This window comes from Excalfactoria chinensis, chromosome 7 (genome assembly GCF_039878825.1).
Source record: "Excalfactoria chinensis isolate bCotChi1 chromosome 7, bCotChi1.hap2, whole genome shotgun sequence".
Taxonomy (NCBI): Eukaryota; Metazoa; Chordata; class Aves; order Galliformes; family Phasianidae; genus Excalfactoria; species Excalfactoria chinensis.
Genome location: NC_092831.1, coordinates 12,716,327 through 12,859,409, shown reverse-complemented (window position 1 = coordinate 12,859,409; position 143,083 = coordinate 12,716,327). Strand labels below are relative to the sequence as shown.

The 143,083-nt window shown below is 47.4% G+C and overlaps 2 protein-coding genes and 2 long non-coding RNA genes across 5 annotated transcripts; 1 reads left to right on the top strand and 3 right to left on the bottom strand.

The window, feature by feature from the left end:
• Positions 1–15,273: 15,273 nt before the first annotated feature.
• Positions 15,274–18,913, bottom strand: LOC140254546 (uncharacterized). Its single transcript, XR_011904256.1, has 4 exons — positions 18,813–18,913; positions 18,443–18,586; positions 16,488–16,598; positions 15,274–15,383 (listed from the first exon to the last, which is right to left on the bottom strand). It is a non-coding gene; the product is annotated as an uncharacterized lncRNA (long non-coding RNA).
• A 21,966-nt stretch (positions 18,914–40,879) lies between these two features.
• On the bottom strand, positions 40,880–42,891 carry LOC140255171 (uncharacterized). The gene is made up of 4 exons (XR_011904416.1): positions 42,865–42,891; positions 42,607–42,742; positions 42,309–42,460; positions 40,880–41,103 (listed from the first exon to the last, which is right to left on the bottom strand). It is a non-coding gene; the product is annotated as an uncharacterized lncRNA (long non-coding RNA).
• A 6,751-nt stretch (positions 42,892–49,642) lies between these two features.
• On the top strand, positions 49,643–66,389 carry IGFBP5 (insulin like growth factor binding protein 5). Its single transcript, XM_072341093.1, has 4 exons — positions 49,643–50,104; positions 65,032–65,258; positions 65,400–65,519; positions 65,884–66,389. Exons 1-4 carry the CDS (start codon positions 49,774–49,776, stop codon positions 66,013–66,015), a joined length of 810 nt encoding a protein of 269 aa, XP_072197194.1. The 5' UTR covers positions 49,643–49,773; the 3' UTR covers positions 66,016–66,389.
• A 5,363-nt stretch (positions 66,390–71,752) lies between these two features.
• Positions 71,753–122,967, bottom strand: IGFBP2 (insulin like growth factor binding protein 2). 2 transcript variants are annotated; one of them, XM_072341091.1, is made up of 4 exons: positions 122,565–122,967; positions 77,128–77,351; positions 75,904–76,044; positions 71,753–73,863 (listed from the first exon to the last, which is right to left on the bottom strand). In XM_072341091.1, exons 1-4 carry the CDS (start codon positions 122,965–122,967, stop codon positions 73,696–73,698), a joined length of 936 nt encoding a protein of 311 aa, XP_072197192.1. In that variant the 3' UTR covers positions 71,753–73,695. The 2 variants fall into 2 exon arrangements, with proteins under 2 accessions (XP_072197192.1, XP_072197193.1); XM_072341092.1 differs by lacking the exon at positions 122,565–122,967 and adding an exon at positions 107,321–107,411.
• Positions 122,968–143,083: the final 20,116 nt, after the last annotated feature.

Sequence of the window (143,083 nt, the reverse complement as noted above, 5' to 3'; positions counted from 1 at the left end):
TTTGTTCATGTAGTACTACTGATGCCTGGGTTCCCACTGATTTGTGTCTGGTGATTAATGAAGACCTCTGTTAGAAACTTTTCCTGTTCTCAGGACTCTAATTTAAACATGTGAACTTAGGCTACCACTTATCTCTCCATCTCTCTCAGTGCTTATTTTTGCTTGTATCTCAGAAAATCTCAGAGATTTCTATCATTTGGCCAGCAGGTTCGACAGTTACTTGAACAGCAACGGGTTGGCACATATAAATGCAGACAATACTATTGCTCAAGCCTAGTTTCCTTAGGAAGTCGGGTGAAAAGATCCTTCCCAAAAATTAAGGATGAGTCCTACCAAAGAAATGTTATTACCTTGCAGCCAAAAATGCTGCAAGATTTTGGGTCTCTTGTGGTCTGAGCAAGAAATGAGTTGATGTAGATGGACAGGCAGGGGAGCTCAGTTCAACAATCAAGCAATATCAAGCTTAGTCAGCTCAAGCAATGCCAACAGGCAACTGAACTACTTTTTTTTCCAATGGCTACACTGCATACCAGCTTGGAAGACATCTACCACACATCTCTGCTAGGGTCAAACAGTTTTAAGTCAGCTTGTTCAGGCATGAACTGGAATGGAGAGGACATTTCACTGTTGGATGGGTGCTGTGGTTCAGTTTCCCTATATTGAGTTGCGTTTTGGAGAGGACATCCCTGCTGCAATCTGGTGGTGGTTGCAGAAGTCACACTTCAATTACCTTTATTCCTAAGAATATCAGTGCAGTGTAAGGAGATTCAGCTGGGAGACTGATAAAGTAGGACCCCAAAGAGCTTAATTCTCTCTGAAGTCTGCTCAGCTGGAGCTGCAATCCTGCTTTTAGCTGCAGGGCAATTGCATCCTTGGAGAGGGAGGATTTCAGAGTAATCCAGCAACAACTGTGCTGCATAAGGCACCACCTGTCAGTTTGATGGTTGAAAGAGAGGATTGAACTGCTCTGGGGTTATAGACACCAGTTATAGACACAGTGAAGAAGTCAAAGACCAAGGAAACATGCCTTATGGTGACAAGTGCTCTGCAGAGGGGTCTCCCCAAAGAAACGAACACTGTTTTTTGTTTGTTTGTTTGTTTGTTTTTAATGTCTTAATGGCACGATAGAGAAGAGACCTGGAGTGTAGACTATCTGGTGTAACATTGTCTTCCAGAGCAGACTGGATAGTCACTTTGTTTCTAAAGCACCTGTGATAGTCATACATTGCTAGCTGTTCCAAACTGCACAGTGTTCTTAGTGGATTGTAGGGAGCTCTGAACAGACGAGCCATGTCAAACTAGGTTCCTCTATTCCACAACACCATTGCTGACAGCAACTAGTGGCAGATGTGAAGGGGAAAGATTATGAACAGGGTGAATAGGGAGTGTTTCATTTGATGAGCAGACTACAGCTTCCAGACTTCCAGAGCTGGAGAAGGGGGGGGGGGTGTTGGCTTTCTGCTTCAATAGCTGTCAGTGTTTTTTGTTCTGGCTGCCCTTTATCTTTTAGGTCCTTACTCAGTACAGCCAGGGACCTCCACAGTGATTAACTGACCTATGAGTACTATTGGGGGGAAAAAAACCCACAAGATTTCTGGTCGTATCTCCTATGGAATAAATTTATCTCTATGTTGCCTACTTGAATCCCTCCCTTTCAGATATCTAGCATGTCCATCTCTAATGAATTTCCTCATCACGAACCAGAAAATAACAAAACGCCAAAAAAAACCTGCAGGACATTGGTAGCATAAATATTTACTTATTCTTCCATGTGTTTTGGCTCTATTTCTACCTTTTTCTTATGCTTTCAAGGGGGCACTTTTCTGCTTTCTGGCAGTTCAGGTGGAAAGCCTTCAGTCACACATAGCACTGCCTCTCCACTCCCTATTTCGTCAGCATTGAGATTAAGTCTCTGGAGAGTAATCTTCCAGGAGACACTTAACTCTCCCCCCCACCAAACAAATATGTTTAAGGGAACTTTGTATCATTCTTGGCCTAAATCCTCATTCTTAGAATCAGGCCTGAACGCTGTGTAACTTTTGGCAAAGCTTTGTTTCAGGTGGTTTTTGGTGGGGATGCGACTTGACATTGGCACTCAAAAAATGATCTGCTTTGATTTTTTTTTATTTTTTTTTTCTTTCCTCCTCTTAGAATAAAAAGGGAGGGAGGAGAGGGAAAAAAAGTCATTACTTACCTGTGCTGAAGGTAAATACGCTGCAATATATGCCCAGCCTGAGGAGAGTGAAATGGCACAGTGAAGGTGTAATTGTAAACAGCTGTAGAAAACATCTTTTGTGAAGAATTCCCAGGGCATGGCCTCCATTTGTTAGTTACCAAGCTTACCTGCAATGCAGATAAGTAAACCATGGAAAAGATCACTTACTAGTAAAGCCTTCCTCCACCTTTCCCCTCCCTCCCTTAGCCAGCATGTTCCCACTGAACACATTCACAGACTTAGCCAACTTGTCTGTATTGTCTGTCTGCTAATTCACCTATGGAAAAGGAGGTATCAGATGCTGTTCAACAGAAACTTGAAACTGAGCCTAAGTGTAAGGTGGGTATTGTATCTCCTTGCTGCTCACAGACACAAAACCCCCTCCCTACCATTTTCTCTTGGTCACTCTTTGGTTGCTGGGAGTTTGTAGCATTAACTGTTCACACTCAGTACTTGCTTATTCCTTTAAATAGGTAAGATTTTGTCTGCCCCTGCTTTATGTGGTCTGGCACTGCTTGGAAGTTACCAGTCCTAACCAGAACCCCACATGGATGGGCTTCCCCTGTGCTCTTAGTCTAATGGTCTGATTAGTCCCAGGCAATATTTGGTTCCCACCCTCAATTTCTGTAGGTCTTAATAGCACCCCAGTCCTTGCAGGGGAGTGGAGGGTAGTTTCTTAAACCTTGACTGGATGAATCTGGGCTGGATTTTTTTTTTATTTTTTTTTTTTCCTTTGCATTGTGTTTTTGTTTTTTTGTTTTTGTTTTTTTGTTTTGTTTTGTTTTTGGTTTTTTTTTCCTGTGGAAAATGTTGAGACTTTACCAAACAATGAAAATGTTTGGCCAAGAGCCCTCCATTTCAGTTCAGAAATGCTCCCCCGTGGGAGTTGTAGCTGGTATGCTTTGTGTCCCTGTTCTTCCCTGTGAGCTGACATTCCTGCCTTGCCCACTTCTCTCATGATGCAGTGTCATTCCCCCCCTCTTGCTGAGACAATGCCATGTGCCATGGAAGTTGTATCACCATGGTGCTTTGTGAGAAACACAGTTCACATGGCAAGCCCACCCTAAGAACTGGATGGGGTCACAGTGATCTTCAGTGACAGCCTCTGGAAGATACTGTCCGAAGAGTTCCCACTTGAATCCCCTGACTGGTCATAACTTAACACAAAGCAATTCTCCTTTTATTGAAAGACACATTTTTCCACTGAAAAAGATTCTAATGGAAAATTTCAAGCAGTCCCTGAGGAAGTTCTTTCCAACCCACTTTGCGCTGTAGTTCACCAATTTCATCTCACTTCTGTTGGACTTCTCTGTTGTCTCTGTTTAATCTCTGATAACAGAAGGAGAGCTCCCTTCCAAACAAACATGAGACCAGGAGAAGCTTCCATACATTATCAACAACATATGGAAAAGTTCATACCTTTCTGAGCAGGCAGATTTACGAGGTGAGCTCTCATAAGCTCCTAAAGAGAGGAAGATGCTTCCCTGTCTTTTGTATGTTTTAGCAATGAAATAAAAATCCTTTCAGATCTAAATCCAGTAAATAAAGATCTTTCTTTATGTTTCTTTGTGGAGGGTTTTGAACCTCAGTACTGCTCTCAGCTTGTGTTGTTTTTTCTTTTTAACTTGTTTCAGGGTAGTGGAATATGCCAAAGTACCTGAGCTGGATCACTCTCCCTCCCTTTCCTTTCTCTGCCTTTCCATCTCTTTCTCCAGCTGCAACACAAGAGCCCTGTGCTGTAGCCATGGACCACCTGCTGACCGGACATCTCGCATGCTCTCCAACAGTTTACTTTTATAGCCTGTGCAGTAAAAGCTGACATCAGCATTGCTTAGTAAGGTAGGAAGTCTGTTCACCCAGGCCTGCTAGACCTTCGATCTTACCAACAGCTTCTACTCACTCTCTAATGTTTCTATTCAGGGTCACCTGAAAGGGGTGACCCACAGCCCTGTCCTTCAACAGAGCGCTGAGCTACTCAGCATCCAGAGAACTTTTTCTTCCTTTCTCTTCTTTTTCTTCAAGTTAGATGAAAGAACATGCACAGATCCCTGAAGTGATGCTGCAGTAACTGCAGAATGCTCAGTGGCGTTTTTGCTGTGGATGTGCTCTGGATCAGCTGCCTTTTGGCCTGGAAAGGGGGACGGGGGTATGTTTTTATTCTTGCAGGTGGAAAAATACAGTAGACAGCATATTCTCTTCCAGGCTAGCTGTACAGTTCATCTCCAGATCCCAGGTTCCTCCATTAAAACCTACCCCCAGCCCCAGGGAACAGCCTGGCAAGCTCTTCTGACCCAACAGCACTGGCAGCTGTTTGGCAGCTTCTGAAGTGGATCCAATCTGGTATGAGTTTGCTACACTTTCATTTTGTCTACATCTTCCAAACAAATAACCGAGTCCAGAATCCCAAGCTGTGTTTTGCAATGAAAATGCTTCAACGTCTGGGAATTGCTTCTGCTGCAGGGAAGATATAGAGCGCTGTTAACTGTTTAAAGGGTCAGTGGAGAAGGGAAGGCCAAACACTTGCCTTGAGGGCTTCTTAATGAAAGCCATGTGGTTAAAGAACTTGGTGGAACTGAGAGAGCCTTGAGATGTCTGTCTCTCTCTGGGCCAGTGCCCTCAATGTTTTGGGGCCAGCATTTTTCTGCTAATAGCTGAGATTGTCCATGAATCTTCTTTTACTATCAGACCTCTAATTGGAAACACTATACCTATGCAGTACTCTCCATATGAGCTGTACTGAACAATAAGTTTCACTGAATCACTGTGCCTCCCATTCCAAGCCTTACAGGTGATGAACACTAATTGGGGATTATTTTAGTTTGCAGTGAAATGTAACTTCTCATCTTCAACACAACTAGTCTTGACATGAGGAGCAGCAAAAAAAGAGAGTTCAGCAGTGTTCAAGACCACATTGCTTAGTGACATTCCCATACAATCCAAGGTAAGAGAATTAATCAAATAACATCTGACCCAAACCTTCACGTAGAGCTGGAAAATAGTGGGGGAAATATGTCTGTAGGAAGGCCAGCTTTCCATTCTGTTTTGTATAGAGCCTGACAGAAGAAAAATTAGGAGAGAAGAAATTCTTATCTTCTATCCAGAGGTCTCTAGAGATTTTGATTCCCCTTGCAGTGGCCTCAGAGCATCCACATGACTGGACTTCATGGATTATCTGGATTATATTACAATATGGATGTGAGTAGACTGCATCAAAACTTTTCCAAGCGAGCAAATATGGTTGCCTTGTTTTACAGTTAGAGTATGGAAATGGCATCCTGCCCCACTCTATGTAAGAAAAAGCAATAACACAGATGAAATTTCTGACCTTGGTTTATTCCCTCTACTGCACTTCCAACCCCATCCCTTCTTAATAGACCATTCCTTTCTAAAACCTAATTAAAAGAAAGGCTGCAAAAACTAATTTAACCTCTCATTAGTGTTTCTTCCATCTCCCCATGAGAAATCCTAACTGGAGAGTTAAAAACAAATCCATCAAGATTTCCACTTCATTAAATTGCATATGTCTTGATCACAGAACTAATGTGAGTTCATTTATCCTCTCATTCTTTATGTTACTTTGGAGCAGCAACGGGGGACTGATCTTAAGTCACACTATTTCCTGAGGAACTCATATCAGTTCAGGGCATGTGTACCTTTAAACCAAATTTTGCCCAAATACAGAGAAACAATGGATCAGCTCAGTGCAGCATCTCTTCTTTTCCTGCCAGACTGAGTTTTTATTCGACTTTCCAGCTGCTCTGACTCAGGTCAATGACTTGCCAAAGGTCAAAAGCTGAGTCAGGAGCTTGGAAACCCCACAGTCCTGCTGACTCCCAGCTCAGCTTGGACCACACAAGCCCTCAGTGTCAACCCCCTCTCCACTTTCATCAATCTCCTGTCCCAGAGCAAACAGCTTTCTTCTTGGAAGAGTCAGTAACCCTTCCAAGCCCCTAAATGAGCAGGATGGGCACAGCTGCACTAGAACACACCTGTGTTTTTCCTAGCCAAGTACCTTTTAAATATCTTGAGAGTGGCTGATGTCAGGTAAGTTCAGAAGAAAAAATTATCTTAACCAGCTCATTTGCAAGATACCTAATCCCTAAGGCATAAGCAGATGGTTCGCCTTCCATTCACAGCTCTCCTTAGAGCACTGCCCTACCCCAAGCAACATCCAGCTCCCAGAAATACCTCCTGGTTCAGAAGTGCAACTCCTGTTCTCTGTTGACAGCATTGTCAGGTAAAGGCTTGAGTCACGTTTACCTCCTTTTTTGGGCATACCCCTCTCTCCCTATCCTTGCTGCAACCCTGCCCTGACCACAGTGCAGGGCATCCTCAAGCTTCATCACAGTCCTGGCCTAAGCTGCAATTCCAGCTGGTAGTTGGATGGTGCTGGATTGCTGCCCAAGGACTGACAGACTTTGGATGGGGCTCATCTGATGGGGTGCTGACAGACCCATCTCAATTAATCGTGTAAAGTGTTCTCTACAGCCCACTGGGATGTAATCAGTGGAGACTTGAGCAGAGATCACCACATCTGAAAGTAACTGCCTACATTCATACAGATTATGGGAGCTGAAGGGACTAGTTTAGATGGCATCCTCCATGTCACACCCATCTAAAATAAAGCTGGGTAAGTCCTTCCTTGTGGCCAATTTTTTTCTCTGTACAAAATCCTCTATTTCCTGTGTATTCAGTGAGGACTTGATCTCATGCTGTCTAGGAGAGGTCAGTCAACACCTATTCTCACCCTCATCTCTCAGTGGTGTATTTGCTCACAGAACAACTTCCACTTGATCCTAATTTTCTTCACTTTTGAAGTTTATCATTCCAGAAACCATGTAAATGATCTGAAGTGCTCAGATGAGACCATCCCTTACAGCAGCGATCCTGCCATTAGATTGGGATGTCTCAGACATGAACTCCATGTGAGTAACCTGGAGTACACTTGTGCTTTATTTTTCAGTTCTTCTTCCTTCTACCAGTGGTTTAAGGAAGACCCAACCAAGCTTAATACACTGTGCTGATGATTCATTATCACCAAGACAGCAAGAGACCTTGCTCCTAAACAGCTATCAGTCAATTTAACACCATGCTTTTATAGAGAAGCATAACAAATACAAGCAGAGCAAAAGCAAAGGAATTTGCTAGGTCTGCCTTGGGCTGAGTCACTGGAGAGGGGCTTGCTTTGAATTTGGTTTGGGGAGATCTTGCATTTATTTCAACAAATGTGTGTAATCAGCTATCAGCTCTCCTCAGCAGGCATCTTGGTACCCATGAATGCATGGTGGCTTTGTGAAGTCTTTGGGATGATCAGAACTGAGGATGGTGCCTCTTTAAGATTTTTTTTTTCCTCAAGGAAAAAATATATAAAGTGGTAATTGTCCTACTTTAAGTTTGCTTTCCTTGCAGAGATCTCAGAGCATCTAGGAAAGTTCATAATGAACAGTATTGTATGAAGGGAAACTTGATGGGGAAATTGAGGCACAGGCTCACTGGGCTATGCTCTACCCTCGAGGCTGGTGTCAGAGCTAGGAAGAGACTCCAACTCCTTTCACCCTAGTGGGTAGCGATAGCCAGAATTTCTTCAGTGTTTCTTCCATGGCATGTCTCCAAGTGGAGTCCTCATAACAAAGCTGGACTAATATCCCAAAATAAGTGCAGATACCCTCAATGGAATCTGTAATTATTCTCTCTGCTGCCTGGCTGCCCTCTCCCCTGCCTTCCCTCCGGGCCTGGACACCTGTGTTGTACTGTGATTGCCTCTTCGTTTATGGCAAACAAGTCTGGATTCTCCCATTGTATATTTTTAAGGCATTCTGAACTAATCTGGTTTCTTCTTTCTTTCTTTTTGTCTCCGCGTGTGTTTTTAATTGGATCCACTGCTGCACTTTCCCTGCTTGCTAATGCTTTTCTTTAGGGAAGCACGAGTTTTTAACAACCCTGCAAGTACTCACTTGTCCTTGCCAAGCCAAGTCCATTTCTTTCTTGGGGATAACCTGACTCTGACCTACTTGTCAGCTATACAACAAATTCTGTGCTTTCAGATTAGTCTACTACTGTTCACAACCATAGCGCTTAGCTGTAATTTGTACACCCTCAGGAGAGTGACAGAAAGTCACACTTGGCAGCTGGCTTCTGGAGGAAGGCTGTGTTCTTGCCCCCAGGGGTACTGCCTGCTGCTCCCAACAGTACCAACGTTCAGAAATGCTTTTCCTAGGTGCTTGCTGTCCTTTCATACTGTCTATGCAATGCTTTTTGGGCAGAGCCTCAAGCTTTAAGTCAGGCATTGGTGTCAAGGATTTCATCCTTTTCCGTTTCTCTATGGTGCCGCTTGCTTCGAGGAACATTCCTGTGGTTGCTGCCAGGCTCCTTTCCAGAGGAAAAGATTCAGGTGGCTTTGTTCCCTTTGTCTTTGCCAAACGTTTGCATTCCTGCTGACACCGCATCATGGAAGTGTCACACACTGATGAGCACTGGCAGGAGAGCCTGGCCTCTGCTCCCTGGCCCTAGCTCTGTGGCACAGGGCATGGAGCAACTGAGAAATGAGTGATTTGTGTGGCTTGGGTTAGGAGACCCAACAAATACATTTTATTTTATACCAACAATTGGGTGTTAATTAGCACCACTTCCCAGGCTGGAGTGGCAGCTGGAATGTAGAGAATACATTAACAATTCTAGTGTTGAACTAATTTGTCTATCTACCCTCTGGTCATAGAATCACAGAAGCATTTGAGGTGGAAGGGCCATTTAAAGGCCATCTGATCCAACTCCCCTGTAACAAACAGGGATGCCTACAGCTCCATCAGGTGCTCAGGGCTCCTCCAGCCTAACCTTGAGTCTCTCCAGGGATGGGGTATCAACCAGCTCTCTGGGCAACCTGTGCCAGTGCCTCACCACCCTTATTGTAAGAAGCTTTTTCCTTATATCCAATCTAAATCTCTCTTTCAGCTTGAAACCATTTCCCCTTGTCCCATCACAGCTGAAAAAGAGACTGTCCTCATTTCTTATAACTTTGCTTTAAATATTGGAAGATCATTAAATAAATATTCTTGCTGCAGGGACAGTGAATTTCTGACCCCAAGTGAGTTTTGTCTTGGGAGATGTCTGTCTTTGCATTTAGTAGCTCAGTGATAGTGGGCCCAGCTTGACATCTCTAAAATTTCAAGAGCAAGTTTGATGGTCTTATCTACCCCTCTGAACTAGCTCATGGTCACAAGTACTGTGACTTTAAGGTATGGTAGGGTGGGAGGTAGCAAGCCAGTAGAAAAAAAAACACAGGTTGTATGTAGGAATAAGTTGCTCAGAGATGTAGTGAATACCCCATCCCTGCAGACACTCATGGTCAGGCTGAACCAGTTTCTGAGCACCCTGAATAAGCTGTAGGTGTCCCTGTGGGGAGCTGGACCAGATGACCTCTAAGGGTCTCTTCCAACTGCAATGATTCTGAGGTTTTGTGTATGATAGCAGCCTCAGAAACTTTCTACCTACTGCAGCCAGATACGCAAGCAGCACATCCAGGCCTCTTTAACAGTTCCTTGCCTGTCAGATCAAGAAAAAGCGGTTGCCATGACACCACAAACCATATTTCTCAGGCAGAGATGTGCCAGAATTTCAAACAGATGTGGCAGTGCAAACAAGAAGCCCCCCTGGGAGTGTGCCAGGAGGTTAGGAGCCATTCAGTGCCTGTGCATGTCCTTTCTGGCCTGCCCTGCAGCCCAGCCCAGGGCGGCTCAGCAAACAGTGGTACTGGAAAGGCTCAAAAGAAAATTGCTGAGTTGGGAACTCTGCTGAAATAGCACCTGCCCTTTTTTTTTTTAATCTTTTTTTTTTTTTTTTTTTTTTTTCCTCACTCTCTCTTTTTCTTTCGAGGCCACATTTATGATTTTTGCTGCTTGGAAAAGCTTACCCCAGCCCTGTTTGGCATGCGTTCTTGGCCTGAGCGTTCCCATGAAGATCTTCTGTAAATAGGCTAGTTGGTTTCATTTCCCCTCTGAAAGCAAGAAGGGATCCTTCTGTTTCAGTAAAGCTGAAACAGAGAGGGTTGGAAAGGGGCAAGAGGGGCTTTTTGGCTGCAAAGAACCCCGGACAGATTGGAGAGGTCCTGCGGGAACAGGTTGGCTTTGTCAAAGCAAGGTTTCCCAGGGAAGTGTGCCAGCTCATCTTTCACATCGAAAGGTCAGAAACCCACTTACAGGGAATTTGGACATTTTGAGGTTTTACTCAGTGGTGGAATGAATTATTTTTATTAGAAGTGGGGTTTTCAAAGAGAGAGAATATCTCTCCTTAGACTTACCAAGAGAGTTAGAAAAACAGATGCACTGTCAGGCTCATTGGCGCTTCATCGGAACTGAAACCAAAGTGCACCGTGTTCAGCTGCACACAGGTGGGAAACACTTGTTCCTGATTTAACTTTTCCATGTCAGCTGTCCAGTTAGTTTGAGTGAAGAGCACTGGGCCTTTGGACAAGGCAGAGAAAGGATGTTAGCAAGGAGAAAGGGAACAGGGTTAACAGTGTGAAACAACACACAAACAACAGATGTAGCTGTTGAATCCATACATTTTATCTATAGCTTTTGTATTAAAAGTATTTATTTATTTAAATGATTCCTTTGCTCTTGCAGCAATTTCTGGGTGCAGGTATCCTGGGGGCTAGCTCCTATCCTTTTCAGGGATAAAAGAGCAGCACGCCTGCTGCTCTGGGAGAAGGAAGGAAAATGCTGGCATAAGAACAGACAATAAATAACATTTTTACCTCCTTTCTCTGAAGGTTAGGGAAGCCTAACCTCATGTAGCCCCCATGGCAGGTATTAAACCAAGTAAAGTAAACCTCATCATCTTTATTCCAGCTGTAATTTGCTATTGATTGTTGCCTTAGACTGAACTACCTGGTACATAAAAATGTCCTGAACTTGACTCTGTCCCCAGCCCATCTTTACTCCTATGGTTGTCTGGAAGCAGGAGAAGCAGAACCTTAGCTTCATCGAAACATCAGTTGAGCAGCTTTTATAACTAAGTAAAACAAGAGTTCCCTTCAGTGACCCAGTTCTGGTACTAGTGGTGTGCAGAAAAGGTCATTTGTATTTAAATAGAGTGGGAGTTAAATGCCCCCATGAAACCCAAGTGTTTGGGTCATATGGCAGTTTCAGGCACTAAGCTCACTCTTGCTCCCAGTAGCGCTATCAAACACCAGATCTCTGTTTTATTGAGAGATAATTCATGAGAGCACATCATGGCCTACAAACCTATTCCCTGCATTTCTGCAGCTGTGTGGGCAGCTGAGGGCATGATGAAGTATGAAAGAATGGTGCACAGTTGTAGATGCCCTACTCCCAAACAGGGATGGTCAGTCTGGTTCAAAGGAGCAAGCTTCAAAGGGCAAAAGTATTTCTTCACATTACCCACGCTTCCCATGAGAAGTTCCTTCATCAGCGAGGCCAGAAGTAGGAAACTGTGGGAGTTGCAGAGGATGGCACCTATTAAACATAGTGGTCTACAGGGCAGACATCTGAGGAAGGAGCAGGTTAATGAGGATACCTTCAAACCCTCTTATGTCAGATTGCTTGGGGAAAGAGCATACACTGGCCCCAACAGGGGAGCACATGCTTCAGGCCAAAGAGGTATCCTTCTGTAGTCTAGGCTTTTAGGACCTAGCTCATCTACATAAGAACTAAAACAATAGGAACACATTTGCTGAAGCCACCAATTGAGCTTGGGGATCTCAAGCAGCAGGGTTCAGTAGCAAGAACAGAAGACAGTGAGTGACAAGCCTTACAAAGAGCAGTCCAAAATTCCCTCCCAGGGAATAAATATCACATTTACCAGTGCTGTCAGCACCCAGTGCCCAGCTTCAGGCAGCAGCAGCATACCTGCAGAGGACTACCCACTGAATTTGATCTTGGTCCCTCCCTTTCCTTAGCTGGGCAAGGTAGGAAGGGCTTTATTTATCTATTTATTTAGTTGACTTACTGCATGTAAATCAATTCCTCCTTTGCGGTCCTGGCAGGGTGTCAGCAAGCGGGAGAATGCGTGGGAGCGGAGACTCCTGAATGGTTGCACAGAACAATTCCCTGCCTCCTCTCTGGCTCGGAAAAATGGTTTCCCAGCAGTGGGTTTCCATATTGTTCCACTGGAAGAAACAGAGCCAGGCATGTTCTCTCTGGATCTGATCTTATCTAAAAACGCTCCCATCATATTGCGTAGGTATGGGATGGCTGTGGAGAACCTGATTTTGGCAGTCTTCAGCAAGCTGTATGGGAGCTCTGATTTTCGCATACCCTGCAGCTCATTTTGTCTCCTTTACATCTCAACTTTTCTCTTTACTTTGATCTGAGAGAGACAGTGCTTCCTCCTTTATTCCCTTGTTAGGTTTCAGGCCCTGGAGGATTTATGATCACTGAGCCATGATCATACAGAATCTGATTCAAAGTCAGGAGATACCTCTTTTTCCATCTGCTCCCTCTGAGCAATAGGTTTCCAACCTGAACCTGACCTGAGAGAAAGAGAGAAGAAAAGTGACACAAGGAATATCCGAATGGAAATTGAAATTGCCCAGCAGGAAAGAAGATAATTTGTGTGAGAATAACCTTTTGTACCTGAACCAAAAGGGCAGCTAGTCACCAGACACTCACAGTGGGTCAGAGCCACAGTCTGGACTCAGAGCAGGACCAAAACTCTCTTCTCTCCCCATCAAGGTTAAGTTGCTGATATTTCTAAATCTGGGATCCTACTGGCAATGGGCCCAAATCAGTTTTGCAGTGGCATTCAAATGGAGAGACCTTTCTCTAAAGTCAAGCACTCCTGTTGAAATCAAGCAATTTGGACTGGCTAATATGGATTTTCCCTGCTCTACCTTGCTTCCTCATGAGAAGAGCCAGGTGCCAGTAATATCATTCAGAAAAACCAATGGTCTGGGAGAGATGAGAGTGGAAAGAACCTGTCTGACATATGTCCTGATGTACTCCTCTTTTCCTTTATTTCATCCACATTTCTTCCCTTCCTTTCTGCTTCCTCACCCTCAGGCTACATCACTGAGCCCCACCATAAGGATATCTATACATCTTACATTGACTGGGCTTTCTGATCATTTGCAAAGGATACGTCAAAATTTTCACCCAGACCCCTATACGTATTGCTTTGGTGCAGATGAGCTAATGACCAGTGCTGTAGGTATCCAGCAAAGCAATGCTGGTACAGGCATACAGTCACTGATCTTTTCTGAGAAAGGGCCTTGTGGCTTAGCTGAGGCTGTGACAGGTTTCAGATATGGTCCTGCCCCTTCCTAGCAAACCTACCTTCAGAACAGCAAATTGGCAGACACACCAGGTTGGCTGGACCCCAGGCCTTCCTGGATCCCTTCCCTGACTTCTCATCATGCGTGTTTTAAATTACTGTTTAAATCAAAGATGTCAGTGATTCAGGCCAAAGGGTTTTGCTGAGAGGTAATCTCATACTTTTTCTCTGGCGCCCTTCCTTATGCTGATCCCAGCACCAAAGCCTCAGGGATCAAGAAGGGGCTGCCATCCCATGCTGCATGGGCCACTTCTTTGGATGACCAGAACATTTCACCCAACATTTCCTGCAGTGAGGACACAAAAAAATTAGACACACCAGATCCCCTGTGTTGTTTGACACATATGTTTGTTATTCTGCAAGGGACTGCATTACTTTTAGGGGCTTGGGAAGAGCTTGGGGTAGTGGTATACAGCATTCACATATTGCAGGGACTGTTCTCAGTGAAAACTCAGTTTTATAGGGTTTTGGCTCCAGTAACCCAGCTAAACTGGTGTTTGCTTCCCTAGAGCAAGGTCCCCTCCTGCTGATGTGTCACTGCATGGGGATACACGCACCCACACCCTACCAGTGGTCCCACATATGAGCTGAAAGAGACTTTCAGAGCTGCTGCAGACCAGGAGTGTTAGAGAACGGCCCAACTCCTCTGAATAGAGACTGTGGGACCTAGGACTGAGGGAGAAAGAATCTAATAGCTGCTGCCAGACTCTGCAGGAGAGGGGAAATTCCTCACTAAGCACAGTGGATATTAATGCATACCCCAGCAAAGACAGCATATCCCACCAGGGGCACTACCTTTACCATCAGTAATATTGGAACACAGAGCAACCTCTTCTGGTTTGGAAGGTGTTTCACCATCTGCAGCACTGAATTCCCCAGCTTAGTGAATTCCTGTCACCCTCATTTCTGGGTCTCAGCAATGCTGACATCAAAATGCCTTAGGTGGGATGGCTGGCATGGTAGACTGCCATTGCATACTGTACCAGGTCCAAGCATTATCTGGCCAAGTGATATCTAGGAGGTTAATCATGCTGTAGACTTGCCCCTAGGCTGATGGATAAAGTTAAGTGTGTAAGTCAGAAACCTGCTTTTACAGAGCTCTGCTTGCACTTCTATATTTACCCATCTCTCCCAAGGTCTTCTTATTTTCTCTCCCTCCTTACATGTCTCTCTAGTAAAATCTCTACTGTTAAGCTGGAATTTTGCTAGACTTCAGAGACCTTTCTATAGAATCACAATTAAAAATAAACAAATAAAAAATGATCGTGGCTTTATAAAATGCATGAACATTAAAAAGTCAAAAGCCATAAACTCGTCTCCAGCTGAAAAGCCTCTAATGCTCTCAGGCAGGAGTAAGGTTATTGAAGTTATTGGAGTTAGTCTAAGGAGAACAAATCAATTCCATTTCCAACCCTGGCAAAATCTTCAATCTTGGCACTTGTGACAGTCCAGATGGAGGAGGAGCTCTCTGTCCCACCTGAATCACCAGAGGCGTATTCTGCATAGCACCCCAGACTTCCAGATAAGAGAGTAAAGCACCCTGAGGTTAACTGATCTGTCTATGAAAGGCTTTTGCCTTCCTAAATTCCACCCTGCATACCTTAGCAACTTCCTTGTTATCTCCCCAAGTACCCTGTCCCTTTTTCCAGACAACACAGGCTCTCTTTTTCTTACATAGAGTCAACAGTAGTTCCCAGTTCATCCACACTAATCTTCTTCCCCCACAGCTCACCTCAGGGCATCCAGGAACAGCCTGCTCTTGTGCCTTTAAGATTTCCATCTTGAGGAGCATCCTGGCTTCCTGGACCCATTTACCCTTCAGAAGTGACTCCCAAGGGACCCCTGCAACAAGCATCCTGAACAGGTTTAAGTCCACCCTCTGGAAGTTCAAGATAACAGATTTGCTAGTCACCCTTCTGACATCTCCTAGAATAGATAACTCTACAATTTCACAGTCACTCTGCCCAAGACATCCTCCATCCTTCACGTCACCCACCAGTCTTTCACTGTTAGCAAAGAACAGGTCTAGCAGGGCTCTTCATTCTGATTAGGCAGTCTATAATAGACCCCCACCAAGATGTTGCCCCTACAGGCCTTCCCCCTGAGTGTCTATGGATAAAAGGACCGACTTCATCATTCCCAGCCTCAAGCTCTTCAACATTAATATACTCTTTTAATATAAAGGGCCATGTTTACTCAGACGTGTCTGGAACATCAGAAATTCTGAAATACTAATTTCCCCCCCCGCCCCCTTTTTCAGATGGAAGGCAAAGAGGACATTCATATCTCAGGGTTGCCTGCCCTTTCTGAGTTTCTAAATGAAGTTACTCTCAAAAATGAAATAGCAGCCACCTCCATACCTCAGTAAAAGTTTGCTACTCAAGTGCTACTAGAAAGATGGATCCTATTTTTAAGGAAAGATTTCTTTGAATAACAGAATGGGCATTACAAATAATGGCCTGGAAGCTACTGAAATTGAGCATTAGATCCAACTTTGTAATTTAAAACTTTAAATTTGGAGCAAGAGTACTAGGCAAGATAGAGCATCAAGCCCAGATACCTCCTTATTTGAGATGTTAGAAGGAGACAAGAATCCACAGTCACAGATGATTTTTCAATTGATTGGTAAGAACACACAATTCTTTGTGAAGTACGATCTGGATGGTTTGGGCGGCCAATTCAATTTATCTGCTCTTTTTCTAACTTAGTCTACAGTGACCCTGAGATCAGGTTGGTGGAATTTTCTTCCTTCTAAAAGAAGAGCGTCCACACAAAGCCCTCCTAGCATTTACAGGTTAAAGGGAAGTGTTTGTTTTCTGCTTTATGCTCGAGGAGGAGGCAGAATATCAAACCTAGTTATGGTGAGAAAACATTGATCTGGCACTTAGACTGAAGTCCATAAGACAAAGGAGGCTTGTTCTTCACCCATCTATTTTGTCCTATCAGTGTTTCCCAGTCTTCTTGAAACAGGCAGTTCTTTTACCTGAGATGGGCGTGGACTCTCCACTTCATCTTTTGTCATCTCTACTGAATTGGCAAATATATGCCAATGGCCAAAGGGCAGCATGCTCAATCTTCTGTTCCCCTGGGGCATCTATTTTGCAAGAGAAGAGACATGGCCAGGAGTAAATCACACAAACACTCTGAGCTAGAAGTTTATCTCTAGGGCTCACAGCAATTCAATCAACCTCATATGTGATTAACCCCATTATGAACTCAGTCTGGGAGGAGACATCTAGAGAAACATATCTGTGCAAGGAGAGTATCAAGGTCTGTGATTTCTGCCTAACATCCCGTTCTCTGATCACACGCCTCCGATTCCCCATGCTTCCAGTCATTCCCATTTCACATCTTCTCCAGAGAAAGGAGTGAAGGAATGAGATATGAAGCAATCAAATTGGAGGTAATAATTAATGACAGAAAAAAATTAAATTTGTCTGAGTAAAGAGAGATCTTCACGTAATGAAAAGCTAAGGAAGGATTTGCTCTACAACACAGAGGTGACCTTAGAGCTTCTCTAGAAGTGTTTTGGGAGAAACAGACTATAAAACTACAGAAGCAGAGATTAGTCCCTGCTTTGAGGTTTGTCACTGCAAAAACATTAACACCCCACACCTCCACAGACTGATGAGTTAGATTTGAGGAGGAGAAACTCAGGTTTGGTTTTGTACCATTTCTGTCTGAAGGGTTCAGCCATGGGCTAACCTCCATGCCCTGTAACATTTCAGAGCAATCAGGGAAGACAGACAGATGGAAACACAGGGGGATGGAGGGAAGCTGATTTATATGCAGCTGAAACACAGCCGTGGGGCTGCTGCCAAACCATGTAGATGTGGTGGCAACACAAACAGAGACACACAGAACAGCCTGTGCAAATATAAACACTGCCACACGTGATGAGGGTTCACCGAGTTCATGCAAACACCAGGGAAAGAAAAAGGAGAAAAAAAAAAGAAAGAAAAAGAAAAAGAGAGACTTAACTAGAGAAGAAAGTGTAAAGATTATGTCAGAAACGGGAGTTCTGTTAAACAAAACAAATAAGTGAAATGACCCCTTCTCTTGTCCTACAGAAAAGCATGCTTAGCTATCAGAAATTCACAACAGAATTAAAGGACACAGCCCATCTTCTGGTGTTCCAGGTGGTATTCTTAACACCCCTGTACATAACAGTTGTCATTACTGATCAATTTTCTTCTCCTATCTAGATCTTGTGGCTGGTGGTTTATTAAATCATATGCCTCAGATTCATTATTGTTTCTCTCTCTGTCAGTTCAGGGTTGTTTCCAAATGCAGATAGCTCATTACAGAAATCTGGCCTGGCAAAGGCTGCTCCAGCAGACTGTCATTTCTTCTCTAGCTTTCCCATGTGAATCTAGATGAAGCCCAGCAGAGACTAGAAGTCATCATCCTGTTAGAAGGGGCTGGCATGGAACGAGTTTCTGGATTTGTGTATAGTCCCTAGAGGCTAAGAATTGCAGGGTAGAAACCACTGAAGTAATTATTGCTGACTGCCATCCTAGGACAGAAGGGGCATGGAAACTAAACATTCAGCCATAGCTGAGGATGTCTCCTCCACCACCATGAAGGCCTACTGGCCACAGATGTAATAACAAACCATATTCTTGCTTTGGAGTATCATATTACAGAGATGCCAGTGCAGCACTTTTATCAGCACCAAACTGCAGAAGAGACTGGATTCCATATAGTTGGCTTTCCAGGATGGAGTGCTTCTCCTTCACAGCAACAGCTATTGCAGTACTTACCCTGTTGCATATGCCCCTTTACTCGCACCCTGATGTCACTCTAACATCTGTCTCTTTGCTGCCATCCTTTGGCAGCCTCCAGGTAGAAAGAGAGAAGAGTCACTGAATGCCATCTGTGAAACCTTCAAATACCCCCATCAAAAGTTAAGCACTCAACAAAGCTGTGGTGTCTTACCAAGAGTCCACAGGGACACCGCAGTTTCCTTTGGGCTGAGAGATTAGATGGTTGGAGCAGAGGATTGTAAGCCAGAAGGCTCCCATCCAAGCCCGGCCACTGAGTCAAACTCCATAACCACCTCCAGGTCTTAGCCAAATACAGCTGTAAGCAGAAAGTTATATCCATGAGACTGATGAGACAAAGTGTCCTCTTGTTTGTTGCTGTCCATAACACTGGCCTGAACGGGACACACTGGTTAGTTAAAATTGGTAGAGATATCCTTGAACAGCATGCCTTTCCATTGCAAAACCCTAAGCTATAGGCACTCTCTCTGTCTGCATGTCCTTCCCCCACCCACAGAAGTCAGCCCCAAAAATGCAGAAAATACCCTGAACTTTCAGTGCTGTGGTCTTCTTTCACAGGGTGGTTCTTCCCTACAGAAGAAGGAGGGACAAGACTAGGAAACCAGCTTCACCTTTTGTACCTGTAATGTAACATAGAGCAATAATAGCAAAGCAGCACAAAGCCAGGCTGCAGCAAATGAGAGCAAACCCAAATGCAGTAGCCATGGATGCAGAAACAAAGGAAGAAAGGCCACTTACCTTTAGAAAGCCTCTACTAGGCAGGAGACTCCAGTGAGATACCCTTGTCTCCACTGACAACCCTTAAATGAGGTCTGAGAAGGGGTAGAGCTGGGATTCAACCCCTTCAGTCATTCAGGGGCATTGCACGCACCTGAGCTCCCCTGGGTTGACCCTGCCTTCCCACCAGGTGCTCAATCACTGCTTCAAGCTGTGACTTAGCATTTCTGCTACAGTGCTCCATAGTTCCTTGTTTCTGTGGAATCTTTTGTCTGTTTTGTGTTTGATCCATTGTGCTGGCTTGTAGATGATCTCCAGAGGTCCCTTCCAGCCCCTACAATTCTGTGATTCTGACAGTCTCCCTCAGGTACTAATCGACCTGCCCACAATAATAAATAAAAATACATGCTACACTATTTCAAGATCTTAGACTATCATATTGATTTCCTTCAGATTCATAGTTTCTTGATGATTCTTCCCTTATTCTTCAGCATTTTAAACTCCACAAGACTTTCTCAACAGTTGTTAGGCTCTGATGTTACCTCATCTAGTACATGACTGTGCCTTCTGCTCTCCAGATAGATTGAGAAGTGAAAATGAAGCGACTATTGTTTTTTGCATCATATTTTTGATAAGGAGGCTGGAGTGAGATCCTAATATAGAGCAGCAAAATGTCTTTTTTTTTTTTTTTTTTTTTTTTTTTCAGAAATGCATCAAAATGTCTCCACATCTGTTTATGTTCTCCAGTTCTATATCATCTCCACAGGGACTGAGCAACTCTGCTTGGTCTCGTGTTGAAGTCTGGATATTTGTTCTGACTCCTTGGGAAGGCTGTACAACCCAAAGCATGGTTCGTTTGGATATATCTCCATTCCAGAAAGATCACAGTTCACGTTTGTTTTGTTTTGTTTCTTTTTGTATTTATAAAATTGTGTCTGTAGTGTGAAGGAGGTTCAGTTGACAGTCCTAGAAATGCAGGTCTTCTCCTTCTTCTCCTTAGCCATAGTAGATGTGGTGTAGATTTCACCCCTCCGCCCACTGGCAACAAGATCTTAACTTGGAACATCAGAAAAAAAAAAAAAAGAAAAAAAGAAAAAAAAAGAAAGAGCAAATAGAGTTCACTCTCCGTGACCAAACGTTAGCCCCTCTGCTGTTACAATCAATAAAAGTGGCAGTTTTGAAGCGAAGGCAGATCAGGGCAAGTCTTGCTTACCCTCTCTGGATTAGATACCATCTGTTCTTCCATTAATAATCAGTTCCAAACACACACATTTCACCAACTTTCCTTGGTTCCAGCCAGGAACTCTGCGAGCAATGATTCAGAGTTGCTCCCAAACCAATCACCAGCACCAACCTCAGTTCATGCAATACTCTGAAGATCTGGAAGGTCGATAAGAATCCATATTTCTCTTGGTTTCCCTGCACACACCACCCAGCTCTCACCATTTCCCAGCTCCACTGGAATGCATAACCAAGCCAAGAGTGCTATGATGCATTGGGCATGCAGGAGGGCCAGCAGTAAGCCTAACAGCAACCATGGCTTCAAATTAATAAAACAAAACAAAGGAAAAAAAAGTTGAAAAACAAATTAAGGAAGACAACCAACTTCCATATAAAACTTTTCCATCTGGAATTTCTTCTGCAAATAAATATCTTAGCTAAAACCCAAACCAGGACACAGACAACACCAAACGTGTTTGGAAAGCAGGTAGATTGTTCTTATGGTTCCATAGGCAGTATATATTTTTTTCATTTGCAGACATTTCCATTCATATTTTGTCCCCCTATTCTTCAAAGGAACCCCTTATGAGCATCTTCAAAATGACCATGATTTAACTTTCTTGAAATTCATTCTTAACTCCTCCTTTCTTTATGATATGGAAGGCAATCTGAGCATTCGTTAGGTTTCTGAGATATGTGGTCATTATGTTTCAATCTTCCTATTAATCAGTATCTCAGTATCCATTCATCTGTTCCCTTTCTTTTTGTTTATACAGCTTATAGGGCAATCTAGTATTGGTTTATGAATGAATTTCATTAGAACCAATGAGTTTAAGGGAACTCTGTTCATAATGTTTGTTTTAAATGTGATATATTTCTCCTCTGGTTCAAAGACAGAAAATCTATTCTGTGGAAAACATGAGGTTTGGAAAATGTTTTTTAAGGAATAAGATGGGGAAGACCAGATGAGAGAATGGTTATGAGTGATTCTTTTTTTCCCCAGAAGTGGCTATTAACAGGTGTTTGTAGGTGTTGGCAATGGACCTACAGGTAAATGAATGGAAACCTTTGGTCACCCACAACACTGATCTTTTCGATAGAGCTTGTGTCACACGAATAAAATGTAAAAGAAGGTGAAATCTGAAAGGGTACTTAGAACTGTCCTCCTACTGTATAACTTCAAGCCCATTCTGTCCAGGCTAATTAAAACCTTTTGGAACTAAATGTCTTTCAGACACAGAATCATTGTTTCAGTAATCAGAAGAGAGTGAAGACTTGTGTGGTATTTACAGCTGTCAGTGATTTCATGAGCTGTTGTAAACATCCCTGCCACTTAAAGATCATGAAGCATTTTGAGAATATGTTGACCGTATACTGTCACGGTCAGCGCCTTTTTAGTAGAAATGAAAATGTACTTAAGACCCCATGGCTGGCTGTGATGGATTGGTTTGCATCGTAAAAAGTGAAATGCTTTAATGAAAGCATGCTTTATGAGTCTAGCTGTTAGCCATGGGGGTGTCATCACACTGTAACCTTCCAGTTCTTCCTCTCTAGGATGAATTGAAGGCGACTGGACCAGTAATTTATTACAAAGTCAGGTGCTGGAGACAGCAGAGAAGAAGCAAATAGGAATGTAAGAAAGCAAGATGGAGAGACGGACATACTTAACTACGAGATACAGTTTGCCTGGACTACAATTTATTTGCACACCAGATGTATGTATGCTTCAGGCTGACAGCACTGCAAAGGGTGGGAAGTTTAACACTGCGAAGTGCCAAATAGAAGGAAAATAAATAAAACAAAAACAAGACTGACTTTATGTATTTGTGTATTTCCTCTAAACCCACTTCATCAGTAAAACCTGGGTCTTTCCAGTGAACAACACACCATAGACTAAAACATTTCCCAGCAAACATGTGTTTGAAGTCTTCCTCCCAGCTTGATCAGACCAATTACAAAACTGATTCTAATTCAGTAGGCTGAGGGAGTTGTAAAATGCACCTCTCTAATTAGTTTATCAGTTTGAGAGTGAAGGACTTGAGTGAAGAAATGTGATGATGTCAGTTCTACGACATTTGAATAGGCTTATTTACATTCCTCACCTTGTATTTTTTTTTTTCTTTTTCTACCCATCTTCCTTTCTTCACCTCTCCCCCTTCCCCCAGCTATCACTGTTTCTTTCTTGCTTCTCGCCAAATCCATCACATACCTGGGGTCAACTAGACAGTTCTGCAGATGGGTTGACAATACTGCAAAACAGTCAATATGAGATGTTCCTGTCTGGCCTACAGATGGGAGACTCATAAACACTTGATACACCCAGTCCCCCATTACTGGTTTAACAGTTTTTTATTGGAAAGCCAAAAACTTCCCCAGGCAACGCAAGTAGTTGCCATATGTTCAGGATACTAATAGTGCCTCTAAAAATTCATGTGTTTTTATGCTAGAAGAAAAAGTGAGATTCTTTTCTTCCTTGTATGTTTTCAGTGGTTGAGAAACAATTCAGCTATATGGGCTGTTCTGTGGGTATTGGCAGGCTTTGCCAATTGGATGTGTGTGGGTGTGAATGATGCTTTTTGTCTTAAGTCACTCATATTGATTGCATTCAGAACATTCTGCGTCAGTATCTTCTGGCCATGATGATACCTCATCGCAGCTCCTCAGAGGCACCACCACTTAATATGCCTGAGTCAGAGCACAGACTAAGCGGTGGAAAAAGGCTACTTCATGCCTCCAGAGCCTTGCTCAGCCCTGCACAGAGCAATGGGCTTATTTGAAGCTTAACTGTCTTCAAGTGAGAGATAATTAGGAGCCTCCTTTTCCCAGTGTGATTCCAAATGTGAGCTTAGGGCATCTACCTCTGCATTAAAAAAATAAAAAATAAAAAAAAATCACAGGGCAATTCTTTCATGTGTGGGGCCTAAAATTGTTCTAATATTCCACTGGAATAATAAATTTTCTTTAATTCCTTTGGCTAACCAGAAGTGGAGACCATCAAGCAACTACAGGTGCTTTAGGGAGCTGGGAACATGATAAAATAACCCTTAATCTTTATTTTTTCATTAAGTGCTAGGTTACCAAACACCTTTACACTGTCTGATGGCACCCTGAAAACAAAGAGCTTCAGCAAAGACCACATCAGCCTACAATGGTGGAGGATTCCAGCTTGCATTTGGAAGGGAAAAGCCCATTACTCTTGGTTTTCTGGCTGAATTACTGCTAAGAAATTACTTTCCTGTTTCTGAACCCCTTTTGTGGTCTGAGATTGACAGAGCATCGTTCCTTGCACACCAAGAATATTTGAATGGTGTTGTGGCATGCCACCTTCTGTCCCAGTTATACTCCTATTTTTCTGTGTATTATGTATTTAACTCCCTGAGGAAGCTGTAAAAAGTTTTGCAGATCTCAGTGAAAACAAACTGGCTTCTCAGTGAGACAGAAATGAAGTGTGCTGAGAAAAGAACACCTCCAAAGGGAAATTCAGAGTTATTCCCTGAGACTTGTGCCAAATTACTTTGTAGCCTCAAAGACTTGGTGGTCAACAGAGACTACATCACTCTATTAGGAAAAGGCTAGGAAAAAAAAAAAAAGAAAAAATACTGAAAGTACTAAAATGCATTGTGTACACAGTGTCACTCCCTGACCTCAAACAGTTTGAATCACTAGCCCTCCAGAAATACATAATATAAACAAAAAACATCTAGAGAAGAAACGTGGAAGGGCATCCACATAGAAAAAACATAGAAAGGAGTGCTCTGATGTAGATCAACAGCTAAAATAAAAGAGGTAAATATAAAACTGTGTTTGAAATATATTAGTATCCAATGACCTCATCACACTCCCCAAATGAGGGAATTCAACCTCCTTCTGAAGAACATGCCTAGTTTGTAATAAGTGAGTTGTTCCCGTGATATCTTCAAGGGAACAGCTTGGATTACTCATTGGATTCGAATCTTGGCACCTGCATCAGTATGCTGCTGATTCAATACCCAAATCTGAAGAATAGCCATTGGACAGAACTCTCCCACTTGCTGCTCCTTGGGCAGCAAAGCAGCAGTTACAATTTCCAGCCCCAAAGTAGCAACTGACCCATTCCATCTGCATTCTTGAAGCCTTAGTGTCTTCATACCAGAGCCTATTCTTCCTTCACTGAATATCTATGACACTGGAACCAGGATGTGCAACCTGGGGGTGTCTGTCTCTGCCCTTTCCTGAACAGCATTTTAGACCTGTGAATAAGTTTCTATCTATCTATGCTACATTAAAAAAACTAATAGGCCTCAGACCCCATGGTGAGCCTCATTATTAATACAAGGAATATTTCTACAGAGGAAATGTATCCAGATTCATTATCCTAATGAATAAGAAGTTACACAAAAGTTAGTTTCAGCAGGAACTTTATATATGCAAGCTGCCTTTAAAATCTTGTTTGTTTGTTTGTTTGTTTTTTAATAAAAGGCTGCATCATCCCCAAAGTATTGCTGAAACGTGCCTTAAAAAAAGCATAATTCCTGGAAATCTGTTTCTTCTTCTGTTAGTTGAAAAGGGAAGATGAAAATGGTCTGTGTTGGTAATTCTTTTGTTCACAATACAGCACACACAAAGGCCTTGGGGTCCTCTGTAGTCTTGTCAAGTACTTCTTATTGTTACTTGCACTGGGAAAACAGCTTTTCTATCTTCCTACATGTGATGCAGGAGAATGTTTATGTAATAAATCAGATGGTGAGAGCTGGAAGGACTCATCTACACCAAGGTTCATCTCAACAGTTTCAGTCAATTATAAGTTAGGATCCTTTATCAAGCAGCTTCAGTTAAAGAAGAAAAGAAGGCACTGCCAATCTGGAATATCCTCCACCTCTGGAACAGTCTAGGATAAATACTCCTTAGAGATACACATCTTTCTCCAATGTATAAACAGATAACTATACAGCTTGAAAATACCGAAATACCAGACAGCTTTAAAATTAGGTGAGTTTAATCCCACGTTCAGACTGAATTCCTGTGTAACATTAACCATAGCACTCCCTAGATGAATTCATTCATTTAAAACGGCTCTGTATTTGTAATCCTTTCCCACATTTCCAAGAAAAAGAACTACATACGTTTGTGCAAGAGTGAAAGAGAGAAGGAGCCACTACGGCCTCCCTTACTTCTGCTTTGTCAGGGATTACTTGCCATGAGCTGCACAGCAACTCCACATCCTTCAAAAGCATTCTCTATCAGAACAAGCACACCTCACTGCCAAGAGGTGTTACCAACTTTGCTTCCTGCACTCACATTCTTACACTTCCCATTCTGATGAGACCAAATGATTGATTCTCCTCCTTTTGATTTACACCATGCACTGGCATTTCTCTGCTTCTGCCTTTGACCCAAGCAACATGAGGACCTCAAAAAGAAAGAAAATACTGACTGCTAACTCAGTCCTTCCTAACCTCAGCAGTCATAGGTGACTAACCTGGGATCAGCTCCTTTCTCATCATTTCATCCTGCTCCTTCAGCTTGATCGCTGGTAAACTCCATCCCTTTTCCTCTTGGTGGGAGTTCTGGGGACTTTCCCACCCTGTGTCACCACATCTGTTCACTAAAGCCACAATCTCACCACAGCCTCATTTGTCAAATGTGTTGTGTAAGATTCAGCCTTGTGGGCTTCCTCGGGAGTAAGGAGACAAAAAAAAAACCTCTTTGGGAGCAGAAGAACCAGCCTTCTCTCTCAGGGTGCACCAGAAAGGGACTTCGGCCTCTCCATGTCTGAGTGATTTCAGAGTTTAATCTTAACTGGATTTACAGAACAGGAGGAAGATACTCAGAAATGGCTGAAAGTACACAAAAGAAGCCATTTTAGCACTAACAGCCCAACTAAAAACCAGGGTATTGCTAAGGGTACCACAGACAGACATCCTCTGGCTGTCCCTCACCAGCTATCAGAAGATGAGTGGCTCCTGATCCATGCTCAGGGCTGGTCCCACCAGCCCTGTTCCTAAACCGCTGCTGTGTTCCCTGGCTGTTCTCCCTGTACTTTTAGCAATCCTTGGAGGGAGTTCCTGTGTGTGGCAGCACCAGATCCAGTAACTGAGCCTTGGTAAACTTCTTAACCTCTGTCCTGTTTCATGCATACCATGTAGAAGGAAGACCTGGAACAGATGCAGGCAGGTGACAGGACATCAATCACCTCTAGTGTGGTGGGAGCAAAATGTGGAGAGGGTAGCAAGGCTGAGGTTTCATATGGTCACCCATCTCCATACAGCCTTCAGCAGGTAAAAGAGCTTCACTGCACAATGTGGGGAAGCCAAAGAAGGGCATCCAGTTCTCATGGTTAGCATGTAAGCTTCTCCCACTGTTTAAACAACACTGCTTTGTGGACTAGAGCTATGTGTAAATATCTTGGCTTCTCATCAAGTAACATTTCTCACCTCATTTTGTTAATGACTACCAGGAGGGAAGTATTTGGTATTCCTCATGAACTCTCATGGCAGTTCCAGGAAGGGCATATTTAGGGTTTGTCGCCCATCCCAGGCAATATTCAGCTTACAGAAGCTGCCAGGGAGCTGGGAGATTGTATAAGGACACGAGAGCAGCTGACCTGGGTCTAACCACAAGTCCATCTAGCCCCGCAGCCTGGGGAAAGTAAGAATGGGACAAATATATATATGCTGTTTCCCTCAAGACTGACTAAACATATTTAGTCTCTGCATATTTGCTAACTCTCAGTGAATTGCTTCCTCATGTACTCATCTGTTCTCCTCCAGAAACCTCTTCTGCATCTGTGTCATCCTCCATCTTCCTTTGGCTGATTCTGACCCTGTATCCCCAGCCCCATTTAGTGCCCAATTCAAGGGTCAGTCCCTTGAATTCAAGTCCTCAGTCCCACTTCCCTACTACCTCTAACATAAGGCATCTATGAGCTGCATGTGGTGAAAGAGTTAAAGTTCAGCCCTCCAGCCAGCACACTCCAGCGTTCCAGCCACAGAGTATGTGCAGAGATAATGCTCCACATATGTTCTGTACTAGACAGGTATGCAAGACAAGATAGCAATCAGCTGACACATTTTGTAGTTACTAATGCTGAGAGTGCTGAGAACTCCTCACGCACCAGGAGGAAGGAGACGGCTCAGCATGTTGGAGCACAACGCCAGATTCTGCTTCAGCTCTGCACAAGAGAGAAAGCGTTCTTCAGGTTCTCCTAGCTGAAAGTGTATGAATAGCTGAGGATGGGGAAGAAGTTGCCCCCTGCCAACACACACACACACACACACACACACACAATTGTTTCTTCCATCCATATCTCCCCGGGGCAACTGAATTTCTGGTTAAACCCAGTGCTGAGTCACCGACAAATAAATTCAAACCAATATAAAAACCTTCCTCCTTGACAGCAATCCAAAAAAGTACAAATGAGCAGAAGAGATGGAAGAAAAAGAAGTGATGAAGCTGGGTGTCCTGAGGAGGGTCCTACAGGAGTTCTCTCAGCACCTTCTCCCTGCAACAGCCTGCCCCAGCAAAATCAGGGCCATCCCTTTCCTGACACCCCTGCCGTACAGTGACAAACCAAAAAGGTCTAATGCTGATTCCTGAGAGATGCCAAGCCACCCTCCACTTCTACATCTATCAGGAGACAGCAAAGCTTTGCACCTGGTAGGATGAGATCTTGGTCTTGGAGGGGAGATCCCATTTTATGGCTAGAGATGAATTACAGCCATCTGAGCCCCTGTCCCATGCTGTGATGGGTGGCAGAGCTGCTGTCTGAGCTGTTCTGCCCAATTTTTACAATGGTGCCATTATCCATCAGCCATCTGGTAGGCGTAGCCTGTATTTTTTCTGCCACTAGCCCTGTGTTGGCAGATGTTAGATGGAAAAGAAGGTTGGCGGGCAAAACAGGGATTTGACATCTTGTCCCTTTTCCCCTTTGCTAACATTCCTTTGGCTTGTAAGCCTGACAAACCAGCAAACTGTTATCAGATAAGTTCTTTTCAAGGACATGGCTTCACATGTTTTTCATCCTTTTCTTTTAAGGCTTCAATGGCCACATACGGGCAGATTTCCCAGGAGTCAGTGAGGAAAAGCCTGTTCAGTAAAGCAACTAGGTGAAATTCTGGATGTAGCTTTGTTTGTTGTAGGAAGGTGGAAATGATGCATCCTCCAAAATGTACTTGGGGGGTCACTGGTATTCCTGGTTATTATAAAAACTCTTGTGAGCATCAAGGGCAATGCAGCGTGTGTCTGGCAAAGGAAAGCAGAAGGAGGATGGAGGCCGTCAACAGGTTGCAGCTGCACAGGTTTCACATTCAGGCTGCCCCATGGCCCTTTAGCCTGTAAGGGAAGGATACATTCTCCACCAAACACGGCTCTCTTGCCTCAGCTGATGATGCTGATTGCTGTTATTCATTATTTTAGGACTCAAAGAAGGGATTAAGGTCCCATTGTTCTCAGCACTGGATTAACAGAATAAGGATGAGAATATCTCTGGTAACCAAACCCAGCAGGAGAGGAACTCCTGACAGCCAGCCCCTCTGCTGGGTGAGCTATCCTTGGGGCACTGGGCTGGAGCTAAAAGCAAAAGGAGAATCAAGTGGGTAGATTTGCTGCCCGCACCACAAGGCTGCGGATGCAGCAGAGCTGTGCTCCTCTCCAAGCAGGCCTGGTGGCTTCTGCCAAGGGCAGACTCATCGAGAAGTTTGTCCAAAGACAGCGTGTCTTGCTCTCCGAGTTTAACGTGACGCCTTTTGGTCTCTGCAATTCCCCTAGCACCTCTCAAAGGCGCATGGATTTGATTTTGGCAGCTGTTCAGTGGGCCACATGTTCGGCTGATCTGGATGATGTGATTGTTTTTGGGAGGACTTTCCAGGAACATTAAAATTGCCTGGAGGACGTGTGTAGCTGGCCAGAGCGGGCTGCTCTGAAAGCAGAAACCCATCCAACTGTGACGAGTGCCGGTCCCAGGTGCAGTCCGTTGGTTGTATCATTTCTCCAGCAGGGTGTGCCTCCGCATCCCACCAGGACAGGCACTGTTGACACAAACCCACCCCAGGAATGGCAGCTGGAAGGAGACACTCTGGCCCTGCATGAGGCATGCAATTTCTAGTTTAGCTCCATATTATCTGGCAAAAGAGGAAGAAGGGGAGGGAGACATGAAAGAACAGCCTGGACCTGAATCCCTGGCTAGAGGACAGGCTTGCAGCAGCATTTGTTAGCTTGCTCAAGGTGTGTACACGGCACTGCTGAGGTGCTGGTCCTGCTGTTTGCCCATATTGCTGCCTTCCTCCAGCACTGCTTGGCTTTTGGACCTCAGAAATGCATCCCAGGGAGGTGGGACTGAGAAGTGCTGAACTGTACAGCACAGCAATCCAGAGGGCTTCCTCCAGAGGAAGAAAAAAGGAAGACTTTCTTGAATAAGCTGGGAGGAAAAATAAGGGATGTTCCTCGGAATAAGGTGCAGGGCTCCTTCCAGCTTGAGGATCCTGTGCCTGAATATCAGCCCAAGGAGCTGCCAAGAGCAGGAGTGGTGGAGCCTGGGGTTGGTATCGTGCTGGCTACCAGTGAGCGAAGGCGTAGGGTGCATTGCCCCAGCAGTAGCACTCTCAGATTAGATGAAGTAGATTCTGAAATGCAGAGATTTCCACTGTCATGCCTGGCTGATAACTCAGAAAAAGGACTCCACTTTAAGATAGTTTTTCTGTCCTCAGGAGGAAAACAAAACAAAATAAAACAAAAAGCAGTAGTATTGTGCCAGCTTCTCCAGATACAGTGGAAAATGGCCAGCAACAGGTGGCTTTCCAAATGAGGCCACTGAAGTACAGGGAGCACAATCCCTGCCCTGACTGCTTGATCCTTCATTGCAGACTCAGTCTTCCAGAGCCCTCCTGGCCATCTCAGCATTGTCCTCCATGGACCTACTTGACCTCTCAGGAGGGGCACAGATGGACCTTTCAGCAAAGAAATCCTGAGTTCAGATGGGGTTACCTTTTGCAGAAGCCTTTCATAAAGCAAACTTCACATAAACACTCATGGCATTCAAAACCTCCTTGGAGGCTCATCACATTTCTTCCCTATTTGTAATGTGCTTCAGCAAAACTCAATGTCCATCAAATCCATGTGTCCAAGATCATGTTGTAGGAATCCTGGAGCATGTGTGGAATTGATTGCATTTTGCTGTTGGACATGTTAGCTAAAATGCAAATTAGCTGTCGCTCTTGGAACTTACGTGGTACCAAGCTTTACTGTGCTTCCCTTTTTCCACTTGTGTTAAATACACCCATGTGGGAACGATGGCCTTTCCTACGCACCTAGTGATGCTGATAGCTCAGCCAGGCAGTGAGATTTGGCTGGGCCCATCTGTTTATAATAGCTTACAAATCTCATCACTTACTTAAAAACTATGAAAAACTACGAACCACACACATATGCTGCTAAATCATTTGGCTCCACGTGTCTGGGAGAGCCCACCAAGCCTAAGCAGAGTGCAGAAACCCAACAGAGAAATGTAAGAGTAGGGTATGAAAGAAAAGACTGACAGGCAGGGGAATTAGCCCCTGTACAGCTAGAAATCTGTTTGGAATTGACTCAGGTAGGAGCTGCAGCCCATTTCCTTACAAATCTTTGGTACAGAGCTGTCAGCTACACTTTCTCTGTGCTATTTTGCACTGCTCCTGGCATCTGGGCTCTGGGCCTACCAAAACCCAGGAACACACCAGGTCTCAAGCACAGGTCCTTCTCCAAAGAGCTGTCATAGTTGCACCAGAGAGAATTCCTGCTTTTCCTATCAAGACTTGATGGATAGAAGTGGATTTTTTTTGTTTGTTTGTTTTTTGTCTTGTTTTGTTTTTGCTTTCTTTTGTACTAGCAATTACAGCAAAGCAAAGTGAATTGCTTGACACGAGTTTGGGTTACAATTAAGCAGCTGATTCTGAGTCTCTCGAGAAAATTAATGCAGCACAGCCTGGAGAATATGACTGCAAGAGCAGCAGCCAGCTGGAAGGCTGCAAACAGCCCAGTAAAATGGCAAGGCTGACAGTTACTACCTTTTCTTGGCTGGTTGTGTATCTCATGCTAAAGAGAGGTGACAACCTTTGGTCACTTTATGGGCTTTAATCACAAGCAGAGCACTCAGCGTGAGAGCCCAGACTCCCGCGGCTTGGCATGCTCTGCTGTGGTCCTATAAAGCACTCTGTGGCACTGGGGTGCTGGACATAGATGGACAGAGCACAGTGTTGGGCAGGAGGAGGGAGGTTTGGGTGCTGGAGGGAAGATTTTGGAGCCAGCACTAAAATCAGTGCAGCATGCAAGATGTGTATGCATGTAGGTGGCTGCAATGGGCCTAAACTCCAGGCACTACAGAAACAAAAGCATGAAAACTTGGGCTTGTCTCATGCAACTACCCCACACTTGTTGCAGGAAACCATCATTTTCCACGGCTGCTTCCTCTCTGTTTGAAGTGTGCTGCTTGTTGAGGAGATCAGCTTTGCACCACTGGAGTCAAAGCCTGAGAGATAATGCAAGACAGAAACATAACACTCTGTACAACTGTCTACGAGGCACATCTGGATACAGTGTAAACCTCAACTCTTTGTCAATATTATACTATGCATTTATTTCTCCCTCCGGGAAAAGCAAAAACAGTTCAGGTCTGAGCAACAACAAGAAGAAAATCTAAACCAAAACTGTGATTAGCAATGTGGAAATGTTGATGCAAGAGGAAACCATGCACACTGTGGACTGTTTTAGATAAAGTAGGTGAAACATGCAGCTCTGTCCAAAACAGAAGCCAAAGCCCTCTTGGGCCAAGTTTTTTCCCATAGATGACTCTTAGGGAAAAGAAAGAAGAACTGATCTGCAGGAGCAATGCTCACAATGGGGGCTACCCCACCTGCTCCCTTCTAGATGTGACCCAGATGTAGTTTCAGTGGGTTCAGGGGGCTACCCGTTTCCACTCTCCTGTCCTGGACACCTGAGAAATAGTCAGTGTGACAGCTTCTCCAGTACTCATCTGAGCAAATATCCCATCTCACACCCATGACCATACTGATGTACCTCCTAATTATCACCATCCCTCCTGCTTTGCCCATGTGTGACTGGCCACCCTCAGCCAGCACTAAGCATCCCATATACTTTTCCTGCTGCCATGCCACCACAATAGGTTGCACAAGAAGCTGACACCAGCTTCTCCTCTCCTCACATGGTCCACATCCAGGGGATTATGTATAAGCACAGATGGCCCTGCATTGTCTGTTAATTGGGGATTGTTCCTTTTTATCTGGTCACTGAAGCTTGTCCTGGACTTTTCTTTGATTTCAGAGGTTTTTGTACGAAGCTACCAGGCAGAACTGAAAGGCTGGTCAACACGACCTTTGTGAATGCCCTGAATTGCATGAGCTGCTGGAGCAGCCTGTAGCTGTGCAAACATGCTGATGGCTTTTAAAGGCTCTTACACTATTGGTACAGGGCATTGGGTTATGTGGGATGTATAGAAATTTGACCCAACAGGGAGGAAAATGGATGTAGAGTAGGAGAGGCTATGTTCCTCCTACCTCATCACCTCTAACAAGTCCCTGAGCATCAGGGGTGAGTAAGCCCAGCATGAGCTACAGGCCAGTCACAACGAGCAGTTTTCATCACCCATTTCTCAAAGCTATGTAACATCCATACACCATTCTGCTCTGTCTGGGTGGATGAATGGGAATGCATCTGCTTAGAGCAGCCTATGCCTTCCCACAAGCACTTCTCAATCTGGCTATAAAGTGTAGGTCAAGATGTTGCACACAGAGATGTGACCCTTTTGGGTGCCTCTAAATGGCCCTTCAGGCCACTACAAGTCCTCTCTCCTTGTTCTGTTTTCCTCCCTCCTTAAACCACTTCACCCCTATTGGCTAAAGCAGCCTAGAGCTCAGAGAATGGTGAACAGAGGGCAGAAAGAATGGCTGCTGTACATCAGCCAGAAGGCAAGCATGGATGCTGCAGATGTTGCAGAATAGCTCACTTGGAAGCGTGTGGGGAAGAGAGAGTCTTCCCAAAGCCCTTAGTGTCACAGTGATGGAGCAGGGCCTCCCACAGCAAGGGAACAGGGAGGAGGAAAGGAAGATTTTGAAGTAATGATGAGGTCCCAGCTGAGGAAGTCAGTGACTGCAGCCCCCTAACACATATCAAGCTCTTAGCAAAGCAGCAGGCTTCACAAGCTCTGCAGCACACCTGGCCATGCCCCATAATGCAGCATAGATCATCCCACCACCTCCGCTCCCCTCATGAATGCAATCTGCCAGCAGTCTGTGGGAGGGCTGAGCTGACAGTGTGACTCTGTCCTATATCAGCCTTTATGAGGGAAAGTAACCCTTAGCTATGACAACCAACACCTAATAAAAAGTTGCCTTATGGACTTCTGACAGTCTTCCCTGGGACCTCACACTGCAGTTATGCAGGCACAAAACCTGGTGGCAGGGGCAATTGTCATGCAGGTGGAGCTGTGAATGATCACTTCCCCCTGCAGGACCGTCTTTGACAGAAGAATGAATTGCCTAGTTATAAAGCATCATGCAGGCATTCCTTAGATGGCAGTGATCAAACCTCCACCTCCTTGGAACAAGTGAGGCAAGCAAGCAGGCCTTCAACTCTGCTGTCAAGCAGTATCTCAGCAGGGGAGCTCTCCTTTGCCCTCCCCACAAGCATCCAGGCATCATTAGCATCGCTAGCGTGTGGAAGTCCTCATCAAGAACATGACCTCATTGTTTCAGCGGCTGCATAAATGCAGCTTAAAGATGGTCTCTGCCCCCACAGAGCCCATAATCACGTGTAAAAAGCTGCATGGGGAACACAGTCTGATTGAAAAAGAGTATAAAGGAATAATAAGATAATACAGTAATATGTCCTTGGCCTGTCTCCCTTTCCTCAGTGTGTTACTCTCTTGACCTTGATGATGTGATGTCTCATTTACAGTCCTAGAAATGCAGGCCATATATATCCCTGTAAGTAAGAGAACAAGGACCACGCTCTGCAGTCCGATTGGCAGAAGCCAGCCTTGCTTGGCTCATAACTGAATTCCCTTCCCTCCTCCATGCCACAGTAGTCACCTTCACAGTCCTGACAGGGAACAGTCCCTGGCACATGATGTTCCCCAGGCTAAGCCCAGAAAGCACAGGTGGGAGCTGGCCAACTAAAAGGAAATGCCTGTTATCCCCGCTGCTTGAGACTAAGATGTTGAGATGAGTTGCCCATGACCACAGGGAAAGTTAGTATTATAGACCAGGCTGTCCTTTCCAAGGATCAGACAAGTATTTTTCAGGTTGGAATCAATCCTTATTGCATATCTATTGCTTTTTTAGCACATCATTCAGAGTTAGTTATCACTTAAGGTTTGACCTAGCAAGAGGGTCTAAGCACATAAATTCTCACTTGTGGAGCTGTGTGCACTTGTGGGTCTAGCCAAGCTGTGAGGAATACCAGCTGTGCATGCAAACAATCACTGCCAAACACCATGAAGCCTTTTTTGCAGCCAACAGAAGTGATCTCTCTACCAGCTCATGGTTGGTGTTGCATGCAGTGCCCTGGCAAATATGGCCTGCATCATTCATGTAGAGGCTATTCTGGCAGAAGATCCTTTAGTATGACTGAGTTAGCTCCAGCTGAACTCTATATGTTCAGCCACTGCTTCTGATCCTGCACTAACTCCCAAGCTGCAGAGCAGACTTACCAAATCTGCACCAGTAGTGGTTTGGGCACCCTTGAGCTACAACCTGAAGTTAACCCAGCACAGACATTTGTACCCAGAGCCATGGCTTAAACTATAGGGAATTTGGACCTGAGAACACTGGATAGCACAGGGATCCCACAAATCATTTCTCCTTTGGATCAGGAGGCAGCATTTGTCACAGTTCCATTAAGCAATTATTATTAGCATCTTAGAGCTGTAAGATCACATTGCCTAGAGGTGAGGCTTTACCATGTGTGGCTGCAATGGCTGAAGCATGAGTCTTCCTGCTCGCACTTCTGTCTCTTCTTCTTGCTGCTGTGGAGCGTCTGCAGCGACAGAGGGGGGATGGAATTTACTTTCTGGTTGATATAAAGTGAGCGGGGAACAGTGAGAAGCACTTATTTGACCTTGAGTGCAGTGAGAAAGCATAACACACCGTCTGTATAAAGTTTCTTCTTGAAGAAAAGAAATAATAATAATAATAATAATAATAATAATAAAAAGTCTTTTTGTTCCTCTACCAGAGAAGACTGTAAAAATCTGCTCCGGCAGAGCTCAAGTGGATTTCACAGCCAAAGCAAGGTCATTCAGAAACTGCTGCCAGGTCAAGTTTTCACTTTGAACATTTTCACAGTTAAAGGAGGATCCAGGACATGTAAGAAAACACAGACCTACACTTTCCACTTGAAACTGCTTTTAGCTTGAACTATAAGGTGCAAAGAAGAGAGCCAAACTGGTTGGGGGGGGGGAGAAGCTGGAGTGGCAGGGCTTGGGTGATTTGTTTTTCTAGAAAATCTCTGCATCTGCTCTTTTCAGTGAAGTTCCCATCGCTTCTTTGTTTCTACTCCGTTTTCCAGCTGTGCAACACAAAGCACAGGCAGGTCAGCAGCCTTGCTGAAGATCACAGAGTGAGTCAGTGGCTCTGGAGAGATCAGAGCCAGGAGCCCACTGTGTGCCAGCTCTTTGTGCTTCCCTCTGGTTTGGAAATTCCTTTCAACCCCAGGTGTTAAAACAAGGTGAAGGAGGACAAATCCCAGACTTCAGCTTTGGCGGAGGCTTCTGAAGGACTCGGTGAAAATGCCACCACAATGCTGTGACACCAGGCAGTGCTCAGTCATATTTGAGCTCAGGGGTAGGGAGACTTCTGCATCTGGTGCTCCGCAATTTGCAATTGCATTACTTCCCATTGGTCTGTCACAACAAAATCTGACAGCCCTGCAGGTTTCTCAAAGATATAACATTTCTACAATGTATCGTGAAAACTGGCAGCCAGAAGGAGAACAACACCTGGAATGAAGAACCTGCTATAGGATGAGCCACCCAAGAAAGGGGTGCTGCAAACCAGAGGCTGTTGGCTGCAATTGCTTAAGCAAATTGAACAGAGCAGGGGCTCAAGCACCAGCAAAGAATCACAGAATGTCTTGGGTTGGAAGGGATCTTAAAGAACAGTGAGCTCTAACAGCCCCCCCCCCCCCGCCCCCCCCCCCCATGGGCAGCATTGCCATCCCCCAGATGAGGTTGCCCAGGCTCCATCCAACCAGGCCTTGAGAACATTCATGGATGGGGCATCCACAGCTTCTGTGGGCAGCCTGTGCAAGTGCCTCACTACTGCAGTGTGCACTTGTCCACACTATTGCTGGCACACCCATCATCACTGCTGTCATAGCATCTTCTTATCCTTGGGATGCATATCACACAGGGAGGGAACATGCCCACACATAAGACAGGTGACATTTTTCCTGATTGGACATGTAACCTGTTAAAAGTGACCTCTATTTCCCCCAAATTACAATGCCTTCATGCTAACATTAACTAAAGTTCCAGCTGGCTATAAGTTTTAATATCTGAAAGGACTGGGGAAAAAAAAAATAAAAATGAAGGAAAGGAATTATTTTTTTAGAGAGCTGTTTTGATGTGTTCATGTGTGTGTGTGTGTATATATATATATGTATATATAGCCTTTGCTAGAGAAGATCTTGATTTGTTACTGTAGAGTCCCTTGGAAACAACGGCTGACAAGGGAGGAAGTAATTTATAAGCCTTGAGATACGCTGATTAATTGCAGCCATTTTGCACAGTGATACTGAGGCCCTTTCATGGGAGGTCACTCAAAGGTACAGGGCTGAAGTGAATAGATTATTACCGGAGGGCTGCTGGTTAACAGTGACCACAGAGCTGTTCTTGAACAGGGGGCTCAGCTGGTATGAACAAGATGTTCATGAACACTGCACTACAAAATGGTTCGTTGTTGTGGTCATGCGCTCTGGGCTGCTAAATATTCGTGGGTGCACTTGTGTGGGCATGTTCAGTTTATTTAGAAAATAAGGGCATTGAAGCACTTGCTTTCTGAAGGGGAAAAAAAAAGCACGGAGTAAGAATAACTGCAACTGTGTGAATACTGAAGAGAAAGAAAGGAGAACATCTCATTCCCTTTTTCACAAGTTTTTAAATGACAAAGCAAAAGATGTGAAATGCTGGGCAAAGCCATTGCCCGGGGTCCCCAGCAAAGGCTGCTAAACCATTAACCTCGCTTTCCTGACCTTGCAGCCTTCTAACAAATCCTTTCTACTTTAGCAGGATTTGTTTCAGAGAACTCGGCTGTGTAATCTGGTACTCTGGTTATATCCTTATTTAACAGATTCAAGGCCAAATCCTGCTCATTGCTGCACTAGCACAGTCCTGCTGCTTTTGGTGTGGCTGCTCAGGCTGAGAGTAGAATATGATGTTCTTCCCATTGATCTCATTCTCCCTCTCTATTGTGTTTCATTTTATGGTGCCCTGGAAACCAGGAAACCTGTATGTTTTCAGCCATTTGATGGACAGGAAATGTATTCGCTTAACTAACCTTTTCCCTCAACAGAGATGGGTTTTTGTTGGATTTTTTTTCTTTTTTTTTTTTCTTTTTTTTTTTTTTTTTCTTGAGCTGGCCTCACAACACTTATGGAAACTGGTTACAGGAGAGAGGAAAAAGATTAAGGATGGTAGCTCAGCAGCAACATGTATGAGCTTGGTTAGAACTGTTTCTAGGAAGCTGCAGGAACAGAAGTCCCGAGTCCAAATTTTGTCTACAGCCACCCTCCAGTTCCCCTTTCAGCTACAAGAACAGCTCTTCTGGCTCGTTTGTGGGCTGGAACGGATGCAGGCAGGAACAAGCTGAAGCCATCCCCTGCAGGATGCATTCATACCCGGGTGATCACAGCCATCCACTCCTGCCCAGTCCTGGAAGCCAAAGTGCTCCCAAGCCTGCTGGAAAAGCAGTGGAGTCCAAGGCACAGAAGGCAGACTGTTCTGAGGAAGGCATTAGCACTGCAACAGTCACCAATCAAGTGACCCTCGAAAGGACAGCATTTCTCAACACCTGCCAAACCTCTCAAGACTGGAGACTTCTCAGGTCCCCCACATCTACATCTAGTGGTAACACACTGGAACAGGTTGCCCTGAGAGGCTGCGGGTGCCCCATCCCTGGAGGCATTCAATACCAGGCTGGATGTGGCTCTGGGCTGTCTGATGTAGTGGCAGGGGGATTGAAACTAGATGATCTTTGAGATACTTTCCAATCCAGGACATTTTATGATTCTATAATCTATGTTCAAACAGGAAAAAGCTCAACGGGCACCTTTAACCACACAGCCAACTTTTAGGTATGCATGAAGAGATGGGATGGTGTCTCTGAGCACAGCTTGTCAGGGTATATAAGGTACTACATTGATCTGGAAGAGTGCAAGCAAAGCCAAGGATGAGATGGTGGAAGGATTCATCCTACAGGACTCTCAGTGAGGCCCCTCCAACATCTAGCACCACTGCACTTGAAATACACTCCGATTTAGGAAGGTTCCAGCAGACTGCCAGATGTACAGTAAAAGGCTGCAAAAGTTTGCCCTCTCCTTGAAAATCTGAAGCTTTAAGAGATGGACAAAGGCGACGTAAAGAGATAGGAAGTCAGACAACATCTGCTATTCACAGACACGGGGACCTCAGAAAAACATCGAGGATTTGGCAGTAAGTAGCGGATCCAGGCAGAGCTAAAGAAGAGAGAGTAGCTGCAGGAGTCAGTCACCTGGGAAAGCTGCTGCAGTAAAGTTTATATTGGCTCAGGCAGTCCTAAGGGACTTCTGCAGGGAGACTGAGGTGGCTGCTGAAAACCCTGGAAAAAGAGTGCAAATGGGCCATAAAAATGAAGGCAAGTGGGAGGCACGACTTTTTTTTCCCTTTGTCTGAAATTTGTGCACAGACTTTTTTTCACAGACAAAGTTCTTGCCTTTCTGAGGAAGAATACATCACTCTGGTATATGAATGACTGCAGAATCAGTGCCACTGCCAGGATGATCATTTTCTGTGCAGCTTCCTAATGTGACACTTCAGCACCATGAACGGCTCTCCTGCTGCAAGCAACAAAAAATCCCTGCTCCTCCTCCTAACTCTTGCAAATTGCCTGCTTTGCATGACGCTGTGTTCTCTAAGTCTACCCTGCCAAGATGGTGCACATTTCTCTTGAGCCCACATCCCCATAACCAGCACGTGCCTGTTTTGCACATGCTGGTTCACCCCCAGGCTCTCACTTGAAATGCAAAAGTTAGCTGTCCTAGAGGAAGCGCAATGTCTGAGGGCATCACTTATATCAGACTTTCTCCAGACAGCGGGATGGTGACCAAAGGGCCGTGCATCCCAGCGGGTCATGAGACCCACTGCTCTGGAGAAGATCTCCTGGAATTTCCTTTAGTAGGAGGGCTTGGTTTCCGTTACTGTCCTCTCGCCAAGCAGTACGCAGTCGGCTGGCATTTTCCTGAAACCATTGCTAGCAGTGCCTTCAAAGACGCGACGTCACATGTGCCAAAGCGTGACTCTGGTCTGAGTGAGTTCCCGTCAGCCTGACGCACGGGGGGAATGCTCAATTGATTCCTGATGCAGTTACATGCATCACAACACAAAGATGTCACCCACCAGAATGAGCGCGTTGAGTCACTGTGTTTCCCCAGGCTGCAAAAGTGCAGAAATCATAATCATTTCCCAGCACAGATCTATGAGGGTGCTGGCTCCGGCACTTGCATGCTCCACTCACCCTCTGGATGGCTTTTCCAAGCAGTCAGCAACAACACAGGGCACAGGCATGCCTGCTTTTCCCTCTATCTCTCAACCTATCATGCCATGGCCGTAAAAGGAAAATATGTGTGTACTTTCTCCCCATAAGCCTCTTTTTAAAATATATATATATATATATATAAAAGTATATATATATATACATACACACATTCATATATATGTTTTAATAATGACATTCACAGCATTTCTTAAATACTGTTTGAAACGATGATTTACAAGTTTTCAAATAAGGATTTATGGGCCGCCCTCAGCACACTGGGCCAGCATATCCCAGGGCCATTTGTCAGAGAGCATGATGAGGATGGGAAGGTAGCAAGGATTCTTGCTGGGTAATCCATGAGCAGTGCTCATGGATACGTGGGAGAGCCAGGAAGGCAGGAGAAAAAAAGAGTCAGGATGTTTCCTAGGAAAAACAAAGCGCAAGACAAAGGCGATCTTGTTCACAAAGTGAAGATGTCTCCTCTCACCAACCAGGCGAGGGAATCAGGGTAGCAGCCTGCTAGCAGATCCCATGGCTCTTGACCTACATGCTTTTGCTACTATAGTAGAAGAGGGGCAACAGTCCGGGAGCACCGCTGTAAGTCATTTGTCAGGAGCGTGAGAGAAATCTGTCCTTGGCTTACAAACACCACACACGGCTCTCTGCTTTGATGACTGCAGCTGTCTGCATTAAGGGAGCCGGCAACTGGAGAGTGGAGGAGGATGCTGGAAAAAGGGTAGAGTGAAGGCTTTTGGTCCTGGGTGGAAAGACAGACAGATAACTATTGCCTTTAGGATCCTTGGGGACAGGTAAATTGTAAGGGAAGCTGTAATACGCTATAAAACAAATTTCTCGTTGAGGCTGTGATTTGTCACAGCCAGGAGAGTTATGAATTTTAGCTCAAGAGTCAGTATTATTTTAGCTTACCCTTGAGGGTCAGGATTCACAGGCTGGAAATGAAGTGGATGTTGTATAAAAACATCTCCCCACTGGCAAGTGGGTGTTTGTGCTCCTCACTGAGTGGTCTGTGTGATATGCAGTTTCTGGGAAGGTATATATCACATTCCAGGTAAGAATAGGTGGGATCCAAAGTACTTAATGGGTCTGAAGTGATACTGCTCTGAAAATGCAGATAAATGGGTCACTGTCAAAGTGTGTTAATTTAACGTCTGAGATTTTGTTTCTGATCAGCATGTACATCCTCACCCCTCTGTCTCAGGGCAAGAAGCCAGGTTTCACATAGGAAATGTTAAGCAGAGGCAAAGAGAGGAAATGATAACTTGAGATGCCATTCCCTCCTGGATAAACCAGTAATGATGCAACTTGCAGGCGCTGCTTAGAGTCCCTGAGTTTGTGCAGTAGACCCATTAAGGCAAGGGCACGTTCCTGGGAGACTTCAGTGAGGCAACCTCGTCTCATGATGGCGTCCCCCTTAATTTTTTTTTGCCTTGAGCTAAATTTTTAGACAGTCCAACATTCTGCATCCAGTTTTTGTCATGCTCTGAACTGTCAGGGAACCAGGCTAATACTACATGGCACTGAAATTTAGCCTCAAGAGATGGCAAACTGACAAGTTGAACTGTGACACCTTCACAGGACTGGGTTTTTCTATCCACACTCCCTGCACACACACTGTCCTCTAGCCTCATTGTGTCCCAGCATCAGCTGCAGGTTTTGCTCTGGAGAAAAAGCAAAGGCAAGATGTACACATGTTCCCCTGCAAGAACTGATCCTCCTGCTTGTAAGCAGTGTAACAAATCCAGAACAGCGCCATTATTGTAAATGTAATTAATAGTGATCTGGGAAGATTATAACTTTCTCTCCCATTTCTTTATTTTCCTCCTCTTTCCCCAAAAACTTTCTGGTTGTGCTTTTTTTGGCAACCCCAAAATAGTAATTTGATGCAAACTCTGGCCACAAATCCAACAGAGCTTGATAGGCTTTAAATGAGGGGAGGGGGACACGCGGGGGTGATTGCTTTAATAACTGTTCTTGGAAAAAGGCCATGGATGTATTTTCATTACTCAGAAGAAAGCCAGAAAGAAAACAAGTGGCAGGACAGCCATTAGAAAATAACTATGAATAATTATAGAGTGGGGGCAAGGGGAAGTCCAGGGAATTACTTCAGGGATATAATCACAAGCCCACATCCAGGCCAGTTTCTGGTGGCCAAGAAGAGGATCTATCCAAACAGTGTTTTTTGGGCCCCTCCAGTTTGGGCCCATCTCTGTTCAATCTTTCACAAGCCTACATCCCCATCATAGAAGCTGCTGTCCCTGCAGTCTCAGCAGGTCCCTAAAACACTATGCATGGTCCTGACCTTACCTTCATGGATGAGTCTCTATGTCAGGCACAGAATGGAGACATGATATCTCCCTTTCAGGAGACAGGAAAGCCAAAGGCCTAAGCCACAGCATGGATTAAATTGGTGAGGATTTTAACTGCTGTACAGACGTTCTACCATACAGGAGAAGGCTCTGCAAGAAATCAAGGTATGATAATCATAGGCAGAAAAAAGGAAAGAGTTTTCCTTAATCAAAAGAGATATAAAAAGGCCTAGGGAGTTCTCCCCATTCCCAAATCCCAGAGTATTTCAGATGTCCCCAGAGAATCCCCACAGTACCTCATCAGAAGAGATAGAGCTTCTGAGCTCCTTGTCAAGTCAGGTTTCAGAAGTCAAATCTCCTCATCTTTAGAAAGCCTCTAAACCACCTACAGTCACTCTTGTCAACGTTGATGCCAGACATCCATCTATGTGCCTGTAATGCAATGGGAAGTACAGCAATGACAGCAGAGGTGCAAGGTCCCAGGCTGCAGCAAGTGAGGATATGCTCAAATGCAACAGCCATAGGCACAGAAATAAAGGAAAAAAGCTACTTACCTTTGGAAGGCCACAGGTATGAAGGGAACTCCAGCAAGACAACCTTACCTGCACAGCCAACATTTATATGAGGTCTGGGGAATGGCTAGGATCTACCTTTTCCTGTCACTCAGGTGCATGCAATGCAACTGAGCTCTCCTAGGTTGGCCCTGCCTTCCCACCAGGTGCTCAATCAGCATCTCAGGCTATGACTTAGCATTTCCACTACAGTACCTCTCCATGAATATTATACCTCTACATGGAAGAGGGGTTTGATTTGCTCCAGATGGTTGTATTTGTTCAGGAAGGAAAACTTCCAGCAAAGTGACAATGCTAAAGGAAGTGAAAACCCCAAATCCAACTTAGCTCATGCACACCTTGCTTCAGGAAAGAACCTGGAATGCTCAAAAGATGAAAAAAATTAAAGAAAATCAGCAGCGTAGGAGGTTATTTTCACACCACCTCCTTAGGCACTATGCAAAAGTTCTGGAGTAACCAGACACAGCAGGCTTGGAGGGAGCTGACAGTTACAATCAGGAGTCATGTCCTCCAGGTAAACCATTATTTATCAGTGCTTTAGGGGTCAAGACAGCAGGTCCACAATCACATAAGCAAAGCACATCGCCACATCACATCCAGCCATACCTTATAAAGGACCTCTGCTTGTTCAGTCAACTCCAAGCATTTTTTCCTCCCCAAAGCATTATTCCTAACATTCACAGCAAAACCAGCACTGTCTTACAGCAGACAAAAGGAAACTCCTTCTGAGACCACACCTGCTTCTTCCAGAGGATGCCTTCCTCCAACCGAAGCAACGATCTAATTTATTTATGGCCACCCATCACCATGGCACCCATCTGCACAAGGTTTCTAAAGGGCCTTACTTTGTGCCAAGGAGACAAGGCAACCCCATGTATTTCACCACAAGGTAAATAATTAGACAATACCTCCAGAAGACAGCAGGCTGGCGTATTTGTTCAAGTTCCTTGAGCCCATCTGAATTTGTACTTTTCCTTTTATTTATGCCATTTTTTCTTCTGGTTATTGATGATGTTTCTCGTTTGTTTTTATTAGATGCAGGTGTTTTCTGCCCTTCAGCTGGGAGCACTTTTCCTTTTCAGCCAACTCCAGTCCTACGTTGTGCCTCAGTCACCTTTTGACTGTGATACTGGAGAGAAGAGGAGGGGGATAAAAAAAGGAGAGTGAGAGATACTGATTTTTGCTGCCTCAGCAGATGTGTGTTAAAGTGTTTTAGTGATTCAGCCAGTGCGCCTGCCTGGGGCCAAAGGAGAGGCATTGTCTGAATGTAAAACAATTAATAACAAAAAAAGAATGTGGGCAGCATTGAGTGGGGGAAGGTGGAGGTGGAAAGCGAGCAAATCACAGGGATATTCTGAGCTCGCTGAGCACCTTGGTAAGATCTCCAGCCGTTTCCAACAGCAGCAGTGTGGATGCAGCCAAGACCCTCTGTGACATAGGAGCCTCACCAGCCCTGCTGTACAGACGGGGGAACTAAAGCTGCTTTTGCAATTCCTCCTGGGCCCTGCAGAGCCTCTGGACAAGGGCCACGCTCCTCCCCAGAGCAGAGCTGTGCTTCCCTGACATCCCAAGCACACTGGGAGGAGGGGAGATGCTCAGCCATGCTAAGGGACCCGCTCAAGCCCTGCAGGCCTCTGCTTGCTGCACCGGCCATGAAGGCCACAAAGGCACAAAAGGAAACCTCTGCTCACGATTAAACATTTGTCTTTCCCCCATTAGTGCGAGGGGAATCTACCCCATGAGCAACATCCAGTACAGACTCTGGGCTCTGGTCCTTATGAAAAGGCCCCAGAGCTGATGTTCATCACAACTCACAGGGTGGCACAGGTGGGTGATGGGGGGATGGAGGCACCCCAGCCACCATCATCTCTGGAAATGTTGGCAGCCAATCCCTGGTAACGTGAAACAGAGCCAACCCAGCCCTGCAGAACACCCAGGAGCTGATCTGGTGAGGGGAGACTCCAATTCCTACATGCAGTTTAAAATTGATACCCCCATGAGGCATGTTAAAAAGCAAAACATTGATGCTGTCTTCACTGGAAGCATCGGTTGCTTTGTTTTTTTAATGACACAGAAATCTGCCTGCAAAGAGATAATTCCCTTCAGCCTAGCCCTTGCTGGATATGGAAGGAAGTCCTTGGAGGTGACTCTCCAATGTATCCAGTATGCCACCTAGCCCTCGTTAGCTCTACTACAGCACTGCTCAGCTCAGGCTGCTGGAAAAGGCTCCCAGCAGGAAGCTGCCAGCACCTCTTGGGGAGGAAGGCACCAAGGCACCATCCAATGGAAGGACAAATATCATGAGGAGGAATCAGATTTTACTCCTGACTCTCAACCCAGCCTCCATGCGAAGTGAAGCAGCGCATTGGTATCTGCACCGCCTGCTGTTGCCTGTCTTATCTTTCTGCGCTTCTTGCTCAGGCTTGCCCCATCTGTTCCAATTTTGTCACTTGTCATTGTGCCCTCTGGGATTACTCCAAAGATGAAATATTGGCTCTTTTCATAATGATGCTTGAGGCACTCGATTTCACAACCTGTTGGTATTTTTTAATACTTGCACACAAGAAAAAAAAACAAAACAAACAAACCAACCCCCCCCCCCCCCCCCCAAATAAAAACGCCATTCTCCTCATTCTCCTGCATAAGCATTTCTTCCTAACATGACCTACACAAACTGGGCAGCGGTTTTGGAGGAAGAAGAAAAATAATATCTCAGTCACGTATCTGTGATTCAGCTCTTAATCTTTCTAGACTACCTCAACTCGTTTGATGTTCTAAGTGCCCCCAGAACACAAAGATTAGCCCAAAGTGATTAAAACATATGTTTCATCCTCTTTATCATGCCCAAGAAAGCCAGTGCTTTTGTACATTACACAGAATGTCATAGTGAATTGTGGCGTATCTATGATATAAAGAACGGTAACAGCTTTCCAAATAACTACTTTTCTTTTTTTTTTCTTTTTTTTGCAACAAAAAGCCATATGTAGCACATGGAGCCTATAGCAATGAAGTGTATTAGAAGATGCTAATAGAAACCTGAGCTGCTTCTGCTTCTTCATTTCCCCAAAATAAGAAAGCATGTCTTATAAAGCATTATTGTGACCACCCTTGGAAGAGAACAAGCCATGAGAAATGAGACCTGCAGCAGGTTCTGAGCCTGCTGCAGGCTCTCCTATGGCTCATGAACAACTGCTTGCTGCCTCATTGCTGCCTTTTTTTCCTGGCTAGTAGATTTTTTATTTATTTATTTATTTATTTTGGATCACTGGCAAAAATGCCAAAAAGCAAAAAAAATGCCAAAAAGGGAGGAGTGCAGACAGTATGTACCAAGCATTCATCTACGGCTTTATCCTGATTGCTGGGCTCAGTGGTAGGATCCTTGTGGTTGAGGCCACTTTCATAATCTGGCTGAAAACCTGCCATCAGGGCTCATCTCATGACTAAAACTTTGCCATCATCTGGGTTGAGAATCAGACACCGCTTCCAGGTGTGCTTTCATGGATGAAAGTCCCAACGCAGCCTTGCAGCTCAGTGTAGGAGGGAAGCTAAGATGCCCTCAAGACAACCTCACACCACCTGGAAAGCCCAGGAGAAAGCTCCCGGACAGACTAAAATTAGGGCATCTTCCCCAGGGCTGCCTTGCAGGATCACTGCCCCGCAGCCATCCAGCCGTGCCCAAGTCTCCTGTGCCAAGGCTTGCAGCTGGGCTGGATAGAAGCAGCTCCATACATGCCTCACCACTCTGCGTCCCACAGTTTGCACTGGGAGTGAAACCTCTCCACCATCCCTCCCAATACTCAGGCTGTTTTCATACTAGATATTATTTGGGATGTGTTCTTTCTTACAGGGTGGAGAAGAAGGAAAGCCAGTTCTCCCCTGTCTTAAGCCCTTTTGCAAAGTGCTTTCAGATTTCCAGACGAGGAGTGCTCTCTCTGCCCAGTGCTATGTTCTGCAAGGCACCCAGTCAGACCAGTTGCAGATCCCCACAAAACTTAGCAGCAGGACGCAATTACTAAATAATAAAATGCTGCAAAAGTCATAAGTATCAATGGGAAAAGAAAAAAAAAAAAACAAAAACCATTTTAAAATGCTTCTAGATAAAATCCCAGGGGGTTGCTTTTCTTACCTTAAGGGTGCCTATTTTGCAGCAGTTAGCTACGATCTAAGCAGAGCTTTGGGTATTATCAAATAAAACCTCTGAAAAACCTGCTGATTCAAAGGAAGGGGGGAAAGCTCAGAAATGTGCCTTTCCTTTTTGAAAAGAGGGGTTGAAAAAAGGACAGGAGGGAGCCGATCTTTACTACAGAGCCCACATGGGGTAGGAAGGCAGTAAAACAGGGAACACCTGAAATGTGCAAAATCACATTCAGCGGGGAAATTTTGGTGAAGAAAGAGTTAATGCTTTTAAGCAGCTCTCTGTCCTCTTAACATAGATAAGGGTGCATTCTAGTGGCAAAATCCGTGCAATGCAGCTGCATAGCTGACTGATCTAAAAAGAAACCTGGGGAATATGAGGCTTTGGAGGAGTGTGTGCATGTGCAGAAGTGGGGGGGGATTTGAAATGCACAGCAACCTCACTCAGAATCGTCTGATCCCTTGAATCCCACTCTCCCTGGTAGCCAGCCCTGTGCCTGTGCTGGTGAGCGATCTCCCAGCACTCACCCAGCCGTCCTGCTGCAGCTCCAGGTGTAACATCCCTGTGCACAGCTGCCTGGGCTGACCACGGGGCTGCACAATGCAATTTTGGAGATTCCCTTCACCACACTTCCAGCTTCCCCACTCCTAGCAATGAATGAGCACCGAGGGAGGCAAGTGCGAAGGACCAGGGCCCTGAGAGCTGTAACACTGAGGAATGCAGCGGTGGAACAAAAGGCAGCAAACCCCAAGCTGTCCAGTACAGAGGATGAGCACTGCAAAGTGCTTTCTTTTTTCTTTTTCCGTCTACCCCTACACTTTGTGCAGGGCAAAAGGCAAAAGAAGAATGAGCTAAAACGTGCAAATTGGAATTTGGATGGCAAAATTCCCCTTGTTTTCTGGCGTGCCCTAAGCAACAGCGAACTTTTCCAAAGAGTAATCTAGCACAGTTCTTACAAGCAGCCTAGCCCTCCCTCCTGCTCGCTGTCCGGTCACGTTAATCCTTGTTGTCTGGGGGCTTTGGGGGCACAGCCTGTACACCCTTGCTGAGTTCTTACCCCTCACTCAGGACTGGGGAAGCAGGAACGGGGAGCTGGGCATGCTGCACTCACAGAATAGGAGCAGGGTGGGTGCAAGCAGCTCCCTGGCACACATCCAGTCATCTCCCTGCCCTGCTTACCTTAGGAGCTGAGGGGTGCTCAGGGTCCCCCTGCTTTCTGAGGGTTCTGGGCAAGGCACAGAAGTCTCCCTCTCACCAGCAAGACTGCAATCAGTCTCACCAACAAGCCCTGCAGATGCAACGTCCCCCTAGCTCCCTAAACTCACAGCTCTCCCACCCAGATGCCCTGCAACCCAATTGCAACAATTTTTCTCCTTTTATATATCCACATATGTATTTAAATAAATATATATATATTTAAAACAGTGCAGATCCCAACTATTTTTTCCCCCTGCCTCTCCCCTCCCCATCCTCGCCTTCCCCTTCCCCCTCCTCCTCCTCCTCCCCTTGTCTCTCCTCATAATATTATCCTTGATCACTGCCCGGGGTTTGAAGCCCAGAAGTCAGAAGCTGCGCACCCCACCCCCACCGGCTCGAGTGTGCACTGATAGGGCCCTGGCTGCTGGCACCCAGTCAAGCTGAGGTGTCATTGGGATCTCAAATTGCAGCTAGGGGCTGGCAGGCAGCCAGGGGCAGTCTATTTAAAAGACAGCCTGTTCTGCAGTATTCAGTCTCTTTAGAAACTTCTCCAGGGGAAAAGTGTTGGGAGATCTACAAAGTGGATTTTTTTTTTCCTTTTTTTTTTTTTTTTCCTTCCCTCTTTCTCCCCGTTTTTTACCGCTGCTCTGCAGACTTTCCAACCAAACATTTCAATTTTGCAGAAAACTTATTTTTAATTCTTTTTTTTTTTAATTCTTTTTTTCCCTTTTTTTCTGCCATTTTGGGGGGCTTTTTTTTTTTTTCCTCTTTCTCCGCTTTTTTTTTTTTTTAATTTTATTTTATTTTATTTTTTATTTTTCAAACCTTGGAAGAGGAAAGCAAGAGGGTTGAACAGAGCCGATCGAAACACCACTTTGCTTCATACCACGCTTCCCAGCAGCTCGCTGCGTCGGGAGAGACTTCTCCTCCTCCTGCAGAAGAAGGGGGAGGGAAGGGGAGCTTTGCATCCCCTCTTCCTTCTCCTGCGCTCTTCTTTTTTTATTATTTCTTTTTTTCCCCTCCTGACCGCTTTGATGCCATAAGAGCAGGACGCTGTGTTTCAAGGAACTTTGCTCCCTTCCCAACCTGCCTCCTCCCATCCCTTTGGGTGCGTGTGTGTGTGTGTGTGTGTGCGGTCCCATCCCACTCCCCAACCCCTGCAACCTGTAGGCTGCAGCTCCCCGTGCAACCTTCTCTCCCTTTCCCTCCTCCTCCCCTCCCTTTCTCTTTCTGCGCTCCCGCGGATCGCCGTGCAGTTCCCCATTTCCAGGCGAAAAAAGAAAGAAAAAGACCCAAAGCAAACGTAGACCCTCTCCCACAGCCAAAAGAAAAGCGGGAGGCTCTCGCACCCCGAGAATAACCCTCAGCCTGGGGTGCCCGCAAGCAGGGGCTGCGCTTTCAGCCCCTTTGCTTTTTTAGATTCTCCAGTTTTCTTTCTTTCTTTCTCTTTTTTTTTTTCCTCCCCCCTTCCCGGAGGGGCCAAGCGGGAAGCAGACGTCCCCCGCCCCCGCCGGCGGCAGCCCCGCGCCCCGTCCCGCAGCATCCATCCCCCCGCCGCGATGCTGCTGCGGCTCCTGGTGCTGCTGGGCGCCTGCCCGGGGCTCTCGCGGTGCCTGGGTTCCTTCGTTCAGTGCGAACCGTGCGACGGCAAAGCTCTGTCGCTGTGCCCTCCGCCGCCGCTGGGCTGCGAGCTGGTGAAGGAGCCGGGCTGCGGCTGCTGCCTCACCTGCGCCCTGCCCGCCGGGCAGCCCTGCGGCGTCTACACCGAGCGCTGCGCCCGAGGGCTCCGCTGCCTGCCCCGCCAGGGCGAGGAGAAGCCGCTGCACGCCCTGCTCCACGGCACCGCCGTCTGCCTCAGCGAGAAGAGCTACCGCGAGCAAGCCAAGGCCGGTGAGTGCCCCGCGGCCGAACCGCCGCTCCCCTCCGCGCCCATCCTCCCGCTGCCCCCCTCCCCCCCATCCCCGCCTGCTTTTCCCTCTTCCGGGAGCGCTTCCGTACCCTCCCGCTTTGCTTTTCCGCCCTCCCGGCTGCTCCCTTTCCAGCTTTCCGCTTGCTTTTCCACTCCCTCCCTCCGCTTGCTCTTCCCTGCCCCCGCCGGCCGCTTTCCCATCCTTCCGGCTGCATTTTCCAGCGTTCCAGGTGCTCTTCTGTGCCCCTCGCTCGCTTTTCCACCTTTCCAGCTGTTTGCCGTCCTTCTGCCCTTTTTTCATACCCAGCTGTTCTTCCTTTCCCCCTCCCCACCGTGTTCTTTCTGGCTGCTCTTCCATCCCCCTACACCACTACCATCACCAGCAGCTGTTTTGCCATCCTTTCAGCCGCACTGCCATCCTTCCGTCCCACTTCTCCCTCTCTTTCTCACATCCCCTGGCAGCTCTTCCGTCCTTGCTGCTATTTCCTCATTCCTTCCTCTCCCCACTCTTCCATCAACTTCCCAAGCCCCCAGTTGCTTTTCCAGCTTCCCAGCTGCTCTCCACCACTGTCACTTCCCCTGGTTGTTCTGCCATCCTTCTATTGCTTTACTGCTTTCCCAGCTGCTTTCCCAGTTACTTTCCCATCATTCTAACTGTTCTTCCACCCCCCAGCTCTTTTATCATCCTCTCAGCTGCCCTTCCATACCTTTGTGCCATTTCACCCATCCTTACCATCCATGCCCTGGCTGAATCTCCTGTTGCATCATCCCACATCACCCTGTCCTTCGCCTCCGGGTTGACCCAACCCTAGGAGAGTTTTATTCCCCCACTTCCCAGCTGCATCCAAGTCCTATCCCAGCTGAATCCTTTCCACCTTTCCTTCATCTCCATCCTTGCCCTCTCCTTGACCCCCTTTCTCTCTACCTCACTGTCGGACCCCGCAGCTTGAGCTCCAGGGGATCCTTTTGGGCAAGGCACCCCTTGCATCCCCCAAACCCTCCAGATTTGGTCCTCAGACTCTGTCTTTCACCTCATTGCAGCCTGCTCCTGGCTGCCTGCTGCTGGACGTTTTTGTTGGGCAAAGGGCTTTAGCGCTGAGAGGTGAAAAGAGCAGGTGCATTAGGAACAGGGAATCCAAATGCAAAAAAAGAATGACAGTGTAGCTAACAGCCAGAAAGAACACATTAAAAGCAAGTATGAAGGCTGGCATGGTAGCAGTAGCGCAAAGCCAAGCTGAAATGCTTGCACCTTGCACGTGACAAAAGCACGAACGCAAGTGCTGCTTCATTCGGGTGCTTGCTGCAGGATCTGTGACTGCTTCAGGGTTGGTTCCCCCTACGCAACACTTCTGTATTTCTGCCATGGCATCCAAGGGGGCAGGGAGGTGTCAAAGGGACCCAGGAAACCACTTGGCAAAAAAAAAGGAGAAAAAGAAAAGCAGAACCAAGGCTCCCCAAGTCATTTTGGTCCAGGAAAACGTCATTTTTGCTTGTTAGCAAGCTGCTGCTTGTACCAGCACAATGAGAGTCCGCTTCTCCTTTCCAGCACCTAATAAATCTTGATGCGTTTAGTATTTTTTCTGTATTGCTACTTGTGCGGTTATGCGCCATCCTTCGGAGCAAACACAATTTCTTTGTGTATATACGTCAACTTATCGCTTTCCCCGCACCAAATGACAAAAAGTATCCATCCTCCCCTAAAACTGACCAGAAACAGCAAAGCTGAGCTCGGCCTTCTGAAGGGGACCTGGATGGAACAAGAACCACAGGGTGTATGGAGAGCAGATCAGGAAGCCAGGACCCCCTTTTGTATCCAGGAGAGCAGGAGGCAGCACGGAACCTACTCCAAGATGAGCTATGCAGAGCATCCCTCAGTGTGTCACCTGCTGTGTTTATTTACCTCGGATGTATGTCCGGGAGGCAGTATGCTTGGGACAGTGAGCCCTGCAGTGAGAGCAGAGCTGAACCTTGCACACATAGCCAGGGTGCCCCATGCAGACTGAAGTACCCAACAAAGCTTTGTCTCTCGGCCTATTGCATGTGTTCCACTTGCCCAAGGAGTCTGGTCCTTTAGCAGGTGCTCTGCATGCAGAGCGTGCCTGGTCCCCTGGTAACATTGCTGCTTTTGGTTAGCTTGGAGTGGGAGGTCCCTTGGAAGGTACAAGGAGGGCAGTAGGACGGAGGGTGCAGGTTTGTTGCAAAACCACTGCTGGCACCACCTGTGCTTTGAGCTTGTACTCCCCAAGTGCCACAGGGGCTCATTTCAGTGGGCTTTGGTTGTGCTCCAATGGGGGAGGCTTTGCAGGAGGCAGAGTGGCAGGTTTCTCCCCAGCTTTGCCAAAAATAAAAAGAAATACATAAATAAAAAATAAATCAGGAATTCCTGAGGATGGGAGAAGGAAAAAAAAAAACTCTCTTGGCATTCGGCTGGTAGCGTGTGAGAACAAAGTATATTTTCATAGGCGTGTTCCTAAGCAACGGGGCAAGGAAAGAAATGAAGTTTGACTTGAACTCTCCGGCCTCTGCCAGTTTGGCCAGCAGCACAAGGACTGTGTGTAGGGGGAGCTGGCCGGGCCCTCCGATCTATCAGTGACCAAAATTGGCCCTGAGCTGTGAACTGCTGAGAAAGAATCAGCACTTTGCAAAATGAGCTACGGGACAGTGGTGAGGACAAGATCTAACTGCGTTTTTATCTATTTCTGCACTCGTGCTGGCTGAGCTGAAAATCACAGATGCTTTCCTCCTTATAGCCAAGGTGGAGGCGCAAGGAGAACAGTGCAGGAGCGCAGGGCTGGAGGCCGGGCTTGGCTCTGCTGCTGAGCAGATGTTTTGCGTGGGGACAGGATGCTCCCGGGCACTGTGCCTCAGTTTCCTCTTCTGTGAGCTGGGCACAGCGGTGCTGAGGAACGCTATGCAGGATGTGCTGCTGGCTGGCGAATGGGTCGGAAATGAAAGCAAATGTAGGATTAAAGGGTTTTGGTAATGCTTGTTTGAAGTAGGCTGATGTGTAGGTAGTGACAGGACGGTCCCTGTAGTCCTGGCTGGCACAGCAGCCAGACACTGTCCTTTACCGAAAGCCAAACACCACTGCTGTGCTGTAATTGACGTTCCTGGTAAAAAAAAAAAAAAAAAAAAAAAAAAAAAAAAAAAAAAGAAAACCCATGAATGAGCTTCATTTATGGCACAAGCTTCAGGATTCTGGGTTTGCTCTGTTTGGTTTAGGTTTTGTTTGAAACTCACCGCGTCTTTCCATTCCGCTGCCCTGTGCTCCCGCCAGACTTCCTCCTGCTGACACAGCAAGGTCAGGCCGAGCGCTGGGAGCACGGGGCACCGAGCGCAGCCTGCCGCCCCAAACGGGCTGGTGGAAAAACAAAGGTTGTCAAATATTTCCTTCTCCTCTGCTGTTCCTTCTCTTTCTAGAAAGCAAGCGAGACTTGGCAGGTTTCCCCACGAAACCGTGAGCCAATGATAACCAGGAGGGGAAGGGAGGGGGGGGGTGCAGAATTAGCGCTAAGAAAATTGTCTTTGCTGCGTCAGCTGGAAGCAGGAGGAGGAGGAGGGCTGCAGAGCCCAGGTTTCCTGCAGCTTGCATTGGGTGCAGTCCCTCATCCAGCCCTACACGTTCCCCACCCCTCTTCTTTTCCCCCTCCCTTGGCTTGGCGATGCAGGATGTGGACACAGGGTTTTGGGGTGGGCAGCAGCTATGGGATTGGGGTGCAGAGTCAAGCACAGGGTCCTTTGTGCAAAGAGCTTCCAACCTGTCAAGGCAAAAGCTACACAACAGGCCTGCAAAGCCTCCTATCCAAAACAGGAAAAACCCCATTTTTCTTCTCATCTGAAGTATCAACAATAGCAATATATTTAAGAAAAGAAAAAAAAAGAAAAAAAAGGTGGAATCCACCAGGTGCCAGCAAGAAAACTGGGCTTCTGTGGTGTGCATTTACGGGGGTGGGACTGGTGGGGTGGTTCAAACAGGAAAGGAGGGGCCTTGGCTGGAGAGACTTTTCGGCAGCCTGGGTTTCTAAGGAAGGAGCGAGAATATTAAGTAGCTGATCCAAACGAAATTCCTGCCTGGTGCCAGCAAAGTTCACCGGAGCAGAGACGTGGCTCTGTGCGTGCGTGCGTGCGCGAATGATGGAGCTACTCCAAGCTCCCGCGCACGGCTGTCAGCCTGGACCGGCTCCCAGGGAGCCCGCCCGGAGCAGTACCACTGCCTACAGTGTCGGGGCTGGCCTTACATGGGAGGCTCTGCAGCTAGGAGGGATGCTGGAGGCAGGCAGTGTGCCTCCTGCCGTCAGTGCTCGCGTACCAGCATCCCGTGCCTGGCACACGTTTGGCACACGCATGTCGGTACAGCAGGGAGGAGAGGCAGTGAGTCGGCTCTACTTGCACTCAGAGCACGGCGCTCTGCTTCCTCCTAACGTCCGCTGCGAGCTCTGCTCGCTGCACTGAGCGGCTCTGCGCCAAGTTTTTATGGCAGTGGTGGCTCCCAGTGCTCGTTACCCAAACTGGGAAGGCTGGGAGCAGAGGAGAAGCTGCAGAGAAATGTTGTGACTTGTTTTTCAATTGCACCAGCTCAGAGCAGATAAAACGGCCCGTGGCATGGCAAATCTTGCCTGTATTTTTTCCCAGGCACTTAGTAGTGCTAATTCAAGGTCAGACATAAATGAAAGTGGAGTTCGGTTTGAGCACACCTGCCCCTCAACGTGGGCTGCTGAGCAGCAGACTTATTATGCACAGGGAAGATATGCATGTGAACATACACATACATGTACCCATGTTCACACACCCACACACGCCTGCACAAACATTTAATGTGTGCAAACATACACGCAGCATTTTTGTCTCTGGGGGCAGAATGGTTTTCTGGAAGCACGCATAGATCTCTCTTACGTGGTTCTGCTTAATGACTAGAACATGGGTGTCTGGCCATAAAGATCAGATACTGACACGCTGAGCTGCCTACCCCTTTCTCCCACAGAGGACTGAGAGATGAGATGCAGCAGGTGAGCATATCTACAGGAGGTAAGGGGAGATAGAGGCATGATAGTTCTCTGTGCCAACTGGATGGAACTGAGCTCACACACCGTGCTGGGATGTGGGCTGTATTTTCTGGAGGGACTAAGTCTGTGTAAAGTACTCTGACAGCCTGAGTAACTGGAGATACCCCAGTGAAGGTGTGGACAGGCTGTGGCTTGCTGAGGGCTGTCCATCCACCTCCCCTCTGCCTGTCCATCCATCTCCTGCCCCATGCCAGGACTGGAAACACATGTGGGGGGCTGTGGTGACTGGCGCTGGGAGTCTGCAAGCTTCTCTTTGCCAAGGTGGCAAAATATGGCCTTTGGGAAGCTGGGAAATGAGACTTGAATTGGGAAAAGATGGCAAGTTTGGTGAGATGTGGCAAGCTGAGAACAAGAAAAGTAACCTCCAGTGCTGAGGAGGAGCAAGCAGCAGGAAGATAGGGTGCATGCAGAGATCAAAGATGACACAGAGAGTTTGGTTTCCCTAGCAGCCTGCATAATAACCACGGTAGTAAAGAGGCTTTTTACAGGTAGAAAGAAAAAAGATCAGTATAATCTGCTTATCCTCAGGACAGGTGTAACAAAAAGCACAAGGATGCTCTGCTGCAAGGAGGAGAGGGCAACCTCCAGGCTGGGTGTCCTCCAGGGTATGTGTTTGAGGCTGGGAGGCCACAGAGCAGCTGTGCTCATGCTCCCAAGCCCCAGGGATGCCACTGCAGATCACCAGGCACAGGTTACACTGTGCGTCAGCCTGTCTGGGAAGGGTCACATCACATCTGATGAGAAAGTAGTGAAATCCCCTGTCGTCTCCCCACTGCTCCCCCATCAAACACTCTCTTTCTGTTCCTTCAGCTGTGTAGCCAAGGCAACTCTCAGCAAGATGTTGTTTTTGAAGTGGCTCTCTGATGGTAGTGATCTAAGGGGACCCCTTAGTGTTTATGTCAATCCACCTGCTCGCAGTTAATCCTCGCAGGAGCCAGCATAATGTGTTTGCAGAAACTTGGGACTGGGTGGTTTGATGTAAGCAAGTATGCTCTCAAGTAAGCCATTTCTCAGAATGTTTTGGAGGATCTGCTGTCTGCTTATGATGTTTCCAGGACAAGTGTACAAACTGCCCTTCAGTCCATCTCAGATAGCCACCAGCATCTGGTTGGAGGGTCATGCCTGCCTCAAGCTACATTTGCATCAAGACCACTGGCTGCACATCATTCCCGAGCAAGGCTTGGTCCTGAAAGATGCTGTGTACCTTTTTCTCATGACTGAGACTCAGAGCAACGTAGGCACCTAATCCCCTCTTAGGCACCTAATCCCTTCCGTGGGAGCCAGCTACCTCAGTCCTGGAAAGACTGAAGGGGAAAACCTAGAGATACTGTTGTAGGATGGGAAAGCATTTAAAAGCTGTCTGCCTTGAGGGCTGTTATTGCAGAGTTTGGTTTGTTTGCTTGCTGGATGGACACGGCTGGTTCACTGATGGAGATAACTGTTATGTTGATAGAGATAGCTTGTCTGGTTGCTATTGAAGGGGGAGAAGGTAATCCTGAGAGATACTTAAGGAATTGATCCTCCAGCTAAACAAGAGTAGGAATGTATCTTAAAGGTAATAGTAGGGGCCAAGTTGACTGATAGTCATATATATATATCATTTTATTTTTTAAACAATATAAATATTTTCTTTCTTCCAGTCCGAATGGAAGTTGCCCTCTGAAGAAAATTGAATCTACAGACCTTTTCATTATTCTTGCTTAAGAAATTAAATGTTGTGTATTGGACTAATGATGAAACCCTTGTAATTAAGCCAGGGAATGGTGATGGAACCTGGCTTTCACTTTTGAATTTAAAAGAGATGCAGGAAAAGTGAAAAAACAAAAAGTGTAGCAATCACAATAGACATACATGTGGCTGTAACATTCCCTTTCATTTGTGGCTCCTGCTTTCCTGAAGAAATAGCAGAAGTGGGGCAGTTTTTACTGCATCACTTCATAGCATTCAGTTCTTTTATTTTATAACAGACAGGGAGGCTTGAAGCTGTGGGGGGGAAAAACAGCAGCAAAGTGCAACAAAGAATTAGTTCCGGGAAGACTCAAGACCCGTTAGAGTGATCTGAGTTTCAGACCCCAAAATGGAGGCCTATATCCTGTACGCTTTGCTCCATTGAGGAAATTTTGATGTTTTTTAACATTGAAAAGCATCTTTGCATACTGATGGACCAAGAGAAATTGGTTGGGTTATGCCACAGTACAGTGCAGGGAGGCAGATGGCAAGGGGGGGCAAGAGCAGCTGTTCAGATCAGGCTTGAGCAAGTTTCTTCTTAGCAGTACTGTCAGAGTGTGAACATCAAACTTCGGGTACTGTTTTGTGGTATTTCTTAGGTGAATGGAGAGATGAAGTAATGGCAAGCCCTACCCAGCCTGGCTTTCTGATAGAGGGAGCCATTGAGGAAGCAGAAGGGAGGCCTGAGGGCAGAGGTGGAAATCTCATCACTTGAGCTCATAAAAGTCAGGTCGGACAGTACATGTGACAATGTGTCATCTGGTGCTGACACAGAGATGAGCAATGAATGATCTCACGGATCTTTTCCATCTGGTTTAAGGCAGAGCTGTGAAAGTCAGGCTGAAGTCCTAGAAACTCATCCAGGCTCAGCGGGAGGTTGCAGTCATAGCTGCACGTGTGAAATATTTGTGGGGTTTGACCAGTTCTCATTCAGCACCTCAAACAGGTGCATCTCCAGATTCCATCTAACAAACCTTCACCTCCTTCTAGAGGGAGGCAAAAGGCTCGGCTTTCTCATCTTTATGGAGGAAGGAGGTGTGTAGTGTTGGAAGAAAACCCCCCAGCAGCAGTTGCTTTTCAGGTCGTCTCAGCTGGTAGCCAGATGAGCAGTTCAGTCCCTTTTGTTTTCATTCAGAAGATGTGAAAGCACTTTTGTTTTCCATGAAGGGATTTCCTTTCTTTTTGCCACAGCTAAGCCTCTTGGAGAAGCTGTCAGCAAACAGTTGAATGATGTTTGTCAGGAGCTTCTCTAGATTTTACTCACTTTTACCATCAGTTACACAGAGACATCCATGCAGTCTTCTGAGTTTTCCTTCTTCACTCTTTTCTGCTTTTAGTTCCTTGGCAGCATGGTATCTTCGATTCTTTTATTGCAACCAGTGGAATCTGCCACTAGGGTGGATTTGTTGGAAAGCGTACAAGACTAAGAAAGACTTAATGATTTCATCCTTTCCAGGAAGAAAAAGTATATCTTGGTCACTATGGTGTTGCAAGATGATTTATTTAGATTTCTCTGGATCATTCTTCAATTCATCTCTCAGACTCTTCTGCAGCTTCAGCATATGGAATGGGAAACATCTGCAGACTCCAGATGATGTGAAGCAAATATGTTTTATCTTTCTATCATCAGTGCATCAGCTACAGGAGCTTTTTGATGTAAATCTGATCCTGAAATACTTCCTTCCTCTCCACCTGCCAGTTCACTTCCCTGGCAGATAACTTTGTTCAGGAAATGTCAGGCTGATACAAGCAGCTATCTAGAAGCAGAGTGCCTGCAGTTTTCAAGATGGTGCACATCAACATTACCTAATGGAGATGGATGGATGTTTGCTCTTTTTTTTAGGAGGAAGAGACTAGAAAGTTTCCTAACCTGGTTACTTGTTGGGTATTTTAGGTTGCGCCTTACTAGAAATGATTGGATTGCTACTGTGAACCACAAATTTGGTCACACTGTCTGTTTACCACAAGCCCTCCCCCCAACTTTGTGTGCCTTGTATACACAGTGCAAACTCTCAGGCCTGTGTTGGGAACTGACCTCAGTCAGATTTGAGAGCTCTCAGGAGAGAAAGAGCCAAATCAAAGACATCACCTCTTGGTGAGCCCCAGTCATTGCTTCTGCATCTTAGGCCAGTAACTGCCCAGCTCACCATCTGAGACCCAAGCCCAGCTCTTCCAGCACAGTGTGGATGCTTGGAGCCTGTTGAACTAACAGCTAGCACGTGTAGGGAGGGAAATGTTGTCATGGAGCTCTCCATATCCAAACCTGCTTTTCTGCTTGCTCTGGAGAGTTGCTACCAGGGAGTTTTACTTTGTGGCTGCAGCAAAGAAAGTCAGCTCAGGGAAGTATCATTTGGCACACAGCTGCACTGATCCTTCTGTGTACTTCTAGCTGCCACAGCTTTACTTCTCCCACATCTTTGGCATTTGCCGGCAGTGCAGAGAACTAGTGCTGACCCGGAGATCCGTTCCTACAGATAGGCCCTGTGCTTCCATAGCAGAACTGATCATGAGCTGGTTCCCTTGAGAGCTTCTTCCCACATGCTGAGCTGCATTTCTCCTCCATCCGGCTTTGTGTGAGGACACCAAGGTCATCAGGGCAATGATCTCCCTTTCCCATGAATCCTGTGTGAACCTGGGGGCAGCCCAAGCACCTGATATTCACGCTCTGCAGGTGAGCCCTGGCTGATGCAGCAGAATCTGCATCCACAGGTTTCTGCTGAGACATTAATCTCCTGAGAAAAGAGCTGGTCTTCCAGGCTATTTCAACAAAGCCCAAGCAATACCTTGAGAGAAAAAAAGCCCCAGTGTAGTACATCCCTTTGCCATCTGTCTCCAAGGCTCTTCAGGTGTCCCTGAGCATCCTGCTGGGTCTCAGCTTAATAAAATGAGATAAGTCTTAACCTGGGGTTGAGTACTTCTAGCCGTCTGGCTCCTTTTCCATCCCCTCCCTGAGCTTGGTCCCACTGAGCCACAGACTTCTTCTAAATATTGCCTCTGTAGCACAAGAAAGAGAGGTCCTAGAGATATTCTTCATGCTGTCATAGGGATTTAAGGCACCAAGATATCACAGAGCTCTTTTACAAAAGCATCTGTGGTTTTTAGGCTGTGGTCTATGCATTTTTTTGTGGGAGCTTCACAGTGTTTTGACTACTGAAGACTTCCTTGCATCAGTCAGCAGGTCACAAAAGTAATTTGCTTATTTTTGCAGCTCTTTGGCTAATTCCCAGTGAAGGAAATAGAGACTGGGTTTTCTTAACAGTGCACCTGTATATGCAAGACAGTTTGGCACAGCCTCCCATGAGAGCTGCATCATAATCTGCAGATAGACCCATACTGAAGAGGGGATGGGATTTACCTTTCTCACTTCAGCTTAAGTGAGACCAGTGGAGTCACAGGAGGAGAGACTGTGGCCTCTAGAAATGCTATGTTCCACCCTAAAATAACCACCATAGCCAAATGATGGGGCTTTTTGCAGTTTGGAGGGTGCAGTATCCCCACAGTTGACCTAGACATGGCATTTAGCCATCCAAAAGCCTCTGTGTCAGGTCTGTTGTAAATGCTTGTTGCACGTGTTGTGGACTCAGAGGAGGTGGGATGGCCATCAGCAGAGCTTGTCCTTTCCAAGCCAGGCTGCTGTTTTCCAGCCCTTCTCAGTGTGTGGTGCCTCCTCCCAGTCTCTCATCGCCTTCAAGCATCACCAGCATGCTCTGAACCCCCACAAAAGCACAAAAGTTCATCAAAAGTCCAAAGCGCTTTGCAGCTGGCTCTCCTGCAGCCAACGCCCTGGGCTGGTGGAGGGACTGGCTGCAGCCTGCATCCCTGGCCTTGGCTGCTCCTCCTCCTTGGCTGGATGGCTGCTGTGGACTCCTGACATCACTGCCTGACTTCACCGGGCGGTGGTCCACGGCAGTGACCCCAGCCCTGGGCATTGTGCCGGAGCCAGCTCTGTGGTCATCCAGACAGGGCTGGGGGTCATTCATTGCCACGCTGTACCGTTCTGCCTGCTGTGGGAATGTAAATGAGCTTTTCTTCTTTAGGGTGGTGAATGGGCTGGTCCCTGTGGACTCTGGGGAGTTCAGGAATGCTTTTGCTCAGTTGTGATCTCTGGCTGCCAAAGGGTGCAAGATGAGCTGATGCTCCTGCTCTGCATCCCATTCCTGCATGCCCATTGGAAATGCAAACACTGTCCCCATATGCTGAAGGAGGAATTTTCCTCTCTTGGTCACAGATAGAAGTGCAGGCTGGAGAAGAACTTGCCCATCCCCGGTTTTAGTGTGGGTCAGGAGTGGGGGCAAATAGGGGAAATACATAAAGTGAATTATTACCAGCCAGAGACCTGAGCTCAGAATTCACACATAAAATCCAATCTGAATAAAAATAGGTATATCTTTCACATGATCTGCAAGTGTTGATGCTGCTTTCAGGGGCAGCGCCAATGCTTCTCCTTTCCCAGCCAGAAGCAGCCGAGGGAAGCTGCTTTATGCTGCCCAGCCAGAAGCAGCAGCAGAAAGGGTAGAGAGGATGGAGAAATGCTGTTGTTCCCATGCTGAAGTTTAACTAAGATCCCTGTTACATCTTTCTTTAGCACCTTTCTGATTAAATTGTATATTATGTTAGTGCTTGTGCTGTAAATAGTAATAATCATGATAGTAATTGCTGAGCAAGATTGGAGGCAATGGTTGTGCCTGTACTTCTTAGGCGCACATGTCCTTTTTTCCAGTTTTCGAACAGGACAGCAAGTTCCCTAACAGCAGCCTGTGGATGTAATGAGCACGGATCATTAGCAGCAGCAGTCAATAGGTACTTTTCCTACCTTCCTGCCAGAAACCAATGGAAATTTGTTACAAAAATTCAAGCCTCCCAGTCATTTGGAAAACACTTCCTGCTCAGCTCTGCAGTGCAAATGGGCAGGGAGGCAGAGTTCTCACACACCCACGTTCACACTGTGTGGGCTTCGCATGTGTTCAAAATCTCTGGAGCATGAGTGATGGGGCTGGTTTGGGGCCAGGTGTGAGGGGGTGCACAGGCTGTCCCAGTCGGTGACTGTTGAGGAAAGCAGAAAGAATTTGTGGCTTCCCTGTGACCAATATTTTGCTGTTCTGTGTCCTTATTACACTAGAAGGGTAGAAACAGTTCCTGGAGGGAAGAACTGCTACAGAACTTGTCCTGGCCAGCCCTGGTGCTAAGCCTTCAGCCCCTAGGACATGGGACAGCCCACACTCAGCTAAGGGTACCTTCTGCCTCCTGGGGCTGATGGGAACCTGTATGAATTAAGGCATCTTAATCTCACCTGTATGAACTGGGACATCTGCTGAGTAGTGACCTCCTCCTGAGGGATGTGGAGAAGGGTTGATAGTGGTGAGACGCACCCATCTTCTGCTGCCCACTGAGCTGAGACTGAGAGGTGTAGTACACCCTGCCTCTGCACACAGTCTGCCCGCAACCCAGCTACCAGGTTGGCAGGGTAGATGGGAGTTGGCCCTGGCTGAAGGCAAGAAGGGGCCACGCATCAGACCAGATGATGACAGTGAGGGAGGAGAAACTCCTGCCTCCTTCCTGAGTCTCAGACTGATGCAATTAGAGCTCCTTCAGGGAAACTGGGTGTTCTTCCCACTGGCATCTCCTTGGGAGCAGACACACAGCCGTGTCAATGCTGCCTGCTGTGCACCTGCCCTGTGTGGCAGGTGGTGGCTGAGGAATGAGCCAGTGGGTAAGGATGGGTTGGTAGATGATTCTTTGGAGATGCTGACACGGTCTCAGTGGCATGGAGTGGCTGCAGGTTGATGCAGGTCAGATGGCTGAGGGGCAAGGGAGGGACTGAGGGTAGCCAGTGCTGCCCCAACGCTGCCAATCCCCTCATGTTGATACCATGAAGGTCTCTCACCATCTGCCCAGAGCTTGTCAGGAGTTTGTATGTCAGGGACCTCTGCCCTTCAATTTGTCAAAATTGGCTTGTTAGTATCCAATTAGGGAACATATGGACAGGTGTATGAGCTTCAGCCTTGTTGCTGGAGGAAATTAGGTTAAAAATCACCAGAGGGCAGAGAAAAGGGATCTATGAAGTTCTCACTGGGAGATGAAGACCTAAACAAGACACTGTTGCTTCCTCTAGGGAAGGGAGGGAAAGGGAGCCAAAAGGAGCCTGTTCCATTTGCTGCTTCTGCTCTGCAGGAAGAGCTGGTCTCAGGTGGGAGCTGGTCAGATTTTCGTGCACAGCAGCCCTCGGCTCCCTCTGCAGAAGAGCTCCTTTGCTTCCCATCTGCCCTTGCCGAAAGGGCTCCATGTTAGCCCCTGGCTCCCAGCCTGTTCTGGCTTGCTGTCAGCTTGCAGGAAGCAGAGGAACAAGGTGTTTGCAGAAGCTCAAGTTGCTGACCATATGAGTGGACACAAGCCGCTGCAAACACCCGTTGCACCACGATTCCAGGGGACTGGACACTCTGTGCTGTTTCTGTGAATCCTCGCTGCTGTGTCCTGTTTGTTATTGCAGGGCTGTCCAGGTAACCATGCCTGTCTTGTTTGCTACTGCACAGGTAATGAGCTGCAACCTGTTGTGTTACTGTAGGATTGCCTGCTTCCAAAGGGCAGTCCAGGGAGATGCCTAGCAGTCAGTGGCGGGGGGGACTCTAGGGACAGAAGAGGCAGTGTGTCATTGCTGTGGGAGGGCTTGTTCACTGAGGATGTCTCGTGGTTCTTTTCAGACTTTGGACTGCAGCAGCATCTTGTGGCAAAGTATGCATTTCAGCTGCACTCTGTACATTCCCAGTATAATCAATCTCTTCTCTATCCCCTGTCCATCATCTCCTTATCATAGAGGAGTGACTTTGAAATCCTGCAACAAGGCAAAAAATGTGGGCACATGAATGTCATGGGACAAATTGGCAAGAGGATCCTGTCCTGGAGATACGTGTCCCAAACATGATGGATGGGGTCATTTGTATTGCATTGGGTAGTTAGGAGGGTGCTGAGTCTAGTATGCCGATCAACCTGTGTTCTTGTGGAAGAATAAAAAAGAAAAAGGAGACTGCTTTAGTAAATATGTGTCCATGGAAAGCTTCCCGGCTTTGAAAAGTGGGAGTCCAGTGACTAGCCTGTCCCCTTGGCCATCTCCAGAGCCACCGACAGGTTGCATGCACCCATGTGCAGCTTGGTGGCACAGCCATCTGCAGGGACACTCATGTCTACCTTGTTGTTTCAGCCCTTCTGGTGCCTGTCATCCTGCTGTAGTGGCTTCCCCCATGCCTGCCTGCTGGTCCCAGCACAAACCTGGCAGCATCAGTACTGGTCTCCCAGGAACCAAGGGCTGGGAGACCAGCAGCCTCAGGAGATTTAAACCGTATTCAGATTTAGTCCAGATATAGCCCTTTTTCACTCTGGTGGCTGTACTAAAGGTCACAAGTCAGCTAAGTTTAGACTGTCATCAGCTCTCTCCTATATATATCCGTGTAGGGCTCCTGACTGCATCCATCCGGTGCAGGTCATGCTGAGGCGATGTGAGGGGGTGCATTAGGCCATAGGCAGAGCCTAAATGTGTTCCTCCCTTACCCGTGGTATCATCAGTGATAGCTATGGTCAGGCAGCGTTACTCTGCAGCATTGCCTCTGGCTTTACCTGCGTCACTGCAGGCTGAGGACTCTGGTCAATGTCTTCAGCATCACTGCTAGTGTGTCTGTCCAGCAGTGTGGCAGCTTTGCTAATTGATAATCTTTGAGTTTGGAATCTTTTCATCTCTGAGCATCACTGGCTTTCGTTCTTGCATCTGTAAGGCTGAGATGTGAGTTTATCACTTAATCCTCCTGCCATTGCTAAAGAGGGACTTCTCCCCCATGTTTTGTGTCCTCTCTGGTCTTCTCTGGGTGAGGGATAACCATCCAGATAACCAGTCATTCTCTACTGAAACACAGCAAACAGTGGTGGCCTTGTATTGGTGGTTTTTTTCTCCTCCATGCCCAGAAGATATTTTTCTGTCCTGAGCTTGGGATCACATGAAATACACACCAAGTCCCAAAAGTTAGGATAAAATCAGGGCTGTACGATTGGCATTTTTGGGCACAGCATTGAGCAAGCAAACCCTTGTCAGCAGCTGGAGACCTGACAGTTCTGTGTCCCTTTCTTTCCAGAACGGGAATCCCGTGAGCATGAGGAACCAACCACATCGGAGATGACGGAGGAGACCTACCCGCCCAAGGCCTACCGGCCCAAGCACGGCCGCCTCTCTGACCTCAAAGCTGAGGCCCTGAAGAAAGACCGCCGGAAGAAGCTGACCTTGGCCAAGTTTGTGGGCATGGCGGAGAACACAGCACATCCCCGCGTGGTCATCCCTGAGCTCCGGCAAGAGTTTGAGCTGGTAGGTGCTGCCCACTTTGCCCCATGGAAGGGGGGCTGCAGGAGGGCTTTGTGCCTCTGGCATGGGCTATTGGTAGCAGGGACCAGGGGACATTCACAGCTCTAGGCTCCCTGCCTAACATACCACATTGCTCCCTTGCAGGGCCCTTGCCGCAGGCACATGGAGGCCTCCCTGCAGGAGCTGAAGAGCAGCCAGAGGATGGTCCCCCGTGCTGTGCACCTCCCCAACTGCGACCGGAAGGGATTCTACAAGAGGAAGCAGGTAAGATCCACATAGAGTCACAGATGCTCCCCACATGGAAAGGCTTTATTCTGTCACCACTCCAGGTGGAGAGAATTGAGGTTTTTCTTCCACTGGGCTAAGCTAATGGGGAGATTGCAGTAAGCCTCCCCAGGAGTGGTCGGTAGGGGTAGGCCTTGTTGTTGGCTCAAAGCATAGTCCAGCCTGAGTCTAGCATCCTGCAGAAGCTGGTGGGGTAGAAGGAAATGGAGAGCTCCAGGCTGGGAGATGGAGGTGATGAAGTAAAAGAAGCGAAGTGCAAGGCTGAGCTTCAGTCCGAGCACAAAGGAGGCAGTGGAGGGTTGTGGCAAGCTCCTCATCTCTGCACTTGTGTCTCTCTCCCCAGTGCAAGCCCTCCCGGGGACGGAAGCGTGGGCTGTGTTGGTGTGTGGACAAATATGGCATGAAGCTGCCGGGGACTGACTACCTGAGTGGAGACCTGCAGTGTCACGCATTTGACAGCAGCAACGTGGAGTGAATTCGCATCCCCTCCCTCCGCCCCATCACCACCCACCCAGGCTCCCTCCCACCCTCCCCTCCGCACCTCCCTGCGCCCCAGGACTCCGATTCCTTTCATCTCATGTAAGAATAAAAGAGAGGAAAAGAAAAAAGAGAAAGAGAGGAAAAAGAAAAAGAAAAAAAAAAAAGATAAATAAGGGACAAGGAAAAGGAGAAAGGAAAAGAAAAAAAGAGAAGAAAGGAAAAGTTAAAAAAAAAGAGAAGAAAAAGAAAAAAGAAAAGAAAAGAAAAGAAAAGAAAAGAAAAGAAAAGAAAAGAAAAGAAAAGAAAAGAAAAGAAAAGAAAAGAAAAGAAAAGAAAAGAAAAGAAAAGAAAAGAAAAGAAAAAAGGAGAGGAAAGGAAAGGAAAGAAGAAAAGAGAAATACAAACCCTGAAGAGACTGAGGACTCGGAATCTACAGCAGTGTCTTGACAACAAGGACTCAGCAAGGAAAGGACAGAGCCAGAGACAAGCCAGCTTTGGGTGCTCCGCCGTCCCGCACCTCTCCCTGCACTGCCTGCACACCCCTGCTGCCGAGCAGAGCCCATGCTGATGTAGAAAGCTCTCCAAGTTGGTGATTTTCTAGTAGGGGTTGCGGGCAGGGTTAATTTTTCATTTTTTTATTTTTGATTTTTTTGTTAGCTAGTCATTTTCCAAAGGGCCTGGAAGGAAAACCTTGCAGCCATCAGCATCTCCCCTCCTTGCTCCGTTCCTCTGGAGTTTCTTCCCTATATCGCTGGGATGCATTCAAGTCAATCTTATCTCCATCCTAAATGACCATCCTGATCCAAGCAGGTTTGGACCGTGCTGGGAGGAAGATGAGGAGGAGGAAGAGGAGGAGCAGGATTTATTGCGCACCTGGAGTTGAGCTGGGGAGGGACACAAAGCTTCTGCAACGGCATGAATACTCCCCACAGTATTCGTGAACATCAAAAAGAAACAATCCAGAAGGGAGAAATACCCTTCTCAGTGCAGCTCTTGAGACTTGGGAGGTCAGAAACCTGAGTTTTGGACAAGTGAGACTCTGAACGTCACCCATGTGGGTATGGAAGCATTTGTGGTGTGCATGTATGTGCACAGATGTGACTTCTCCTCCTTGCCTGGAAACCTTCAATTTGTGGGCTTCAGTGTAAGCAGGGGGGAGAGCTGCCGGGCTGAGCAGGAAAGAGAGTTATAGAGGTGTTCCATTCGTGTCAGCTCCGTGGTTGCTCCACTACTCCCCAGAGTGAAGCAGGCATATACTGGGACAGGGGGACTGGGGACAAAACCCTTCACTACCCTTACTGACATGGCAAAGACCAACTATGGAGATTATTATTTTTTTTCACAGCCAGAAAAGAATAGTTTGCTCCAGTGGGAAAAAAAAAGAAAAAAAGACTTTGTTTTGTCTTGGGTTTTTGTTAAGGCTGGATTATAGCCTTTCCTAAGGGTAGGAGAACACCAGTCTCCATCTTTTGCATTGAGGAGGACACTGCTGACGTCTGCCACAGCTGACTCCCTCTGCCAACTTGCCAACCTGCAGTGAGCTCTGCAACAGGTCCTCAGGATGTGTAACCCAGGACCCAAATCCTCATTCAGCAACAGCAGCCACCGCAATGCAGAGACCCACTGCCTCGGGTGTGCTTGGACAGCTGACAGCTGCCTTCCTGACTATTTCATTGGGTTTTTTATTTTCCGTGTTGGATTTTGGGACTCAATTCCCTCATGACAAGGGTCTTTGTGATGGCTGTGCTGGGAGGATATCCTGCAGTAAAGATGAGTCATGGGGTCTGGGCATAATGGCCCTGGCACATGAATGTGTACCTGGAGACATCTGAAATACGCATCTGATCTTGGGGGGAGGATGCAGCCAGTGTGTCCCCCAATGCTGGTGTGAGCCTCCTGGGACTGGATATGGAAGAAGAGAGGGAGCCCAGCACCAGTGGGGCCAGGATGAGGGGGACTGGGTGCTGAGGAGCTCTGTTGGAAGCTTCTCCCCATCACTGGTTCAGTGCTGTCACTGTAGTGTCCCATGAGATGGGATCAACCCCGCGGGCACCCCACAAGGATGCTTGTCTAAATGGAGGGCAGGACTGGATGGTCCCCAGATTTTATCAACAGACTTCCATGAAAACCCAGTGGGGCACATTTGGAGCTGGGAGTGAGGTGCCTTCCCATGCTGAAAAGAAGAGGGAACTGCCACCATATATGGATCTTGTTCCCCCTGCTGAAAAAAAGGATGCAGGAATGGGGTGATGGGGTACCCCCCGTGCCATGTTGCTGGAGGGGAGCTGGGGCTGGGGCAAATGGAGCAAGGTCAGATCAAGCTGGGTAGAGGGTGGGGTGAAGATAGTGGGTGGTGGAGAAGCTGTGTCAGCCCCCAAGGTCACAGATCACCATCAACGCTGTCTCCTCTCTCCTCAGATTGCCAGTCCCAGTACAAAACCCAGTGTTATAGGCCAGTACCACCTTCCCCAGTGCCCTACCTCCTTTCTTCTTCCCTCTCCTTCTTGCTTTTGTTTATTTTTGTTTGTTTTGTTGTTTATTTCCCAAAACTTGAAAGCCTTTGGCTGCAGAGAAAGGAGCCGTGCTGCCTAGGGGTGGGCGGAATGGGAGCGGGTTGGCAGGTCCACAAGGAATGCGCATTTTGAGGTAAATTCACCTCCCAGGGGGGTGCAGAGCGGTTTGGTGGTGGTCTCACGGCATGGCCACCATGATGACACTGGGAGGGGATGCAGGAAAACTCTCCAGCCTCCCAGTGCAAAGTGGGTCCCAGCTGTGGACCCACAGGCGCCAGAATCCATTGGGTGGTAACAAAGCATCACCATCTCCAGCAGAGAGGAGGAGGGACCTGCTTTGCCTTTTGTGGTGGGACAACCAGAACAGACACATCTGGGAGCTGGGTGAGCTGCGGGGAGAAGGGCGCACGGGGAGGCGCTGGCCATGTTGCACACCAGTGGTCACAGGGCTGGAAAAGGCTGGAGCAGGGGTGAGGACAGTCCTTGGACCACATCTCCCGTGAGATGTTCAGCAGCTGGGTTACCCCTTGTCTGTACTGCAGTGGCCTTCGAAAACCACTAGTACAAGAGCATTTTGCACTATTTCTCCGCTCTCTTTCTCTTCCCCCTTCTCTTTTTCTCTGCCTTCTCCATGACTTTTTTTTTTCTTTTTTTTTTTTTTTTCGGTGTTTTGTTTGTTTTCGTTTTTGTTTGTTCTTCCCAAACGGAGCATTGTATATTTAACAACCAACAGCTCACCTCGCTTCCAGACCGCTGTCCTGGCCCTGGCGAGGAGCCCTGCTCACCGTGCCCTATCCCCAGCCCCGCCAGCTGCCCACCACTGCCACCACCGGGACAGATGTCACCACACACATCACCCACCGTTGTACCACACTCGTTCACACACCAGATTCCGAGTTTCCTGCCTGTTTCGTTTTGTTTGTTCGTTTGTTTTACCTTTAAGCAATACTCACTACACATTTTACGGTAGCTTTTTATAGCTTTACATACATACGGTAGCTCTGGTTGTTTGTTTGGTTTTTGTTTTGTTTTTGGTTTTTTTTGTTGTTTTTTTTTTTTTTTTTGCTTCCTCCCCTCCCCATTTTGTTTCGTTTTTGTTGTGTTTGGGTTTTTTTTTTGTTTGTTTTTTTGTTTGTTTTTTTTCCAGTAAACAAGAAATAACTCATAATCTTACTGGTGGGAAAAAGGAAAAAAAAAAAAAAAGAAAAAAAAAGAAAAAAAAAAAGCAGTTTGTGAAAAACTGACAATGGAAGAAGAGCTTAATGCTCTGTTTAGCATTTTGTACTTAAAGAAAAAGAAAATCTCACGTTTTATTAAAAAAAGTGAAGATTGCTGTATACTATTTATTCAACTTATAATTTATGTTACTCTTTGATCTTTGTCTTTTCTCATGACAAAGCATTTATTTAATAAAGTTATGCATTCAGTTAGCTCGTGACTGACACTCGTAGAGCGTCTGCGTGCCTGCCCTGCCATCAGCACGCTGTGCCTGGGGGCTCAAGCCCAGCCCTATGGGTCTGACAAGGCAGGGTGACCTGGTGGCAATGGCTTAGGCAAGCTGTGGACCCCAGAGGACTCAGCTAAGACAGTGGTAAATTTGAAAGGTTGAGCTTAGAGCATCCTTACTGATGAGCTGCAGTTTTTTAGCTGTTTATTTGCACCAGCCATGAAGGGAGAGAATTGCAGAGTCAAAGAATCATTAAGGTCAGGAAGACCAGTAAGATCATCCAGTCCAATCATCAACCAACATTTGTGACCACTCTAGACCATGCCTCTTGGTGCTTCCTGAATGCCTCCAAGTATCTGGCGCCCATGATGCTGAGCACCCAACTGCTACCCCAAATCCGTCTTAACACTTCAGGATGCAATATCTGAGCCTAAAGGAACGCTCCCATCCCATCCCTGTGGGGCACATGAGCCCAGCCAGGCTGTAGTCTTCAGCAACCTTGTGACAGCCCTCAGTGCCCCTTCCCACCACCCATGTCCTCCCTCTCTGCTCACACAACCTTTCGTCTTCCTCCACACCCCTTTGTCCTGTGCCCCCATCCCCACCATCTGCCTCAGCTGCCAACATCATTCCATGTGCCCAGAGCAGCACAGGAAACAAAAAATGTCCTCTTTATCCCCAAGCAGGTGGCTGGGGCTGTACCCAAGATACATCCCCCATCCTATCTGCACCACCAAGCTCAGTTGCCTGTTCTGTAATGGGCTCCTCACCCTGGAATCAGAGCAGACTCTGGGGCCTGTATACCACTGCCCCTCATGGATACGCAGCCCAAGGTATGGAAATCAGCTGACACCAGGGCATTTGTGCTGGCAGGCAGGGAAGCACTGCCACTGAACTGTCAGCCATACCAGCACTGAAAGCTTGCTTAACACACAGACAGTTCAGGGCTGTGCTACCAGTTCCTTGACAGCTTCACCCCACGACCATCAGGCCCACCCGCAGCACATTCCATGCCATGGGTCCTGGTTAGCCCCAGCCACACACAACCTCTTCCCTCAGCACTGCAATTTTAAGCATGGTTTGCAATTATTATCATTATTCTTTGCTTTGCCATAGCGTCCCAAGCTCCTTTTGGCCATAGAGGTTTTCCCTCTGCAGTTCAAGAACTCTTTGCACAGGCAGCAGAGAGAAAAGCAACAAGGTCAGGATGAGAGAACAGGAGAGAACAGGTCCATCTGCTGGCTGACAGACAGCACAGCCAGCTGCAAGCACCAACTGGAAAAGCACCTAAAATCCTGAGGACTGGAAGCTGGGAGGAGGTGACCTTCACCCAAATATCTGCCAAAGTTCCAGGGGTCCCAGTGTTGGGCAGAGGGACTTTTTGCCCTTGCAAAGCTCTCATATACCCTCCTGGCAGCAAACAAAGCTCCCAGGTTGAACAGGGTGCTCCTACTGCCCCTCTCCCAGCAAGCACAGTGTGCCAAAAACCAGCCTTTTCCACCAAACCTGCCTGCTATCAGGCAACAAAAACTGCCTCCGCACACATGTGGGGCAGATGCTGACTTGAGAGGACTCACTCAAAGGCATGGCTGCATTGTGCAGAACTGCAGAAACACCCTCAGAGCAGGAAGAGAGAGGGGATAGGGTGACACCAGTGCTTCCCAGCTCACACAACTGGGACCAGTAGGGGTAAAAACCAAACTCCCAGTGCTGCTCATTGGGCTCAGCATTTACAACACCCCCAGGGCAAAAGCTCGTTTATGTGCGATGCATCAGGCAAGAAAACATGCTCTATTTAATAGAGAAGGTTGGGGAGGGGGAAGATGACAGTTTTCTGGCATCCCATTTAATTTATTCCAACTTTACGCAGCTCAGCTTCTCCCAAAGAGAAAAGAAAAACACAAAAAGAAAACTTCCTGGTTCCTAAACAAAACAAAAAGTACAAACTGCAGCTGACAGCCAGAGCGTGCATGGTTTACATGGAAAAGCTGAACACCGCGGGCTGTTAACAGAAGATAGGTAGCATCATTTTTACAGTTACTCAGTTCTGCGTTCAGGTACGTTCTTTTTCTCCCTGATTCATTCTCACTCCCCCCCTCTCTCACACACACGCTCCTTTCTATCACTTTCCCACCACAGCCTCAAAGCATTTTCCTTTTTTCCTCCACTGACGCTTCCAAACTCCTGCAAGGACACGAGGGGTTCAATCTGCACAAACTGTCCATGCTCTTTGCGCTTGGGAAACTTTGGGACTGAAAAGGGGGGGGTGTGGAGGGAAAAAAAGAGCAGCAACAAACCCCAGCACTCCCATTACTGCAGAGCTTTGGGCTTTTTGCTTTCCCTTCCCCAGCCCCAAGCCCCCAGGTGAGTGGTGTTTGTCCCACAGCCCCAAGGAGAGCATGCTGGCAGCACCCCTCAACCCCTCTGTGGGCCCTTCCCAGCCTTGCCCAAGATCCCACAAATAAACTCCACATTTCTCCCCTTACTGTAGTAAGGATAAGGATGTTTGCAATTGTTTTGCAAATTGAATCCACATTAAAAATGGGGGGAAGGAAGAAAAAGTCTCCTTGCTTCGGCGACAGGGAAGTTATTTATTCTCAGCGTCGGTGTGTTCTGTACAGAAAGAAATCAACAGGTGAAGTAACGGCAGAGACACATCAGTCCTCAGAGCGGCACATCCAGTGCAAAATATCTCAGAACGCCTGCAACTGCTTGGATTTAACCTATACAAACATGCACGTGGGCAGAGGGGTGCGTGTGTCTGGGCCTTTACAAAGCATGATATATATTGTACTTACAATAAAAAAAGTGTGCGCTGAAAAGCAGATGCTCGCTCTCGTCCCAAGCGAAAATGGAGGGACAAGAGCAGCTGCTGGGAGTGCAGGTTTTAGATGGGTTTTTCCTATCTAGAAAGAAAGAAAGAGAGACACTCCCTGGCTTATTATCCTAAATCTACACAGGCATCCTTCCACCCAGCCCCGGCAAGTTCACTTTAGCTCCCTCAGCTTAAGCCAATCCTAAGAAATACTGGGCAGCAGCCCTCCAAACCCCTCAGAAAACCAAGCATTCAGCTCCACAGTCACCCAAAGGCCCCATCCTCCCAGAGCAGCAGGGCTGGCTGCAACCAGGGGTGGTTCAGGGGGGCTGCCTCATCCCTATCCCCTGGCGATGCCCCCTCGAGGGACGCAGCCCCATCATTCTTCCACTCTCCAACTGGAAAGTGGGGACTTTCCTCCTTCCCTCCCTCCCTCCCACACCTCATCCCACGCCAGGACCAACGCACAGGGGACAGGCAGGACACAAGAGGCAGTATTTACAGTCTTTGGTCTCGGGGAAGGGAGGGAGGAAGAGGGAAATGGAACTTTGTTTTTTGTTTCTTTTTTTTCTCTTTCCCCCTCCCACCCACGGTAAGGTGTTTTGCCTGCAGGAAGATGCCACAAAGCAGCAGGGAGGGCAGGGCCACGGGGCGAGGAGCAAAAAAGACTGGTTCTCTGGCTGACATTGGGCAAAAGACTATAGGAAAGCAGTCCCTTCTCCTTGCAACCTCCCCCCCCCACCCTTCCCCTCCTGTCATCTCTTCCCTCCCCAGGAACTGGGGCAGCAGGAGGGCAGCACACAGGACTCAACCCCGGTCTCTTCCAGAGCCTAAAAGAGACATGCTGAAACCCATGTAAAAATCCAGCACCGGGGCCACAGCAAGCAGGATCACATCCATCTACTGGCTCCGCAGGGCGTGTGCTCCCCGGTCCTCCTGCTCATGGGCTGTGTAGAAGAGGTGGCACTCGGGGTCCCCGCGGATGGTGGGCGCACCCTGGATCACCTTCCCTTGGATGGGGTCCACGCACCAGCACTCGCCACGCTGCCCATTCACCGACATCTTGCACTGCAGAGAGACGGACAGGGCAGGCATCAGCTGAGGAGATACAGCAAGAAGACCACCCTCACCCCCGTGGTTTCTCTGGAGAGTCAGCACAGATGGCTTGGACTTAAGGGTGCTGCACCAGGCCTGTGCTGTAGCAGCATCACTGCTCTGGCACTCCAGCTGAGGACTCAAACCATGGATGGCTGGACTATATGATCTTAGTGGTCTCTTCCAACCTTAATGATTCCATGCATGGGACCATTGAGCTGACTTCAATAAACCACAAGGACACTCATTCCCGAATTACATTTCTCTTTCAGCTGTGGGTGAAAGCACCTACAAGGTCAGCAATCCCTGGGTTAGTAGGGATGAAATATGCTTATAGAGCAGCCACATAAGCTTCATTCTGTCTGCAAATCGGGGTCAACAAGCTAAACATCACAGCACAGGTCCACGGACAAACTCAGCTATGTTTGGGAACAGGATCTCAATCCTAGCACAGGAATAACCACAGCAAGCATGAACATGGCCTCTATGCTCCAAAGCCTGCTCTGGTAAGAGAAAAGTTTCTTGCTGTAATGGCTATCATCCACCCCTTGCCCTGGCAAGGCTGCGGGCACCTTGTACCTGGTGCTCATCCCCCCATATCCAAACGAATACACCCCTGAACATGGCACAGCAGGATCCAGCCCCCACAGCAGACTCTGCATGCACTCTGCAAACCTGAATTCAAGCCATTTTCTGCAGCTGGACTGCAGCCTTGTTCAGGGGTATAAAAAGCAGGGAAAAAAAGGTAAAAAAATATAAAAATGAAAAATGCTCCCCAGCATGAGAGCACACTAAGGCACCCTCCACCTTGTGCTGACCCACAAGAGGTGGGAGCAGCCAGGAATGCTTTTATTGGCATCTGGTTTCCAACCAAGGAAAAGGAGCTGACACTCAGCTCTGGAAACCCAGATGGAAGGAAAACTGGGAACGGCCCTGTGTTTGTCCTTACCCAGGGCAGGCGGAAGAGACAGCGTTTTTGTTTTCTTTTTCTGCAGCTATGGCCAACGTGCAACTTCTGCATAATGCAGAGAAGAGAAAGGACAAAGCAAGATTATCTCAGAGCAATCTGCTCTTTTCTAACAATTTTTGTGTTTCTCTTTTTTTGAATAAATGCTCCCAACCGAGGGGTGGAAGTAACTCTTAATAAAAAAAGTAAAAAAAAAAAAGGCTTAGCCATGAAAACAGCAGGATGTCTGGGTCTTCTCCAAAGGATCATTCTGCACAGCCATAAGAGGTGCTCTCATCCAGGTACTATCAATGCAAGCCAGACCCCAGATGGTGTTTTGCTGCTTAAGAGAGCTTCCTCCTGCCTGCAAATCCTACTGCAGCATCTGCTGATGTCCCCAGAGCCTGTGACCATTCCTCTCACTGCAGATATCATGCATCCAGCTCTGATCCAGGCCCCGCATTGATTTTTGGCTGCAAAGCTTTGCTGGGCAAAACTGTTCAAGGAAGGTGTGGGGATGATAAGGAGAGGAAAGGAAGCAGATAGGGCACTGGTACAAGCCTCTCCGGAGACAGACCCATGTCAGAAAAGCTTCAGCATGCTCCTGTTTCCAACCTGAGCAGAGGAACCATCTCTCATCACTCTCTGTACACATAACACAAATATCCCCCCCCCCAGCTTGTCCTCCTGCATACCTCCTGCAAAGCTGCAGACATTCAGTCTAGGAAGAGGCAAGAGAAAGGAGCAGACAGTGGTGCAGCAATGTTTGTAACCCTTGTTAGGAAACCACTATGATACAATCATTTAATTTGTGGTGGAACCACCAAAGGCGTACTATGCTGCAGAGGTACAGGGGATAAGTGGAAGCTCAGCTCTCATCCTTTTAGTGATGACAACTTGATGAGAAGTGCAATTGCCCCATGTTTTGGGTCTGGACAGCAGACAGGCAGTCTCCACACCCTGGGACCTGTTTTCCTGCCACCCAAGGATTAGGGCACAATTTCCGTGCAGTGCTGAGCACAGGGATGCTGCCAGGAGTGCAGCCAGCTCCAGCTTTCCCTACTTGCCTGCTTGAGATTGTACAAGCCATGCTTGTCACAGTTGGGGATGTGGAGGGAGTAGAGGTGCTCTAGGGGACCTCGCTCATCCGGCAGCCGCATGGTAGAGATGCGCTCCAGGACCTGATCCAGCTCCTGCTGACAAGGGGTCTGAAAAAAGACAAGAAAACAAATAAAAACCAAATGCACATCCTGGTAAAGGGACCATTTGCCATGTCATAATCTCAAATCTTCCCATGGTAAAGAGCAACCCAGAACCTAATCCCAACCCTCGGACCCAGCCAAGGCAGTCCAGTTAAATTCCACTTGATTTTAGCTTCTGCACCTCATTCCCATCTGCATCTGCTGTTTTCCTCCTAATCAAGTGGCAGCACTGTGGGGACTCCCTAAGCCAATGGTAGCAGTACCATGCCATGGAGCCACATCTGTCCCACAGACATCAGCCTGTTAAGCTAAATGTGACCTAAAGAACTGCAGTAGCAAGGTTTATCTGGGATAGCACATGGAGTGTACATTAGGGAGACGAGGCCACAAACAGCTGCTCTGCCTGTTCCTTGGAGATGAGGTTCTCAAAGTTTCTCTCTGTCCTTGTGCTCCTCAGATATAAACACCCTGTGTTTATGGAGAAGTATTACAAAGCTTTCGGGGGTAGCTTTCCATCCCGGTGACATCTAGTTGCCTTGACCAAGCTGCCCACTAGAGGGAAACCATGGCCAAGGACTGGAGGGCAGGAGGCCAGGTACGACACTGGGCACCGTCCTGCTTCTTGACAACCCCACAGCCTACTCTCTGGATCGCCCTCAGTCCGCACTGGAGCTATCCTGCAGCAGTCAGAGTCCCACACCATAAATCCCCCAGGCCATCCCTGGGGAGTTACTCAGGGATAAAAGGGTGTGCAGAAGCTGGGTTGCAGGCAAGGAGCATGCTCACATCCCTGCGGGGGCTGGTGCTGAGCCAGCAAGACCCCCCTTCTCCAGCTCTGCTGTTAGAATGTGAAGCTGCAATGAAAATAACGCCTCCTCGCCAGCACATCAAAGTTCATCAGATGGTGTGTTCAACCCCAGCTTCAGGCCAAAATAAACGTTTGCTTTTCTTTTTCTTTTTTCTTTTTTTTTTTTTTTCTTTTTTTTTTTTTCCTCCTCCCTTTTTTATTTTAAAGGCAGTTTGTTGTAAATGTCACTTTTGCATTCTGCATCTCCTTGTGCTCTGCCTCCCCCCCCCTCCTCCTCTCACCCTGCCTGTTGACATCCGTGACTTCTTTGAGTCCTCGTGGTTGTGATGGGCCTTGCCCACTTTGCCCATCTGCCGCTGCTGCTCGTTCACCTTCTCCCTCATCACCGCCAGCTCCTTCATGCCTGATTTAGAGAGTTTCCTGCTGCTGGCTCCGCTCAACATCCCCCCAGTGCTGTCCACGTGGTTCTCGGCAAGGATGCTCTCAGCCCGGTCATCACCATTGTCTGTGAGAGAGAGAGGAGACAAGGAAAGGGTCAAGCTCAGCCAAGCCTCTCATGTGTTCATCCCATCCTGGATCGCTTTCAAGCGTGGCCAGTTACCAAGCCATAAAATCTTTGCATGCAAAAATTTTAAATTGCATTAGCTCTTTCATCTGGAAGGTGAGAATAGATTCTTTCATTCTGGAGTTATTATTACCGCGCTAAAAGACAGTTTAGAGAGCAGGGGAAATCGCTGCTGGAGAAGTTCTTTCTGGTTTTTCTTTGACCTTCTAAATTACTTCCCGAAGAATGTAATTTTCCCATCAGAAGTCCAGTTGGGTTAGTGATGCCAAGTGTGTTTCTGCTCCAAAACTGAAAACCACAGTGATTAGTAACAATACCTTGAGTCCATCTATCATCCCCTAGAGTATCTCCAGGAATACTTACTCAATATTAATGTGCTAAAATAAATTCTCAGGACCGCTTTCAAAAATACCTCGCCTCTTTTTTATGGCCACCCTAATTTCCCGCAGAGATCCTGCCATTTCAGTAATCATCCTTGCCATATCATCTTTCACATCATTTGTCATGTGGTAACATTACTCATTCAGCTGCTAGCACGCAGCCTATCTACTGCTGGATTTGACCACTTCTTCCTACAGAACCACCCTATGTGGCACATATCAGCTCTACCTCAAGAACTCTACCTAACCCAGCCACTTCAAAATCAGCTGGCAAAAAAGTTGGGATAGCACCCGGCTCTTCTCACCTCCTCTGCCCTCTGCTTTGTCCTTCTGGACCTATAGAGGTGATAAACAGAAAGCATCTTTGCATACCAAGGGGAAGCCAAAGCACTCAGGCTCACATCATCAGCAAACACAGCCCAGAATGGCTCTGGCATCTCTGATTTCAGATTCATCATAGAGTCATAATGGTTGGAAAAGACCACAAAGATCACAGAGTCCAACCAGCACCCTAGATACTCATAATAAGAAACCACAATAAACCATGAAGGAAAGAGGGCTCACAATGCTTTAGTTCACATAATAACACTTTACTTATGAGTCCATCCTGCTTTTTGTAAGCCTAAGCATGCAGAGCATCTATATTTTAACATCTAGAACCATAGACTCTTTAAGACTAGAAAAGACCTCTAAGATCATCCACTCCAACTGTCTGCCACTAACATTGCCCACTAACCCACATCACTCAGTGCCAACATCTTCACGCTTTTTGTACACCCACCACCTCCCTGGCAGCCCATTCCAGTGCCCAACCACTCTTTCAGAGAAGTTTTTCCTAATACCCAAACTTCCTTTTAGAAACTGCATTGTGATGTTTTACCAGGACATAACTGTACCATCTTGACACAGAGTAAAAATAAATAAATCATAGTAACAAATGGTTTTTTTATGTCACAGCTTCCTGAGCTCTTTTCCATAGTGCACCATAGTGTGTTACTACCCTAGGATCCCAGAGAGGAAAATGCAAGAAGAGTTTTGTCCACAATTACTCAGAAAACACGTGTCTGCCTGTAGACTGATGGCAGAGCAGCCCAAGAGGGCTGGATCAGACACATCCCAGCATCCCATTCCCAACAGATCATCAGCATTTGCTTGGGGACATGCCCCAGAAGGACCATTCCCAACCTGCACTAGAGACGAGTAGCAACAGCACGTCTGCACTGGAAATTGCATCTGCCTGACAGGTTTTAAAAGCCACCAATGGACTCCATCCTTTGTGGATCTGTCCAACGTCCTTTTGAACTTCCTCCTGATTTTGGCCCCAGATCTCCCTGTACTGGGATCAGTGCACTTCCCAGAAATACTAAATGAGTTTTGTTTGCAAGTTTTTAAGCTGCTTAGGTAGCAACTGAAAAGCAAACATGGGGCAAAACCAATCTGGCAAAGTGCGTGACTTTCCTCAATACTGGTTCCAGACAAGAATTTGGATGAGGCTTGATAGCCAGATGGGCGAGCTCAATGTCTGGGCTGCTGCCTGGCAATTGCTGCCTTGGCTATCATCCGAGAAGCTGGGCAAGGAATACTTTTGAGCAGGAATCCTCTGTTTATCCACAAGTCTCCCCCGTTAATTAGAAACACATAGCAAGAAGAGAGAAGGCCACAAGGCTGCCCTTCAGACCGGATCAAATGAAAAAGTCCCATGCAAAAGATGGGCAAGGCTAGCCAGGAGCTGAATCCCAGTGAGCCACTTTAGGAGGGTTTCAGCCTTTTGACTTCTTTTTTCATCTTCTCAGTGACATCACGAATCCATCAACAACATGAGGAGAGCAAGTATAACAAGGCTGCATTTTGGATGCCTTGCAGTGCCCAGCTCCATTCAGAAGACCAGCGGTACAGAGCGACAGAGAAGCAGTGTGATGGATGCAGTGACCTTCCCAATCAATTCTTGCTCCTTCCTGCCTCCAACTAAAATATATAGACATCTGCCCAAATAAGCACCACTCTAGTAAATCAAGGCAAGCTGGTAAGCCTCTTGTCAGCTGATTCATTCACAAAACCTGCTTCTGATAATATTTTCACTCATTTTTCTCACTTTCCAATGCTAACAAATATCAGCCCAAAGAAAACCCCTGGTGGGAGCAGAGCGTGCAAGCCCATGTGCACAAACACACCCAGGGACGGGAGAGGTTGGTCTTGGCTCCTCGGGCACCAGCCACAGGAACAAACCCAGAGTGGAGGCCAAAGAGGTCCAGCTGCTATCGACTGCAAGATTTCCTCCCTGCCGCCAAGCTGGGCTGATCCACTTTGGGCTGAGTCCAGAGCTCCAGCACAGCTTTTCCCTCTCCTGAAGCCCATGCTGCTCCTTAGGAGTTCTACTGACCTGGGACTACCAGAGATGGTTTAAGTCCAAGAAGGACCTGTTCTTCCCATCTTCTTACTCATATTCAGTATTCAACTCATATTCAAAAGCCATCAGTCATGGCTTCCCCCCATTCCAGCAACTAGGAAAGGGGTCAGGATGGAGAAGATCAGCTCCACCTTTTCTTTGTGAGAGAGCCTCAGGTTTGGTGGGACTCATTTTGAAGAGCTAAAAGGGACTAGGCAGCAATGGCAGGAGCAGAAACATTGAGTTTTGATGCTGGAACAACAAAGAGACAAATAGTGCCATTCACAGCCAAATAATACTTTTTATTGCCGCTCAAGAGAAAAGAGACATCCATGTCTGCTTGTGACTATAGACCAATTTAGTCACCTGCCAACCCCACCAGCATGGGATGGGCAGGTATGCAGTCAAGTCAGATACACAACCTTAATCCATTTGTCATCCCAGCAAACGCCCTTTCGCTGACCAATTTCAATTCACACTAAATATATCTGTGAACAGAGCAGTGCCAAGCTCCAAAACAATTATGTTTTATAGTTCTTCCATTTTCCTATGGCATGTGGAAAACATCTTCTGTGCTATTTTGGATCAAAAGGTAGAGCGCTTTGTGCAGGGCGGGACAAGTGTGGCAAGAATCAAAGCAGATAGCTGAAGTTCTCCTGAACACATGAAACACCTCCTCCATGGCAAGAAAATGCAATTTTATTATGGCTTTTTTCAAGGAAAATTCCCATTAGCTTCAATGGGGCGAGGACTTGGCTGAGGTGGAAGCAAATCCAAATGGCCATCAGCGAACGTCTGTATCGAGCCACGCAGTCTCGCCAACATTTTCAGAACTGCTACCAATTTCCAGCACTGAAAGTTTTCAGAATCTGATTTGAGACCTGTAGGCACCTCCACCAACACAGCGGAGAAACAGACAGGCTTACAAAGGATCCGCTGCTCCCTGAGCTGCAAGGAGAAAAGCGTCATGCAAAGAAAGGCAGCTGTCTGACATTAAAAACACACCTCCATCCTTTCTGGGAGCCCCAAAGCATATGTAGGCTACAGGACAGGGCTCAGCCGGCCTCAAGCACCGCAGCAACACAGGGAGTTTGTGCTGTGCCAAGGACCGCATTGCCCTTGCCAGCTCCGCTCTCCCTCCACATTCACTTCCCTCCAACAACAGCTTGCTGAGAGGTTTTGCATGCACGTGTTTATCTGTCCAGAGTGCTTATATAGCATTCAAGTGCTGACTGAGTTCTCAAACCCACAGAAAGTTTCACCCAAGTAACCTTCAACACCATGCCCACAGCCCCTCAGATCTGTGCCCAGGATGAGCCCCGAGCTCACATCTCCCCAGTGGAGTTACCACTCTTCACCTCCAAAGCACATTATGGTCCACTAATGATCCTGGAGAGGGAGGTGTTCTTCCTATGATACACACAGTTACTTTAACAAGCTCTGCTCCCCAATCCCAGATGCCCAGCCCTTGTCTTTTGCAGCCTGAGAGCAGACAGAGCCTTTAAAGCTGACCTTGAACATGCACCACAGCCGTGGCCAGTGATGAACTTGCAGAATGAGGAGGGAAAAGTAGCAGACCAACCCTGACTGCAGCCCTAGTGACCTCTGCCTCATCCTTCTGCAAAGTATTTCAAGAAGATCTCTGGGCAAAGGTTCCTTTTCAATAGCTATGGTATGGGTGTTGTTGACCCAGAGCTCAGATACCTCAAGAAACATTTGCCAGCAGGGATTATATTGACACTGCAATTTCCTTATGGCAAGAGCTGCCAAGAACAAAGTCCCCTCCAGGCCCTCTGGCCCACCATATCCCAGAAAAGACCCAAGATTGCTTCCTACCAGTGCCAGATGGGACAACACTGGACCACGTTGAACCAGTGCAGTATCCACCAAGTCTCAGTTACCACTGCGGGGTGCTGGGGGTGGGCATGAGGGCATTGGTGTGTGGTCCAACCCCATGCAACTGAGCCAGGTTGGATGCAGCTCTTATGCAGCTCTTCAGAGGCAAAATAAATCAAAGCATCCAATCAAGTTTCACTCCCTGTTTCACAAAATACAATGGGAAAATGCCACAGAGGGAGCACAAGTAATATGCAGCGTAGAAGAAAAAGGGTGCAGAAGGGATGCATGTAAGAGCCATCTCATCCCAGGACACTTCTTACAGAGATGAGCTGGGGACAACTCTGGGAACAGTAACTCATCCCCAGATGTCCCACCAAGTCCCAACAACTGGGAAGCTACTGAACTACTGGTTGCATCTAGACCAGGTCTAACAGCTACCATGAAATCATAGAATGGTTTGGGTTGGAAGGGATCTTGAAGATTATTTAGTTCCAACACCCAAGCCACAAGCAGGTTTGCCAACCACTAGATCAGGCTGCACAGGTATGAATTATGTAGGAATCCCACCTAGATACTCCTTCCTGTTCTCTGCCCTGTCCATTCTACCCAGCCTCATCCATCTCTGCAGTGCTAACATGTGCCCTTCAGATGATGACACTTAACATGTCAGCTGGCTGCAAAGAACACAGCAGTAAGGTGTACCCATGCCAGCCAGCAAGGTGGCTGCACACTGTAGCCAGGAAATTCCCACTCTGGTCTCCAAGATATGGCCTGACCTCCATGATACACTGTCCACAAAGAACCCACAGCTCCCCTGTGGCACTCAAACACCCTTTTTTTGTTGCCATTCAATCTTTTCAGCCCATCTCTAGCAGGAGGAGGCAGGAGGGAACGCTATGTCCCAGCCAGGGCTTGCTTCACAAGCTCCTCTCCCTGCCCTGAGCCACTGGGGTGATCCAAGGGGCACCCAGTGCCTTCCTTTGGCTCGGCTGTCTAGCAGGAAACGCTTTATGCTCCTGCAAAATGCTGAGACATTGACCCAGGGCAGCACAGCCTCCAGCAGCCACTTAACTCTTCTCTCTGCCCCCTTCCTGGTGGCTGCAAGAAGCAGCTTTCCCTCCTCCATCCACCTGGGCACAGAGCCAGAAATAGATGTACACAGTGCCATACTGTGTGCCTGTGCCCCATCACACTCAAACTCCTCCAGCACTCTAGGGCAAGTGCTGAAGTGATAACAAAGCAGAGATGATGGCAGATAAGGGTGAAAGAGGTATTGAAATGTCCCTTCCCCAGGCTTCACTTGAAACTTCTTTTTTTGAATCATGTTTGCAGACTGGTTTCCCAAGGATACAGGACTTGTGCAATAACACAGCCTACCTCCTATGTGTTTCTGCATGTGTTTTCATGACTGCCTGTCTCCCTATTAGGTCCTCCTCCACCTCCAAATGTATCTACAAACACGTCAGCAAATGCCAACTAAATCTCAAACAGGAACAGAATTCTCAAAAACCATTTCATTGAAAACGTTTCCACCATTTCATGAAAATGTGCAGCCAGGATGAAGAGAGATAAAATAGCAAAGCTTATTTTGTTAGCTTTTTTTTTCCAACAGATTCAGCTGATGGGTCACGTAGCACATCACCAGCCCACTCCCTGTGGGCCCAACAGAGCACGAAGCACCTCCGGGGAAGGTCTGCTCCAGTCCTTCTACTGCCAACAGCCAACTCGAAAATGCTATTTGACATCCTGCTCCCTCCTGCGTCAGCCATTTGCTTTGTGTCAAGAATGATAGCACTGCTTGGGTCCCTCAAAAATGCAGACAAATGCTTCTGCAATCCACTCATTCAACATCCACTCATCATCCCATTTTCCTTTCTTCCGCTTCTTCCTCTGAACATGGAACTGCAGAGTTGCAATCATCATCCCTAAATGTGCCTACAGCAGTGATGCCCCAGACATCTAAATGCCACAGCAGAACCAGGTCTTGGCTCATGTCTGGGCACAGTGGTTTGACCTCATCTTTGTCACAGCACCCAAGCTGACTTGCCCACATCCACCTCCCTCCACTTGCTTACTTCTCAAAATGCTGATAAGAATCTGGTCCTAAAAGTAGCATGTAAAAGCCACACTGATCCTTTCCCAGCCCCCTCCCCCCAGAACCACACACACACACAACTTCAACACGTGTGAAGGCAGCCTGCTAGAGAAATATGTTAACGTGTTTGAAAGGTTTTGCTGAGTGAGGCTCTCCAAGCTCCCTGCCACCATAAAAGCATTCTCTCTTGCTAGCGAGCCGTATCTCAGCCCTTTCAACACAATCCTCTGATTAGCCCTCCACATAGCTGCAATCTTCCCAGCAGAACCAAATGAATTAACTCAAAAACACTTCGAAGCTTAAATTAATTGCACTGCAGCTTCTCTGTTTGACCTCGACCCTGCTAGTAAAATCCCTAGGGTAGCTACTTCATAGTCATTAGGGGCTTCTGTGTGAATGAACTGAGCTGTTAACATCACCAGGCCACCTCTCTGCCTTCCTTCCCCTGTCACTTGCATGCATTCCTGTGGTCTTCAGTGCCCCCCAGCCACTCCAAAAAGCCTGCACCATATTACAGTATAAGCTCAGCCCCTAAACCCTCACTTCCTATGAGTTTCCAGAATGAAATCAGACCACAAAACCACTTCATTCACTTCCTTCAGGCTTCACTGAAGTTTATTAGGAAACACAGGGTCATCTCTGAGACCAAACCTATTCAGGCTACTGCATCTCATAGTCCGGACTACACAGAAAATCTTCCCTTGTTGCAGCCTCAATGATAATTCACCAAGTTAGTTACTGTGTAAGTGATGTTGTTTTGGCACTGGAACACTGCACCTCTCTACTGTAGGATACAAGAGTCTTAGCAAGGATGATTCCCAGGTACAAAGCTCTGCAGATCAACCAAAGGAAGAACAGCCCCTTCCAAGGCTGAAGAGCTTCATGAACACCCCAAACCCACTCATCTTTCACAATTTTAAAGAAAATGCAATATACAGGACACATTCAGGCTCTTTTTTTCCCATTTCAAAATGACCTTCTTTCTAGGTTCAGGTGGTGACAAGCAAGCACCAGCAGCTAGCTGATAACAGACCGTGAATCCCTTTGAATATGCACCAAGGAACGAGCTACTTCTCCAGAAGACTGTCACATCTGCCCAGGGGGGGTTTCAAGACCACACAGCATGCTTGTCGGATAGAGCACTTGAATCAAATACAAGGTATCTTGTTCCAAATGAAGGTGGCTGAGCAAAATGTTTATCTCTCATAAAAGTTTGCAGAGATAGTCCAGTGGTCATTTCTGTCCATAAGAGCTTTTCCTCCATGGGCAAAGCAATGCATTCCTGTTTCAGCTCTTCAAGGATGGCTTGGCTCAGCAGCAAGGTGTATTTTGACTCTGGAAATCTAACTGTGCCCTTTAGTGCCCAATCACAACTCCCACTGAGATCAACGACTGAGGCAGGTGGGGTACGAACCTACAGCAGCATTCCCATTTGCCTTCTGGGAAGGCTACATGCCAAGTTGCCAAGAGTCTGACCTTCTGCTCTGCAGAAGGGTAGAAAAGCTTGAAATTTAGGAAGAGAAAAAAAAAAAAAAAAAAAAAAAAAAAAAAGTAGGAAAAAAGAAAGAAGGAAAGAAAAAAAATACAAAGCCCCAAAGGCCAGAGCAGTGGCCCCACCCTGCCTGCCAGAGCTGTCTCTCATCTATCTCCGGTGTTGCTCCACTCCCTTTTCAGCCACATTGGCTTCTCCACTTATTATGACTATTGCATGCAAATGGAATGAAATTCAGCCATTTGTGTTACTAGTTTTTTAAATAACATCTCACTTTTCCACAGTCAATTTTCCAGACAGCGGCTCAGTCCAGGGCTCCCCTCACCACCCACCCAAATCTCATTGCACATTTCCTCCAAGTCTGCCTTTTCAAAACACGCTATTATTATGGCAATTCCTTTCTACCTTCTCCTCAGAAGCCATGCCAGACCCCCAGCTGCAATTACCTCCACCGCCACCTCCAGGCCCACCAGACCTACTGTCCCCATGTAGCCCCCTGGCTGAGCACCAGCTCTCAAAGCCAACCCTATATCAGATTTTTCCCTAGGAACCTGCATTCCCCACAGGCAAAGCACAACTGCTTCCGAACAGAATCAGAGCACAGAACTGTAGGTGGAAAGACAGCATCTGCTCTTTTTAGCTGAGCCTCTTCTGCCCACCGGCAGCTCCCAGATGTCTACAACACTCACAGACATCATCCTTCCCTCTTTATGGCAGCCATCACAGATTTGCCATATCCCACATGTAAATTCCAGGTTGAGGTGTTCACAGATTGTGCTTTTGATGACCCAACTAAACAACTTTGCAATTGCTTCAGGTTACATCAAAACATTTTGTTCATCTCCCACAGAGTTCTTGGAGCAATATTTCACCATTTGGCAGTCCCTTTGCTGGGTTTCCTTAACCCATGTTCTCCCATGTAGGGACAGAGCTGAACTTCAGCTCTCATTATAAATAACACCACAAGAAGGGACTGACCCCAGTCTTGATTGCACATCTACTGAAATCAGACAACTGCCAATCTTTAGGCAAGGAGGCCTCACTGAAAGGAAACCACTGTTCAAACAAACAGGAGACCTGCCAAAATAAAGCCCTGCAGACTTGTCCCACTGCTGAATGACACATGCAGTAACTTCATGAAGGGCTCAGACACACAGTCATGCTAGCAGAAGGCAGCAATGTACAGCAGACTGGCTGATCTGTAATGACAGCATATGGAATACAACAGCCATGCACATGCAGGTAATGCTTGTTACCCTTACAGTCCTTTATTGACTTCCACCCTTCCAAGCCAACAACATGGGCAGATCAATGGTGTTCAGAAAGGGAAATCTCCTCCCACACAAGTGGGGAGGAGTAAGCTCAAGGCAGCCCGCTGTGTTGCTGTGCTGTGTCACTGCGTCGGGCTCCTGCCTTTGTAGGGAAAGGGGACGGATCTTGTTTTATTTCCAAACGACACTGTATTTTGGGCCACCCATGAAGCTGCCCAAACTCCAACCTCAGGAGGACGCAGCCTCCCGCTGAGCAAGAGGCAGGAAGTGAGGGTCATAAAACTGCGGTCGAGGAAGGAAGAAAGGAAAGGGGAAGATCAGTTGGCTGTGTTCCCAAGGAGGAGGGAGGCATCGCAATGCCTAGAAAACAGACCACCACAAACCAGTGATGTGATAAAGCAGCTGAATGGCCAGAAGGGCAGCTCTAACATTCTCACTGTGCTGCAGGCATACAACCAGCCAAATCATGCAGCACCAAGTGCCTGAGCACGTTTGCTGTGCACCTGACCAACACAGCTCTCCTTGCCCTGCGCTGCTCAGCTCCCAGTGGGCTTTCCCGTCAGCTCCAGAATTGATGCCAGGAAGACCTCGCCATCACACAGAGAATTAAGCTTGGAAGATACCTAGGCTTGTGACAAAGAGCCCTTCACAGTACAAGGAGATCCCCAATTGACGGCAAACCATTTATGTCTGTGCTATCACCCTAAGCACATAAAATACTGAGCTTCTACAAGAAAATGCTTGGGGATACTCTAGCTTCCAAATGGACAGATATTTTCATAGAGGTCACCCCAAAACACTGCACAGGTTCAGCTAGCTTGTGCCATACCAATGTTTCAGCCCCTCCAAACCTATCTTGCAAATGGTCTGAGCACCAAACAGCTGAGCCTCCCCCAGCCAAAATCCAGCTGCTCAGCTGGCTACTCAGTGTGTCGCACTGAAGGCAAACAATACATGAACAACAAGTTTTACTCATCCTTCACCCATCTCCTTTCAGCCTAAAGAACCCTGCTACTTTCTATTGCATTTCTGCATCTCCACATTTGGGGATCATTCAAAGGCACTCAACTCTGCAGGCACAGGGCTTTGTGCAAGAGAACATCAAGGGAGTCAGAGCATGAAGGTGAGAGGCTGTCATTAGCTGAATTGCCTCAGAGTGCTGTCATCAATCCCCCCCCAGCCCCTACCAAAGACTTTCAGAAGCTCCAAAAACAAAATCACTGCACCACTCCATCACAAAGCACAGGCGCATGCGCCCACCCCCACAGCACTCAGTCCATAAAGCTGCACTTCATTGGAGCCACATCTGTTACTGCTTTAGAGCACGTACATCTGGCTTAATTGAGCACTTGACTTTATTGCTGCTTTATCTCCATTTTCTGAACAGGCCTTGAAGAGAGCGTTCTGTGTGTTTGTGGGCTTTTTCCTTCATTTTAAGGTTTTTTTTTCTCCCCATAGAAATCCCACCTGAAACAGAAAAGCCTTTGCTGCAGTCGCTTGCTTGCTGGGACAGCTTTTTGCTGCACCTCCCCCCACACGATGAACCCCGACCCGAGTACCCTGCTGTATGTTCTTTGACACCACAGAGCTCTGATGCACCATCTCCCCACACTCTGACCCTCCCAGGAAAAAAAAATAAATCAACGTTATTGGCGGAAGGCATTGCAGTGCCTGCCAGGGAGAAAAGAAAGAGAAGAGGAAAAGGTCTCCCTACCCCTGCTGCCTCCAAAACTTTGCCTCCGCCAAGTCACAACAAACAGGAAAGGCAGAATCAAAACACAGCCCCCACGACCCCCTCCATCCACCCAGCTCAGGCTGCATGGGTGCCAGCTTCCACTCACAAACAATTATACTGCAAGCCTTCTTGGGCACATCCTCCCAGGTGGCCTGAGCAGTAGAGAAGTCCAACTCAGGAAGCCTGGATGTGATGCATGGGGTGCTTGAAATCCCTTCCAGAAAGCACTAAGGTCCTTCATGCCCCTTTGCCAGCTCCTGTGCTGGAAGATGCTGGTTCCTGCCCGTGAGGAGAGGAGGACTGACTGCAGAGCTGGCAGTCTCCTCACAAAGCCGCCCCAAATGCTTCCCAGCAGCATAGCACGGCTGCTCCCTCCTGCAGGAAGTAGTTGGGGCAGCACTGCCAGGCTGAGGCATCCTCCCAGGAATCTGTGCCCAACATCCTTCCACAGTTCTCAGACCACAATGCGTCTGGCATGGGCTGGTACCGGCAGCATCTCAGCCCTGGCTCCGGAGCTACCCCAGCCATCTCCTCTCCAACCAGCAGCCCGCCCTCCACACATACACTGAGCCCTGCTCTGCCAGCACTGCTCAGACCCCTCCTTGTAAAAACTCTGCCTTTCAAATCTCCCAATGAAAACAGGCATCCGTGTCCTGTGCCTGCTCCCACTCCTTCCAGAGTAAGATATTAAAAGCACTGTCAGCCCTCCCAATGCCGCGTTCCAGTTTGATTTCATGCTGCGGTGCTGAGTTTGGCCATCTTTTATCCCTGCTGCCTGGTATCTTTTCTCAGATGTCTGCACACAAAAGCCACCCCTGAAGCAGGCAAAAAGCAAGGCGCATTAGCAGTAGCTGAATGAGCTCCCCAGTCCTTCCTGCTCAAGTCCAACAAGACTTCAGGCCCAGAAGAAGAAAAAACTGAATAGAAGAGCTAAAAGAGAGGGGTCAAAATGCAATTAAGCTCTGCACTTCCTACCCTAAACTGGCCGTGGGTGTTGCTGTGAGCTTGAGTTCACAAATGAAATCAGCCCAACATTCAACAAGACAAGCTCCCCTGGACTTCACATCAAAAATCCCCTCCTTAGCTTTCAAAGTGATTTCTGCTGGGTTCTACCCATGGAAAAAACAAAAACAAAAACAACTAAATTCATCTGCACACAGATATTCTGCCTTCTGAAGGAGAGCGTAGACACTACAGTACACAAAAAGCAAAACCCGCAACAAGACCCTCTGACTGCTTGCCTTCAGGGTCATTTGTCCCACAGGCTATGGTTCCATGCAACCCACATTAACCAGTGCTGAGCACAGTTTAAAGGGGGCAGAAGAGGGAGGCAGCAGCAACGCTCACCGTGCAGAGACTGAGCAGCTTCAAGTACAACTGACCATTACAGATGCTTGCCCATCCAGAGGCACAAGCAGGTCGGTCCAGCTGCACACAGCTTGTTGGAAGCCCCAGCACATGACTCTCTTTATGACTCCCTGCCAAGGAATACGTTCTTCCAGTGCAGGACCACCATCAGCAGCTACAGCCATGGTCAGCAGCAGATGTTAGGGAAAGAACAAGGACTGATTCCTTCCTCTTCTGAAAAACCAATGGTTTGGGAGCCTTCCAAGACAGAGGCTGCACACAGATATCCATACTCCATAGTCACCCATTCTCTTATGAATTTCTCTACTACTTCTTTTGGACTAGGTGATCCTTATAGGCCCCTTCCAACTCAAATGATTCTATGATTCTTAGGAACCATTTATACCAAGGATGTTTGCCCCTCTGGACACGTTGTCTGATCTTTTTATGAGATGTTGAATGAAACAAAAGCGCCAACCTTCTCCTCCTTTGCACTATTCACAGCTTTACAGCCCACAAGAACAAGTCAGCAGTAAGACTGACCTTAACATCCAAGGGTAGGTCTTCATACTGTTGAGAAAGATTCTGAAGATCCTTTCATCAAGCTGTGACCTTCAGAAAGCAGCACACACCTGCTGCCTGTCACACAGGTCTCCATCACACCTCTGAAATCAACTGCAGCTCTCACAAGGGGCTGGGAGCCAGGACACCTCTGCTTTAAAGAGAAAGAAAAATGCCCGACCTTTTCACAAATACAGAAGGCCTTGGCACAGGCCAAGGGCACAGGAACAAAGCCAAAGCACATGCGAAACAGCAGCAGTTCTTACTGCTGTCCAATTTGAGATCTGGGACATCACCCCAGAGCAAGCTCATGAGGGATTTGTCACCGGGTTGTGACAAGCTGTGCAGGACTCCAACATGACTGGAGACCTTTACAGTGCCACCCCATCACCACCATGGCAGCTCCAGCCCATCAGCACACTTTCATCACAGGCTGCTCTTTTGCAAAAGCCTGCAGAGCACCTTGGCTGGATCCCAATGAAAGCACCTTCTAATGGGATTTTTCAGGTTTCAAGGATATTGGTGTCTGGCACAGGCTGAAGTAATTAAGATGTCCAACAGATGATCTGGCATTGATTAACTGGCTATTTACCATTACGAATATGACAAAATCCACTCTCCAACTCTGCTCCAAAATACTTGCTATTTCCTAATTGTTTTCTCCCTCACCGTATCCCTACCTTTCACAAAGCACAGCCACAGCCTCTCTGCCACTTCTCTGCTGGGGCCATGCTTTGCCTCATCAAGTAAACAGTGATGATATCAGCCAGGCTGAAGATGGAAGGCTTGCCGAGGGGTAAAGGGAAAACATGCATTGCTCTTGGCAAACAGATAAACCCAGCTTCTACTGAGCAGACCTCAAGATGGACAGTCTCAGCCATATGCATTCACATGTCTGCTTGCACTGTGGACTCTTCCTTCTGAGTACAGGGTAAGAAAACTGTGAGGCTGATCTTACACCTATCAGCTTCACTGAGTCAGTCCCTGTGCTGGTAAGGGTCTGTTCAGCATCAAGTTCTTCCAGACCAGGAGCATCCCTAAAGCTGCAGCAAAGGTGGAGGCTGCTTTCTCTACATCACTAGAAAACATGCCTGGAGGAGCAGCAGGCAGGCAGCCCTGCAGGGAAGGATTTAAAGTCAGAAGCACGGGTGGCATTTAACACCTACAATAACATTAAGACAAATTCAGAGATTGGGATTTATTGCAACAAACAGCAGCAGAGCTGGCAGGTCCAGTTTTACTGGGAACAAATTGGGTCCTCAACCCTGGGTCTCATCACCCAGCATGCAAAGAATGGGAATTGGGTGGGCTGTCAGCTGTACATGCTGCTTCTGTGTATGTGTGATGTACAGATCAAGCTGTATGATGCAGAAAAAGAAAAAAGCCAAGAAAAAATAATGTTTTTTTTTTTTTCACCTATAGATAAGTATACAAAGACTAAAAAGGAATTCATGACCCTTCCAAATGCAAAACTGTTACTAAGATGAAAATTATTTACTAGATGTGACTTACATGGATAATCCAATTAATTAGCCACTGTCACAGTTTACATGAGGGCTGTGATAGCTTCCCCTGGTATGACTTTCAAGTCAAAACAGGGATTCATAATGGTACCAATCTGGGATCTGAACAGGACCAGGAGTCAGGCTTGAGGATGACATACCTTCCTTCTGACCATAAAACTAAAATAAGAAAGCCAAGAGCACCAGAGCTGGATGTATCTAGAAGACCTGATGCTGCATGGTACTTGTTTCAGCTGGCCCCTGAAACAAGTACCTCCACTTGCTCAGATGAGACCAGCTACTGTGGAACTGAATGTAAAATGGAGGTCTACAGATGCTGATTGCTCACAAAAGCTGCCTTGATCCACTGCCATGACTGATGAGGTTAGCATAAATCCTTGAATCAGACAGGAAACAACACAGCACTGATACAGCAAACAGCCCCAGAGACAGACAAAGGAACAAACTCTTAATAGAGCATCAGGTGGTGGAAAGTGTGAGGAACCATCGGAAAAGACATCCAGGCAAATTAACTGGAAAATGGCAGGACGCTGATGAATATTTGGCACCAAAAGAACCATCAGCTTCCCTGGGATGTTCCCAGAATGCAGCTGTCAAGTGAGCCATGAACAGCTTGAAGTGCACACCTTGCTCCTTCACCCCAAGTGCAGCACAACCGCACCAGGGAGCTCAGAGGTGGGTGAGAAGCAAATGCCTAAAACCTAAGCCTCATTAAGTCACAGGAATAAGTTACCCCAGAACAATCTACAAAGGACCACTATAAGCTGGGAAGGAGCCTCCTGAAAGTCTTCAAGGCATGAGACATCTTTGTTTCTTTCCTGCCAGCTTCTGTTTCATTTGCAATTAACGTACCAGAGATGCCAGCTGTCCTTTCCTTGTTTCTGCTGAGGGCTGTAGGCCTCCAAGGGTGTACCTGATGCTTCCTCTTGAAGAATTATTTCACTATCAAGGGCTTCCTAACTTGGTCACATTACCTGTTATCAGCATTGTATAAGAGTGTTGTCTAAAAGAAAACTCCCAGTTTCCCCATGGCAAATATCCACTTTCTGTGCATTTCTCCATCTCCCTCCAAGACCTCTTCTGTTGGAAGTTTAAGGTCACAAAGCACAGATGCCCTCTTTTCACTAAAGATGGAGTTACTCTGCTTTGCCACAGGACAAACTCTAGAGCCTACAGAACATAAACACAGGATACTCCTGCTACCCTGAAATGCTGAGCAATAAAATCTCAGTGAATAAATAAATACATGAAATTTGCTCTAAGACAGAGCACGTCATGCTGCTTGGTTTCTTACCATTAAAAAGAAAAAACCCAAAAAGAGAAAGAAAACAGGCAGAAAACTGAGATCCTGCACCTAGGCAACAGGATTGACAAAGGCAGCAAAAACCTCTACAGCCCCACTTCCCTTGATAATTCAGCTCTTCTTGCAAAACTGGAACATTACTTTAGCATAGATCCAACCGCACTTTGAACCAGACCCCAAGTTCTAGGAGAAAGATTTTATTTTGCATTTGGTGGATAAATATTGATCTTTAACAGCTACTCTCCCATGACTTTGCCAAGCTGAAGGAACACTGGCATGGCAAGGTCAGCACATTACCCTGGGCAATGACAAGAGTAAGGAGAACATGCAAGAGAACTAAAAGATCATTATAGTTTTTGCCTAAGGAACAAAAACCCATCCCTGGTGGTGGTGCAAGGCTGTCCCAAGGCACTGAATCAGCCCATGCCATCAGCCACACAGTATCACCCAACTGGAAAGCTGCTGCCCTTCCCTCCAGGTGCCACATGGAGATGTTCAGGAAGGAGAGCACTCCAGCCAGCAGGAGATGCCACGTTTTCATATGGGATATTATTAGGGCTGAGTTATGGCATGCTGTCCTCATGCCAGCACTCCTCTCTAGCTCACAGTGCTCTTTGCTCTCCCAGTCTTTGTTTCTCTCTCGTATCATGAGGGAGCAGCCAAGTCCTCCCCTGCCAAGCTGTCCTCACCACACAGACTCCCGCTCCCCTGGAGCTCTTCTCTGCACCTGCACCGGCCCACAGCCATCTTTTTTTTTTCCAAGCTCATGACTGCAGCCCAGGGCTTGCCAGCTGCTTTCAGAGGGGTTAACACTTCCCTCCTCCCCACTCGAGGCTTCTCTATGTTTTTTAAGGTGAGACTGGGTTTTGCAAAGAGCTCTGTTCAAAGTCTCTAGCCTGGACTCCAGCTGCAAGCCCCAGCACAGCGCTATTGTATTTTATCCCATTTCTGACACTGTCAGCCCTTTAGATCAACTCTTCAGAAGTTTTCCTGAACTTGCTCTCCACATCAACGATTCCAACTTGGTGCAACTAAAGACCTTCACACCTACCAAGGCCATCAATGCGGTTTGCTGGTTTGGGTTGATTCATTTTTAAATGAAAAGAATCATTCATCAGACAAAATAGTATCTCAGCCCAGCATGCTCTGCCTCTATTCGGTTCCCAGCGCATTCCACCTGTTCAACATTTACCTACAAATCTTTAATTACTCTTTCCCTCAGATCCATTACAAGATCCACTACTGAGGTCATGTTGAGGGGGTCTGTACTGGTATCTCCTTCAGAGAGCCCATATACTGGGTCCCTATCTGCTACTTACCACCATGATCTAGGAATCTGCATTCATGCCACAGCAAATTTCTGTCCTGTTCACTTCAGGAAGTTCCTGGCCTCTGCTCTCCAACCAATTTCTATTTAGTTGTTTGTCTCCTGTTTCTCCCATTAATTTTTAAAGTTTCCATGTCCTCATCCTCTCCAACTGCACTTAGATCTGAAATGAAGGCTAGTTCATGCTGGAGCCATACCTAGATCATCATCTTTAACCTCCACGAAGTCCTTACAACACAGCAGCTTCAATATTTATATAGCTGAGAAACCTGTTGCTATTTGTTTTAATTTCCTTTGCCAGGCCTAACGCAGCTTGACTTTTGGCAATTCTCATTCTATCCCTACCCCTCCTGACCTCTAAGACAATGCCTTTTTTTTTTTTTCCTTCCCTTTTTGCTGATTAGTCCACTTTTCCATTCCTTACAGATGCTCTGCTTAATCCCAACTATCCTTTTTAAGGTGGCTATCCACCAGCTTCAGCCTGAAGCCTTTTCATACTGAGTGCTCTCCTCTTGCTCGGGATCCCCAGCTCAGTGAATTCCCACACCTCTGACCTGGAGGAAGGCTGCACGTCCTCCACACTCACATTCCCATGCTTCTCTGCCCAGATGACTTCACCAGCCAGGTTTGGTTTTTGTTTTTGTTTTCAGTTTTCAAAGTTTGCCCTTTCAAAGACAAGTATCTTAGTTCCAGACTGACATTTGTTTAGGCTTCCATTTAATTTAAAAGGAATCCATTTTATGAGCGCTAAGTCCAAGATTCCTCTGTACAACCAGGCCCTTCTGTAACATCAACACTAGTTACCAAAACAAAACCTAAAATAGCTCCTCCATTTGCTGGTGTTGTTACTATTTAACGAAAAAAATCTGTGCTATTACATCCAGGAATATCTGTTTTACCTTATTAATACAATGTGTTTGCCAATGTGTATTCCTAGATATAAAGATACATTCCTAAGCTCCCACAGCAATATTATTTTGGAAACATTTATCTTTCTAATAACATTACATAGAGATCCATCCACACAACCTCTGCCACCTCTCATTTCACAGCTTGCAGCTTTAAACTATCCTCCCATGGCTATTTCCCTAGGCTCTTATATGAACTGCCATCTCCTTAGATACCTCCATCTCCTTAGATACCTCCAAATGGTCCAACCACCAGCATTTAACTCTGAAAACAATCAGTCCATCACAGGAACAAGCCTTAGATTACAGTCCCACTTAGCCAAACGTGGATGGCAGAGGACAAAGAGCAAAACAGCACACACTTCCACACAGCACAACCACTGTCAGCCCACGGGCTTCCTAAGCTAGAGCTGGTTTCTGTGCATTCAGTAACCCCCCCCAATAACTTCCCATTTCCCCTTGAGCACAGAAATGTTGACTCGTGTTCCCATCCTTGGTTTGTCTGAGAAAGCTGTCCCAGTGAATGCATTTGTTATGGAAGTCACAGGCTCTGGCATGTTTCTTCATCAAAACCAATGTTGTCCAGAAAAACAGAAAATGCAAACAAAAGCGGATGAATTAGGCTAAGACAAGAATGAATGCTGGTAGACAGAAGAGTCCCAGTGCCCTTCTTGATACCGACCACGAGGCCAAAGAGCTTTGCTTTCAGTAGTGCCTTTGTTTCTGCTCCCATTCCAATTGTTGTGTGCTGTGTTTCACAGTAAAGTCCTTGAAAACAGCTCCTGTGGCCCTGGTTGTAATCTGCTTAAGGTACTTTACACTGAAGCAATATAACTGACTTCAGGGGAGTTATTCCTGACATCAGGAAGGTCCAACTAAGAGACTCAGGGCCAAGTTCATGAGCTGGGATTCAAAAGAACTGGATTCAAGCTCTTCTACCTCCCCCCTCCTTAAGAGGCCTTAAGGAAGTCACTTTATCCCAAAGTACAAAAAAAAATCATAAAATTCCCATCCTTGGACAATGACTGCTAGATCAATCCAGCACATAAAAGGACATCCTTGTAACAACAGCAAGGACAGTCACACCAGATATTTATGTTCAAATCCCTTGCTCTGACACTGTGCATTTAGTACCATATAAACAACCCCTCCCCCCCCCCCCCCTTTTTTTTTTGGCATGCTATTCTCCCTGCACATAAAAGCTAAATGAAAAGGAAAAAAAAAAACAACAACAAACAAAAACAACAAAGCAAGAGGTTTCTTTCTCTCATCAACTCTGAAAAGGCAGGAGCTGCTTTGTGAAATCTGAGAGGAAGAGGATTGTAGCAATTACCTCACCTGCCTCACTCCAAGGATTGCCTCTTCACAAGAAGCCCCAGTGCACTGCAGCTGCCCAAACCAAGACAACCCCAGGCACTAACCCTGAGCTGTGGGACTGACTTGCTTTTTATCTCAGGCAATGCAGATTAAGCAAAGCTGACCCCATGCAAAACCCCAGGAGAAAACAGCTGCCCCTGCCTGCCTGCAGCAAACACACCTCACTGTATCACCTTGTTGCCTGCTAAAAAACTCCTGCTCTTGCTTGGCACCAGGCATGGTGAGATTACGGAGCGAGGCTGAGGTTAGGCACTCCTCAAACTCAGGACTTTCAGGAAAAAACTGGGTGCGTCTCTTCTTCCTCCCATAAAATAAGAATCAGCAATTTTGCAGAAGCCATTTGCATTTTCTCAACCCAATCGTTTCTCATATCAAAGAGGTGTACGTGCCAAAATGTACGTGAGCCTAGGCACATAAGAGCCTACAGTAGTCTCCGGCTTGCCCTTAAGAAAAGTCATGCTGCAGTGAGCTCCCTACTTATGGGGAGATCATTGCTCCCAGTTCGTGAGTAGATTCAGACACTGAGGTTCAGGCCTGCAAGAACCTCAAGACCCCACCAGGAGCAAAGGTCATACGGCCTCCCTCCCAAAAGTCATAAATCTGACTCCATATCTAAGACAGTCAGATGCTGTTGTTATCACCAAAGATGACCACCTTGACCTGAGGTCCTCTGAGGACAACAGAGTTCTAGCATATAACTTGCTGAACAAACCCATTTAGAGATAATCTTGTCTCCCAAATCCTTCTTCAAAGAAAAAAAACAGCCAGGCCGCTGGGGATACACAGCTCTCCTCTTATCTCATTGCCTCATGGCTGGATTAGCTAATAAGGATCTTCAGGTTCAGGTCCAGAAGCAGAGCTCCTCAAGTCCACCTGCTACTGCTGGTCCTCCTGGCCTGCTGAGACTCAGAGGCTGCACTGCGGACAAGGCTCTGGTTTTGGAGGCCTTCATCATCCTCCTCAAATGCACTAAGATTTCAGAGCCCTCTGAAACCAACACTGCACTGTCCCAGTGCTTACAGCAGAGCAGAGAGGCAAGCCGGAGTAACTGAAGGTCATCTGTTCAAGATCATGCAGGCGTCAGTGGCAAAGCCAGGAATAGAGTCCTGGACTCCCAACTCCAGCTCTTGTTTTTCCACAATGGATAGTGTAATTCCAGGATGAGGCAACTAGTCTTGCACAAGTCCAGACTGGCTGCTCCACTCACCATAAGGAATGTTCTTGCTTGCTCTCCATTGTATGGTCATAATGGCCATGGGTTTGGAAGGAGAACAAGGCAAAGACAAAGCAACAATACAGTGGTATAGGAAGGCAGCCTGCTCTCTTGTGCTGCCCTACCTCCTCAGCTGGTTATGATCTCTTCCACAAAATGAAATAACAAGCGGATGACTAATGACTGGAAGATGAGAGTGCTTTGCTGAAGCAATGCAGCAGGGCAAAGGACTCTTGCCAAGGGTAATGGAGAATCTTATTTCACTGCTTCCATGAAGATAGCGGCCATCTGCCTACCTCACCAGATCCATCATGCCTTCATTGCATTGGCCTATCGAAAAACAACCCTTATCTCCCACTGAAGGCAGTGATTAATGCTTCCAAATCACCTTAGTTGCTCTGAACTCATTTTCCCTTAATGAGCTAGGCTAGGTCTATGCTCTTCTACCACAGCTGTTCACAGGCATCTATCAGAGAGATCTCAAGTGCCCAGCAAAGGAGCATGAACGGGATCAGCTAGGAAATCCCCAGATGGCCTACAGGGAGGGAGAAAGAAAAAAAAAAGTTGCAACCGCATGATGAAATCTCTTGCATTTCAGTAAACCTGCCCTAACCAGTTCCCAAACAGGGTAATTTCTTCCTAGGACAGCTGTTTGGTCATGTACAGATGTCCAGAGGCAGCTATCCCCACGTTCCTTTGCCTTCTCTCCACCACTTATTCCACTACTTCAATTATATCTAATACTGTCTTACTTCTGGCTTCAAGCAACAGCTCTCTCATTTCAGCCAAAGACACTCTTCCCTTTGTTCTCCCTCCTCCCTGCCCCCATGCCTTCACTGACTCTTGCACTGGAACAACATTAGCTTGTGACCCTGCCCCTCTTTCTGCTCTCATGCCAAACAGGCAGCAATCCAAACCCATTTCATACAAGGATTCGCACCTGGAAGACCCGCTAGGAACAGCAGCAGTTTCTGTAGCAGCTTACCCTGAACACGAGGGCTGTGCTGAGCTGCATGATCAAAAAAGACTTGGAGAAAATGAATTGAACTCTAGCAGCAGAAGAACCATTTGGAGAAGGGGATAAAAAAGGGTTTGAGAAGGCAAAAAGAAACAAAAAGTTGCCCAGAGAGGTGGTGGATACCCCATCCTTGGACACAGTCAAGGTTGGGCTGCAGGGCCCCCGAGCATCTGATTAAGCTGCAGATGTCCCTGTTCACTGCATGGAGTTGGACCAGACAGCGTTCAAGGGTCCCTTCCAACTCACCCTATTCTATGAATTGCATCAGTACGTCTGGATCTCACACAGAATATTCTCAAGCATTTTAAAAACATAAATTGACAAGGCCAGTTTCAGCTGTTCCGTTGCCCAAGGTGACAATGCACTAAGCATGTCCTCCAGAGAGCAGAACCAAGGAGGCCAGCAGTCCAGGGGACTGGCACAGAGGAATGCTTCCCATGCAGTTCTTTGACGTCAAATTTAAAGTATTAAAAGGGTCTCTCTGCCAATTTTCACAAGATGAATAACAAATAGTTCAAATGGCTTCAAAGATTATTACACTGGGCATGCAATGGAATGACTGAAACATGGGAAATGTCGCCACTTGCTTGTTTAAAAAATAGGCTGAAAAATCTTGATTATTTTTGTTTGCAGAAGACTGGACTCCCACAGTCTAGAAAGATTGAAGAGGGACCATACATTCACTTAGCACCAAATCTTTCCTTCCCAAGCGTGATCCATCCCCAAAATCCAACCTAGTGCAGACGTATCCAGTGGGGCAAGAACTCAGGGTGCCAGACAGCAGCTGTGCACTACTGCAACTGGACAAGGAAAATAAAGGAAAAAGGACTTTGCAAGCCCAGTCAGAGGTGTAAGACAAGCCAGTGAGTGTCCTAAGAAGGTGGTCCATAGGATACCCACCCAACCAGGCCGCCACTTTAGATCCTCACCCTCCCTGCAGAACACATGGCCTCCAGGAGGGGAGCAAAGATAGTTTTTGTTAGGGAATAAGATCCAGAGAGGCCATGAAGACAGACATCTCTGGAACAGGAGTCTCAGCAAGTGATCTCCCACAGCCAGAAAAACTGACTAATTAGATACGTCTTCAAGTCCCCAAGTGGGGAGGTGCTTGAAAAAGCCAGAACTTACAACAATGATATTTGTAACTGCTGTTACTTGTTATCTTCTCAAGATGTTGACAGCAGCACTTAGCAAGTACACAACAGTGAACAGCTTAAATGTGATAATCCTTTTCTAAAAAAAATAAAAATCACATTTTAACCCTCAAAGAACACTTTTCCATCCCACATGGGACCTGAGGGATCGCCAAAACGATTTAAAACCTCAGCAAACAACAGCTCTTGGAGGTGATAATCAAACCCCTGTTGCTCACATGTGACTCATAAGGTCCACTTTCTCATACCCTACAGTTTCCAGCTGGGTTCCATCAGCAAACCATCAACTGCTCCTATGTACAGATGAACAGATAACTAGTAAAGTGACCTAATTAATATCAGTACTCTGGGGTGACAGGTCTAGCAAAGCTTGAGGGTGTTTGTATTTTTTAATGTAGCTTTTTCCTGAGACTATACTTAGAGACTGTCAGCTCTCTGATGCCCAATAGGGCTGCAGTAGAAGCTGAGCTGCATCAGTACGCTAACATGGTGAAGTCCCACCACCCAGCAACTGTTTCACAAAAGCCATAGGAAAAAAAAAAAAAAAAAAAAAAAAAAAAAAAACACAACAAAAAACAGTATCTGAGAGCTCAGTCCTTCCAGTGAATGTTCTGATTCAAAAGTTTTCAGGGTAGCCATAGAGACAAAGATAATCCACACGTGCCCACACACACGGCTCATCTGGAAGGAAGCCAGGCTCAAAATGGGACAGCCAGTACGCTGCTTTAAAATGAGAAATAGAAGTCATTACTGAGCACAAAAGCTAAACAATGACCACGTTCACACTTTATTGCTCAGCTGTCCTCCTCATAGAGTCAGTATGGTGTGACAGATTTTAATAGGGAAGGATCTGCTCTTGCAAGTTTGAAGTTCTCCTCTGATAGAGACAAACGCTGTCAAAGCTGATGAACCTAACAACCACCACCACCATACCACATCCCATCTCTAGCCCTCCAAAAATGATCAAGAAAAGGAGCTGCAGCAGGCTGGAGGATGCAGCAGGAGGATGCAAGCACTGGCATGTCCAGGGCCCCAGGGAGGGGCAGAGGTGAAGCACAGCCCAGGGCTGCTCTCAGCAGCTGGGGCTGCGGCACTTGTTGCAGCAGGAGGAATTAGTAACAGGCATAAGGAAAGGTGGGGGTGTCAGATTCAAGGCCTGTGCTGCTATAGGAGAGCACCAAAAGGGTCTTTGGGAAGGGCTCCAATCAGCAATTTTTAGCTTGGATTTACTTATCAGATCATTCTTCAGCCCCCTGACTGCAGCCCGTTAGACATACACAGATACCCTGGAAACAAGAAAGGCAAACCAATTATTTCCCTTCCTTAAGCTTTTGGAGAATCAAAAGAAAATACAAGCAGCAACAGCTATCTTTGCAATCTTCAGTTCCCTCCACTGCCTGGGAAGAGCAGAAAGAAGAGCCCACGTTACCCCATCCCCTGGCAGTTCAGCTGTTTGCATCATCGCCGTGAATCAGCCAGCCTGCGTGTGGGTGCTGCCCACGCTGGCAGGTACAGGCATCACCCACAGCTCAGACCCCACTCTCTTGGAGGATGGTGAAGGCCATCAGGAAGCTACCAGAACAGCACAGCATGGCCAGGAGAAATCTTTCTTCCACAATAATGTTACAACATCAGCAACAGCTCCATCTCACATCTGAGTTGTTTGAGTAAAATGAAACACCGAGCTCAGCCATCGCCTTCCAGAGCCACAATTACTGCAGCAAAGGCCCTGAGCTTTTCCCAGTATCTTTACTCTGAGACCACATTCAGGTTATGACTCCAAAGGACCACAAACCTCTGCTTCTGAGGTTTCCTCCTGCAAGGAATGTGAATGGCTGAGAAATGCGAGTGGCTTTCCCACACCGATCCACAGAGGGAAGCCGAGACACCAGGCAACCACAGCCTTTCAGGAAAGAATTCGGGCTGAAAAATGATGGCTCTCCCTCCTGGCGGGGTAACCCTACACTGGGAGGGACTCTCGACCTGCATCTGCACTGCAGCCACTCGCGCCAAGCAGAGCTCCCAGCGCACGAGGGCTGCCGGATCAGGACTGTACGTACGCGTTAAGACTCTTTCTAAAGCACATTAGTCAATGAAGGAACCCAGCAGGAGCCTGGTTGGGCTGGTGGACAAAAAGGGGGGGAAGGGGAAAACTGTGACAAATTGAAAATTCAACATGGATTGCGTAACAGCATGAATAATTCCTTTCAAGCCAGAAGGGATTCCTGCAAAAGAAGTCATTTACTGCAGTCCATCCGTTCTGTTTAATGACAGGACCCCCAAATGGGTTTTTTTCCCCCCCAAAAAAATAAAGTACTCCTTACAGCCCTGTTGCAATCTTTAAGACGCAACTGAACTTCCATGGTTTGGTTCCCACAGCTCTTCTCTGCCAAACGGGTGACACTGGAGACAGACTTCCTCACTTTGTCTGGGCAAGGAATTTGTTCAAAATGGCAAAAATGCTCATTCCTTCTTGCTGGAGGCAAATTAATAAAAACAATGCAAGGGAGATTCATAGGAGAGAGGAGAAAATCTGCTGACAAATATTTTCTCTAAAACGGGAAGTGAGATTTATTAGACTGCGGGATCATCTCCCAGCAGGAAAGAGGAATTGGCAAAACCAAGGAAACACTGGAAAAGCGGAGGAAAGAAACCCAGCAGTAAGGCCTATTGAACTCACTTTTGGAAATGCCACTCAATATCAGCCCTGGGGCTGACGGTTTCCTCTCAGCAACGGCCAAGGGCAGCAATGGTGCAGCAAGAGCACTGGTTCCCAGAGGGAGAGCCAGGCACTGCAGGAACGGAGCACAGCACACCTTGGGCCCTATCACCTGTGTGGATGCTCTGACGTCTAATTCGGAAGCAGAACTCACACTGCAGCCTGTCTCTCCAAGCAAACACTAACAGAGCCTTACTCCTCTACCTGACCAGGAATCTCCACCAGACTTCTAGGGAGGAAACCAGTCAAACCTCGGCACCACCTCACCAGCAGGGAGCTGCTCAATGGATCCAAAAGCTCTATAGGAATCAAACTAAAAATGCATCCTGTTCATTGGGACCCTTCAGAGCCAAGCTCACAGGCTTTGGAGCTGCTTCTTGAATTCCACATCACACTATTTACCTAAAAACAGACACCCAACTTCCCACCAAGCCTGTCTTGTACATGTCCCACTTCACAAGTTCCTCCCCTCTCCTCGGCAGCCCCAACTTCTCCTCCACTCCACAGAACTCCATCCCCACAACTATTTTCCACCTCTACCCCAGTTCCCCTTCCTCTCTCCTTTGCTTCCCACATGAATACTGTGAGGACTAACTCTCCTCCCAGCCAACTACTGACCCCATTTCACTAAGGAGAGCCCAGCTGTCTACCACAAACTCCATGGTTGGACATGAAGATAGCAAGCTGGGTGTCTAAGAAACCATTGTCACTGATCTTATTTTCCCTGCTTGTCTGTCCCTATTTAGGGGTAGGGACACCTGGAAGCAGTTCAGAGCCCCTTCTTCTCTGACTCCAGCTGCACTGCACAAGTGCTGACTCAGGCATGAGCAACACCCGTGCGACGGCATTGCCTGCCCTGGGCACCCAGACAGCCCACACCATCAGCCAAGAACGTGTTCTGCCCCAGTGAATCACACATCAACCCCAGCAAGTCCTTTCATGACCCATCAGTCACCAGAGGGGAAAAAAAATTACATGCACACAAAGTAATTAGAGGTGTAACCCTCTCCCCTCCCTCTGTGCAGGCTTAATGCTCCCTTTGTCTGAGCATGTTTGCCTCGCTAAGTCATGCCTCGGGACAGCTTTCTTGACAGAAAACAAAGGTTAATTAAAAAAAAGCACAGAGAAATCCCTCATTAAAATGGCCACCCCTCTCAACATGGCTCTGTACCCAGCCTGGTCCCTCCTGGAAACAGAGTACTGACCCACAGCCATCAACCCTACAAGGAAGTTAAATCACACACAGCCAGTCTGGGGCTGTCACTGGCAATGAAAGGTTGGAAACAAAGGTGGAGGGATGACCCAAGAGGCAGCCAGATGCAAATCAAATGGTTGTTATCTGCCTCATGCACAGAGATCCCAACCTCACTGGCTGTTCAATTCAATTAAAACCTTCCTCTAGCATGGTGGCATGAGCCCTCTGATCTGATACAACTCTGCAGCCAGTTCTCACACCAAAGACACTCTGTTCCCTTCCCTCCTCACCTAAGGAGCTGAGGACAAATCTTCCTTCCAACCTGTCCGCCCACACTACCAAATACTATACCTCCGCAATGGAGGTTGCCCTATTACAGGACAGGTAAAGTCTGCATAAGACCTGCAATCTGCAACTGCACAAACATCTCCCCCACATACTCATCCAATTTACCTGCATGAGCAATTCTGATCCTGTTAGCTGGAGAGAAGTGGTGAAAGCACACACACGTGCATGCACACCAGCCAGCTCATTAAAACTAATTAAATAGTCTTCCACAGGGAGTTTTGAAATGCATATGCAGCAGTTTTGGTTTTTTTTTCCCATTGCTCTTCCACACATCCAGAGGGTTGAGAAGCAAGATTACTCACCACATGAAAAATAAAACTAATATGTAATTTAAGGGAGCTGCCATACTTGCACGTTAACAGAGGTGTGCTGCGATTTAATCTGCCCTCCTGCTTAGAGACAAATATGGTAGCAGCAATAGAGGGGAAAGAACACCAATGCTCAGTCAGTCCAAGCTTCTGTAAGAAAGTGATTGTATAGAACATCTTTTCCTGAGCAATTTTTGGTAAAGTCTACCCAAACGCCATCATTATGAGGTGTGGAGGTCAACATATTGCTGTGAGCTTTCAGTACAGGGAAACTGCAGCCTCGGGTTTGAAATTGTAAAGGATGCACATGGGCTGAGCACTGAGGAGGGGGATCTATAGCATTCCCTAAAGTGATCTCAGTCAGAGCAATTGGAGCCAGCACTCCTGACAGCTGACAGGACAGCCCCAAACCCAGTCAGGTCCACACAGCAACACACATGTGTGCATGGCTATGTGACTGCCAGTGTACATGCTGATTTCAGGACAAACAATCCAAAACCAGAAAGTAGACACAAAAGCCACATGCCATGACTGTTATAACAAGCAAACTTCCCTAATCCCTTGCACATGCACTTTGGGTCAAACTCTGCTACAGACAAGCATGAAGTCAAGGTTCCCACTGACCTCCTGAGAGCTGGTCCTGGTGCAAGATGCACTCAGGGCACACAGCTAGTTAAGCACAGGGCTGGTACGCTCAGTGACTTTGCAAGCTTGGCTAGCAAAGCCAAAGGGCTTGCAAATTCCATAAATCAAGCTGCTCCCAATTTTTTCACCCCTGCTCTTTGAGGCCTTAAAGACAAAAAGATCCTATAAACACAAAAAGTTCCTAGACTACAGTAGGAAATATCATAAAATACAATGGACTATTGAAACAGTCACTCATGTATGGGTAACATAACTGCAGCATTCAGGTTATTTTGCTGATTAAATGCCTAACTTATGTCCATTGCTGTGGACAGTAGGAATACAAGTCATAAAATACACAGGATAACAAGTCTCCAGGCAGGGTTAGTGCACATGGCTGCACTGACTGAGCTGTTCAAGTTCCATGATTATTCCAGCAATACAGCTTTGACAGTCACTACAATTTCAATTTTAAAAGCACCAGAAATTAACTGCCAACAGCAGCACACAAAGCCAGAAAGCAGCCGAGATGTCAAAACAAGACAGAAGAAACCAGTTTTTAATCAGTAAGATCTTTCAAGAGACGATTCCATCAAAGCAATACACACTAAGTGTATTTATAGGAAATTGTACTTTAAAGAAAAACAACTAGGCTAAAACTGACAGCTTCCCACAGGTGGGTTTTTTTTTGTGACCCTATGGTAGCTGACTTTGCTACATGGCTCATTACCAGAGCCTACAGTGACACATTTTCATCTCTTTTCCCCCTATTTCGTTCTGAAAGCTTTGAGTTGATAGAAAAAACGTTAAGAAATGAATCTGTTAAAAAGAGAGAGAGAGAGAGAGAGAGAGACAGCACAGCCAAAGGCTGAGCTCAGTGCTACAGAGCTGGCTTTGCAGAAGTGTTTCATCCAGAAAACTTTAAAAAGAAAGAAAAAGCCAAAAGATTTAAAGCCATATTTATTCTGACTGCTGAAAAATACAGGTGTTAGTCCTAGATTATATCCGGTTGGAAACAAAAGCTATGGGAGGGGAAAACTTTAGAAGTATTGGAGTCACAACAGCTTTTTCACAGAGACAGAGAGAAGCAACTTGCATATAAATAAGTGTCCAAAATAGGTCAGCGCTCTTTTCTTGGCCACTGAAGTTTGATACTTTTCAGGGAGTTAGCCTGGATGGTGGTGGCACACTGGACACCAGTAAGACCTGTGTGCGTTGAAGAAGCCCACCAGCAGCTGCAGCCTCCCAGCCAACCCCACAACTGCAGATCAGGGCTGCCCATACATCAGGCTGGGAAGTGAAGATAGAAAAGAGAACCAGAGATTCCTATAGCACTGGGGAGCAAGGCTGCTGGTCAAGCTCCAGCAGCATCCTTGACTCACTCAGCTTGTTTGCCATCAATAAAAAGCCCATTAATTGCACAATGTGCCTGTTAAAAATAACTCCAAAAGTCATCACTAGTAAATTAGTAAGACATCAGGAGACGCAGACACCTTAGGTTTGGCATTATGGAAACCACAGAAGAGTCAGGATTCCCTCAGGAGCTTTCCCCAAGAAAACCACATGGGGAGATCCTCTCCTTTTGATAGGGCCCAGCTAACAAGGTCCCCTCTCCATACAATCACCCAGCCCCTTCCACTAGGGCAGCTATCCCTCTCTTCCACCCTCCTAAGCAAAGTGCCTGTGGGACCACGCTAAGCAGCACTCTATGCTAAGGACATCACATACATGTCCAAAATAATCCTCCAAAGGACAACAGGTAGTACAACAAAGTCTATGTACTTACACATTAAGAGAGGGAAGAAAAGCTCTGCAGCCTCTACACAGCAAGGGAAAAAACAAGCTAAGCCCCCATTCAATGCTTAAATTCAGGTGGGCTTGATGAACGGTAAGAGCTACAACCAAATTAGCAGCTGATGCTTGTGCCTGTATGATGATGATCAGCTGTGTCAACTGAGACTTGTCTCCAGCTGGAAAGCAGTGAGAACAGCTCCCCTGTGGGGGTCTCTATTTCGGGAACTGCCATTTCTGTTTTAGAGCCATCCTTGGGGACAGCTGTCCCACTGCAGACAAGCCCCTTCTACAGCAAGTCACCTGCAAGGCCACTGAGGTTACAGTGACAAAGAGGTTGATCTGTTGAGTCCCTATCAGATTTGTGCTTTAAGAAACAGTGATGAGGCTTCCTACAAGCAAGTCACTGATAGGCAATGAGCTTCATCCCTGTGGCTTCAGCACAGCAAGCTGTAGCAGGGCTGCATGGGGGCCTCCTCAGCCACTCAAGGTGTCAGGGGTGGCTCATGCTAGAGAACCATCATCTCCAACCCCACTGGAGTTACATAACTCTGCTTGATCTAGTGGTTGGCAGCCCTGCCCATGGCAGTGGGGTGGAACTAGATGTTGACAGAATGGCTTGAGTGGGAAGGGACCTTAAAGACCATCCTGTTCATCCCCCTACTGTGGGCTGGTTGCCACTCACCAGATCAGGCTGCCCAGAGCCCCATCCAACCTGGCCTTGAACACCTCCAGGGACTGAGCATTCACCACTTCTTTTATTTTAAAGCCATTCCCCCCATCCTATCTCTGTCCGACCACATAAAAGGTTTAAGGTCCATTCCAACCCAACCTATTCTATGATCAATGTAAAACAGCTTACACTGGGCTTCTCAAATAGGCTCACCCCAAGTTTGAGGATGCTTAAAACCTGACACAAAGACAAAGGGATGATGACACACTCCGCTCTCACCCCTGCTACATCTCTCACGTCCAAAATGCTTTGGGGGCAGGAGGGACGCCTCCACTCCAGTGGATTCCAGGCTGGATCGAGTATCGCTCTGCCCGCACTGCTGTAACGCGACGCCGGCGCAGGGCAGCACGCCAGCACAAACACCGTATCGGGTGCTCCGGCTGTGCCGACAGCAATGCAGCAGCGTCCCGGGGCCGGATCCAGCCCCTCCACACACGTGCACCTCCGGTGCCGACGGATGGCCGTGCAGACACAGCCCGGGTCTGCGCACAGCAGCGGGCGGCAGCAAGCCCCATAGAGAAGATCTGCGTGCCTGGCGAGTGCGAGGGCTCCTGGGAACAGCCCTTTTACTGGGCTCCAGATGCTGTGGAGTGATTGCTTATATGAAGGCGGGGGAGGCCCCTTTACTGTTTCTCATTTCCTCCTTCTTTTTTTTTTTCTCCTTTTTTTTTTTTTGCCTTTTTTTTTTTCCCTCCCCCCCGCCCCCCGATTTCCTGGTTTTGTTCAGAAGCACAAGAGAGTCATTCATCATTTTTCTTCCAGCACAAGGAGAGCTCTCACCTCCCCCTCACCCCGAAATCCCTGCCCATCAGAACAGGCCAAAAAGGCTCGCAGCGGGGAAGACAGAGCTCCCCGGCTCCTCCAAGCAGCCCAAGCACAAAGGGCCACTTTCTCAGCCGGGATCAGTGGGTGCCAGCCCTGAAAGGGTGAAGGCCAAAACTCAATGCTAGGTCAGAAAACGGATATCAGCGGCAGAGAAAAGCAATTTGCACCGGTTTGAATTACAGGAGATGCAAAGCAGAGGGTAATTTGCATGCTGAGGAGACAGACAGTGCCTCAGGTAACAGGAATAAAGAGCTGGGAGATGCAGGGCCACTTCCTCCACAGCCCTCCCGCTAACCCAAACCCAGGGTGGTTCCATCACTGTGTTGATCCTCTGCCCCTCAGAAGGGGGTGGCGATGGTCCAGGAGCAGCCTGGGTGCAGGATCTGCACGTGGTGACAAGCCACCAGACCCAGCTTTGGGGATGGGCTTCCAAGAAAACCCTGTTTGGAACACAGGAGGGGCTGAAAAGGGGCTACTACAGAGGGTCAAAGGAAAACCTTTGTATGGCTTTCTCATCTCCAAGTCCCAGTTGGGTTCACCACCATCTGTTCTTGATGGCCTTCTCCTTCCCTTGAGAGGTAGCCACTAGGATCTCTTAGTACCAAGGCAACAAAAGGAGATTTCCAACCCAAGCTAGTTGGAAAACTTGCACACATTTTTATAAGCAACTACGTCTCTGCACAAAAAAATAGGACAGTGCAAACACATGGCATCTACATGGAGCCTTCTGGCTTGGCTGGTAGAAAGGAAAGAGCAAATAAAACCGAACATGGAGAATATGTTCTGGGTTTTCATTCTGTTTGGTAAGTCAAACAGGTCTGCTCATGGTCGGACATAAGGCTTCATTATGGCTCTTTTGGAAGGAAAAGGGATAGAAGATTGTGGTCAGTAAAGGGCTGGTGGGATGGAGGGAGCCAGAGTACCAGCAGTTCCACTGAGGAGAGCCATAGATAGCACAATTCCAGCAAGAACTGAACAGTAACAATAAAAGCCACCAAGAGGTGGCATTCAGGCGAGTGGTTATGTTGGGTTTCCATGACCTTAAGTGCCACCACTTGGAAAGACCCCAGTGGTAAGGTGGCACAGTGGTAAGGGGTTGCTGGCTGGATTAGGTAATCTTGGTGGTTCTTCCAACCCTAATTATTCTATGATTTTTCACGTTTTAATTTGTGGGTTAATTTTTGCTTTTTACTGTGAGCAACCAAAATGACCAGTCCCAGCCACCAGCCCCAGACAGGACCCGACACATGGACTCCACTGCACAGCAGGTCCAGAACCTGTCACCTCCCGGGCTCCAACCCTCCCACCCCACCAGAATGGACCTGGCCAGCTGCTCGCTCCACAGCACGGCAGGTCTGAGCAGATCTCTGCTGAGCCAGACAGGTCAAAATGAGCCTGCCAGCACCTCTGCAAAAATCTGAGAGCAGATGAATCTGAGAGCAGGCATGGGGAGAAAAGGGGAGGCTGAAGTGCAGCAAGAGGAAACAAGAGGAAGAGAATGCAGCACTTTGCAACAGGCAGAAAAAAAAAAAAAAAAAAAAAAAAAAAAAAAAAAAAAAAAAAAAAAAAAAAAGAAAGAAAGAAAGAAAAGCCTGATGGCCCCAAAAATAGGTGATGGGACAAAACAGCAGCTAAGGAAGAAGGTTGAGATGACACATTGATCAGCATGGGTTTAATAGCATCCTTCCCTCTTGGCATCGGTGGATGCCCCACCAGGGGCCCATCTGGCTCTCATACCACAGAAGACCAGGTTTCTGCTGTTGTTGGAAAGAGCACCAAAATAACCCCCAAAAATCCCAGGGGATTTTACACTGGAGGTTTTCAGCTATTTCTTCACCATGGCATGTTCAAACTAGGCTGCACATGCCATGTGGCACCACAGGGGTTTCCGTAGCACTGTCTCTGCAGTACCTCCCAGTCTGTTCTGTCTAAGAAACAGGGATGTGGAAGGGATGAGAGGAGCCCAAAACCGAGACCAGCTCCAAAATGAGGCCAGCTGGACACTGTTCCAGCTACAGCCCTGCACTTTGGCCAGGAAAAGCCCTGCACGTTTTCTTCAGAAAGGAGCTGGGAGTGAAAAGCCCGCAGCAGGAGTGCTTCCTCCCAGCCTGACCTGAGCCGTCCTGCGTACCCGCAGCGAGGGCATGGCCAAAGGCAGCCAGCTCACCCACCCCACAAGGAGAAAGGGGAAGTTCATTTTCTCAGCCAAGAGAGAATAGGGAGTTCAGTTCCAATGGCAGGAACGTCGCCGTGATGTTTAGTCACTTGCTATTTCTGCTTCTCCTGTATGACAGGAGTCCTCCAGTCAGCACTGCAAAATGCATTTGCCTGAACTTTGGTGTCCAAACTCTGATGCCCAAGCTTTGGTACTCCAATGTCCCTCCAATCATAGAATCGTAGAATCACCAAGGTTGGAAAATACCTAAAAGATCATCCAGTCCAAACGTGTGAGGACAGGGTTTTGGGAAGGATCAGACTCCTCTGAGCCCCAGCAAAGCAGGCTGCCTGCAAACAGATACATGGAAAAAGGGCGAACCTGCAGCCCTGGGCTAGGGCTGCCCAGGGTCTGACTCACCGGCCGAAAACAGCAAAGCCAGCCATGCTGCAAGCCAGGGCATGACAGCTCCAGCACCCAGAGGACCAACTGTATCTCCTGCTCTGCAACACAGCTGCTGTCGGAAAATCCACATTTGCTCCATTTTCAGCTGTGAGTCCAGAGAATCACAGAATACCTTAGGTTGGAAAGGATCTTAGAGCCCATGCAGTTCCAACTCCCTGCTATGGGCAGGGCTGCCACCCACTAGATCAGGTTGCCCAGGGCCCCATCAAACCTGGCCTCGAATGCCTCCAAAGATGGGGCGTCCACAACTTCTCTGGGCACCTGTTCCAGTGCCCATGTCCATGCCTATGTCTACGACCATGTTCCAAGTCCAAGACCCTATCTCGCATGTGGTACTGTTCTCACATCAAAGTTAGCACCCTCAGCCCAAATTCCAGCTCCAGGACAGCACCTGATCCTTAGTGTCACAGTCCCTCTTGTTTTGCCTGGAGGCATGGGCTGGAGCTGTTTGCCCTTCAGGCACCATGCACGCCTGCAAGGTTGGCAAGAAAAAGGTGCAACCAGCTCGGGGTAACTCCCGGGCAGAGCAAACAGCAGGCTCCAAGTGTTGCACAACAAGCCTAGGTCCCACAGCCAGGCAGGCAGCCCTGCCCCACTCTTGCTGCTGACACCACTCAGCCCACAGCTGCAGGGATTTCAAAGGCACAGTGCCTTCCTCACCATGCCACCATGCTAACTGCGGCACTGCACTGCAGACACTTTACCTTCTGCCATACAGACCTGAAGTTTCAGTCGTTAGCAGCTCTTTCAAGGAGAAGATCATGTGAATTGTCTCACCCCCAAATTCTAATGGAGTCCATGGTGGGCTGCTTCAAAAGAAGAGATGCAGCAGCACTTGAAGCCCCTCTGATGGAAATCATCAAGGCAGCTCATGGCAAGGCTCACCCCATATTCACTCATTCTTTTCTTTAATTCCCAATTTATGCACTGCTGGTCACCACCTAAGGCAGGATTATGGGCTTGATGGACCTTTGGCCTGATTGGGCTGCTGCCAGGTAATATCTGTGCTGCACTTTCAGCAGGGTCTGAATTTTCAAAGGGCTGTTTCAGGACATGTGGGACCAGCCCAATGGCCAGGGGTTAAGGTAACAAATCCTTGAAATGAGACTGATAAAAAGATAGAATAAACAGAAAACAAGAGGTAAGCAATGACTGAAATCAATAACAATCATTACTAGAAAGTCGGAAGCTGTCCAACCAGCTGAGATGAGAAGAAAGCCATCTGCATGATCATTTTTCACTCTTTTCTAGCAGGGGAAATTTTGTTCATGCTGAAAAATCTGCAATTTGTCTGTCAGCTCAGCTTGCTGGATAAGGGTCATGGTTCATTCCCCAGAGGGCTGAGCACAAAACAAGTCACATTCTGTAAAGTCAGACCTGCAATAACCTGGTCTCCACCCTGGTCACTCTGCCGTGTTCAACTTCAGAATCAAGTCCTGGTCCACAAAGGTGGGGCTGAGCAGAAGGAAGGGCTTAGTCTCATGGTGGTGATGGTTGGACTAGATGATCTGAGTGGCCTTTCTAACCTTAATGACTCTATGATTCTGTGACTGAAATGGAGAACTTCTGCCCAAACAGAAGTATCTGAAGCAATATTCATAAAGCAAACACTGCAATGATCAGCAAGCAGTGGCCATTTTGCACACCTGTCCCTTACCAGCACAAACTTCTGAGGACAGCACTGGTGCTACTAGAAAGGGATTCAAATCAGATTGAGCTCACAGAGTCCACGCAGTACCTTTGTTTAAAAAGCTACGTGAGAAATGATAAGCTTTTAAAGACAGACTCTGCACAAACGTAAGCAAGGGAAAGTTATCAGCTCTGGGTTTCCAAAATATTTACCCAACCTGCAGTTACTCTGGCAGCTCTCTGAAAGTCACATGCTGTCATTTTAATGGCATTCCTTTGACCAAAACTCAAATGCAGAGGACCCTTTGTCACAGACATTTTCAAGCACTTTCCTACCCCAGATACAAAAGGTCCTTGCAAGGTAGGAACAGCACTATGGAAACCCATTACAGATGGTGGATGCCCCATTCCTGGAGGCATTCAAGGCCAGGTTGGGTGGGGTCCTGGGCAGCCTGATTTGGTGGGAGACAACCCTGCCCATGGCAGGGGGCTCTGAATAGATATCTTTAAGGTCCCCTGCAACTCAAGCCATTCTATGATTCTATGTATCAACATCCAAGGGTCAAACAAACTGGAGGAAAAATCAACAAGCCTATATGAATGGCTCACGTTGAGCATAGACTCAGAGGCTGAAAGAGACTCTCTGGGACACTTTAGTGGCTGTGCTTGATCTAAAACTTGAGTTTAGATCTCATCTGGCCGAAAAGCCACAGCTTCAGAAGCACATCTGGAGGAGGATGTCGGTATACTCTGCGTGTTTCCTGACAAAGGCTTGGGATACCAGGTTTTATTTTTAGTACTATTTTCATTTATTCATGTAATGAGTTCAGTGTTTCAGGCAGCCCTGGAGGAGCAGGAAGGACATGTCCTGTAATAAAACTAATTAATTCTTGTGGAATTTCTAGCCATTATTGTGAAAGTGGCCAAATTCCTCACTCCTGAAAAGCTGCCAAAATAGCCATTAATCTGGCTGTGGTCATAAGCAGGATTCCTGTGGCCTCCTGCAACATTCAACTGGCCCCCAGGACAGGGAACGCAGAAACCGAAGCGGATGTTGTGATTTCCTCACCCCAACTCCCTACAGCCCCAGCTTTGCTAAATGGGACCATTGCCTTACAGGGCTCCGTGCCAAATTCCTCCCAGTGCCCCCCGACCAGACATGCACAAAGGTTAAGACCTCAGACCTCCAAAATCAAGCAGTTCAACATCATTCAAAGCTCTGCAGACCAAGCTTTTCCACCTGCCCAGCTTTGATCACTCCCTCAGTGACAGGTGTCCTGAAGGGAACAGGGTTCTGAATCTGTTCTGAGCACACTGGAACTTGTACTCCCACCATCCCACTGGGTCTTTTAGGAGGGTGAACTTTTCAAGTCCCATCTGCAATCAGTGGGAAGCCAGGCTCCTCCACAGAGAAATTCCAGGCAAGAATCCCATCAACCAAAATCCCCCATTAATGCACAAGAATTAATGGAATCTGTATCACTCCCTGTGAGCTGGAGGTAATAGGGTCTGTGGGGTCTGGTATGGAAAATAAGCAAGAAATAAACTTATTTCAGTCACTACTGTCAACAACAACAACAACAATATGACTCAGAATATCTACAAGGTGCCAATCTATTGTGTAAGAAGGCCATAGTTGCCATAGTCTCCTTTTGCTCCAAAAAATTCTGGACTGCTCTTTAAATTCAGTGATGGGTTAGAGGGTCAGCCTCAAAATAGCACCTCCGGTGCTGTCTCACTGTCCAGTCTGAGGAGTGGCCACTCTCCTTGAACACCACAAGGAATCCAGGTGTTCTGACACAAAAGTCCTGTATAATGGACTAGATGGATTTCTAACAGCATAAATAAAATCCTCCTCAAACCACCTCTGCACAAGACATGGAGGGATCACCGATCACTGTGGATAGTGGAAAAGGTCCCCTACCATGGCTATCCATTGCTTTAGGCCTCCTCATCCCAGTCACCATCATGGCAGATGACTGACCTGTCCATTCACACCACTGTTAGATCAAGGTGGGCAGCTGTGATTTCCCTGCTATTGCATCACTCTGGTTTGTATGTTGTTCAGATGAAGGGCAACTGTCCTGTACACATCAGAGATTGTATCAAACTCACAGTCTTTGGCTAGTGGTAAATACTGTGCATGAAAGAAAAGGCTCTTGGAGCTCAATAGTGCAAATAGAAAAGAAGGTTCTACCACGGGACTGTTGTCCTTCACCAGTCTGACTGAGAGCTACATTGTCAGAGCCTGGGTTGGACCCTGGAGCAGCGCTGAAACTTCTATAGCTTTATCACCCAGCATTTTCTTCTCACTAGTTCAGCTGTAAACCTAAAAGAGTAAAGCTGTTATCATACGGAGGGCGAACTGCAGCACCCCTGACAGGTGCCCCCAAAACCAAGACATGAACCAGCCGGGTAACTGGAATTTTCCTTTAGCAAAGACACTGCAGGAAGAGTGAGGAGAACCAGGAGGCAGAGAAGACCACCACCAAAAGACCCAGGGTTGTTGGGTTACCTTCACTGCAAACAGAAATGTCACTGTGCCCAACCGCCCTGACCCTACAACCCACATAGCCAACTGCTCTGGTGGCCAAGACCCAGAGGACAGAAACCAGACACCTCGGGGAGCGCCCAGCCACCTTGGTTCTCCCAGCTGTCAATCCAGACTGTCCACAACCTCATGAGATTCATAGCTGGGGCCAATGGGGCACAACCCCAACACCAGCCTTGGGCTCCAACAGCACAAGAGGTCAAAACTCCTAGGCCAGTCACCCTTCCTGCTCTTCCTCTTTGCTAAACCTAAGTTTCCTTCCCTATTTCTGCTTGCTTTTGAAGTGACAGATGAAACGACAGCAGAATGGAGCAGAATGCAAGGAGACACCAGTGTTTCCACATGGGCTGTGTGGGAGGGCCATCATTGCTCAGGTTGCAAACTGTGCACTTCCACTCAGCTTACTGCTGAGCCACAGCCCCCATGCTGTGGGCAAACCCTTCCAAACTGAAACAGAAAATCACCCCCAAATGGATCAAATTCAGGCCAGGATTTTCCCTGCTCCTTTGAGAGTAAAATCTGGGCCTTCTGAAGAGCAGAACACCAGAAGACAGGCCACACTGGAAGACAGACAACACTTGCTCTTTGAAGTTGCCAAAAAGGACTTGGAGGACACTTAAAACCACCAAAATGCCTTCAGCAACTCACTTTATACACCAGACCCCAAAAAGACTGAGCAAAAAACATTGCTGGGACATGGACATCAGGTGCCCGCTCTCTCCTAGTTTTAAGACAGCAACGGGAAAACATGAGAAGGTTAACAGAAAACCTCAGTTGAGAAACCCATCAGCATGGACTGGGTCTTTCACTGCTAATCAGCAGAACTGGGATCATGCTGCCTCCACTGAAGTCTAAAAACCAAATGGAGAAATCTTGCTGTGGTCTTGAGCAGGAACACTAGGTATTGCTTAATGAATTTTCCCTGCACTGTAGGGCTATGGATCTTTCTAATAGAAGATGTCATGCAAGTAATTGCAAGGGCATTTCCCCATTGTTGATATACTGCATCAGCTGGCTACAAAGACAAGGTGCAAGGAGGCACAGAAACTCTCCTCAAAAATTGCCTTCAGCCAGCAAAGCAGTGGAGATTATATTAATTTCAATGGCAGAGCATTAAAAATCCCTCCATCCCACCTGAGCTGTTCTATCTGCAGAAAATTGTAAGGAAAAGCACAGATTTCAACACGGTCCAATTCCCACCAGCGCTTTGTGTCACTCTCAATTACAGCCCAGAATGAAATACCAAGAAATCGTTCCTCGCGGCCGGCAGAATTAATGGGATCTTTGACTACAGAGAGCACCAGGCAGTGAACTTGTTCCCTTACCAGCCAAGAGGCACAGTGCAGCTTTCTTCAGAATAAAAGCTGCAATGTCAAAAGATAGATTAAGGCTTATAAAAGTGACCTGATGTTTTTCCGTACTCCGGTCCACAAGAAAGGCATGTGATTACTGAACCTTTCCTTTCTAAAACAATTTATTTCAATCGTAAGATGAGACAGCAGGAGATTTTTATCTTCCTGCTCATGCCCAGCCAAATTACTTGTGGGGTAAAATACTAAATACACCATCATTCTGCAGTTACAACAACGGAACCCAGGCTGTCATATGCTGAGCTGCCACAAAGCTCCAGGAACTGTGCTCTAAGCCCTGTTCCTCCAGCCTTCACCCAGGGCAACCACATCACAGAATCATGGAATGGCTTGTGTTGGAACAGACCTCAAATATCACCCAGTTCCAACACCCAACCATGGACAGGGTTTCCAACCACTGGATCAGGCTGCCCAGAGCCCCATCCAACCTGGCCTTGAGCACCTCCTGGTATGGCACATCTGTCACGTTTGCCTGTAATGAATTGCCTGCTTGCATGTTTAATGAGCTCATACTTGGCCAACTAATGAAAACATCCTGGCCACCAAAGGTGGGCAGAAATGCTTCAGGCACAGATTTGGTCTGATGAAGGTAGTTTGTGGTAGAATAATCATCATAGAATCACTTGAGTTGGAAAGAACTCTTAAAGGTTATCTAGTCCAACCCCCCTGCAACAAACAGGGACACCTACAGCTCCATCAGGTGCTCAGAGCTCCCCCCCCCCCCCCCCCCCCCCCCCAGCCTGATCTTGACTGTCTTCAAAGATAAGGCATCCACCACAAATCTGGGCAACCTGTTCCAATGCCTCACCACTGTTATTGCAAAAAACCCTTTTCCTTATATCCAGACAGCACGTCCCCTAACTGGTAACACTGTTAATACTTAAAAGAGCCAGAGGTGCAATCTGTTTTCTTGAGTGGTGGAAAACAAGCAGGGCTAGACTCACAAAACAGCACCTGAAGTTGTCATTCTGTCCTCCAGCCCGGTAACTCCTCAGTTCAGGATGGCTGTGGAACAGCTCTAGGAGGAGGGACACGGGCTTCAAACATACTGTAGCCAGTTTCAGGCGTGTGCTGAGGACAAACACACCTCGCTGGCAGATAAAAACAGCCAGCCCCGACGTGATGGAAAGCAGAGCCTGATGATTTCAGTATGTTCTGCTACACACATGCTGATCTGGGCAGCACCTTCCCATGGAGGAGAGAGGAACACCTGAAAACTCAGCACACCACTGAGCTCAGCCCTTGTGGAGCAGAAATGCTTTAAAAGCATCTTCACATTTTACTTTGCCCTTCGTCTTACTTGCCAGCCTCAAGCAAAAGAACCACCCCAAAGGAATCCACCAAGCCCCATTCTCCCAAACCCAACCATGTGTGTGGGAATGATGGCAGCAGCCCACCAGTGGGATGCATCAGCCCCTGTGAATGCTGCAGCCAGGTTTAGACCAGGGCCAAACACAAACACACCTCTCGCATTCCAGTTTTCACTGCTTTGCCTCTTGAATTGTTTATCTCGGCTCAATTCCTGGATGTGGATAAAACAAACGACATGGACTTTCTCACAGACAGGGCTCTTCGTTGTTCCCCTGACAAATACCACACTCAGCGAGCATGAGCCTGAAACCCAGAGGAAAGGAAACAACTGCAAAGGACAAGAAGGAAACAGATCATTTGCCAAAGGACAGCATGAAAACATATTTCTCCTTTGGGCTAGAGCCTTAAAATCTTCCCAGACTCCCTATTCCCTCTAGCCTGTGTTCACAACACCATAAGCCCCATCACAGCATGCTCCTGTGGGACTGGGGCTGGAGGGAGTGTTATTTTCAAGGAGCTGCTCCACAGGTTGTTATTTATTACTTTCATATCTTAAGATGACAACCAGCCCAGAACCTGGTTGGGTTCATCCCTGACCAAACACAGCTGATGCAGAAGACCTCAGAAACCTGGTGCATCTGCAGGCAGAACCCCAGAGGCAACAAGAATGGATGCACTGTATGCTTTCTTATTCACGTACCATCCTTGGAGCTGTTATTAATTGCATTTCACTTCTAATAACTTCTCCCACAACCAAGAGCCCTGCAGCCCTTCAGTTCAGCCAGAGCGGCAATATTAACGAAGTGCCATGGACTGGCTCTTTGCAGCTGGTTTCTCCAATGTCTCATAATACCCAAGCCTGCATAAGCCAGACTGGATGCCCGGTTGCAGCACTGGTAACGAGTTTCTCCCATGCCTGTGCACTTCTGACTCAAAAGCTAACTGGTACAGACCATGGGTGTCTCTCACAGCCAGGCTCTCCCCTGCCCTCTGCCTACACCTTTCTGGCCTTTAAGGCTATGTCAGAGCATCTGGTGAGGTCAGGAGCTTTGGAGGCAGAAGGGCAGATACACACTTGCACGTGCAGAGCATGACAAACGCTTTGTTTCCGTAGAAAAGCTGGGGGAAAGCAGAAGTCTTCCTGGCAATTCAGTGGATGTGAAAAATGCAGTCATAGCATTACTGGCATGACTTTTGAGTTGCTGTTAAAATTCCACTTACATTATGCTACCTCCAGCATCAGAGTCTTCTGTGTTTTGGAGCAATACATTAAACTGTCTTCTAGCAACTGCCTGCCAAGGGGGAAATGGAGGTTTTGACATTTGACCTATGAGGAAGGATGTGTGGCATTTGGGGCCAAATCCCAAATAGGGATTTTAGCTGGATGATCAAGCAAACTGCTTCCTAATGGTTAACTATTTTGGCACTGTTTTTGTTCCACAAGAGACCCTGGCCTGGTGAATGGGGCAGACCCAGCCCCGCAAGCACAAGTTTGCCTGCAACCTCAATCCCGTAACCATAAGACATGGTCTCCATTAGGAGCAAAGAGCAGTGATGCACTGGCACAGGTTGCCCAGGGAGGCAGTGGAGTCACCATCCCTGGAAGTCTTCAAGAATCATGGAGATGTGGCACTGAGCAACATGGTTGGTGGGCACAGTAGGGATGGGATGCGGTTGGACTAGATAACTGTAGAGGTCTTTTCCAACCTTAATGATCCTGCAGTCAGAAGATGGCCACTGGGGACCAGGACACAGCATGCAAGCAAGCAGGGTGCTAGCACACTGTAAGGGCAGCCCTCGTTCTGCTCCAGGTGCTCAACCCATGAATCCACCTTAAAACAGTACACAGAGCTCTGTGCCCTGCTGAAGGAATGAATTCACTCAGGGTTGGCATGAGAGCTCCGCACACAATAAGAGCCCTCTGTCCCGCGTGCGGGCGGCTTCACTCAGCACTGTGTCAAGTTGGTGACGTGATGACCTGAAATAAACCATAAAACCGTGCGGTCCAGTGGCATCAGAACTATTTTGGAGGCCCCGATCCCCAGAGGTGCTGAGCCTCCGTCTCGCTGCCTCCATCCGCAGGAGTTCATGCCCTCGGCTCCCCGAGGGGGTGGAGGTTCTCAGCCCAATTTCCACAGACTGCTGCTGTTTTGTTCCAACATTCCCAACATCTTCAAAATACCCAAAGCTTCTTGTGCAATGCGCAACATCCCCTGCTTCCTAGCTACATGGTGGTTTATGTTACTTTCCGCCTACAACCATTTCAGGATTGGCTTTACAGACCTAAGTGGAAGACTAAACAATGCCGGAGCCACAGTGGGAGGATTTGCAGAGTTTTAGTCCTTGTTTCGTTTGGGCAATCCTTCTGCATCTCATCAGGGACAAAAAAACTTGCCAACCTCTTAATTTAGGAATAGCACGAGCTCTGCATTCCAGCCCTGAATCAGCCAAAGGAGCCTTTTCAAGCTGGAAAGGGGAAAAAGGGCAAATACCTTTAAGCACATTTGAGAAAGGAATAATAATAATAAAAAAAAAAGGCAGACACCTGCCTTTTGCAGGCAAAAACCTGCTCTGGGGCACCGAGACAAGCTTGACATCAGCATTTGAAAGGGAATTCCAATCTCTGTGCTTTGGGTGCCAGACTGCTCTCCCTGTCACCGCTTTGAAGCGGAGGCAAACTCTCCCCCGTGTACATTTTGCAGACGGGAGCAGCGCCGTGAGCCTGAGCAGAACAGCACCGAGCGGAGCTGGCAGATGGGGGCTTTGTTTTTGTTGTGGGTTTTATTTAATAGCTACAACAACCTGTTAAAAGTTTTGTAATCTGAAGAGAGCAAACCCTTTTCTGGATGTCCAGGCTCGGCTGCCAAGACGTGCTCGGCGGCGAATATTCCAGCTGCGTGCTTCACATCACGCTGCTTCAAGATGTGCCAGTGTTTTTATTATTCATCCCCTATGGACACTGCAGAACGCCACATACATTAAAGCGCTCTTAAGCTGAGCTATTTATATGTGAGTGAGTGAGCGCTGCATATAAGCAGAGATATGGGCAAATCAGTCACACACGTTGTAAAGGCACAGAGAGAGTAAAATGAAGCAGAATTGTGATTTTAGTGGGGGGGGGGAGGGGGAGGAGTCCATAAAAGCACAAAAGTGGCATTAACTCCGAAAATCATCTCTTAATACACCACTGCTGCGTTCTCCATTCCACTCCAGCTTCTTCTAAAAGAAGAATAAAGAAGAAAATAAGCATAAAGCTGGAGTCAGCAGCAGATTCCTTCCATCTGAATGCCCTCGGCTTCTTCTAGAGAGTGCAGAATTCACTCCGCAGATGCTCACAAGGTGCAGCTGAGCAGTGGTGCACAGCCCCATTAAGCAAAGCAGGGACAGGAGCGGGGATGGTTGCAGCGTGGCCGCACAGAAGCAGCACCGAGCGAAGTTTTCTATGCCGCTGTTTTTTCTTTCCCCCTCTCTCTGCCCCTCCCTCTCGCTCAGAGAGAGCCGAGGTGTTCGCTAAGCGATGGCATCCCCGAGAGAGCTGTCTCGAGCGAGCAGTCGGCGCAGCAACAGGTCCGGAGCCTGTGGCGTCCCTTCAGGCGGCGTGCTCGAGGATGCTGCAGTCCTCCCCGACACCCTCTGCACGGAGGCAGAGGGGCCCCCAGCCCCAGGGTGGGCTCTGCTGCGAGTTGGACATGGCTCCCACATCGTGGCCCCATAGCCGCCCACTTCCCACCAGGCAGCACATGGTGCTCCTACGCCGCCTCCGCCCGTATCTTCAGGGCATCCGTCACCCTACGCGCTGCTTCCAGTTCTCCACCAAACCCAAAGCGCCCCTTAGATCCTCCAGCTCGGCGCAGCCCCCACCTCCAGCCGCACCTCCACCTCAGTCTGCCCCGGGGGACTTCTCCGGAAGACCCCAACCTCCACCCCGTCCTCCCGCAGCCCGGATCCCCTCGCCTTTGGACCGGGAGCTGCCCCCAACAAATCCCCTTTACACCCCACCTCTGTGGTTCTCGCAAAAAAGGAAAACTTCCCTCGGGGAAAGCTGCGACCCCAAGCACCCTTTTCACCCCACCGCGGACACCCATCCTCTCCTCACTCCCACCCTAACCTCACCTCTTTGTCCGCTCCTCCCCCAGGCACCCCCCGTTCCCTGCCCTCCCGAGGGGTCTCCTCTCTCCCCGGCTCCCGGCCGCCGCTCACCTGCGGGGCGCTCGGCGCTGGCTCCGTACTCGGCCGTATCGCGGCGGCGGGCGCAGGTGCCCTGTCCCTGCACCAGGGCTTGCAGGGGCAGCTCGGCTCCGGGGTCGGGGTAGCAGCGCAAACCGGCGGCGCAGCGCGGGGTGTACACGCCGCACGCTTCGGCCTCCAGGCGGGCGCACACCGGACAGCAGCCGCAACCCGGTTCCCGCACCAGCTCCGGGCAGGGCGGCCGGGCGGCCGGGGAACAAGCGGCCAGGCGCTCCGCCGTGCAGGGCGGGCAGCGGAACAGCACCTCGGGCAGCGCCGGCCCCGCCAGCGCCAGCGCCGCCGCCAACGCCGCCAGCAGCAACCGCGGCCAAGCGGCCCGCGCCGCGCCGCCGCGACCGACCCCGCCGAGCGCCATGGCGGGACTGACGGGCGGCGGGGCCGGCAGGTGGACACGCCGCTCGGCCCCCCGGCGGCGCGGCGCGGCGCGGCGCGGCACGGCACGGCGCGGCACGGCTCGGTGCGGAGCGGGGCCGGGCGCGCCGCCGCGGCGCCGCAGGGTCCTAGAGCCGCCCACCCGCGGTGGGGGTCGTGCGAGAGGCTGGGCAAAAGGGGGGTCTGACCGGGGGAGGTGGCGGGTGCGGGGGTACCCCGAGGGTGGACCCTGCCCCGGTGGGGAGGAATCCGCAAAGAGAGCCGGGAATGGGGCTGGGGGCGTCCCAGGAGCCGGGTCCCGCTGTGGGGGCTTGGGGACAGCCCTCCGCAGTGCTTTCCCAAGGAGGAGGGGACGCTCTCCAGGCTCAGTGCTTCGGTGTGAAATCCCCATTTTAAACGCCAGCATAGTCCTCTCCCCCTGCTCCGCTGTCACAGTTCACCCGGAGGTTTCAAAGCACGGGGGGTGTTATATTGTTACTTGAGTGTTCAAGAGGCGTCTGGATAGGGAGCTAGGAAATACGGTTCAGTGGTTTTACTGTAGGTATGGTAAAGGGAGGACGGTTGGACTAGATGATCTTGTAGGTCCTTTCCAACCTTGTGATTCTATGATTCTATATGATTGATGCCTTAAGTTGAATAGCAAAGCCAAGGGGTTGCAACCTTACTAATGGAGCTGGGAATGTCTGATCATGTCGTGAGATGACATTGCTAAAGCCATGTACTGAGTTTGAGCTCGCTCAGCCAGGGGAATGTCAGCATCATGGCGCTTATATTTGCCATTCCCTGCTGCAGGTTTTCTGCTGTTTGTGCTTTCCTTTTCTCACTAAAGAAAAGGTGAAGTGCCCCTCGTGCAACTCAGTTCCCAGGGTGGAACCGTGGAGCTTCACAATGTGTCTGTGGGACCAACAGGGGAAGAAAGGGATAGGAAACCCCCACGATGCATCCCAGCACTAAGCATATGTTCCCACCCCACTCCCCAGATTTCCCCAAAGAATAACTTCATTTTCACAAGGGTTTCACCAAACAGAGTCCCTCTCCTTTTAGAGGCTAAAAAAGAAGAAGCCCAGTGCACACTGTGTTTGTTCCTGCTGCACATCTCATGGTGGGAACGGGGACGCGGCAGCCCCTGTGAGCAGATGTTCCATGTACAATGCGCTGAGTTGTTCTCGCCGCACGCTCACGATTTCTCAAGACTCTCGGTACCTTTTTTATGATCTGCCGTTGACTTCACTAATGACTCACATTTGGTTCCAATGAGATATTTTCATATGACTAATGAATCTATATTTGGAGGCATAAGAGTGTTTGGCTAATTATCTGTTGCAGGCGGTTAAATATTCCAAGCATCCAACGTTGGTTTTCTCTCAGTGGCGAGCGCCGTGCCCTCACACCCTCAGTACACAGGCTGACATCTGCCTTTCTGCCTTTGTAAGCTCAAGGGACAGCCTGAGCCTCATTGCAAAGCATTTTTTAGGTGGCTGATGGGGGTTCGCTCCCCTAGGGGAGGATTTCAGCCCGGTTCTTTGCCAGGCACTCGGTGCAACGCCATTGTGCCATGCCATTGATAACTCCTAGCAAGGGGCAGGTTCACAATTAGCACCCAGTGTCACCGCTTCTTGCCCCAGCAGAGAGCTCTGTGCAGAGCCGCTCGGCCACGGGAGAACAACAAAGAGGGTTTTACAGCTGTTGTGCTGAGGGGAGACAAGGAGAAAGCAACTCGAGTGCCCATGCCCGGCTATAATTTCTGCAGCGGGTCTCTGCTGACAGTTTTAGGATTAACAAGCGAGCTCTGTTCTCAGGCATTTACCCCTCTGAAGAAGCTGGCCTGTTTGTTCTCAAGGGTTTATTTTACCCTACAAAATATGGCATTGCCAAACAGATGTAGGCTTGTTCCTAGAAAGGCGACTTATAACTGCAGCCGCATTTCACAGAGGCTTTCGCCCTCGGGATTGTTTGTAAATGCGGCAGTATTCCTCCAACCCTTTTCAGGGCCGTTTTTTCCCACAGACGTGCTGGTCGGGTCTTTTATGGCTCTGTCCTTTGTCAAGGATGAATTAAGAAAAATAAACTCGCAAACACAAAGTGGAGGCCCAGCCCGGAGATCCTCTCGCTCCCAACCATTAAGGGGTATTTTACAGCGCTGGGTGGGGGGAAAAGAAAACAATGCATCCTCCCGCATTTTTCTTGCCCTCATTTGTAGCTCCAGGGGTAAGGAAGAAAAATAAATAAATAAAAAGAGGGAAGTGGAATAGAAGTGCCTTGGTATTTCTGCGGCCTCCCGTTGAAGAGGCTGACACAAAGCGCTTTCCCTGCAAAGAGGCTCCTGCATCACTGAGCTGCCCTGCACTGATGAGAAAGGGAAGGCAGCGAGGAAGAAGGCTGTGAGGATGAGCCCTTGGGCCTCTTGCTTTCTTCCAGAGGTTTGGCCAACTCTGGCCATGAGCAAATGAGGAATGAGGTCTGCAGAGCAGCTGTGCCCTCGGGATGACCACCGACCCTCATCCGCTATGTGCCCCAGGGCCCGCTCCTTCCCCACACTGCTCTCCCCAGGTGCAGAGTGCAGATGTCAGCAGAAGGGTCAATTATAGGCCACTCTCTTTACATGGATTCTATCTGACACATCTTTAGAGCAGCCCTAAACTCATTATCTGTGATCCTGACCCAGTCATTACAAATGCTTTGGACCGGTCTGGGCTGGTTTGTCCAGATTTCTGCAGCACTGACAAGAAATCAACAAAGCTAAAGCCAGCCATCAGTGTGAGACATGGAGCCATGGTGGTAGCTCTGAGCTGTGGGTATGTTCCCCAGCCAAACCCCTTTGCTCATCCCTAGATATCCTTCCAAGATGCCTTCATTATCCTCAAAGGTAAGAAGCAGCCTGAGGCCCAGCAGCTGCCAGGAAGAGGTGATGCAGAAAAGATTCAATACTGATGTGGGGCAGTCAGGCATCGTCACTCAGGCTATAGGGATGACCATACAAGAGCAGAAGGGATTTATATGCACTGGATTCATTGTTGATGGAAGCTTACCTGGTAAGGACAAGGAAGATGAATCCTTAAAGACCTGGTGGTGGTATATAGAGCCATAACATGGCCTGCATCTACCAGCCGTAGAGCTTCCTGACCTGTTCTTTGACCTTCATGGCCAAATCTGACAAATGAAGGGACCCATAGGTCCCTCTGACATTGGTGCTGACAGGATCCCCCCAGCATCTGGTACCCCTTGGGCAGGGCAGAGGGGTGAGAGCATTTCAAAGCACACGTCGATGCTAAAGAATTTTACAAGCAGGATCAGCCAACGTTTCCATTTGCTTGGTGTTTGCTGTTGAAAATGCAATAACAACTTCGGAGATTCTGCTCAGGAGAGAGAACAGCTCTTTCCAAGGCACCGTGCTGAGATGCTGCTTTGTGTAACAACACTGTGGGAAGGAGGAGCTGGGATGGATGACATGAGCCCATGGAAAGGGCTCTGACAGACCAGGTGAAGGCAAAGGGAAGAGCGGTGTAAGTCTGTAGTGAGAAAGAGCTCCAGCTGCTGGTCCCTAGCTGCTAGAGTCAGCCTCCTAAGGGAAGTAACTACATTTGCATCACGAGACACATAAAACAAGCACTGGAAAAATACAGGGAATAGCCTTGTATTGGCAGGGAACCATTCAGATCTTAACCAAAAGCACAGAGCTCTCCTAGGGCAATGGGAATGCACCAAAAGGTACTCCTGACTCCATCTCTTCTGAATCCTCCCTTTAGAGTCAAACACAACAACCAGCTCTGGTTCTGTCTTTAGGTTGCACAAACCCAGCCCGCAGCCCCTCCTCATCACTTACTATCACATGTTAGTTATTATCCAGAACTGCTCCTATCCTTTCATTTAAGATTCTGGTGTCTCATTCCACAGTAGAGCACAATTTTAGGTTTATAGCTCCCTGTTTATTTCCAAGGAAAATTTAATGGCCTGATGTACAAAGCTACTTAAGCCTTAAAATTAAGTCATCTCTGCTGCAGAATACAGCTTGCTAATTAACTCCACACAAAAACAGTGCAGCTGAGGTCTTAAAGGACAAGTGCCAAGAAAGACCCATGGAAGAGTAAAGGGCCTTTGGGGAGGCACCAGGAGGGACCCAGAGTGTGGGTTTGCATGGACATGGGAGCTGCCTGAGCCAAAATTCATCACGTTGCCTTGAAAGTGAGTGGACATCATTAAAAATGAGGCCGCTCCCTCTCAAGTAAACTAAATTTGGGTTTTAAGCTCAGCCCCACTCTGCAAAGCAGCTCCATAAAAATGTCATGCAGGACTTCCTGTTTATTGTCTCTCACAGGCTCCAAATGAAACCTGTTCCACTAAAAAAAGAGCCATCTGTAAGCACAGGTCCTCCTCCTTCATCCAGAGCTTTAAAATGAAGGCTCCAAGTTAACTTCCCCAAAGGATTTGGACTCAATGATCCTTAGGGGTCCCTGATTCTATGATTCTAATCTGGGACATTCGATGAAACCCCATACAAGACTCTGACTTTTGAGATACATGCCTGTCCAGAAGATGCCAACTCGCTGCTTGCCCTGTGCTTGATCCATCCTTCCTCTCCAGTGCCTGTCTCTCCTGTGGGTCATCCTGTCCCTGTGGGCACTCTGCTATGGCCACACTGTGCTGTGGGAGCAACCAAGAGCAAATGCAGCCCTTTTATAGCCCTCAGAGCCTGGTCCAGCCTGACCTTGAATGTCTCTAATGATGGGGCATCCACCACCCCTCTGTGCAACCTGTTCCCATTCTTCACTATCCCAATTGTAAAATACTTGCTCCTCATATCCAATTATTTGGCATTATCCTAGGCAATAGACAAGTTACTCACTTTTTACCTACCAGAACAGCTGTGAACTAGAGTATGACTTTTTTACCTTAATTGCAGGCACTGAGATTTTTCAGAGAGCCAGGAGATGCAACAGGCATTTAATTGCAGATGAGAACACAATTTCCTTCAGCGCTGTCGACTCTCCCAGCCTGCAGCACGTACAGCCCAACTCTGACCCTTTAAAGGAAGCAAATGGATAACAACTGCTGCTTCTCTGCTGCAGCCTTCTGAGAGTTAACAACGCTTTAAATCACTTTGACGATGCATACACTAATTTGTCCTGATAAAAGACAATAAAAGACGTCCCCCCACAACAGCAACAAAGGAATGGGGAAAATGACTTTGGATAAACGAATCTCATCTGCTGGGAGCCCAGAACGATCCCAAATGACCTTTCCTGGCGATACGCTGGGGTTGCCAGCATGGTCCTGATGTGAGCAGAGAAGGAGGGACTGCAGGAATGGCGATGCTCTCTTAGCTCGCTTGCCCTCTGCCGGATGCCAGAAGCTCAGCGAGCCCAGCCCAATAAGCAGTGCTGCATTGCTGCAGGGCTGCATGCATTGGGAGCTGCAAGGTGAGGACGAAGAGAAAAACTGAGCACATCAAATACTGAAGAACTAGAAATTGCAGTAGATATAGGAAGTGATGGAGGGTATGCTGGAAAAAGAATCCTCTTCCTCATGTTGCTTGTACTTGTTGGAATTGCTCAGCTTCTTATTGAAACAAGTTTTTCTAGCTGGAATTCTAATGATTTAGGAGTCTGTCTTCCTAATTGCTGCTTTCTAGTGCCATGTGAACTCAGCAATGTCAGCAGAGAAAGGTTTCATGCAAGTGGCACAAAGGTGCAAAACCCACCATGGATGCCAACCAGCCTCCTCCTGCACAGTGCTCAAAAAGAAAGCAGGCTTCCAGCAGGCAGGGCTGTGTTCACACCAGAATAACCAGCAGGCACCAGACACTACGGAAAGCCCAGCACCAGTAAGGGGCCAGTGGAGCACCAAACCACTGTGGATTTGACTAGACTGGACCTCTAAGTGCATGAAGCTGTGGGTGGATACAGCATGACAGGGAGAGATGGGAGGCACCTCTCAGCAAGCTCTCCCCATGATCATTGGCTTTGTCATGCTGCACCATGCTCTGAGGATGCACTTCTTCTGGGAGAGGCAAATGGAGGAGAAGCAGTGGCTTCTTCTTATCTGGGAAGATAATGCAGGTTTCAAAGCCATGAAGCTTCCAGCCATTTAGCTACTGCAGAAACAACCCCATCTCAATAGCTTTTGTGGGCCAGTCTCTTAATTTCATGGGACAGGTCAGGGCACAGAGCTGTGTGGGAGCCAGCAAAGATTCCTGTGTGCACATGAGGTTTAAATGATGGCCTGTGGGAAAAGGTAGCTTTTCCTGACACAGCAGAACCAGTGGTGGTGAGAAACACCTGGAAAGGCTTGATAGCAAGCTCAGCATCATCCATGCAGATCCACTCTTGAACCAGCAACGTGGACGTCACAGCCAATGTCAGCTCAGGAAGCCTAACAGGGCTGTACTGCACTCTGAAACAGTAAAGTCACCATCCCTGCAATAAGCTGTCTTCAGAAAAGTACAGCTCTGCTGCTATAGCTGCACTGGGTGCTTCAATGAGCACAACAAAAGCTGCTCAGAAATCACATCACCCCCCACCCCTGACCCACATAGCTCTGCGGGTAAAAGTCTGTAGCACTGCCCTGGCCAGAGATATTAGACATAACAAATGTATTTTTAAAACGAGGGGGAGGAACATTTTTCAGGCCTAGGGGGTAGAGGATGTTGGCTTGAACTGCAGGAGAAAGTTCAAGGTCAAATCTTCCTGCATGCAAACTAGCCCCTGCGGCAATGCTTTGCAGCAGTGCCAAGTATCAGCCCCTATTCTAACATCTTCCACACCAGTATCGCTCTGCTTTGGGCACGCAAATACTTCTAAAGAAATCAGGCTGCAAATAAGCTCTGCTTGTAGCTGATAAAGTCCTCAAGGCAACAGCAGTCTCTAAATAATACCTGAAAACCACGTGACAGAAAGGCAGGAGGTGTTGCCATGTGCGAGTTACCCCATGCTTCTCACTCAGGACCCCAACAGGAGGACAGGTCTCCCTAATTCCTGATACCACCTCTTTTCCAAGACTAGGACAGACGGATGGACAGGTGGACAAGCAGATCGTGTGTCAGTAAAATGGATCACATTCAGAGTATTTCTGACTTCACTTTGGTCTTCCCACTGGGAATGTCAACCAAAAAGAACCCAGACCTCTTTCAGAGTCTATCCCAAACCCCTTTCCCCAGCAGCAATTGCCCAAAGCCTTATTATTTTTAGCAACTGTCACAACCAACTAACAGGATGCTTTGTAAAACTGAGCTCCAGTCAGTTGACAAAAACAAGATCTGAAAACAGACCCCAGTCCTATCTGGGGCCTCACCACCAACAGCTGTAGTTTTACAAGCTGGTTTTCTTGGGTTTTAAGCATTTTGCTCTTTTCCTTGTTGTGAGAGAGGCATGAAGTTGACTGCAGGGAAGGGAGTAATAAAACCCACCAAGTTCACAATGTATGCTTGATCTCACTTATCTCCCCCAGCCGGAGCCACACCAGGTCCTTCTGTACAGCTGATTAATGCCCTTATGTACAGACGATTTAACACTGTTCCGTCAAACAAGTTGTTCCTTCACCTTTATTACACAGAACTGTTTTCAGCAGAAATGTTGCATCAGGAAATTAACTATGCTACAGATGCTAAAAAATGCATCCTGAATTGTTTATAGCTCCCAGCATGATCATTTTTCTCCTCTATTCCTCGTCAGTCCCTAATCACCCTCAAAAGAGATTTAGGAGGGACACAGTGAAGACCCTCCAGCTTTGTCCTGAGGTCTGTACTTCAGCTAAATCCTCACTATTTGTCACATGCCTGCCTTTAAAGTCACTCAAGAGTTCACCTAACTACACATGACTGCAAAGGGGTCTTCTTAACCATAGTCCTTAAGGTGCACCTTGCATGAAGGTTCCATATGCTTCCCAAAGGCCTAGGCAGCACATCAGCCCTGTGTCAGGGCTAAGCCCAGAGCAGGCTCTGCAGGCCCAGCTGGAGGCTGCCCCTCAGCACCACAACCCGCCAGAATCAACACTTGTCCTGACCTTCAAATGCAAGCAAAAAAATCCCATAATTCAGACCTCGCCACGAACATCTGTGTTCATGCTGTGGCCAGGTGAAATCACTGTAACGGGCTGTTAATTGGCCTCTTGCTGAATCCAGGCCAGAGGCAGCAGTGCCAGGGAAACACCAGTTGTCCTTATTGGCATGCTCCCCAGTTGAGCAACCCTGCTCTTGTAGACCACCTGGTAACCAGCTGGGATTGCAACGGGTCACCTCTAGGCTCCACCAGATCACCCTATCTCCAGAGTGTCCTTCACCCCAGGTCTCTGCTTGGAGGAGAAATGACAGCCTGAGCCACCCTGTCCCTTACGTAGGAGCCACTTCTTTCCACTGGGCTGCCTGCAGAGACCCTTCTGGCTGGCTGCAGGGAAAAGATCCATTCCTTCATGCCTTACCCTGCCCCACAGATACAGATATCCTTCTGCTGGTGCCCAGTGGTTAGAGAGCTTCACCCAGTGCCAGGTTCTCCTCTGCTGCCTGGCTGTACTCTGGGACGTGTTGGCTTTGTGTCCAGATTTTTTAAATATTTTGCTTTGTGGTTTTTCATGCAGTGCTCAAAATATTTTGCAAAAGGCACCTTATAAATTGACTCAACAAATACATATAAAACACCAAGTTTAATCCTTCCTTTCATATTCTTTCTCTTATTACTAAAATGTCCCCAGCATGCCGGCCTCTTCTCCACCTTGTGTCTTGGCCAGTCCAGTCCAACTTAAAATACTTTTGGCTTCTACAGGAAGAGTGGAGAAAGATTATTTTATTTCAAGGAAGCTTGTTTTGGACTAAAATCAGGGCTTGTAAATGACTAAAGCAAAGAACGGCTGTAAGGACTATCACATCAGGTGCACTAAATAACAAAAGTATGGCAGGGTTTTCGTGGCTCTAATACTGTGCTAAAAGGCCTCCTCTTACCAGCTCTTCCTCGCTGGGCCAACCTGAATGGGAAAAAGGACATTAAAAAAAGAAAACAAGAAAAAAAAGAACAATAGAAAGGCTAAAGGAGAGCCAGACATGGGCTGAGCAGTGTGGGTGCAGTCCCAGGAACAGCCTCAGGGACTGTCTCACACCAATAGTGGGACAGTCTCCCTTCTAGAAGTCAAAAAACTGCAAGGCTGCATCAAATTACTCCTAAAAGCTAGGTTCAGCTCCTCAAAAACCAAGCCAAAGAGGCACTAGTTTTTAATTAATTTCAGAGGAAGATCCATCAGACTTGCACTGGTTTTCTCACTGCCATGGCATTTGTATCTCATCCAGCACCAAAGATGCTCAACCCTCCAACAACACTTGGTCTGTGCTCCTCAGCCCCCAGCTCCCACCCTCTCCATACAGCCCAGCTCTGCTCAGCACTGACGGGCCATCTTCAGACCCTCTGTGCACTAAAGAAATATTGGGAGAAGCCAACAAAGAAAAGTGATGCAGGTCAAACCACAATGGTGGAAGTTCAGCCTATTCTGACCCATGCTTTGTACCCCATGGTTTTCCTCCAGCAGCTGAGACATGAGGAGATACAGGAGAGTACTGGGAGACATTCTATGCACCAATGAGCCAAGCATTCAGGATCCTCCCTGTGACCAGATGAGAGAGAGCCTTATCTGGAAAAAGAGGCTCATGCTTCAACACCTCCATCAGAATCATACAGCACAGTAAGAGATTCCTGTCATCTAGAAGAGGCAAGGGGACACCTCCATCTGACAGGGCTCAGAGCAGCTCCTTGGTGATAAGCTCCAGAAGATCATATCCATGCTCTCTAAACAGCGCAAATCTCACATCAGGGTCTCATCAGCCAAGAGGTCTATGACCAAGAGCAGCTAAGTGAGCACACTAGCCCAGATTTTGTGTCTGAAGTGCTAGCCCTGCAGTTCAGCTCTTTAAAAAGGATTCCTTTAGGATCACAATGTTCTGGGCAAGAGACCTTTGGGACCTCTTGGGTAAATGTGGGCACTTCTTGTATTCATTACCACTCTCTGGCTGCATTAATACCTCAGCTATTTCATCACAGGCCTCTCATGCCTGCTAATATGTCTTTTGGATTCATTTCAGCCTGCAAGCCTCCCAGTTCCACAGTTTTGCTGAGCAGCTTTGTCCTTTTTCAGAAGGGGCTGAGTGCTGTGGTTTGGAGGTTAAAGCCCTGGAGACCTGTGCCATGGGACAGCTGGCCACCAACCCTGGCTCACTGCAGCCCAGGCACCCCTTTCACCCTTTCTGTCCCTCTAAGCCTGATGGAGAAAAACTGTCTGCAGCAGGGTAACCTGGCCCATGGTATTTGTGGAACAAGAAATTACATATGCACGGATGTTTTTATGTGCATCTGACATCAGTTCCTCACTGACAGCCCAAAACATTGCAGCAGTGAGACCAACCACAATGCTGACTCAACCAGCCCTGCTGAAGACTTGCAAAGCTTCAGTGCAAGACCCTAAAGAAAGAGAGATTAGGTTGCTTTGTCCATTAGAAAACAAGGGATAAATCCTGCTTTTGACACATCCCTAGCCATTTAAAGATGAACATGGTTTCCAAATGGAGGTTTGTTCTCAAGGTCTGGAAGGGGGAAAGAGATGACAGTAGGATCAGTTTACTCAGCAGGTCAGGGATAGCCTGCAAGAAGAGCCAGCAACAGTGAATTCACCCTTACATGCCCAGGGAAAAACCCAAGAAGTGGTTCCAGCACTGCACTTTGATGGGCAATGTTTTCCATGGAGGAAGATGCATGGAGCAGATGAGGAGCTGAATCCAGTCCCTGTTCCACGTGCTCCTGGCAGCTTCCCTGCCTGCTTCCCATCTCCTTTCCCTCAGAAATCTGGAAGGGATGTGGGGCCTGTGTGCAAACTGAGATCGAATGCTCTGCCACAGAATCCCACTGGGGCCCAAATCCCAAGACTTGATCACAGGAGCTGACAGCTGAAGGAGTCTGGCCATCTTCATTGTGGCACCATCACTGTTTGAATGAGACTTACATACAAGGCAGCTAGCTTTGGTGTCACTGAGGCATGGGGTTTTCATTCTTTCCTAAGGCTTTTTACAATGGCTTAGTGAAAAATCATCCAAGCTGGCTGGGAAAAAAAGAAAAGAGATCTTAAAATACTGTTGCTCTTCTCTGCTTTAAAAAATAATAATAAAAATAATTTTCATTGACCTTTTAGTATGTTTCTCAGGTTTAGGATGAAGAAACAAAACTTCCACAGTTTTCAAAAGCCCATCAACTTCTCTAAAAATAATAATAATAATAATAAACCTTGGGGGGTTGTTTTGTCATTGTCCCATGAAAAATCTAGGAAAAAATTCATCAGAGACATCCCCTGTTGAAATGCTCAGTTTCACAAAGAGGACTGGTTTTCATCTTGCATAAACAATTCCTGTGAGAAATTTAGAATCTAGTATTTCTAGCCTGCCACTGTCTTTCTGAAACTGTCAGGAAGGGAACCTGCATCCTCTAGCCAGGTAACTAAACAACATTGGCACATCTTTGCACTTTACATCAGAGGCAGGGACTTGCTGTTGCTCTTGAAGCCTCAGTTTGCAGTCTTCAACAGTTCAACAGTTTCCCCATGCCTTCAGCTCTCTAATTGCATCAGTGAAAGGTATGCATTTGGTTTATATCTACATCAAACAAGTGACACTCTTTAATAGGAACAATATAATCAACAGTAAGATAAATGTCACAATGCTTTCCAGAATGACAATAGACCTTTAGAATTTTTAAAGCAGAAATACATATATATATATATATATATATCTCCTGGTACCTAGTCTGAAGCTGATGCTTTCCAAAATCTACTTCAGAAATACAATCTGGTGTGGAAATAAAAGACACAAACCTGGCAGTTATTTTCCTGTTGCTCCAGACTGGATCTCAAACCACCTTCTCCAACACAGCTGGATCCTCTGCATACCCAAACTGCCCAAAGATAAAGCCTCAAAGCAAATAATCCTCCCTGATCCTTCTTTCCTCATTTCCCTTCAAGAGGCCAAGTACAGGCCTCTCCTCACTGAGCTGCAGATGAGGACTTCAAGAAACTTTGGGAAAGAAGGCAAGGAAGAAGGAACTGGAAAGGGAAATACCACTTCTGTGGGCCATGAATGATCTGACCATGCTTTTACCCATTGGTAAGCTCTTTCTTCACTGTGCAGGTTTGGTCACTGCAAATATTTCCACACTGGTGGCTCTAGAAGTTTAATCCATTGCTGCTCAGAGGCAAAGTCAACTAGCTGAGTCAGCACTGTGTTTTGGCCAAGACAGGAATGGGGAAAGAATAGCCTTTCAGGAGTCTTTCACTTGTTCAGGAGACCAAACAGTCAGTGTTCCCTTCACCTTACCTGAGCTACTTCTTAGCTAGTGGCTGTGGGCAACTCAAGGTGATCAAGATCTTGGCCTCAGAATGAACCAATCACCTATAATTTAGTGCACAACTCTGCTCCAGGACCAGGCTCCTGCCCAATGCAGCCTGCTGGCCAGATATTTCTCTCCCTGTGCCTAACCCCTCAGCTCAGAAACCAGGCAGAAGAGACTAAAACGATCACTCAGTCCAAACTCTTGCGCTGAACAGACCACAGAGCCCGCCTCAGTAATTCTTGCATGGATACACTGCAGTCCTGCAGAGCCACTGGGAATACAGGGCTGGAAACAATAGCTTGGAAAGAGCAAATCAAACTTGGAAAAGAAAAAAAAAAAAAAGAAAAAGAAAAGGAGGGAGGAGGGCAATAAAAGTCACAATGAGTCAAGGAGATAATTACGTGTGATAGCAGGGCTTCTTTGGCTGGAGACCAGCAAGAGATGCTGCCCACATCCAACCCCTTGGGACAAGCATGACAGAGCATTTTGTGCTGCAGAGAATTAGAGATCTCCCAACAGGAGAAAGGTGAGGAGGAAGGCGGCAATCTGAGATGGAGCTGAGCTTAACTCAGACACACACAAGTCATTAAGCTAATGTTTCTTGGCTAATTACGCACATACAGTAATATCCTGCAAGGAAAACAGCGCGAGAAGCAGCCTCATGGAATGGGCACTGAACAAATGCATTAGGCAGGGGAACAGTAATCCGTTTTTTATGCCAGCAGGGTGTGAGGCATTTCTCATCCCCAGGACCACAGCCATTCAGTCATGCTCAGCCTGCAAGAATCCCACAGAAGCAAGAAGATGCAAGAAGCTACAGGCCCCTCCATCACTGCTCCACACATAAAGACTCAAGGCAGAGAGGAAGAGATCTGGATGATGATACGTGCGTGCTGTTAAACATACCTCCCTAAGAACTGCGAGCCACAAGTTTAGATGTAGCAATAAAACCCTGAATTGAGAGCAGAGGAAGGAGGCCAATGTTTCTGGGTATTGTTCGCAGCTCTGCCCATGTTTGCACAGTGATTCAACCCAACATTATTGGGTCTTTTAGGAAGAGGCCATGAGTCACCCACAGAATCGGTTCCTTTCCTCTCTGGACAACCCACAGCCAGGAGGATGAACACATGGAATGGCATTTTTTCTTGATGAAACCCTCCAGCCTCACAGGTTCCCTATGTTAGCTGACAACAGGTGTCCATAAGTCTTGGACTCCCTCTAATCAAGAATGGAGTATGCACAACCTGTTGCCCTCAGAGCTCTGTGCTGTTCTTCAAAGTCAAAGCCAGAAGGAATTTAGAAGGACAGTCTGCTTTCACGTCTCCTACCAATGTCAGCTCTACCAGAGCCACTTCTGACCAGTGCTTGCCTAACTTCCAACTTAAAAACTTTCAGACAATACCAGCACCTAATTTCTCCACTGCAGCTCCTAATAGAGAACTATAGAATAACAGGCAGGAAAGTACCTCTGCAGGTCTTGCCCCAACCCCAACTCAAAGTAAAGCCAACCAGTCCCTAACTTGTATCAATCTTGCTGCAATTTGGAAGATCATCACTTATCACATCTGCCATGAAACAGGGAATTGATGAGACTTTATCTCCTTAGAGCAACTTCTTGCATATTAAAGAAAAAAAAAAGTCAAAAAGCATTTATGTCTCCAGATCCTTCAGACTTTTTCTCATCAGTCATGTTATTGAGACTGCTGCCTCCGTGTTACAGACATAGCTAGCTTCCAGACACACAGATCCCAGAGCTGCCAACCTCATGAAGACTTCTGGGAAAAGTTATAAGCATGTGCCTCCACAGGATTCCTCCATGGAGAGAAGACAAGGAAAGGCAAGCAAAGCAGAAACAGCTCATGATCCACTCTTAACACCAGCCTTCCCTTGGGCCCCTTCCCCTCACATCTCCCATAACCTCGAGCACGAAGACACATAAAAAAACAATTCCTCAATTCAGCTGTTGATAGCTGTGGTACTTCTGGCTGTGCCAACAGTGTTGCACGCCTCAGCTCTTCCCCAGGGCCAGCAGCATAAAAGAGTGGAAAACCTAACTCACGAGACATTATTGTTATTGTTTTCCAACAGCACTGTGCCAAAACCCCTCAGCCCAGAGGAAAGCCGCCTGTGCCATGAACCAGGCAAGCAACAGCCCTTGCCTCCAACTGCTGACAGGCAAATGCGGAGGAGAGGCTCATGGACAAATGCTTTCCTCAATTCCCAGAAAAATTAGGACCAGGTTTCTCTTGGCTGTTAGCCCACATATGGATGCCCTCTGCTCTGCAAATCTCTTAGCTGTGTCACCCCACAGTCTTCCTGGCCCTGTCCTAAGAGCAATGCCCTGCCATCCTTCCCTGCTTGCCCCATCCCACAGAGCACGTGCAACCTCCTTTAAGCAAGACAAAAGCCCTCCCTGGACTTCTCTTCAAACCCAGTCCCACGTTCCCCCCCACGTGCTGCCCCCTCCCCGATACCTGTGCATTTTAGGGCTGAGAAATTCCAGTCAAACAAGAGGTGCGTCAGGAGAGCAAGGCTTTCAACAGAAAGGGCCTTGCCATTTTGATCAGCATCACCTGCCAGCAAACAGCACAGACCCTGAACATGCAAACAATTTTGACCTCATATAGTGAAATTTCCTAGAACTCTAAACCTTTGTTGTTGTTATCACTGCTTTTTTGGCTCTCTCTTGCTTTTCAGTTTTCCACTTGGCAACCATGTTGAAATGATGCAAGGAAGTAGCCACTGCTTAACTGCAAGCTGTTAATTAGCTGCTAGGGAGTGCGTGCGTGACTGCATGCAGTGCAAAGGGGTCTGTCTTCTGCTTTACAAAATCAACAAACCAGCTTGGTCTTGCTTTTCTGCCCAGAAGCACAACTTAGTGGCAAGTCTCCATTTGCTCCAGAACTGATTCCTATAAAAGAAGGTACTCCTACAGCCTATGGGGACGGGGAGAGAAAAAAAAAAGCCCTTGGTGACCAAGGGCTGATGCTTAGGCTGTTGAAACTCTTTCCTAAGAGTTTCCTAAATCTCTGTTAAAACAAATGCTAATTGTTCTTCACTAGGAACAGTCTGACCGAAGACATTCTGCTGTAAAATACCAGTCTGGTGAAATTGAGAAAGACTCCAGGCACTCAGGGCTACCCAGCTCTCCAGGTTTTCCCAAGCCTTACTGCCACCCCAGTGGGAGCTGACACCCCTCTAAGACAGCGTGTCTGGCCACACGCGTCCTCCCAGACTGCTGCCGTGCAATTGAAAGTAGGTTTGCACAAGCCATGGCTGAAGGCACTGCGGTTTTTGGTGTCAGTACGTACACTTTGCCCTAGACATGTCTCTGCTCCCAGGATCTCATAGTTTAAATACTCAAAGACCAGCAAACATCCCGGGGGGAATCTGTTCCAGTGGGTAATTACCCTCATTGTTAAAAATTAACAAGAAAACAATAATCATAGACAGCTGGGTCTTTCATGCCTTTTATAGCAACATTCCCACAGCTCTGCGAGAGACATTGTTTGGGATTCACAAATAAATTTTCACCCCAATTCAGGATAAATCCTTAGTTCACTATTTCAGATGTCTTCCCAAGAGGGAACGGCCACTTCTCATGTGGCTCTAGCTATGGTATATCTTCCTGGCACGCATGTCCAAAGTGGCAGAGTTGCTCCAGAACACGCTTGTGCACCCACAGTTGTTGCAGAACTCATTTTCTTCAAGGTTTAACTCACAGAGTTGACCAGCCTTGACACCACCAGAGACTTGGGAGCCTTTCATTGTGTCCTTCCCTCCAGGCTCACTGGTGATAGGTGGCCTAGGGCAAATCATAGAATCATTAAGGTTGGAAAGACCACTAAGTTCATCTAGTCCAGTCATCAATAACACAGTGATCACTAAACCATATCCCTCTGTGCCACACCTGCACATTTCTTGAACACCTCTAGGGACTGTGACCGCCACTTCCCTGGGCAGCCTGTTCCAATACCTCTACGCTCTGAAAAGAATTTTTTCCTAATATCCAAACCAAAGCTCCTGTGGTGGAACTTACACTCGTTACCTCTTGTCTTATCCTTGCAAAGAGAGGTTTGCAATTGTGCATGAGAGAAAACTTGAAGCTGGTTTATTTTCAAGGGGGTAGGAAATGGTGGCCATGAGGTGTACTTCAGTTGAGCAGAAAATCTACTCCAGACCCTGCAAGCCAACTTGCAAACCTAGCAGAACAACAGCAAAGGTCTGACAAAAAGGGTGGAAGAAGGTTGACCAGCTGTGATGATGAGCAGACTGCAAAACCAGAAGACCATGCTTGGTTTGGACTACACCCCAAGTGGTCTTGGGACTGTTGTTTGGAGACATACCTGCACATATCAGCCTGGGGATGTCACCTCTACATCCCTACCATCAGAGCCCTTTCCCTGCTTGAGGAACATGGTCTGGGACAATGGCAAGGAGCAGTTCAACCTGCTCTCTGCGTGCAAAGCTCCTCATGCAGCTTCCTGGAAACCAGAACTCCAACGTCATCCCCCTTCACCTCTCCACCACCCATAAAAATCCACAGTTCTGTGTACCTGCAAGTGCCAAAAGCAACAGGCTTGAAAACTGCAAGGAAAAGCTGCGGTGGGTCCTGTAGATGTTGCAACTGATCACCATCACTGTACAGCCTGATGAAAAAACAGAGCTGTATGATGCAAACCATCATATAGACCCTGTTCAGATGAACAGGAACAGCCAGTGCTCAGTCTTTGCCCCGAGAATCAGAAATTCTCAGTAGTCCGGACTGAGAAACATCCCTAGGGAATCTGTCCCACTGGTTAATCACCATCGCTCTTAAAAATTAATAACAAAACAATAATAGTAGACAGCTGTGCTTTTCATGCCTTTTATAGCAAAGTTTCCAAGACAGGACATTGTTTTGTGCTCACAAATATTTTTTTGGGGGCACATTTGTCCCTTCATCTTTTTTTTTCCCGTGGCCAACCACTCACCTGCTGGACACCACCCACCAGAAGGGAGCCAGTGTGCCACTTCCACTGCAATAAAACCAACCAGCCAGCAGGAAAGCACACGCACACAGAGCAAGATTGGTCCTAGCCTGAGTGAAGCTCAGCATTCCTTCACATTCTGGGTTGTGGAAAGAGTTGTTCAAACCGGGCTCATAGCAACCTATTAGACGCTGCAATTGGAGTTATGTAAAATATTTTCCCTGCTTTGGTAGTTGGCAAACTCTGTTTTATAAGACAAATGGAATGTATTAATGCAAAATATTTATCAAGTCTTTGTATTATTATTATTTTTTTTTTCTCCAAGGGAGCGGAGAGGTTGACCAGGAGTCTTTCATCTTCGTTAGCTTCTGAATGTTAAAAATGCAGCTGATTTAGAGCAAGACCACAAACCAGAGTATCTTTCACTTCCACATAACCCCTTTCTCTGCAAGTGATGGCAAGTTCTCCTTTTGACAAATGTACCCCTCCTCCTGCAGTTATGGCAGGCAACATTCAGGAAGCATATTCTCAAAGGCTTGGGTGATCTCCATCCTGCAGGTGAACAACAGAGGTAAAAAGCAGCAGGCAGTTCCTCTGAGCTCAGCTCTCCACGGAGCCAAACAAGATGCTTCATGCCTCAAGGACCTCACACGCTCCAGGAGAGTGCAAATAAGGTGGGAACATGGGAAAAAAAAGAGCAGTATTGGGAGAGGGGAGGAAGGTACATTGACCAGATGAAGTAATCTGATCCCCATTTACCAACTCTGACCACTTCAGTCAATCCTTTGGAAATAAAGTGACAAATAATGCAACTGGCAGCTCTACCACCATGTCTAATGCCTTGGAGTCTCCAAGTGAACACTGTGAAATGGCTTACCATTGCCTGAGGTCCACACTGTGAAAGTCTCCATCATCTTAAGCTGCTAAGTATGGCTTCCACGATAATCCAAGCCATTGTGCTTAACAACAGTCATACAGCTGATGGGCTCAGGTCACAACTGGCTTTCTTTATGCTTCCATAGCTTCCTGGTGGTCTAGCACCTTCCTCTACCTAATTTTCCTCTTCATTCTGATAGGCACCAGCACAATTTTCACCTGAGGTTCATAAGGACTATTCAGACATATGTAACATTTTTGTCAGGGTGGATCCACGTTGGAATAAACACCTCTGCCTGTGGGAAGTTGTGTTTTATTTCCTCTTCTTTTTCTCCATGCACAAAGAACATTACAGCTTCAGCAGGCTAAGGTTAAAAATCAATTTTTTTAATGTCTGTCTTATTTGTTTCCCTTCTTCCCTTTCATGACTTGGGTCTGCTCTGCATTTAAGGTTTTAAATGTTCCTTTTTATCCCAAATTCAATCCATTACAGTAAAAACAGTTACACATCCAACAGCTTGAATGGAAACAGGCATAGTTGTTAGAGACCAGGATCCTATCTTTAGGCAATCAGCTTGGCCTCATAGAATCAGAGAATGGCTAAAGTTGGAAGGGACCTCTGAATCCATCTATTCCAACACCAGCTCAAGCAGCAACACCCAGAGCAGGGCTGTAAACAGGCAGATCTTGAAAATCTTGAGGTCTCCAAGCACTTCACAGTCTCTCTGAGCAGCCTGTACCAGTGCTCTGCTACTAGTGTGGTAACAAAGTGCTTCCTGGTGCTCAGACAGAACATCTTGCGTTTCAGTTTGTGCCCATATCAGGACATCAGGGACAATCTCGTTCTGTGTCTAATATTCTCCCTTCAAAGGTGAGGCCCAGAAGTGGCGACTCGGAGTAACTTTATTCAGCAGTAGAGCCAACAGCTCTTTGTCCATCACTTTGCATCTCCTGTGAAATCACATTTACTCGGAGGAGTCAGGTCCTCTTTTCACACTTTCAAAGCACTGGAGCAGTTCTAGAATTGCCTGGAGGGGAGAACAAAGCAGAGACTTGAAGGACATTTGTCTCGAGGTGGCCAAGGGCTGCAGAAAACAAAGTTTCTCTTATAATATCAGACTTATAGAAGAAAGGGAGATGGGTCACAGCAAATTCCTGAAACCAAATTCATGAGTCCTAAAGTAAGTAGTCCCCTTGGGTGCAGACAGAGGTCCCTTCAGTAACTCAAGGCTGAAAATACTCCATTTTAGTGGGAAAAAAAACAAAACAAAACAAAACGAAACAAAAAAAACACAGGAAAAAAAAGCCACCATTATCAAGAGAGCCACATGATCTGCAAGGGGTATGATCCATGAGTCCCCTGCTCTCCAGACTGACAGACCCACATTGCAGAAATGAACCGAAGTCACAAAGCTCTGAGCGGCACATGAGTGGAAAAGGGTAGAGCCTTCTCCCATTCTGGACCACTCTTCCATCATCTCAAATATGTCATCTTCTGCATCAAGGTCTGCTCCTGGCTTTTCATTCTTCTTACAACCCAGGCCACAGTGGGACAAACACAAGCTTGGTGGCCCCACAGCTCAGCCTGCTCTGCAGCAACTCCTGTGCATTGCCTTATGCAGCTTTGCTGTGAACTGCAAGTAGGACTCAGAACATGAGGGTATCTGATATCCCCAACCTGAACAGAAACATACTCCCAAAGTACATGTCTGAAGTCTGAAGGCCAGAAGAGGAAGTTGGAGGCAGAGCAAAGCAAAGGGAATCTTTTACAGAATTTGCATTCCAAATGTCCAACTCAAAGCCTTAGCTGGTGTAACCTAGCAATAACATGCCTGTAATTGCACAAAAATAAGAAACTCAGGCCAGCTCTCACTCTGCTGCCGCAGGGGGGATGGACAGCCGTGAT

Coding starts and splice junctions, on each gene's coding strand:
- IGFBP5 (XM_072341093.1), top strand. CDS start 49,774: ATGCTGCTGCGGCTCCTGGTGCTGCTGGGCGCCTGCCCGGGGCTCTCG. Junction 50,105..65,031: donor CCGCGAGCAAGCCAAGGCCG/GTGAGTGCCCCG, acceptor CTTTCTTTCCAG/AACGGGAATCCCGTGAGCAT. Junction 65,259..65,399: donor TCCGGCAAGAGTTTGAGCTG/GTAGGTGCTGCC, acceptor GCTCCCTTGCAG/GGCCCTTGCCGCAGGCACAT.
- IGFBP2 (XM_072341091.1), bottom strand. CDS start 122,967: ATGGCGCTCGGCGGGGTCGGTCGCGGCGGCGCGGCGCGGGCCGCTTGG. Junction 77,352..122,564: donor CAGCGCCGAGCGCCCCGCAG/GTGAGCGGCGGC, acceptor TCTCTCTCACAG/ACAATGGTGATGACCGGGCT. Junction 73,864..75,903: donor GCTTGTACAATCTCAAGCAG/GCAAGTAGGGAA, acceptor GTCTCTCTGCAG/TGCAAGATGTCGGTGAATGG.